General features: G+C 41.5%; 4 protein-coding genes across 7 annotated transcripts; 2 read left to right on the forward strand and 2 right to left on the reverse strand.

Annotated features, from left to right (window-relative positions):
* Positions 1-8392: 8392 nt before the first annotated feature.
* On the forward strand, positions 8393-12249 carry LOC130195483 (G-protein coupled receptor 22-like). Its single transcript, XM_056417029.1, has 2 exons — positions 8393-9101; positions 9873-12249. Exon 2 carries the CDS (start codon positions 9877-9879, stop codon positions 11191-11193), a length of 1317 nt encoding a protein of 438 aa, XP_056273004.1. The 5' UTR covers positions 8393-9101; positions 9873-9876; the 3' UTR covers positions 11194-12249.
* Positions 12250-20117: 7868 nt separating this feature from the next.
* LOC130195486 (B-cell receptor-associated protein 29-like) lies at positions 20118-22549 on the forward strand. Its single transcript, XM_056417031.1, has 8 exons — positions 20118-20256; positions 20715-20821; positions 21076-21176; positions 21279-21426; positions 21588-21723; positions 22008-22104; positions 22294-22394; positions 22485-22549. Exons 2-8 carry the CDS (start codon positions 20730-20732, stop codon positions 22518-22520), a joined length of 711 nt encoding a protein of 236 aa, XP_056273006.1. The 5' UTR covers positions 20118-20256; positions 20715-20729; the 3' UTR covers positions 22521-22549.
* A 98-nt stretch (positions 22550-22647) lies between these two features.
* On the reverse strand, positions 22648-40442 carry slco1c1 (solute carrier organic anion transporter family, member 1C1). Of its 4 annotated transcripts, none has more exons than XM_056417021.1 (17): positions 40358-40430; positions 36219-36363; positions 35128-35427; positions 33468-33633; positions 31003-31144; positions 29790-29922; positions 29457-29578; positions 28952-29098; positions 28167-28265; positions 27157-27405; positions 26615-26779; positions 25835-26030; positions 25402-25567; positions 25024-25208; positions 24694-24758; positions 24198-24315; positions 22648-23883 (listed from the first exon to the last, which is right to left on the reverse strand). In XM_056417021.1, exons 4-17 carry the CDS (start codon positions 33561-33563, stop codon positions 23664-23666), a joined length of 2103 nt encoding a protein of 700 aa, XP_056272996.1. In that variant the 5' UTR covers positions 33564-33633; positions 35128-35427; positions 36219-36363; positions 40358-40430; the 3' UTR covers positions 22648-23663. The 4 variants fall into 4 exon arrangements, with proteins under 4 accessions (XP_056272996.1, XP_056272997.1, XP_056272998.1 ...); XM_056417025.1 differs by having other exon boundaries at positions 23680-23878; XM_056417022.1 differs by lacking the exon at positions 35128-35427 and having other exon boundaries at positions 36223-36363.
* A 407-nt stretch (positions 40443-40849) lies between these two features.
* On the reverse strand, positions 40850-113266 carry LOC130195477 (cGMP-inhibited 3',5'-cyclic phosphodiesterase 3A-like). Its single transcript, XM_056417019.1, has 14 exons — positions 112239-113266; positions 78021-78071; positions 63821-64072; positions 61235-61392; positions 52826-52899; positions 52176-52327; positions 51799-51936; positions 51467-51578; positions 51150-51263; positions 50350-50549; positions 49607-49810; positions 48183-48344; positions 45944-46214; positions 40850-45449 (listed from the first exon to the last, which is right to left on the reverse strand). The coding sequence occupies exons 1-14, from the start codon at positions 113154-113156 to the stop codon at positions 45136-45138; spliced, it is 3120 nt and encodes a 1039-aa protein (XP_056272994.1). The 5' UTR covers positions 113157-113266; the 3' UTR covers positions 40850-45135.
* Between the last annotated feature and the right edge of the window lie 30913 nt (positions 113267-144179).

Here is a 144179-nt window from a genome sequence, read left to right on the forward strand (position 1 = left end):
TCAGTGCAGACCACACCAAACTACTTAAAGGACCTTTAAAGTCACTGCTACATGACAAATGACAGAATGAAACCAACACCAGAATAACATATATAGTTCCTTTTAACTAAATAGAGCAGAGACAACTTCTACCTTTTACCTTTTTGAGGGTGAAGTAACCGAACATGGATAACTTTCTTGAAAGGAAATGCCAACCGTGAGTCCATAATGGCGTGCTACTCTCACAACAGCATACAATTGCAGTAAATGTCATTGTGCTCCATTAAGAAGTCCTTTGTCCATGTTGCCATTGCCTTCCGAGCCTAATGGTCTTTGTGGTCCTGAAGTAATTTCCTTAGAGAAGGGAATCCACTGTGAGCACTGAACACAGAGATAAGGCATTGCATTAGCAGACGGTCAGGAACACCAGCGGGGCCCGACAGGCTTAAATCACAAACAGCATGGTGGTCTCAGCTCTCAACACAAACAAACTAAGACAGACTGTAACACATGTGCGCACACACACAAAGATATACAGCCTCAGGGGTGGAAATGTCCTTTGCCCAAAGCAAGCATAATCTTTTTTCCCTGATATGGATTTAAAACAAAAGCAATTTAAAATCCGCTGAGCCAGTCACCCTCAACTTAGTCAATACAAATGCGGTGCTGACATCCTTCAACTAGTTGTTCATGAAGCGTGGCTGTTTTAAGAAAACTGCATCTTTAAGTAACATGAACTCCCATGGGGTAGACACATGACCAGAAGAAATGAGATGACACACACTGAGTGCTCTGATGGCTGAGTGCCTGTAGCGGGGAGCATGAATGTGTGTATTTGTGTTTATCTGCAGAGTGTGAGCGGTTGTCCTCTACTTGCTTCCCCAAAGATTCAGCCCTGCGCTGCACTCGCACCTCCCTGTGAGTGTGGGGTCCCACATGCACTGCCTTGCGTTCCCACGCCTTGGTCGATGCTCTTTGACATGACTAACGTAAACAGATGTTGCGCCGCGACAGGAAGTGGCCGACTTCTGAGGGGTCGATGGAAAAGGAGCTGTTCTTGTTCGTGACAGAGGACGTCGAGGAGTTCACAGTAGAGCAGGAAACAGCAAAGAAATCTGTCCCAGGCGAGCATGTGTGTAGGGTCGTGTTGGGGATTGAAGAGGCTGCATTTAAAATCTCTAACCCCATGGTCAGGGTTAGACAGCTGACTACACCCAGTTCCCCTTTATGGCTCTAACCTTATGAGATGTAATACCAGCGGGACTGTAAATCAATGACCGAACGCAGAGCTTATATGTTATCAAAACAGAGGGAACTAGAATGGGCACTCGGTAGAGCGCATACCTTCGCATATCACAAGAATGGGCATTGAATTATGAACATTTTGGCACTAGTTGCATGCCAATTGGACAAAAATGTATCGTGCTATGGTAAAAAAAAGATTTTGACCTTTCCATGACCTTGACCTTTGACCCGATTGATCCCAAAATCTAATCAAATGGTCCCCGGATAATAACCAATCATCCCACCAAATTTCATGCGATTCAAGAATATTTTGACCTGTTCATGACCTTTGACCTTGACCTTTGACCCGATCGATCCCAAAATCGAATCAACTGGTCCCCGGATAATAACCAATCATCCCACCAAATTTCATGCGATTCGGTTCAATACTTTTTGAGTTCTGCGAATAACACGCATACAAATAAATAAACAAATAAATACACGGCGATCAAAACATAACCTTCCGCATTTTCGATGCGAAGGTAATGACGAGTAATTAGAGAGAGCGAGAGAGAGAGAGATTATACAACTTTGAGTAAAAGCTGTAAAGTTTAGATAATAAATATCAATGTCCTTGAATGACAGAAACAAATAATACTGGAGCAAATTATGAGCTCCGTGTGAAGTGACCTTGAAGAGAGCAATTCACCAACAGCAGCAGCCATGTCTGTTGCACTTCTGATCACAGGGCGTGCGTTTAAGTGCCCCATTCTCCTAAATTACTACACCTAAATGTGATGTAGCTTGGACCTATAGTGCTCCGCTACATCACTGCTACTCAGGGGGTTGAAGGGCACGACTAACTAAAAGGTCATCTAAATGAGCAGTATCATGTATTTTAATTCTCTGAAGAGTATTTCGGAGATTGAATTTTCACAAATCCCGTCGACCTCAATCATACAGGCCACTATATGCTACTTAAGCCTCGAACATACTCTCCGTGTGTCCCGGTCACTTTCATTTATTCTACAATTGACGGGCCACGTCAGTCTTGCATTCTGTGAATGCACATATCCTAATCCAGACTCCAGACTCCAAACGTTGTTTGCTAGGATTTCAATGTCATTCGGCTTTCTTTGTGTTCCTTTAAAGACAAAATATGTAAATGTGGGCAACGGAGGATCTCCTCACACAGCCGCTCTTAGAAACAAGTTTCCATTTTGTTATCCTCTTTTTCATCTTGGCAAAGCAGATAGAGGTCTCTACATCAACGGGATTAAAGAGCGGAACATAGTGGAGCATCCACAGTCGGCGCTTATGCTATTTGTACAGTCTGCGCGGCTCTAACTCCGTCCACACAGTTCACACACCAAAGCATAACTGTTTTTCCTGTTTTGTTAACCGTATCTATTAAATTTGACCCTACAAGTGCACAATAATTAATATAATTTAAAAAAAAGACCATTGTAATCTACTGTGTGTTTGAATTTGATTTTGTTCCCCTTTTTTAAAAACTGTATTCACCGATAGACAACCGTGAACAATATATTGTACTAAATGACATGAACAAATGAAGCCAATTCGACACGAGGGAACCTTTATGTGGATGGAAGAGGATACATTAACATTTATTCTACAGACTGAGGTTTCATTTTATCTTCAGCTGCTGCTCATCAATCTCAAGTGTTTAATTTAGGAAGAGGGGAGGAGGGTCTTCTTTTCTTCTCCTATTGTTCTTGATCCTGGCATGTTCATCTCTTCCCAAATGAGCATGAATCCAAAGGGATCCTGGGACTGAGGCCAAAGCTGACAGCGGTCAGACTACAGGCAAAACCAGAGAATGTTGGCATGTGGTTCAGCCTTCTCTCTCCATCTTCTCCTCAGTTTCCTTCTCGTCCAACATCCTAAGGAGTAACATTTGCTGTGGTGCTCTATGAAGTGGCTGACATTGCTATTGAGCAAGAACAACAACTTGGGAATAGAGGGCAGCTCAAGACACCTTATTTGTCCATTTCCATGTCTGTATGACAACCCCAGATCCATACGAGTTCCTGAGTGTTTTAAATGGATCAGATGACAGCAGTCCGCTACAACATTTTAAACCAGCGCTGAGGTCGCTCTGTTCTGGAGAAAAATCTGGAGCAAATCACAGTGGCACTAAATGGAAGTGCAGGACGCCTGCTGCAGGGAGGAGATAAAAGTCTGCGTGCTGTGTCCTGCGGGCTTGCCGGCTGCAATCCTACTCTTGAAAGATTGCCTGCAGATGTTTGGCATGCAAAGTGCGGGCTGCAATAAAACGGCCGCTGACGACACATCTGCATCTTCTTTATCTGGTGACCTCACACCAGTGGCGGGCCGTGGGCCTGGGGCCTGGGCCTTCAGTGAGGTCCTACACAGTCCCACCCGAATTAATCCACCTCTTATTACTATCATTATGATGCCATGGCTCTAGACCAGGGCTGCTCAATACGTCGATCGCGGCGTAGTATTGGTAGATCGCATGACATAAAAAAAAATTGGCCCGCCCCCGTCATTTTCTCTATAGCACGTCTTTGTTTATTTATTAAACTAAACAGCCGTCTGATGTTGATCGTATCTACACAACAGCATGTCATTTCTCTCGGCTCTCCGTCTCGCGCGCTGCAGAATGCGCGCATCATGACGGAGAAAAAGAAGAAGAAAAAAGTCACTTGCACTAGTTTGTTCACTAAACAGGGCATTGTCGCACCCAAAGCAGATTTCAAGTATATGCTCGACCAAATCGACATCTTCTCCTCCTTCCGCCATTGTGGGTTGAAAAAACAGCTTTGTAGTCCGCGAATTAATTCCTTTATCAAATTCAGTTTCCTAGTTCTGAGGTTCTGCATCTACCTGCCCATAGGACCCGCCTCTCAATATTGGTAATCCAATCAAAAGACGTGCAGCACTCCGCCTGCTCGCTGCTCCTGTGCCGGTTCCGGGGCCTTCTCGAAGGCCTAGAGGAGCCAACTCTAAAGCTGATTGGTTGACACAACATTGTCATTCCCATTCACTTGAAGCTACCAGCGCCCGCAATGTTGATTCTGAAGGCCTAAGGGCAGATTTTAGCCCCCTGGCAACACACGATGGCTGAATATGATTGGATAAAAGATCTAACATAAAGACCAGCCCTCCAAATCTCAACCTGGCGCTGGCAGCAGCGCAACCAAGAGGAACGCTATGAAATTAAGAGAATAACTCTTACTCTGGGGAATAATTGAATACATATTTGTGGGAAAATATATTTAGAAAAAAATATATATTCTGATGATGTTTAGGCCAGCAGAGAAGGCCTTGCTGGCCCTGACGGCCCGCCACTGCCTCACACACAGTGCTGGAGATGGCGTGCACATGCAGTAAGTGTGGGATAAGCAAACAAATGCACACATTAGAGTAGCGACAGGCACATCAATGGATGTCTACAGGCACCCAGAGAGAACAACTATGGTGTATGTCATAGTGGAGTCTGGAGACAGAGAGAAAAAACTGGATGAAATATTAATGGGAATGAAATATTTAAGTCATTCATCTATTGAACTGTGAGGTTTTGGGGATGCGGTGTTTTTGGTGTGGCATCTTAACCCCTCTTTAAACTAAGAGTATTTCTGAAGAGCTGTAAGACGGCTGTCAAGCGGTCACTTCAATCTCTTCGTATACATGTGCACTTTCCACTTTCTTCCAGATGCTTCTTATAATACGCACATTGCTTTGAGTGGCAGGCTTTTACACTGATGTGCTGTGTAATTCTAAGGCGTACAGATGGATCCCGCAGGTACTTGATGTTAGGTGCGGATATCGAGATCCACTGAGAATTAGTGTTAATGACAGGCATAACTTTTTTTAAAAGTATTTGCTCTTCTTAATTCTCGAATTAGAGGTTGTCTTCCTGTGTTAAGTGGAAGGGAAACATGTACTCTGTATGATCAAGGGCATCCAATACCAGATTGTAATTTAAATGTTCCCCATGACCTTCAATTTTTTCTCCTTTAGTATAAAGCTTATCATGCTGCTTCCAATATGTAACATGTATCATTTGCAGGTAAAGTGAAAACATTACACTATCACAAATCCACTACTAAGGCTTTATTGTTTAGTTTACAAAATGAAAGATAAGTACAAAAAAGGTCCATGACAACATTAAAGCAACTGCTCACACTTGAGAAACGTGAACTAGTGAATGATTCACATCTTTATTAAAAAATGTGCAAAATGATGAATCGTTTCTTAACCTGTTAATTCATTTTCTGTCAATCAACAAATGTATTAATTGTTTTATGAGCACCAAGGTGATACAACATCCTAACCCCTTCTAAAGCTTCAGTTATTTCTCTAGCTTTTGCTTTACCTCAGCAACTCAACTTCTAAAAGCCAGCTGAAGCATTTGCCCAGCAAAGTGCAATTATTGATCTGTCCCCACCAGAATAACTAGACCTGATGCATTTTCTCTGAGCTTTAATCGTTAGCTTATCAGTTAGCCATGGCAACGCAACAGATGCCCCCCTCTTCTTTACTGGAGGCTGTCAGGTACCAACCAGGATGCCCTCTGTCAATACTTTCACCTGACAAACAAGCTTTGACCAAGTAATTGATCTGACATAGACACTTAATTGTAACTATCAATCAGAGAGCAATTATACTCTCACCCTTCTTTTCTGACTTTCATTCCTTCCTGCATAATCTATTTCTCCCACTCACAGCTGCAAGCATGTATCCTCTCTCTGTCAATCTCGCTGTCTCTCCTGCTCACTTGCACACACATATTAAGAGATATCTATATGCACACAATCAATATAAAAAATATTGCTTCCCTTTGCTGCGATCTCTGTCCTCATCATTCCCCCGACTATGCAAAAACTAATTCCTTATCCATGACAGAGTGGCCGAGTTAATTAATACATCAGTCCCGTAATCCCGTATATTGTCTTCTGTTTTTCCTTCAACTGTCTGCCTATCTGACTCTGCAGCAGGTTGTGTGTTTAGTGCAGTGTCATCTCAGGTCCAGACGCTAAAGCGTAGTACTGGAGAAGCTTTTTTCCAAATCACTAGAGCCCCACACGGGATGTCACAGTCACTGTCAGGGGAAAGAGGATAGAGTGAGAACAAAAGGAAATACCTCCCCTCGCTGAAGAGGAAAGGGTTAAGCCTATTCCAGAACACCAATCAGGACTGGGGGAGCACTGCAAACCTCCGCAGTAAGAGAGAGAGAGAGAGAGAGAGAGAGAGAGTGTGTAAGGAAAAGAGAGGAGAGCAAAGCGGGAGATAGAGAGATACCAGGAGTGTGATGGTTTGCACTCCTATCCAGACAGTTGAGCACGGAGGGAGTGCAACAGAGAGTTGGTGAGAAGAGTGTTCACAAACCTGTACCTTATGGATGGTTAAGAATTAGACGGAGGAGAAGAATCCCACCAACATCCCTGTCAGGACTAATCTCTGTGGACTTTTTTTCTCGCAGTCTGGAAAAGAACATCTTTCAGTTGCGTGACTCTTGCATTTTCATCAATATTCAATCTCTATTCTTGGATTACTGCTGGAAGGAGCAGGAGACCAACCGGCAGTTGCCAATCTGTCGAACTAGATTGTTGCAGAGCGGCAAGGAGAGAGGGCAGCGTGGCGTCGGGACCAGGTCTGAAGCATCTGTGTTTACCCTGCATGGTGAGTTCTGCCATGTCTTGATGGGGCACTCTACTTATCGGTTTGATTTTCAGCGTGAAGTCGTGTAGAACGTGTGTGATGACAAAGACAACTCATTGCCGAACAGCTCTGTCACAACAACAAAGGCATAGGATTAGAAACTATCAATATAATTTCCTGATTGACTTCAGTTATTATGTATTATTATATAATATATTGTTGATTTATTGAGAAATATTGGTTATGGTTTAAGTGAAACCTATTAGTAACTGATTAAAAAAAGGTTACATCTTGTAGTTCTAAGTATACTGCTACTGTAAACACTTTTGGTCATTTGTTTATGCACTACGATACCTCACATGCGGTGAGCACGTCTGTTTGAGTCCTATTCCTCCCAATACATCATATTCCAAACTATCAGGCTGAATATATAGGAGCAACTTTATGCAATTGTTCACGTTGCGTGCATCTTCATGACATACATGATCCTCTTTCTACTCGAGTACTGAAGCAGGGTACTCATGGACCATTTCTGGTGACATTGTGGCATAGTAAAGTATGGCATCCCTCACCGAGACAACCTTGGAGAATGAGCGACATGTTCCTCTGGAGAGATGACATGGATAATATATAGTGACACGCAGGAGGGCATCAATGACACGTTCCCAGTGGAATAACTCGGCACTGAAGCTCTTAGCAAGTCTGCCCTACCATGAAAACGGTATGACCGTTTTAGCGCCACTGTTGCCGTCCGAGTGACAATCGATAATTTCCATTAAGCATGTCACTGTGGTTATTTACAGAAAAACAACAAGAACAGCTAAATATTACGACGGTTAATCTTCAATTCGAAAAAAAACTGGGGGCTTGGATATTTAATACTAGTTGCTTTTATTGCAAGCCCTTTATTAGTGCTACTGGCATGTTAATGCAAAGTGAATCAGGCGATACGCAGGAACATGATAAGACATCAGAGGCTTGTTGCTATGCTAATGAGAGTTTCGTTGTCGCCTCGCTGCTGAGGATATCTTTATTTTCACTAATGCATCCCCCACACATCCCTCTCCTACTCCTCCTACTCTCTCTCTCTCTCTCAACCATTACCCTATCTCTCTCTTTCTCTCTCTTCAGGTCAATGTGAGATAAAGATGTGGCATTGAAGGACAGAGAGATGAGGTATTCACCTCCTGCTACCTGAAGTCCAATTCTTAGTCTGGGATCTTTTTGAAAAATCTACAAGGCACGTTCTCCGCCTCATGAACTTGCTCCCACTACCTCATGAGGATGACCTTCTCCTGAATCGCTGAATCAACCCCCCTCCCGTGCAGACAATCACAAATGTCTCAGGGATCACACATGTCATGGTGATTGGACACGCATGTTTTCCAATAATCTGCTCGACTCATGCCATCTCCGGTGATTGAGGGTTCAGCATGTCGAGAGGCAAACTGAAGACTTGTGCTCGATTTACATGTCAATGGCATCTGGAGCCGGGCGTACAGAGACTGATGAGAAAGGTGGAGAATAAAGGTCTGTTCCATTAGTGCTCCCAGGGGGAACATGGGCCTGGATGCTGCCCGGACAAACTAAAGTACACCGGGGGAATCTACATGGCCGACTGACCAACCCTGACTCTTGGAGGACAAGCTGATGGATGTAACCGTTTTTTTGTATGTACAGATCTGACTACTATCTTCTCATTGAAGACAAAAAGACAAGGCTTTGAATCATCGCACAATGAGCAGTACATTCCAGCCCTCTGCAGGGGAAAGAGTCTGTGTGTCTTTGTATTTTTGTGGTTGGCTGTGTCTCTCCTGACTGGGAATATCATAAGATTATAAACAGGAGGTGGCTCCGACATCTTATCCCTGTTCCACTCATCCATCACAGCTCCCACCATCAGCAAAGCAAACGGACCAGAGATCTGAGAAAAGGTCTGGAGAGGACATTACCCAATATACTTTAAAGACCACTGGGTGCAGGTGGCTGATCCCTGAGCTTTCTTATCATTTCGGTGAGGAAGAAAAGGCTGGCAGCTCATAGATAGCCTTTGGCGAGACGGACAGGTGTTTTTTTGGCTGTCAGCCTCTCTGGGAGGGACCGTCAGTGAAAGGAAAGGCCTCGCTGGGGGGCTCTGCTGGAGGGGAAACTCTTTTCCACGGGCTATGTTTGGATGTGATGCTTGTCTCTGTGGATGCAACATGGCCTGATTACACAGCCCTGGTATTCAGATAGTGCTGGTGGGAAGGGTAAATATTATTTATTTTAAACATTTGTTCCTCTTCAGCTTTTATCATTATTATGCAGTGCATGTGAAATAGATATTTCTCCTCTAACCCATTACTGACGACAGCTTCAAATATATATATTTTGTTGGTGCACTACTCGGTCCTCCAATTATTGAAGTTCTGTCTGAACAAACATCTTATATTCTGAAGTGCCTCTCTGAGAGATGGCGCCTGCTTAACATAATCTTCTGGCAGAATATTCTTGTCAGTTATAAACTACCTATGTATATGGTAAATGTTAATAGACTAAAACTATGTCATCTTGAATGTGCTGTTCAGCTGAGGCTCAAAAGAACACTAAGCCACAGCTCAGCCACTACAAAGCCTCAACATACTAAGCCATTAAGGCTATGAGGTTATTAGAATTTAATTTCTTCCAAAGTTTTTCTGTGCCTCTGCTGTGGATGCAACTGGCTGATCAAGGATCGTGATAACAAAAGCAGGAGCTGATTGAGGCAAGATAGTTACTAGTTAGTCATGCCAGGTACGTAGTGAAACAATCTAATCTGCCGGGCATATTAGGAAAAAAGGTTCCAGCACTGTGTCTGAGTGTCTGATCTCAGCATTTCTCATTTAAAACTCAATAAGCCTCCTATCATTTGATAACTGGCAGCATTACGACTTAGACGATATCTCAGATGTGTGTTAATTACAACTCTCTAGGGGTGCACAAACATGGACCCCTTCTTTTCCTCTTCATGAATTCTCTTTTTCTCCTCTCTCTACACGCAGGATAATGCATATCCTTCCCTGCCCTGAACAAGAAGCCACCATGAGCAACGTCACGGTCACCGACAACACTGAGCCCATCAGCCGCAACATGAGTCCGGCAAGCCCTAGCCCGTATCCCTATCCTGTCAGTTTCCAGGTCTCCCTGACTTGCTTCCTAATGCTGGAAATCCTCCTGGGAATGAGCTCCAACCTCACTGTGCTTGTCCTTTACTGTATGAAGTCCAACCTCATTAGCTCTGTCAGTAACATCGTCACTATGAACCTCCATGTGTTGGATGTGCTCATTTGTGTGGGCTGCATCCCCCTCACTATTGTGGTGGTGTTGCTCTCCCTGGAGGGAGACACTGCACTCGTGTGCTGCTTCCATGAAGCCTGCGTCTCCTTCGCTAGCGTCGCTACTGCCGCTAATGTGCTTGCCATCACCCTCGATCGCTACGACATCTCGGTCAAACCAGCCAACCGGGTGCTGACCATGGGCCGTGCCCTGACCTTGCTGTCTGCCATTTGGGTGCTATCCTTTGTCAGTTTCCTGGTACCCTTTATTGAGGTGGGCTTCTTTGCCCAGGGTCATGCTGATCTGAACCAGACAGTGGTGGATAATGTGGTCCACACGAACCAGTACTACACAGAACTTGGCCTCTATTACCATCTGCTTGCTCAGATTCCTATTTTCTTCTTCACTGCCATTGTCATGCTCATCACCTACTCAAAGATCCTGCAGGCACTCAACATTCGCATTGGCACGCGTTTCCACGCTTCACAGAAGAAGAAGGCTCGCAGGAAAAAAAGTCCATCCGTGACAGCCATGACAACACAGCACGAGGCCACAGATGCATCCCAGAGCAGTGGAAGCCGCATGCCCACACTGGGAATGCGTACCTCTGTCTCCGTCATCATCGCCTTGCGCAGGGCTGTTAAGCGCCACAGAGAAAGGCGAGAGCGCCAGAAGAGGGTGTTCAGGATGTCCCTCCTGATTGTGTCTACCTTCATGCTGTGCTGGACGCCCATCACAGTGCTCAACACAGTCATCCTGAGTGTGGGCCCCAGTGACCTAATGGTCAAGTTGAGACTGGGCTTCCTGGTCATGGCTTATGGGACCACTATCTTTCACCCTCTGCTCTATGCCTTCACGAGGCAGAAGTTCCAGAAAGTCTTAAAAAGCAAGATGAAGAAGCGAGTGGTGTCAATCATCGAGGCAGATCCTACCCCTAACAATACCATTATCCACAACTCCTGGATCGACCCAAAGAGGAACAAAAAGGTGACATTTGAGGACAAAGACACCCGACAGAAATGTCTGTCTTCTGAGGTCGTGGGGTGAAGGAACTCGTTGTCTTTACAGTATACAGTCAATAAAAGCAGCTAAAACTGACATCAGGTCATAATGAAAAAGGGAAAATGTTAATCCAAAGCAGTAATGTAAATAATATGTGTAATAGAATGTACAAAAACAAGAGGTGGATAATTTATTACTATTTATTGAGAACAAATGTAGGTTTCATAGATAGACTATATACTGTACTGTAGATATTGCATGGCTTTTTGTAATGGTAGCAACATACAGAGCATTGTGTACATACATAATACATGTACAGCATAGGGTAAAGAAGGTATTTAATTCGAGAGAAAGAGAGAGAGTGAGAGAGAGAAAAAGAGAGAGAGAGCAAGAGAGAGAGAGAGATAGAGAGAAATAGACCTAGGAAGTACTATGTTTATGTATATTTATAATAAATTTCGTGTTCACTCACCTAACACAGCAAAACTCTTCCTATTCTACCCTCCCCCAAGTTAAGTGTTTGTGATTCCTGTAACAACTGTGAGATAACGACCATTCATCACAATGCCACTCCGAGACCAGACCTGCGATCCCCAGTGACCGCAGACCTTATGGCCTGGGAGCCCTCCGAGGGAAGGCAAACGGGTCAAACATGGCAAGAGACAGGCATGGAAAGAAAGGAACAAAAGTAACGTATGTTCTGTTGCTATAGACGGAAAGCTATGGGGAACTGTTCATAATCACTGCTTTTAGAGTTAAAGAAGAACACTTGCATTCCACAGACACAATAGAAGAACAAGGCTCTCATCACCTCTTTGACAAAAACCAGATATAATCAAAGCATAGTCTGTTTTACTTTAACAGTTGCGTCTTTGAGCCAAATGGAAATATATACAGTTGCCTTATTTTGGTTTGATGAATTGAGCATGACTTTACGGTGGGACCGGTAGAGCACATACTGAACACAGTGATCAAAATAATGACAAATATTGTTTTACACCTGAGTGAATCCTCAGAGGTCATGTTTCCATAAAGAAGTGATTGAATCAAACTAAATGAAAATGTTGAAAATTGTTGTATTATCAAATTGTCTGTTTTTAATAACACTAGCCGCACAACAATGCTCTCCAAATAAGCAAACCCATAACTGCAATAAAGAACTACTGCAAAAATGTTGACGCCTTATAAAATATTCTGTTGACAATCCACAATAACAGATCATGAAGTTATTCTTCCCTGCCTATGTTTACCAATAGTGCGTATCCTGCTTTGTTTATCAAGGGATACGATAGTGAAACTGTATTTCCCAGGTGGCCGTTGCTGGTAGATTATAATTCAGCCTGCCTTCAGCCTGAATTTCAGCAGTAATAACACCAAAATAAAGCTGTCAGCTTATTATTATTTAGAGTGCGCTCTAATATAAAATCTAGATGCACAATTGCAATAACCATTAGCATATAAACCCATTCTCAGATAGCCCGGCAGCTCACTTCATTATAATCACTGGGTCAAGAATGATATGCTCCCTCAGATGTGGATATACGCTGTGAAGTGCCGTCACATGCATGCATAAAGGTGCTCACAGACAAATGCATACACACTGCACTCCACAGTTTATCTCAGTAATGAGCTCATTACAACTTTATTGTCTCAAGGAAAGTCGAACATTGAAGAGCCCTTTAGGTACAGAGAGCATGTTTACACAACCATGATCAGATGCTTCTCCGGGTGCCAGACTAGTGTGTGGTTTGTAGCACAACAGAGAGGGCTGTAATGGGAATATTGATGCTGTCAGGCCGAGATTCCGATCAGGACTCAAAATGCTGAGGCGTCAGTGAGCAGTTTACTAATCACAACAAAAACTCTCCTAAGAGGTGGAGGCTAAATAATGTCCTAAGAAACCAAACACTGGATTATGAAAACTATAACAAAAATCGCTCTTACGAGGTTGGTAATAAGTTTCCAAAAAGGCTCGGTGGCTATGAACGTGGCCTTGGTGAACGACCATGAGACGAAACACTTTGGCACAGGACAGAGGGAAGACGCAGACTATAAGCACATGAGGGTAATGGGGAACAGGTGGAAACAATCAGGGATCAGGGGAGACAATCAGACCGGTGACACATGAGGAAGGGCAAGTGACCTGAAACGAGAGGAGAGTTAGACTTCAAAATAAAACAGGAAGTTACGAGACAAAACCCCAAGACAAGACAAGCTTCACCACGGTGTGACAGATGCAGGCAAGGTTCTTTATGACCCTGCAGTAAATAGGCAGTGTGGATGTCATGCTACCTTGAGGGCATGTCTGTGATTGAGAGAGGAGATGGGATGAGAGCCAGCAACAGATTAGCCGACAGGGGAGGGAAAATATCCGATGAGATGAAACATTGAGCCAGAGGATACATTTAACACACACTTAGTCCAACTTTTAGTAGGAAAACTTCAGAGGAGGGGTAGCCTATCAATGCACAAATAGACCTATTCCCACTACCAACATAACAATGATTCACTTCTAACAACTATGTTCCACTCCTGAATACATAATTTAGCCCTCCGCTCAAATGTCAAGTACTAATCCAAACATAATCAGTACTACTGAGAAAAAAAAATCACTTGTATTGATTACCTTCTAAAATGACCTCTCAAAAACCAATACTACACACACTATCTAGATCACAATTTGTTTTCCATCCTGGGGTGCATTCCACACTGGCGAAGCAAAAAAGGCGTTAGGAGCACAAGCAACGAGCTGCCATGGAGTTATTACAACGTTATTCAGTCATGTTGTTATTATGGCGTTATTCAGTCTGACAATAGGGGTGTGTGTGTGTGTGTGGGGGGGGGGGGGGGGGTAAATCCATTCATGAGTGCAACAATAACTCGGAACCTCTTAAGCCACAAACAACACCGATCGACTGAATATCAGAGTGGATGCACTTCTAGTTAAAATAGCATATTTCTGTCAAATATAGCTCATTGTGCTCAAGAACGCTTTTGAAATATTCATCTTAAATACCCGATCTGTTCCAGAGCTTGTATTGTTAAATGTGGTTTTAGACATTAGGCGATGACCGGTGACCTCGATTTTGTTTAAATCTCATCATGAGGAAATTAATTTACACTTCTAGGCGGCATTAATTAAGGAACTCATAATATGGACCAACCAAGGCAAAGAAAATGCAACAGAGCCTTGACATACACTTGCTTATTGAATTACTTGCTTATTAAGGAGTATAATGTTGTACAATATAGGTTAAGCGTCAACATGGTGTGCATAAACATGTCTTTTCAAGCATTTGTTTAATAACTTAAACAAAAGCTGTACAATTTAAACCATCAGTCTAATCTCACGTGTCTCTTTTTTCCTCTATATTATGTATATAATTCCAAATATTCTAATATTGTGAGGGGAAGCATCAAGCATTTATGTTCAAACTCTGAACTGATATAGTATCATCTAACCCTCTTGTTATGATTGCTTTTACATTGACCATGTGTAGTTTCAGGCTTCATTTTGGCCCACATGGGACCACTTCCATCAATCTAAACATTCACTAACGGCTGCAAACACAAGGTCAGCGTTGCTGGTTAGCATGGCTAACAGGCTGCCACTAGACCTCCAACCCCAAGGGACCTGCAGAGAAGAACATAGGTCAATATACGACCATACTCAATAGCAGAGCATCAATGATGCTTCCCTGTGAGAATCACTTGACCCTGACGTGTCCTTTTCCTTCTCCCCTATACTCCACAACATGGCTGATGTTTACTGCTGTCCCTATCACATACATTAGGTCACTCCCTTTCTCGCCCAGCCATCCCAGATTGAGATGCCATCTCTTTAGGGCTCCTCTCTATCCAGCCGCAGACACAGAATAAAAGCCTGGGAAATCATATTACTCCGTCCGTATGGAGTCTCTATTGCATTAGGTCAGCAAACACTCAACTGTAATTCTGCTATCGTAGAGAAGGAGAAAGTGAATTGAGCACACCAGCCAGCGCAGCTTGACAAATTGTTGCTCGTGGTCATTTTCCAAATGTTACTCTCACCAAGCCACATACTGTAGAGATGGGAGGACACTTTACAGAGACGGAAGATGTATGACTCTGATATACAACCTGTAATCTCTGAAGAAGAAAAACTATGGCTCAGATAGAAACCAGGAATCAAAGGTCAACAACGGCATATAACCTCTATCTGCTGTGACCTTAATGACCTCATTGGGTTGTATGGGAGGAAAATAACACACTGGTCTGATACAGCAGTGTAGATTACTGCTCTCTCACAGGATAAATTCAGCCCAGATGTGCAATGATAAAGTTAGTGTTCTCCTTTAATATGCAGTCTATATCAGTGAACTAATGAATCCTATGGGGCTAACACAAAAAAGCAGCTCACATACAAGCCAATGTGGACAATATAAGATATTGTAATAAACAATAAAGATCCTGGAATTTATATTTGCAAATTAGCACAATAAATGCTTATGTTATGAAGCACGGTAATAGAGATTGTGTAGTGTGTAAGCATTTTATATTTGATGAAATGTGCCATTATATTGTAAAATCATCCTTTATGCGAGTCAGAGAAAGGGTCCGACTAGCATATTCTTATCTCACAAAACCAAAAATGTGAAGGACAACAAAACAAAGTCAGAAGTGCCGACATGGCTGGATGCCCAGTCCCTGTTTGTGTTTGTGTGTCTGTGTGCACCTGCCAGTCAGTGTGTGATTGTCTGTGTGTGCATCTATTCAGCAATGTGTGAATACTCCAGCAAGTGCCGCTACATCCATACAGTATGTGCATGCAGCTATGTATCATTCCAATTGTTTTATCAGGCAGTGACAGAATGTCAGCCGTCGGTGTGAGAGGGAACACAGCAGAGAGGAGATTGCTGGCCTCCAGCTCTCGCTCCACATGAAAAGATGTGAATGGGACCTCAGAGCTACCACAGCCTGACAGCTTGAGACACTACAAGGTGAAGATTTGTATTATTAAAGCCAAAAGAGACCAATGCAGTTATAGTATATTCCATTCACCTTCAAATACCCTCATTTCCACCGCTGTGGATGTAGACTTTGATTTAAAAATGGATGCAGGATGACAAAACATAATAGTGTATTTTTTTTAAAAACTCTCTATGCACAATGTGCATTTTATTAAAAAACATCCAACCTCCACATTGTTATTCTGAAGTGCTGCCAACATCAAGCTGAAACTAAAGTTTAAATAATTAACACGGATAGCTGCTAGAATATAAAACAATGGCATTGAGACTTTTGTGTTTCTGGGTTGAGGAAGATTGAGTGGCATTAGCTATATTTTAAATATCTAATTAAAAAACTAGAAGGGGGTAGAGACCCTGGTACTTTATGGTAGCTTGTTGGTGGACATTATCTGTAGTTCAAAAGACAGCTTAAATATTATGTTTATTGACAATATATTTATTTTCTGGCAACTTTTTTGACTGTCTGCATTCTGCCTCCTCTATAAAACCTGAAATACCAGATTTCACCATGTTGCACAGCAGAAAACTACTGCGCTTACTATTAAACTAAACATGAGTGTCCTGCTCTACCAGGTTTTGCCATGCCAATTTCTTAGGAAAACTCATCTTTATCCGACCCTATCCTTGGATGCAAATAATTATGTGCTGAAAGGAATATCAAGCTATTGATGAAACTGAACATTGATTCATCCTTTAATATGAATCCCACAGTTAACCACACAACAACTCCCACTCAACTCCTCTTACCACTGCTCTCTGTGAAACTGTTTTCTGCCACATATGTGCACGTGAATCTAGAAATAGGGTTGCTTGGAAACAGTCAACACAGCGAGGGCATAATATACTGTGAATTAATCATCTGTCCTTATTTCATTGAAAAAATACATTTATATATATGACCAAATAAGATGCATTGTTTGAATTGCAAAGGTAACGGACAGTGAGTTGCTTCTGAGTCTCAAAATCACTCACATCCTCCACACCGAGAGATCTTGTATTTTTTTCATTTTGCAGAAAGAAAAAATTGCAACATTTGCCTGTTCAAGTGTATAATTGTAGCTTGATGTCGATGTAGAATAAGTATTAAAGAGTTTGGTCATGGTTTTACTGCAGACTGGAGACATTCAGTTGTATCTTTAAAATAAAAAGGGAACAATGTAATGTGTGAACGTGTTGTGAGAACGGTGCAGGTGTTACATTCTTAATATGATCCATTTTCAGCTCAACGGGATAACAGAACCAGATGGAAAGGTCTGGGTGTTATTGATCTTTTCAACAAGCACAATTCAAGAAGTCTCAAGTCACTGGGTTTGAGTCCAAGTCAACATTTCAAGTCTCCATACTCAAATATTGACAATCGATAATCCAGTTGCTGTAAACTATAGAATAATATGTCTATTTATAGAAACTCACTGCCTATGAATTATATCCCAGTCAAAATGACTTCACAGCTCTGCTATATAATGACATTAGAATAACACAGTTAGCCAGACGAGATAATGCAGTTACAGAATATGATTAAATCCTCCAAAAAAGGCCACACTTTGTTAGCTGCAACAACTTGCAGCTAAAACTCGCTAGGTGTAGTGAATGGTGATGACCAATGACACACAATATGGCCAGGCAATACCACCGTGTCTGTTGGTGCCCCACTCCAGATGTTTGGTATGGAGATCTTCTTCCTCCTGGAGACTTGTTCTCCCCTTTTAGCTTTCGGGAACGATGTCCTTGTCTTACTCTCCCCCTCTGAATATGGTTTCATTATTACATTACATTACATGTCATTTAGCCGACGCTTTTATCCAAAGCGACTTACAATAAGTGCATTTCAACCTAGAGTACAAACTAAGAACAACAAGAATACAGGAAGTAACATTTCCTCAACATAGTCGAACTACAAAAGTACCATAAGTAAGTGCTATTTAAGTGCCACTGAAGTGCAAATCTGTGTTTTAATCCATTATCTTGTCTCTATGTGCCTATGGTGTTCTGTCTGACTCACAAGTACCAACATGCCAGGAAATCAACAAATGTTGCAGTTGCAGAAGAAGACGCTCTTGGTCAGAGAAAAGAAAGTGCCCTTTGAACTAACTTGTGTGAGTACTGTTTGCATGGCAGTGACCAGAACAAGTTATCTTTGTGTCACCTGGGGGCGTTACCTTTTTTTGGGAGTGGAGTGGTTCCACTCTTGGCACCATGAGTGACAAATATGGAGCTCTTGATGGTCCCAACCCATGTAGGCCCAAATGGACAATGTTGAGTGAGTTGCGCTCAAACGAGAGCAACATGGTTGCTGAGATAGGCCGGGATAAAAATTGCTTAAATGTATGGGATACCATGCAAATATAGTGACAACAGCCTCTGAGCCTGAAGGCATCACTCTCGATTTACAAGTTGATTTATGTTCCAACCTTCAGTCACAAGTTTGTGTAGTGACTGGGATGATAAGAGCCAAGGATACAAGCAGCTGAAATGAGAAAACCTTGGCAGAGTATTGTGCTACTCCCCCGGGACAAGGTGAGGGACTCATATATATATATATATATATATATATAAAGTTGAGCGCCTCTTTGCAAAGTCATTCTAGTCACAAGCAGCTCGGCGTGAACCCCATGTTACACACACAACACTCTATAGGGCCTTTATGTACTCAGTTGGCAGGAATGCCATGAGTTCACAAAACAGGCACGAGTCTGTGCATTGAAAAAAAAAACCTGAAAATAATCTTGTATATAATATTTAAGATAGCATTTATGAAGTCCACATGCATTGTCACATGACTAACGTACCTTTTAAATGTGTATAGACAGGCAATAAATCAAATGAAGAGAGCTCTCAAGTTACAACCCAGCAGCGAGCGCACTATCGCCAAAGCCCGGCCATCTGCTTATTGCAGGCAGTTTGCTGTAATGACTTTTCAGTCTCCTGAGCTGCGACCTCTGAGATGGAGAGGAGAGCAATCAAAGCGCATTCAGTTCTGCTACAGTCATTTGGCCACTCTCAAACAGCTATCACAGGGTGCAGCTGTAAACATTTTGCTCCTCAGCACTCCTGAGACATACAGTCAAAGAGGATAGCAGCTATTAGTCTCTTTCACAAGAGGAAGCCCGTGTGAATACACTCTTCAAGCTGAATACAGCAGAGAACGGGGAAACACACAGAACAGCCATTGGAGCAGAAATTGGTAAAAGAAAAAAAGAAAAACAAGACAAAAAGTCATTATTGAAAAGGAAGAAGAGTGTACTGAAGGCTGCACTCCATAAACCCCTCAGTCTCCGTTATTTATGTAATTGATGTGTTTATGTGCAAGATGAGCAAACCAATAGCGGTTTGTGTTCCTTATCAAAAGTCACAAAAAGAGCGATCCTTTCAAGTCTTTTTGTCATCAATAAGTCTTTGTAATGAGTGTATATCTGCTATTTCAGTGACAGCTATTTATAGTCAGCTGGTGTGTACACAGTGAATCCTTGATCCACACTGTCAGCTGTCGGTATATCTCCTCGACACACAGGGAATATTTGGATTGAATTCACTGCAGTAACTGCAAAGCAAACAAGACTTGCTGCTTCCAGCCCCTGTGCAGAAGCTCTATGATGTCATTGGATAACACCCCCCTCTTGTGGACATTTGTTTGACTTCTTCTGGGCAGAACACAATCCCAGTCCGAAGGGTCAGCATAAGCACAAAGATATAGAAAAACATTAATTAAGTATGCTGTTTATTTTAGTTTTTGAGGGATAAGTAACACACAACAAGGCAACATTATTATTTTAAATAACAGACTGAGTGTTCCTCCCTCACGTGTCTATTTGTGTACCATGACATGCAACGTGAGAACATATCAACAAACACACTCACACACCAGGAGAAGTGTGAAAAAATATAAACAAGGCCTTGCATTCATTCTGAACTGAACTCAAAGCCTTTGGTTAGATTTATCAGATATATTGTGATCTTTAACACATCCAAAGAGGCAGACCAATGATGTCGCTGACAGTGGAGATTTATTTAGAGCTGAAGCTCCAGCAGCTGTTGTAAGTGTGTGTGAGCGCATGCGTGTCTGGACTTTCCCGTTCCTCTGATCGCACAGCTTTGTCAGGTAAGGAAACAACTCTGTTTATTGCTTGGAATTGATTGTGCACCTCCTGCTCTTTAACAGAATGAGCCACTTGTCCTAATGCTGAGGAGGAAGAAGAAGAGCTAAAACGCCTTCAAATACCAAATGGACTTTAAATGCCTGCTGCAGGAGGCGTGTTTCATGTAGTCGTCCTACAGAAACGTCTGTGTGTGCTCAAAAAGTCACTTTATAATACCAGTAGCATATAGTTCAGTATACTGTGTATAGTTTAGGAGGCAAAGAGCACATTTATATGTATTCTTCCAACGGCATTTGTTTACGGGTGAATGGTTGCTGTTGTAATGTAATGTCATCTAATAGTTGCAACTATCGAATGGAGAAATAGAACAATATAGAGAGATATTTGTTGCCCTGTTATGCTTTGAGATATGTTTGGTAATTGTAAACATGGAGCTAATTAAACCTGTATATGGCCTCAGGATATCACCGTCACAATGACTCTCCAGTGGACTGCTGTGGCTTTCTTCCTCTATGCAGAGATAGCAGTCAACCTCATCTTGTGTATACCCTTCATATCAGCACGGAGGTACTGCAATATAACACACAAACACAAAACACGATCGAAGATTCATTCAGCAACTCGTCCTCAGCTTCATGTGCAGAGGCACATTTAAAAAAAAAAAAAAAAAATGAAAGTCTGATGCAAAAGTCTGATTTTAAATAAGAAACATGAAACAACCACTTCACACACATCACCAGCAGAGTGCATACATGTCCTTCCAGGGTCGATCTCCTGTGCATTATGTCTGACTCACAATGGCCTTTGTGTCTACTTTGTAGATGGCGTTCAGTGTTCAGCTGGAGAATATGGAACTGGTTATCTCCATATTGGAACAAAGGCTTTTTTACCATGATCATGGTTCTTATTGTACTTTTCCTCGGTAAGCAACCTGCTTTGACTGACATTGAATCACACAAAGTTCGCTGACAGCATCTTGTCAGTCCAGCTCATTCATGCTTCTGTTCTCCCTGCCCACCTTCAGATGCTGTCCGTGAGGTGCAGAAGTACTCGGGTCCTGAGCCCATGCACGATGCCAAGGTGAACCCAAATTTCTACGACAATGTCCACATGAAGCTGTTCAGAGCCCAGAGGAACCTCTACATATCTGGCTTCTCTCTCTTCCTCTGTCTGTTAGTGTTACTTCCTTCCACACTTATTCAGCCTCACAGAATGTGTTTGGGACCTCCAGTCACAGACGAACATTACCGTTCAACACGACTGTCCACTTCACTTTCTGAGGCCCTGCCTTCTTTTTCTTCCGGTCCTCATCTTTGCCTGTCCTCCACCACAGTATTATGCGTCGGATTGTCACCTTGCTAAACCAGGTGGCCGTCACGGTGGAGAGCAGTGCAGGTCTCCAGGCCCAGATGGACAGCGCTGTCAAAGCAGCCAAGCTGCACCAGGACGACAACGTGAAGCTCACACAAGTAGGAGTTAACCAGAGCCTGACGACTGACCTGAAACTCTTTTTGTCTTCCCCCAATGTGTAATATCTAATAATATAATATCTAACTGCAATTTATATTTCACCTTAAGTATAATATTTACTTTTCATTATCAGAATGGGTTTCCTGTACGTAGAACTTTTGAAGTGTGGAGGCATCCTTGCATATATTGTATTTCCGTAGTGCCATAGAGTAGTTTCAGGGATTTGTATTGTGTATGTGCTGTTTTCTGCTGTTGGTAATTAAGGAGAGTATTTTGTGCTCAGGCTGTCCTGAATGAGGAGAAAGCCATGTCAGTAAAAAACCAGCAACTGAAGCTGGAAGCTGAGAAGCTGGCAGATCAAGTGAAGGTCGCTGGGGAGGGTGAGTAGTCGTCACTTCTTTCAGAAAGGTTGATCTGCAATTAAACATTAAAACCAAAGCAATGTTCTTATAAAAAGATGTTCATAATTATGAGAAATATATATAAAACAATAGTGCTATAAGATAATTCTAGGGGGCATTTATGACATGAAGTGCAATTGATAGATGAAGTGCTGTTTGTGTTTGTAGCTGTGCGCAAGTCTCAAGCTGAAGTGGAGGCCATGAGGAGGCAGGCCAAAGGTCTGGCACAAGAGTATGACCGACTATTGACAGAACATCATCAACTCCAGGTGTGGTATCGTGTACACACACACACTTTGTATTTATTAACCCACCTAATACTCGAGTGTAGAGTTTCTAATCGTGTACTTGATCCACAGAATCCTCAGAGTCCTGCAGACAAAAAGGATCAGTAATCGCAGGAATAAAGAGACCATTGTCTTAAGATGCCTTCTCTTTACGTAGACACTTTTTTCTCATGACACTAAAACTGTGTGCCATAGACAGTGGGTCACCAGAGGTAATGTTTTTTTATTATCTATTACTCATTGAATATTCTTTTAAAGTTTAAACTGAGACACATTTTGAATTGATGGGATAAAACAAACTATACGCTATAGTATTGGATAAACAAGAGCATACCAAGTTCTCAAAAGCTGAAAACATCTACTTTTTTAAAGTCTTTGCCATGAACATAAAACATGTATTTGTGCATGTTATTCTTCTGCAGTAAAAGTGTACAAAGGGATTGAAATAGTGTCTCGGAAGCTTTATAAATATGGTAACTTTAATTAATATCATCCCAACATGTTATTATGCTAAAATGAATGTCAATGAAGAGATTGTGCATGAGTTAATTAAACTAAAGTTGTTTAATTTCTTTCAGTGAGCTAAGCACTTGTCTTGTTTCAACTAGCTTTCCTAAGCATCCTGGAATGGTAGATCTACCTTCAAACCGTAATATGCATAATTTAACAAACAATTCAGAGTTAGTCCGGCAATTCTTGACACTGTGAAAAATAAACATTAAAAACCCCAGAATGTGTCCCTCATTGTCATACCGATAAGGCTGATTACATTATCTAATATATGATTGATATTAACACAAAAGGTTAAATTTAAGTGACGGGATGCTTTTTGTTACATCTGTCCAGAAAGTTTCCCAGTCTGCCAACAAAAAGGTCGTTTAGAGGGCAGCTGCTTCTGTGCTGCTCAAGCTTTCCTCTGCTTGTTGACCCTATTTGTTGACAGAAGACACTAACGTTGTGGTTTGGCGTCAGCGTTGTATTTTATCAAGTTTTATTCATAAAAACTAAGACAAACATAGAAAATACAGCACAATTACATTATTTTTTCTACAAGTCTTCCGTTCATGAAAAACACAAACATATATTTATACATTACAGAAATAGTATATTTAGTTTTTAAAATGACTCGTCATCTCCGCACATCCAGTTTAAATGTATATACTCTGAATGCTATGGAAAGAGTCCACAGTTTGTGTTTCTCGATGACTGAGATGCTCCGTGGAGTCAGGAGAGCAGAGCTTGTGCTGAGGCTCACAAGTGAGTCTCTCTGTCCGGGTTGCAGGCCAGTATAAACTGCTCACAGTGGACGGAGCTCTTGTCTTCTTTCCTTAGTGACTCCAACTCTGCACTCCCATTAGTCAGAGCATTTTTCTCCTCCTTCTTTATATGTCTTTTTAATAGAGCAAAGCCATAAATACAGAGGAAGAAGGAGATTGTCCTTAAGCCCAAAGTCAGACCCAGGTACACTATCCTGCCAAAAAAAGAAAAGAGAGAGAATAATGTACTGTTAATCGACACACCGGGAGAGAGCTGAGCTTGAAGTGGTGAACTTCTGCGTTGTACTTTATTTTTCTAGCACGAGTAGTTAGGGTCTAACAATAGCAACATTGGTCCTCTATTTTTAGTCCATCTAATCATTTAGTTCATACGCATTGCAGCCATGCAGGACAAGTCACTTGGTTATGGATGTTTTGTCATGTTCGAAAGTGAACTTTAGTTCTAGAAGAGATCCGAGTGGATATTAAAAACAGCACTTTATAACAAAAGCCCAGCAGATTAAACTACCTGTAGGCTGAGGTGTTATAAATTCTGCATGCTCCTCTTCCTCCGCACATCTTGATTCCCCATTTCAGGCATGTTGTGTCGATAATTGCTCCAAAGTATATCGGGGCAGGTATTCCAGCTGTTAAAAATTCAAAATAAGAGAACATCATGGGTTGCTTCAAGGTGAGATATCAATCAATCAATCAATTGAAACTTTGATAAAATGATATAACACAATTTAGTTATTGGTTTACTTATTCTAAATATGATCATTTTAATTTAAAAAAAATGGAAAAACTGTTTCCAAAATGTGTGGGTGTCAAAAACTGTTCACATAGGATCCATAACATTTTTTTAAATATTTGAGGATTTTCAAGTAATAATTGATTCTAACACAAACTCAATATTGCAGTAATTTAGCTCACTAACATCAAACAGAATGGATCTAAGGAAATATCGATGTGTTTGACATGTACACTAACAAGACAGTATTGTAAAGAATAGAGATGGTTCTCACCGAGTGTGCGAGTGGCCAACGTGTAGATTCCAAGAGCGAGGGATTTTAATTCAGGCTTAATGCACCTATAGAGACAAGAATGAGGGGTTTAAGGAGACTACACTCTTAAACCTTGTCACACTTCCAAAAAAAACATGATTTACAGTTAAAGGTGCACAAGTAGAACTATTACTTCTATGCAAACTTCTGTAAATATCTCCACTGATAATACTAAATGATAAAAATGTCCTGATACAGCTGGAAGTGTCATCCTTTAATGATAGATTGCTCCAACCACCGGCTGCATGTCTAATGAGCCTAGTGACTCCACAAGGGGGGACGTCGACGCACCTGACGAGCAGCATGAAGGCAGGTGTTCCCCCGAGAGAGATGATGAAGGAGCTGAGCACAGACAGAGCCAGGAAGTAGGGGAAGATTTTGTCACAGCTGTCTCTGCGTGGACACTGGCCCAGAGTGGCCGTGAGGTTGCCTCGTTGGGTGTCAGCAAGCAATACACAACTACAATTGTCAAACACCTGACAAAGAAGAACGATAGATGAGCTTGTAGCACAGCAGGAAACACTTCTTGTCCCGAGATGTCCTGAGCTACTGTGTCGACATCCGTAGGCACGATAGGAAAGAACCACAGCAAACAGGCCAACATTTTAAGCTGCTTTTGTTTGTCAACAGTTAAACTAAGAAATATGAAATCAGTGGTGTGTGTCTGACCGTGTTTCTGCCAGCCCCAGTGGAGGAGGTGCATCCAGCCAAGCAGGGGGACATGTAGGTGATCCCGTTCTCTCCGCACACCGGATCCCACTCCCTTCTCGAGCACATGCAACCCGAGTTACAGTCAGAGGAGAGAGCCTGTTCCTCATAAGACAAGCGTTCCACTCTGCATGTGACCACATGAAGCACATGCATATATTATTGACAGCTCACATGAAATATGTAACAAATAAGGAAGCCACAACCACAGTAATGTGCATGAAATATGAAAATGGAGACACAGAAAGTGTCTCAGCTGTACTGATATATTGTAGAATATCCCTAAAGCCAAACCTAGCTCCCTTTTCTGAATGTTAACTTTGATATTATTGTTGTTGACATTTGTTTATCTGACGTTATACATGTGATGGAAATGCATCCAGACATCACATACCCGGTATATGAGACTGTGATGCCTGCCACCTTGGAGTTCTCACAGCCCATGGCTAAGAAAATGAGCGACAGGAAGTAGCCCAGCAATGAGGTCCCAAAGGCAAATTTAGCTGCTCCCATGATGCTCAACTTGTACTTCTTCATGATAACCCCTCCAGAGAACATGCCCAGGGCCACAGCCGGGATGTTGATCATGCCTAGCCGAGCCGCAGAATAGAACAGATTCGTCAGAAAACAACAGGATTAAGCAGCGTCAGGCGGCAGCATCGCTCCCCCAAAGGAATCAAAGAAAGAGCACTCATTCATATGAAAGTAGTCTCATTCATACTTTATGTAAAGTGTACTGCGGTCATGTTTTTAAAGATTAAAAAGGCTTTTGTTTGCAGAGAGGATAGAAATGCATTTCTCATCATGAACACCCTCTTTCTGTTATGTGGAGGAAAAACACTGTTATACACCATAAGATTGACCTAGTTAATGGTCTATTTAATCTGCATGTTTTTTTTAATCAGTAAATGGCAAACTGTCCAATAATTTCAGTAAACCATATGAAAGCTGCAGCGTTTCCTTAGAGAGATGTGGGAGTTGGAACATAAAAGATTCATCCAAAGCTGGCTCATGAAACTGTTATGATAACCATCTAGCTCATTACACATAATACTTTTTTCCCCATGAAGCAACACAGGCTCTGGAAAAGGATGTAAATCATCTTTAATAAAATTATCTAAAAAAGTTATACAAATCAGGAGAACACTTTGAATTTTCAAAACAGTCTGCTTACCCATGAGAAAATTGGCTTTTGACGCTGACTGGCCGTAGTGTTGCTCGATGTATTTTGGTTTGTACGTGACCATCCCGATGAGAGAGTTGAACTGAATGATGGTCACGCATAAGAAAGTGATGTAGACAGGATTTCCAAGTAGGCTCTTCAATGTGGGCACAAATTCTGCATAGGAAAGTTTATTAAAAAAGGACTTAAAATATAGGCGTTGCCTTTTCATACAGATATGATCATTTGTTTGATGTTAATTCCCGGATTACTGCCTTTATAACATGCATACGGTCTTCAAAACTAGACCAAAAAACATGCGTAGAATGACGCAACATTTGTTCGATTGAATTTTTGTTCATAGATTTGAGGACAATTTAAAATTCATGTGAAACTAGGGTGGTGGTAGAAATGTAAGAATACTGTGGGTTAATAAAGGAAACAAAGAAAGTAGTGACATGGACCACAATAAATGGGAACGTTTTAAACAACCAAAGATTCTGCATTCAGATTACAATGCAATACATAACAAGTTGCTGTGACTACAATCATACCTTTGGCCATCTGATGAAAACTAGCTGGCTCCTCAGGTCTGAACTTGTGCCCCGTGGTTGGGGAGTCTTTGATGAAGCTGGTTTGCTCTGGAGTGCAGCTGGTTTTGTGTTTATCCACAGGCATGGGCAGAGATTTAGGCAGGAACCAGAAAGGAATGGCTGACATAAGGGTGATGGTACCAGCGATCAGGTAGCCCAGCCACCAGGCCCCCACCCAGCGGGCATCACCAGGGGAGATAGTCACCGTCTCTGCGATGAGAAACAAACCACAGCATGGGGAAGATTTTTGTATTATTATTATGTTTCCGATATATTTTTAACAGCCCGGGCGCCCACTGACTGACTGTCATCCCCAGGACAATTTCCTACTAGTCACTCCCCTGCACATTCCTTAATTCTTCACTTTAAATACACTTGTCACTTACACTTACATTACACTGTTTAAAGTACTGTTATCTGTTTGTCTGTATACTTTTATTTTATATTATATATTGTACTTTAAATGTAATGTTTACATTTTTGCACTCAGTTGACTGTTGTTGATTATTGTCCAATTTTTTCCGCCATGACAAATTACTTGTATGTGAAAAAATTATTGTCTATAAAATGTTCGGAATGTGATAAATGGAATTGTTTTTAGTTATATCACTTTTGACGTGAATTATACAGTTTATGCTTAAAACTGTGGAAGATAAATGCAGCACTTCAGGTCCAAAGAGTCGTCTCCTGACTCGTACGGTATTTACAACAGCTTCAAATTGTTTCCCAGTGAGATTACGCTGAACAGCAGGATTTACCCTCCCCTAACTCATTCCTCTTGCCAGAGGTATTGTGTCTCACACAGCTTTAACACCATTGTGTACAACAGGCAATTTCTAAAGCCAACTCTCCACGGAGGAGTGCGAGTGCATTCCTGCAGTGTGAACACATGATTAACAACTTACCAAGCAGAAGATTGTTTTGTTTTTTAAATCAGTCATAGTTGATCAGTGAGACGACAGCTTACTCACCCATGTCCACATAACCAATGTCAACGTATATCTTGGCACACAGCGATCCCAGCAGGTACCCAAAGACAGGACCGATGATTGATATTGTTTGGACACATCCTAAAAATTAGAACAAAAACGTGGATTTTATTTTGACCACATTCAACATCTGCTAACATACAAACATAACATAACATGTTTGGCCTGAATTCAGCAATTTCTTTATTTTTAGGATATATTTGTATTTAATATTTAAGGACGTTCCGTTGAATAATACAGTCAATTTAAGTTTATTTTGATGCCTTCCCGCCGGCAGCAGCCGCAGTCGTGGGCCTTATGTTTGGACATAAGTCCGTACGGATTGATTGGGAGTAGGTGCCAATATGTTTAGTACATACAGGCTTCTAAAATAATGTAATAATAATTATCGTCTCATGTTGAATGGCACCCCTAACAAGTTATGTTGTCGTTTATACTCATGTCTTTCCAAAATGTCATCGCTTCATCATTTCCCAGATATTTATATGAAATTGTCAATTAATTATTGAGTTATGGCCAAACACATGTTTGGTGAGGATAGAGTGATCTTTAAGTCAATGTTTGTGCAAAGTTTGAAGAAATTCCCTCCCGGCGTTCCTTTGATATCACAATAATGGTCCTTAGTACATCCTAAATGCCTATTAATTCATACAGTTGCTTGACTATAAGCCCCTTTTATTTAATTATACGAATTAAAAGAAAACAGATTCCTGAATGATTGACATTGATTATTAAGTAACCTTGTTACAGTGAGTAAAATGCATTACCAATATAGAGGGCAGCATTCTCTGACTGAGCGTAATCATCAATATAGGAGATTCCCAAAGGCTGGACCGGAGTCTCTCCTATCCCACGCAGGACATTTCCCAGAAACACATAGATCCACATAGAAACACTGGACTCTCGCTCACAGCCTGCAGTTCAAAATGAAATGACAAAGGACAAATTAGAATTTAAAATTCAAACCCTCCAAATGGTGTAAAATATGAACACAACATACAATGAATGTAATGCATGCCTTTACTGCCTCTCTATATTCTATATTACTACATTCTTGTTATTCTTATTAACCATGTTAACCACACTAACACATCACATCACATCAAGACAACTTCAGCAATGGTGTTGTCTATATTTCCTGTTGGGAACTGTTTGGCACAGGAACAATAATACACAAATACAAACAATACACCAATAGCATTGGTAATTGTGAGAAATAAATAAAGAAATAACAAATGTGTGTTTTTTTGAGCACACTAATCCCACTCTTACCTCTAGAGGGCAGTATAGTAGGTCCGTCACCTGCACTGGTGGACTCAGGTGAGCTTGCTGGACATGGAGAGAGGTTATTGGTTGAATTCACAGACCATCTAACTGAAGTTTCGATCTTATAGCTGCGTACAAAATACCAATTTGACTGTTAAACAAGGGAAGGGAGAAAGCATCCGGTATCGTTAGATACTCACAATGTAAAGTACAAATACATACATCATTTTCAAAGTGCAAGGAATACTCTCACGACATTGTGTGTATGATGCTTGAAGAGAAAAATCATCACGAATTGAGAGCTGCATTGATTGCATACAGACATGACATGTTGCCTACCGGCCGATGATGAAATGAGGCATGGCGATCAAAAAGGTCCCAAAAGACATCAAGATACAGCCAATTGCGATGATCTTAGGTCGGTGGAGTTTGGCACCAAAATAGCTCACAAAGGCAATGACCAACAAATTCCCTGCAAGGTTCAGATGATCAGAAAAGCAATGAAATATGAGACCTACTGTTACTGTAAGAGAATTGTCATTAGTGTAGTATTCTTCAAAGGCTGTATTCTATATGAGAAAAGGTCTGAGAAATACAAAGTGTTTAGAACATCGAACTCATTTAAAAAATAAATAAAAACTGAAATTATCATTTAAATTATACATGAAAGACAGATGCAATCTCATGTAAACTCTTATTCATCTTTGCTTCTGAGAAAAAGAGAATATATCTGTGAAGTGTACAGTCGGTGACTGTATAGTTTTGATTACGCGGACAGCAATAAGATCACTCCCCTCAAGACATGTAAACACAGAGGAAATGTCTTTTATATTCAGAAAACCGTACGTTGAGCTGAGGATGTATTAGCAGACAGTCAGCAGCTTTTTTATGCAGCGTTTCAATCAAAAGGATTATTTACTCATTAAGAGTTCATTAGTTTAGTATTCAGAGCTCAAAGTGGAGCCATTTACATGTTATGGTGTCAAGCTTGCTGGCATGCTGGGGACAAACTATTGTCTTACAGTAGCTTATGGATGGATGGATGGATGGATAGATAGATAGATAGATGGATGGATGGATTGATGGAAGGATTGGTTAGATGGATGGATGGATGGAGAGATAGATGGATAGATAGATAGATAGATAGATGGATGGATGGATGGATGGATGGATAGCTAGATAGATAGATAGATAGATGGATTGATGGATGGATGGATGGATTGACGGAAAGATTGGTTAGATGGATGGATGGATGGATGGAGAGAGAGATAGATAGATGGATAGATAGATAGATAGGTAGGTAGGTAGTTAGGTAGGTAGGTAGGTAGGTAGGTAGATAGATAGATGGATAGATGGATAGATAGATAGATAGGAATATTTTAGAATTCACGATCAATATACCGAACTATAACAGCTACTATAAAATATAAACAAAGGACACCAAACAGTAAACCTTTGACATAGGATCTAAATGCATCTCAATGTATCTAAATGTAAACTATTTAGTCAGTTAACAGAGAGACACATGGACAAAAGGGAATTGAGAACTCACCCATTTCAAAGCTTGCGTCTATGATGCCGATCAGATAACTGGGGATGTCGAATCGCCTTTCTAGTTGTGTAATTGTGCTCTTCATGTAACTGCCGGATAAAGCCTTGGCAAAGTAGGCAAAGGACAAGGACGCAAGGAACATCTAGAGAGATGCAGAAAGAGAAGACGTTGTGTCAAAAGTATGTGGGATGCTCTTCCTCTACATTTGTATTTCAAAAGAACAAATCCACCTGAGTTAATATTATTGTTATCTTCAGTTCAGACACTTCAAACGCTGCAGTTCAAACACTTCAGAGACACAGTGGAAAGGAAACACACACAAAAAGTAAAACTCTGGAATGAAAAAAAAAATTGTAGCAAGAATGAAGAAAAAGTACATGGAACTTTTAAGCAGTAGCTTAACGGGTAGACTTTGTGCATGTTTTTGCCCCGAGTGTGTGGATGTGTATTTATGTACGGTATGATATGAATTTGCAACGCAGATACGCGTTTGTAAAAGGAGACGCTGGCTGTTGGAGCTCGGGCCAGAGAGAGTATCGAGCTAAGCCACCTGTGGACACTGAAAGTCAGTAACAAAGAGAGGATTAGAGAAGCCAAACCCACTGGGACGCACTCATCCACTGCACTCTGAGTTAGGACCCAAGGACATGCAGCATAATTGGAAAAAGGTGAGAAGTAACCATAGCCAGCCTTCTTAGGGATGACAATAACCCAAGCTTGGAAGAAAAGCACATGCCAAGTAAAATTCATTTATTCCATTGCCATGACCACCACTAGCTTTGACAATAATGGTGGTTTTATTAATAACCTACTTTAAAGATACATACCAAAAAAGATAAATCTAAAACTATTTAAAAAAAATTCAATACCCATTTCAAAACCTCAACAGCGATGGAGCATGTCGACTCTACAATCAGCAGGAGTCACAGACACACAGGTTTGAGGCCTTTCATAGAACACTGAAAACAGATGTTATATTTTCATGCCGTGACTCCAAGTTTAAGCACAAATTAATTAGCAGATGGTGGAGAATTAAGCATGCCACATACCACATGTAATATCGGTTTAGTAGATGCTAAACAAACTGAGTAATTAACTCTCCGGCTTAATAGTATGTTAAGAGCCTGCTTATGGAAAACTCAGTGACCAGAATTTTTCAGCATTGCTTCTGAAGTTGACTCAGCATTTATTCAACACTTTTGATTTCTAAGTTATGTAAATGACAAGGTGTCAGTGTTGCTATGGCAACCACTCTGCTGATCTGCAGCTGATTAATAAACTCTCAATGTAAGTGTTGGCTTCGCTCTCATGCCAAGTGCCAAATTATGGTTCATACCACAGAAAATTGGATATAATGCATGTGCAGGTACATACGACTGCATTAATAATGATGCTATAGAAACCTTAGACCAGCCGTCATGCCGTCTGCATTTTTCTCAGACGTCATAATTCAAAGGAACCTTTACTGCTTTTTGGAATGAATAATGTCCTTTTTAAGGGTTTCCTGGCCCTCCGCTGTGCGTCAGGCCTCAAAACACCGTTTAAGCGGACATTATTGACGATACAGTACTGCCTCTCGTACCTTATTGCTAAAGTGTGTGCTACAAAGCGATAAAAACACTTTCTCTAGAATCCATGTTGTATTCAAAGCAACTCACTGAGAGGTTCATTGTAAGATTACACAGAAGGAGAACACATGGATGAAAAGGCAAGTTTCTTGTAGTTGCCCTGGTATTTCACTAAGCAGCTTTTTTAATTTTTCTCCAATGTGCTTCCTAATCCAATAAAGTTGTCCAACCTGAGCTCTTTTACTTAAGTACACAGTGTGTCTGTGGAATTTCTCAGAGCAAATTAATACCCAGTCCAAAGGTCAGAGAGCTGCTGAACTCAACACCTATGCATGGTCATCGACTAGGCCGATCAGAATCACAAAGCAGAAACCAAAGACCAATATCGTTGTTTTAAGCAGTGCAATGGCGCCAGCGATAGCTTTTAGATGTACTCACACAGGAGGGTACATTCACCAACATGTGCACTCTCTCACGTACATGTCATGCCTGTAATTGGAGAGCTATTCTTGTGCTCCCCTCGAGGCCAGTCCAATGACAGACGCGTGGTCAGGCTGAATACTTCATATTATACATGTTCTCTGGTATATAACGCTGCACCCATTGCCCTGTGAAACTGTACTTTAGTGCTTTTTCCCTCTCAGACAATTGAACACAGAATAGAAAAAACCTACAACACATTCTATGAGATATGTTATAATAATTGTGGAAATACTGTGAAGGTATTGGTAGTTTTGTACTGTCACGACACAAAACATGATAACAAAGGAGCTCCAGGACTAATTTTACCGGTAAACAACAAAGCTTAATTCATGCCATGCTTTCAGTGACAAGTGTGTTATGTATTCAGAAACTGTAACAAATGAGATACGGTTTGGCAACAGGTGAGGACGGTACCTTCAGATTGGGGTGGCAGGAGTTCTTCACTGCAGAGGAGGTAGGGTTGTTGTCTAGAGTCCAGCTGCCTGTGGCTGTGTTGTCCATCTTCTTCATGGCTTCCTCCTGCTGTGCTTTGCCTGAGCTGGTTCTCGTTAGAAGACTGGAGGTGACTCCACACTCACAACTGTTGGAAGGAATTTAGATTGTGAAATCTGTCAAGCCCATTTTGCAAAACAACAATAAAAGTATTTGTTTCAAAACAGCACTATTATTAACAGACATTAAACTTTGCTTATCCTTGAGTTATGGCCAAACACATTGACCTTTGACCACCAAATTCTAATCAGTTCATCCTTGATTCTAGGAAAATCTAAAGACATTCCCTCCAGACATTCCTGAAATCATGTGTTTATGTGAATGGACCGGGCGGACGGACCGACGGACAACCAAAATACATAATGCCTCTTGCCATGGACGTCACCAGCTTGGATGCATAAAAACATTAAGCAAGTTACAAGGGTCTAAATGTCAACTCTGCATTTGCAACCGATACTGTAAGAAGGGATGCCCTGATCCCACTAGCAATATGTGGGCTTTGGATATGGGCCATATATATATATATATATATATATACTTACATATATATACATATATATATATATATATATGGTATAAAGATAGTGCGAAACATAGTGACATTTAAAGTATGAATCTGAAATAAAAATGTCAACCATGATGAAGGCAATCAGCACGAGATAACTAATATTTTCATTATGTTTGTTTTGTCTGCAGGTGAATGACAACATAATGAGAGAGAGAGAAACAGAGGAATACAGAGTAAGAGAAAACAGATCAGTTTTGACAATGTTTAAAATCCAGACTGTTTATTCAGTGACATGGAAACCCCCTCCATACACCAAACCACAACATGGATTTGAACTCTGCAAGAAAGAAATGTATCTGTAGCTCACGACATAAAGACGTCCATGCTTATCTCATAGATATTCAGCAGAACTGTATTTTTCCACAACAAGTTTAACACACATCAGTTTGTTCTGAAGCTTGTGTCAAAGAGAGACTGTTAATGGGCCCCATTCATACACAATTAAACTGCCTTTCTTTTCAGGGTCACTATGGGATTAAGTAGACATTACCTCTTCAAGGAGTTCATTGTGAATTAAATTATACTATTCTAATCCTGGTGTTCAAGCTGAATAAAATGTGCACCTTTAATATTACAAATGTATTGTAGGTAAACCGATTTAAAATACGATATACAGTGTCATATATGTCTTGAGAAAATAACTTAATGACTAATAAAGGGATTTTTTTTATAATTTAAAAAGGTATAGTGACATTCATAAGCATGTAGCTGCTGTTGAGAATCAGCTGCATCAAGGCTAATCAATTTCTTTTAGGGGGCCAAACTCCTTGAAAAGATTGATAAAAGACTACAGATCATTGTGAAACACACTGTGATGTTTCATACCAACAAGCAGGGTGTAAACCTGTGCTGGGTTTGCAGATAATCACGTGATCTCTTTTGAATTATGAGCAAGGATGATACCACATGCACTCAGGTTAATTGGTCAATGCATATTGAGTAAAAGTGTAATGGTTACAGGTACTGGAACCCAAAAGCACGACAAACACAGGAATGCAGGAGGAGGCTCTTTACTTAATGTTTCAGGCAGGGTCAAAACCGGGTGGTCCGTCAAACAGGGCAACAAATCCAAAAGGGGCAGGCAAAAATCTCAAGTCGGGTGAACAGGCAAACAGGGTCGTAACAGGCAGATCAGAACTAGTACTAGGAATTCGCTGGAAAGTTTGGCGGTGACACACAAGACAATCTGGCAGAGGACAAGTGGAAGTGAGGGAGATAAATGGTTAGGAACTAATGAGGGGATGGGCTGCAGGTGAGAAGGGCGTGAGGACCAGGTGAAGGGAATGAGGGACAATCAGGTGAGGATGACAGGATCTGGAATGACAGGAGAGTTAATTAAACATGTAAGCAGGATGAATTTAACTAGGAAGGTGGGGAATTCGTGACAAAAAGGATAAGCATCTGTGCACTCTGTAAATCCAATGTGGTTTCTCAGCTGTGTGCACTGCTGGATAAGTGTTTGTAGATACACAGGATTCCATCTCTTTAAGAGATTTAATATTTTAAAATTACAAAACTTTGACCGAAGAAAATGATAATATGCCATTTATGTCCTTGTCCTTATGTGCTATGTGCTTATTGCTATAATAATTGGAGTTGGTTGACACAAGCAATAGTGGGGTTAATTATACTTTTCTGCCATTAAAACATTGCAGAATAAAAGGGTTAATATGATGTTATGATGTCAGTCAAACGAACATAAAAATTATAATATAATTTAAATAGTTAAACGTCTGTTCATGGTTCCACACATATCTAATATATATATATATATATATATATCGGGATACAAAATAAAAAAGAAATATAAAGATCTGTCGCCATGTTTCGTTTAAGTCACATGCTGCATTATGATTAATTCCCATATTTTGTTTTCGTTGCACTTTCTTGCATTTTTCTTTTACCGATATCCAACATCATTTCAGCATCAGCCACGCGTAACAAGTTGTCTGCATTGTTGTTTATTTGTTATCAAAATGTTGTAATATATGCTCGGCCGACCGCCTGTCTTTAAATCATCTCTAATCACATCGCTGCAACTTTATAGTCTTGAGAATAAATAAACTGTCACCAGAAAAGAAGCATTCACGCTGTAGCCTACTTACCCACCGCGACGCCTCAACCTTCTCCCTTCAGGACGTCTTCAACTTTCTTCTGTTTAAAAGACAAATGGAGGCAGAGCGATGCTTTTGTTGAGCGACCCTCTTCTATCATGAAGTCTCCTCCTCACACTCCTCGCGGCGGAGCACACTGTTACACCGGGAGAGACGGGGTGGACCCAGCGAGAGAGCGAGAGAGAGAGAGAGCGAGAGACAGAGACAAGAGACAGAGAGAGAGAGAGAGAGCACTGTGTTCACACGTGATGACTGAACTTGTGTCCAGATGTATAAACCGGGTTTAAACTTTAAGCGGCGATGGGTTAGAAAGAACATCTGCAATGTGTCAACATGGAGCCATGACGATAACATGAGCGAATGAAATATTGAATCTATTAGAGATGCAGCATGCTGTGGGATTCATTTCCAAGAGGGGATGTTGCTCAGACAACATGCATGGATATATTATGCACACTCTGCCTCCCCAGTATATTTAGTGTTTCAGCTTTTTATAAGGGTGTCTCCCTTATAAATAAAAAAAATATGCTGGCAAAACTATGCCATGCAGATTGATCTCACACACAATGAGGACACATGTCAACAGGAACAGTTTTGCAACAAACTGTGACTTTCTTGACACACGTGTAATTCATGGTGCAAACAGCATCAAAACCCCAGAGCCTCTCGCAGTTGTGTACAACAAACGTGGTCCCATGGTGGTCAACAGTCGGGACTTTGCCTTTGTATAAACATTGTGTTGTTTGAATATATAGTTTCATGCTCTTTCACTATCTCTTTCCACAAGTCACACAACCTGAAATGTGTTTGCATCCTTAAGTTGGACTGAACTAATATTGTATCTAACTATACGCTTCAATACAATTAGTTCTAAAGGCTCATAAAGTTTCAAAAAAATGTCAAATGGAGTCAAGTTCTTTGCATGATTATTGTTGGTTTCAAATGTTTCTGAATTCGTCACAGAGACAATTTGCATGAAAGAAAATCAGATGATGTTTTAAAAAAAGCCTACAAAACCGAATGAGTAATGCATCTTTAATGCTGTATAGATAAGGTCACAATGTTCCCTGTTGAGCCGACTGACGCAGCAGCTGGTTAGACCTCATTTCTCAAGCTTCTATGTTGCCATGGGTATCCAGCATACCGCTTGTTATGAATGATATCTCTCTCTTCAGAGGTAACTATAACCTGATGTTGTATCCATGTTACAATGTTAGATGCAGAACTGGCTGTTATACCTTAATAAGAATGGCTTAAAACATATAAGAAGGCCCTCCGTAATGCCAGAGCAGCCTATTACTCATCAATAATAGAAAAAAAAAAACCCCAGTTCTCTCTCTCTCACTGTAGCCAGCAGGACGAGAGAGATCTCTGTGGAGCCGAGCATCTCTATAACCTAGTGTGTAGTATGAACTTTGAACTTTTTTAATGAAAAATTTTAAAAGATTATTACAGATTAATATTCTCTTGCCAGTAACCAACAATCCTGTCCTCAGTGGCTGTGGAATGGAACCGCTGTATGCCCTGGTTTGTATATTTGATTGATTTTCTTTTTTCAACAATTATTTTCAACGGTTTTTGGTTTCACGTCCTCTACTTGAATGGACCCCCTCCGACGACCTTGCCCAAAGGCGTTTTGCTGCTTAAAGGCGTTTTTAATTATTATCTCTCTTATGTATCTATCATCAGTGTCTCTGCTACAACAGGCCACCACTCTCTCTAAAGGTCTCTCTGGTTAGCCCTCTGACTCTCCTCTGGATCCAATCTCTGGATCACTTCCTCTCCAGAGATCCTTCCGAATCCTCTCGAAAGTCAATTCAATAACAAGAGATGTCAAGCGTCAGTTCAGTAATTTTTTATTTCAATCAGAAATTTTGAAATTGAAAAATTAAAATTAAAACAAACTGACACGTAAATGGGCAGCAGATAAAGGACTCCTCTCTGTCCTGGTTGTTAGACCTTAGTGTGCATTCGACACCATTGACCATGACATCCCTGTACAGAGACTGGGAGCAGTCGATTGGCATTTTTCACGCAACACTAATTTGGTTTAAATCCTATTTATAGATCGATCTGTATTTGTATTTAATGACGCCGATAAAATAACCAACCACCAACGGAGGAGTTCAAGGTTTCACAAGGTTCTGACCAATTTTTATTTTATATACTTTATTTTCCTTTGGGGCATTTTCAAGGAAACTTCCATAATAAACTTTATGCATATGATAGATGACACTATATTATATTTAAAAACCAGAGACAAAGCAACAAAAAATAAAAAAATTAAGACATAGACAAAACATTTCTTGATGTTAAACTCAGACAAAAACCGAAGTAATTTTATCCTGCCCACAGCAGAGATCAATATCTGGTGATGTGGATTCTGTAGACGGCAACTGCCCATTGCATCCAACACCACTGTATCTCTTCTTGTTCTTATTATCTTTCGACTTGACCTTTTTAAACCCACAAAAGCAAAAAATCTCAAGGATCTTCATCTTCATTCAATCAAAAAAAAAAAAAAATCAAATCTCTCAAAAAAAAAAAAAAAAGAAAATTTTTTTAGATTGTTACTTGAGACTGGATTACTGCAAACTCCTTAGTCCTGCTGCTCTAAATAAATTCCTTCCCTCCCTCTCAGTCCAGAATGATGCAGCGTGTTTCACTCAAAACTAAGAAGAAAAAGAAATCACTCTGCACTAGCTGCTCTCTGCACTGGCTGTAAAAAATCAAATCAAATTTTAAATTTCTTAATTCTCTAACCTCTTAAGCCTTGATTGGTGATGCTCATGCTGCATCATATTGTAAGAGCTTCGTATTGCCCCACTCCTCTACTACTACTTAAACTAACAGGACTACTTGTAGTTGTAGAGTTAAGAGTCTTAAAAAGTAGAATGGAGCCCATTTTATTTATTTATCTCTCTTTTGGAAGGAGAGTTCGGATTACACCCGGGAGTCAGACACCTCGTTTTATAGTTAGACTAAGACTCTTTTTGACCTCTTTTTTAGTAGGGCTGAATGAGGTTGCCCTATAAGCCCCGCTGTCCTGATATCTATGCTACTGCGATAGCGGGCTAGGATACTTTTTTCTCTCTTTTCTCTCTCTTTCTCTCTCTTTTTTCAAGACTTCTTACTTCTCTCAATCTAACTCTGCAACTTTTTCTCTCCCTCTTCCCTCATCGATTCTTGAGTCCTTGGGGAGATCCCACCTGATGGGCCTCCTGGTGGATGGCCTGAGTCGTGATGGATGGTCTGCCTGCTCCGCCTCTGGTCTCTGTGGACCTCCTCCTCCTCTCCTCCTCCTCCCCACGATCTCCCAATCGCCAGGCTCCTCTGACATCGACTGATGGAATATGCCTACCTATTATGTTACTATCCACTATTCATACACTTCTGTATTTTTCTTCTATGTCTTCCCTACTGTACTGTCCGTCTCTACATATTCTGTCCATTCCTCTCCTCCCTGTTGATCCTCCTTCCTCTTTTTTCCTTTTTTTTTTTTTTTTCCCTTTTTTTTTTTTTGGGGGTTTTTTTGGTTTTTGGGCAGGGTTTTTATGTGGACAGTTATGGGTACAATTTGTGATTAATTTATAATTTGATTGAGATTTGTATAACTGAAAAATTGAATTGAATTGAATATGCTTCGGACTTGGCGATATCCAATAACATCTTCAAACACTGCACATGCAATTTCAGATTGCAATAGCAGTAGCTATGTATTCTGATACGTTTTCCAGAAAATCAATTGAGAAACTTTTACAGGATAAAATCAGCAACAGGAATGTTTGTTTTTGGCAAATCACACAAAACTAATACTTACCAAATGAAGGTACTTAATTCTCAATCAAATATTTAAACAAAGCAGTGCTATCAAACAACATGCAAGGATGTGTGTATCCTGCTTAAGTTAAGCTTTACTCTGAAGAGGTAATGATGCAGACATCTGTTTTGGAAAATGAATCGTAAGTCAAATCTGCACCATCTATTCATTGCCTCCCCTTTAATTAAAAGAGCATAATACAAGATTGTGATTATTTCAATTGCCTCTCGCACCATCTGAACCGGCCACTTGGAGCTGACAGTGCCAACAGTACAAACTAAAAAGTACGGACCGAGCGAGCAGTGTTTACCTTAGTGGGAACCAGATGGAGGGTGTAATATACTTTTGAGACGATGCTGTTGGATGGGACAGCGTTGTTATCCGTAACCGCCATATGAAAGCATTGCAGAGTGGCGGCCATGAGCTAACCATTGGACATGCATTAAAACATGCACCCCCGGGAACCATTGGACATGCATTAAAACATGCACCCCCGGCAGGTCTCTGTCAGCTAACCATTGGACATGCATTAAAACATGCACCCCCGGCAGGTCTCTGTCAGCTAACCATTGGACATTCATTAAAACATGCACCCCCGGCAGGTCTCTGTCAGCTAACCATTGGACATTCATTAAAACATGCACCCCCGGCAGGTCTCTGTCAGCGGAGCAAGGAGAAACTCGGATAACGACACACACAGAGGCAGAGCCACTTCATTTTCTTTACTCCACAATATCTTTACATAGATAACAGTTTTGTGCTGCTATATTAATGCTCTGCATATTGTATATTGCTCGATTATAATAACATGGACTGAGAGAGGGACTTTGTGGTCTGCTTCTGACTAAATCAACACAGCCAAATATTTCTGGAAAGCATTTGAATAACACTTTAAAATGATCAATGTTCAGAAATAAATTATGTCATGATATACCGTGTAGATTTAAAGATAAAGCCAATTCTAAACACAAGTCAAAGATGAAAAATAAACACAACACAGACACAAGGATACCACAGAAATTATAGTCTTGTAATTCAATGTATTCACATTACAACATCCACATGGTTCAGTTTGTGACAACTTCTAATGATCTTCAAATATATTCACTGTATGATACATAATACCAATATAGGCACTTCCAGTAAGTCTGGCAATATTGAAGCTACAGTATAGTGTCTAAATTACAAAATGGTAAAAATAAATAATGTATATCTAAAAGAGTTTTTGTAGTTTTAAAATTTCTCTACTGTACAGCATATATGTATATTATACAAAATGGAGCGTCAACCTGCAAGAAAATTATTTTACTTTCACAAATACTGTGTATTTGGACATATTCTTCCTTGTGTAAGTATTAGTACGTGTGATAAGTGCAAGGTACTAGTGAGAAGAAAGCAATTATTTAATCATGTGTCAACTATATAAAAATACTCATCTCATTTAGTTTGACATAATTGTGAATCTTGTTTGGTTCCCATGGTTACAATAATGCTTTATGCGTGAATAAGTACATGACAATGAAATAAAACCAATTAAGACAAAAAAAATACACGATCAAAACCGATATACTGGATCAGTTCAAGGTTCAAGAGCAAGTAGGACTTGGGACTGATGTGACAGGGGACGAAATGCATTGCTATAAAAGGAGAGAGACCAACAAACTAACACAGTGGACAGAATCTCATCACCTCTAAAGATGAGAGACGTGGGATGAATGCTCGACCGCTGTTGCCAGTGAGGTTCTCTGATCTGCACGCCGAGCACTTGGCAGATCAAAGAGGAAGCACAAGGAGAAAGATGCCATCGGACCTTCTGTGAATAAAGATTTCATCTGAGAAGAATTGAAGTATTACTTCCTGCATCACTTTACCCTTCATTGTTTCACCAGCTCTACGAAGCCGCTACTCAACAGTAAATGCTAAATAGCCAAATAAAGTCACATTACAGAGGCCGATGGAAGAAATCAAACGAACACAGATACAAACACACATTATCTTGCTCTTGCTCTCTCTCTCTCTCACGCACATGCACACACTGTATACGTTATTTAAACATTCACAAGGCAAAACGTTTAAACAGTTTAAGTTGATGTAATTATATATATTTATAACCCTGGAATTGCTTGCCACTATAACACCCTTTTTTTTCTTCAACTCATCAGGTTTTTCAAAATGCTAAATAAAATGTGTTTATTGTCTCTGTAGTGATGATGATATTTAAGGGATGAATTGCAGGCAACATAGAGAACACAGGAGGACATTTTGTACATAAGGTACAATCAGTGAGGCGACACATGATCATGAGTAAAAAAAGTTCTGATTCAGTGGCTGCCTCAAGTTGGATCTGACTCTCTGTCGAATGCCGATCTGATCAGCGGGTAAACCAATCATCTTCAACTTGTTTGGACTAAAAGCTGCAGTTCCTGAGTTGGTCGTCCTCCCCTTGTCACCGCAGCAGAGGGCAGCGTCAGGCCAGCGGGCCATCATGGATGCAGTGCGCTACTTGCTCCGTTGGGAACATTGGCTGACAGCAGAGCATGTCAATGCAGGGTACAAGGCTCTACACCCATTGCAACTTCCATCACAGGAAAGCTCTCTCATATTCTGTCCACAGGTCCCCTTGTGTGCCGTGGAGCCTTTTATCGAGGAGTTTAAAGAAACGAGATTGTGAAGGAGAGCTGTGGAACAGTATGAGATGAGAAACCAGTGCAAAAGAGATTCAAATGTGCATGTGGGTCATAAGAACTTGATGAGATTAGCAGTGTATAATTCACAACATATTGCCTCACTGCACTCGTGACAGAAAGTTGACCTGCCAACTCAGTGTAAAGCACTTTACTTGTTCAACTCAAGATCTACTTAAGGTCTCTCAAACACTTTATCTATGCGAATGTGAATTATTGAAGCTAAGTGGGATATTCTTCAGGGACATTATGCATCCTACTCAAGCTACTGTGCAGTTGGTTACTGAATTTGGTTTAACTTGTGGCTTTTTCTTGGTGGAAAGTATGGGATATCACGTGACCTCAGGCCAGTCTTGGAGAGTACTTTCTCTTTGCTTCATTGATTTCATCGACTGAATGTCTGGAGGGACGATTGCTACAACCGACACACTCACTACCTTTTTATATTATCACAGTGATTGTGAAGCAATAAAAACATTATGTCCCCGAGATTTGCATTATAGGTGGAGAATGTAATTTCTGAATATAATCACAATGTGCTAATCATTAACATTATTTTACGTCATAAAAAAGTAATGGGAAACAGCATTTTAGGGCCAAATGTTGGAAAATCCTCATGACAAACTTGATGTTTCAAAGAGGAAACAGTAAATAAGACACACAGCTGCCATCACCATCGTCTTGGTCATTACTGATACATATCCATTTCATCAAGAGCAATATTTTCTACTGGCATCAAATAGCTTCAGTATTTAGTCTCAGATAAGTGTAGCGGCTCTCAGCCTTGCACCAACACACTTCCTCGTCCTGCCTGTTTGTAATTTTGGGAGAGTAAATGTCTCCCTGAGGTGCCAGAGGAAGAATAATTCAGAAAGATGCACAGTGTTTAGATGCAAAGATGTTATAATAGTCAAAGGGGTTGTGGCATAAAGGCCTTTCATGAACATATTTAAAACTAGCTTACGATCCCTGCATATGTGTAACCGGAACTGTAACTTACTGTCCTCACAGGTGATACAGATGTTTACTTTGAATTTCAACAGTTGAGTTTTTCCTGAGGGTTAAAGATCAGCATCATTTGCAGTTTTTTTTTTTTTTACATAATGAGAACAAGTAAATAAAGACTATAATACAGCACACTGAGTCCAAATACATAGTCAGATAGTCAAAAATTGCAAAAAGAAATAGACAAAAGAAGTTGTAGGACAGTGTATTAGTTAGTCTACCTAAGGCCATCTTCAAAGAACTCTGTAGGATTTTACATCTCATTCATTTTAGTGACCTTCGTTGAATAGATTAGGATTTCTGTTTTTTGGTGTTTTAATGATGCAGTTATTTGACCCTTCACACTTTGGTAGTCTTACTGTATTCTGTGTACTGTATTCCCTTTTTGGTTTTGTATTCAGTACAGATTAATGTCCAACTCCCCCTCTGTTGCCTTGTCAGTGCAGACCTCTCTGGACTACATGTGAGACAGTGAACCCTGTAATGACCACTATGACCACTCGGGGCTGGAGACCAGAGATGGCGCAGAAAAATCCTCCGTAGAAGGATTGTGCATTTGAGCACACTAATTTAAACATGCAGACACACGCACACACGCACACGCACACACACACACACACACACACACACACACACACACACACACACACACACACACACACACACACACACACACACACACACACACACAAATACAGAGTGTAAAGAGCCTTGAGTCTCCTACCATAAAGTAATATGGCGACACCAAATTGTATAAAGTACTTAATATGGCAACAAATGTAAGATGAAAAAGTGCGATCATTTGATTTCATAAGCAAAACCCTATGGGTGAGTGATTCATTTTGGCAGAAGTTGAAAGGAATAAAAGATACGCCAATGTTCCTCATTTGATTGCCTCCCTTTATAATCCATATATAGAAAAAGAAAACATAATATGGCCCATGTGAGGCCTCAAAAACTCTTGCTAAAATTGAAACACAAGTACAAGTAACTGTGATGTCTATATATAATTGCATTCAGAAAATAATTATGTATAAATTGGCAGCAAATGTCTGCAGTCCTGTGTTACCACGTTGGGTTGAGGTCTGTGCGAGCAGTTGTCCTCTTCTCTTGACAGTAGCAAAAGAGTCTGTATCCCAAAGTACACAAATAATCCTGTATTGCAAAATGGAAAGCTCCTTTAACTGTTTGGCGAAACCAGATATTCAGATAAAATGTGTAAATCACAAATTTTCCCACCCTGTTTTTTTTCTGTATAGGCACACATTTTCCAAACATCTACAGTGTTGTGTCTAAGTGAAGTGCTGGCAAAGACAGGAGTCAGTTGATAGGATAAGAAAACAAGAAATACTTCTTTACGTCCTTGCCCTGACTGGCGCCATATTTCCAGTTGGCTGTTTCACTGTGGGTCCCCCTCTGCTAGTTCCACTGGAGGCTGAGAGTCCTCCTGCGGAGAAACAGGCCACTCTGATTCCTCCACCCCCTCCTCTGGATCCTCTCCTTCTACGAGCTCCTCTCGGCTGCCTGGCTCCTCTTCCTCCTCGTGAATAGCCAGGATTGGCTCGGCTACATTGTTTAAATGGACAGATTCTGCTCCTTGGCCCTGTTTCTGGCCCTCCTCTGCGATCACCTTCTTCCACATCTCGTGGTTCTCCAGCAGGTGGTGGGTGATCTGGCAAAAGACTTTCCTTCTCTTGTTGGATGTTCCTTTCTCTGAAAAGAAAATAGCTTGATTACATTTTTTCACAATCGATTTTACACATGGAAAAGTAACTAACAGTTGCAGTCGTTCCATCAGCAAGCAAAGCAATCAGATATGGTCAGATATGTTGTACACATACACACTACAGCACGTACAGTGCTTCTCCCAGGCTGGTCAAGAGGCTTACTAACAATGACACTTCGCTTTGGCTTTCAATAATTTCATTAATTACATACAGTATTCTAATCAGAGGCTTTGTAATCTGATGCTGCAATGTTTTTTTTAGATACAAAGATCTGCTACATTTATTTAACATTGTTCACATGATAAACCACTGTTAAATGTTCTTCAGAATATCATATTGTATAATTAAGTTCCTTTAAAAAGAAAACAGGCCTATAACAAACTAATTAATACAAAAGCAGCCATTCTCGTTCACACGTCTCTGATCACTTCCTGTTCACTACTTCCGGTTTATAGCTTTGTTTTAGACCGTAGTTCTTACGCGATGCTTCTGAGCTGGTGGACGTGTCTTCTTCTGCAGTATCTTCCTCTTCCTCCTCCTCCTCCTCCCCCTCATTCTCAGTGATCTCTGGCTCCTCTTCCTCTGGGTTGTACTCCACCCATCGTCCAGGCATGAGGCTGGCTGAATTGTAGGAGTTGCACAGCGGTCCCACGATGTGTGTGATGAAGGATTCCTGGAGTTTGGCCAACTGTGGTGCCGCTCGGTCCATGAAGGGGCTGACCGGGAGGCCCTGGCTGGACTCCTCATCGCCCTACGTAGAGCATGACCCACAGTAGTTCATGAATGCCAAGACATGGAATGATTCACCTTTTAACATACAAAAGTAATTCAGGCCGAAATGCATACGTGGAAAAGATGTCAATTCAATGTCTATCGAATTATTGTTTTCACAATCAGAATAAGAATGGGACCATTGGTGCCAACTGCATCAGAGAGTTGAAACCAAAGAAAAGGATTTGAGGCACTCTCAGCTCTCAAAACATATGAAGGTTAGACAAAAGAGGGGAGCTTTAAGTTCCTAAAATTGAAACTGTGTGAAATGGTATACATTTTATGCAATAAAAGCATGTCTATAAAGTGCTATATCAGTAGACATAATTCTTTTTTAACAATTTCACAGTTTTAAATGTAAATGTTCTAAATGTGTCCTGGTTTATTCTCGGTTACAGTGTATGTGAATTACATCAGCTAACAGGAAGTTAACATGGACCCCAAACTGTTGCCTAGAAGGAAAATTGATACACGCGGGTTTAGAAAAAGGCGGAAAATAAGAGTTCTGGAAGGATGTTTTTGTAGAAACGAGCATAATCTGTCTCCTTTAAAGCTGGGCATGAAAAGTAATCAAACACATCCATGAAATTCAATCGCACAAAGAACGAATATAGAAAACAATGGAAAGGCTGTGGGGCAGCAGCATGTGTGCCGTCCATGACGTCTGTATGGATGCAATAAACAACAGCTGTAGAGAGGTTTCATGGTTGCCTTGGGAACTCACCTCAAGTGCCATCCCGTACACTTTACAGTATCATGCTTTTGTTCCCGAGCTTTTCATGTTGGGCCCAATGAGAGTCATCAAAATTAGCAGTTGGATCTGCAACTTGTTGGTATTTCTTAACACGCGAGGTTACGTAAAAGAAGGGGAGGAGTTCTGAGATCCAGCTGCCACCATGACGACAACCCAAACAGATGGGTGGATTTCAGAGTCATTGCAAGGTAAGCCATCTCATGTATATATGAGATATGTTTCAGAAACAGTGGCCAGTTGTATTCTCACAAAGCTATCCAACATGCTCATATTTGGAAGTTGGACTTTGGCGTATATATAAAGTGTAAAGCCCCATCAACCCAAAGATTCATCCAGTTTTGCGATACAGATTCAAGACACCCAGATCATAGTTCACACATCTGAATCAATTTCAGCGATTCTGTCAGCATGGCGAACAAATCTTATCCTCAAGGCTCTGTCGAAATGTTTTCTCGTGCTCCATGACAAAGTGTTTGTGTGTTTGATGGTGTGTATGCTTTGTGTCTGAACATGTTCTGTATTGAGGAGGACGTCACTCACTTTGGCCCTATTTTTTTAAGGTTGTTGGACTCTCGAGGAGGTCAGTGTAATGTAATCACAGGCTTCCGCCCCACCTTGCCTGGGCAGCTGGCGACCTGAAATGATTGTCACATAGACCTCAGGGAGGCTTGTAACGAGCTGATTGTGTCACCTATCTGCACTAACAGGTTACATAAGAGCTTACTGTACTGTAACAAAGGTCAGTGTGTGTGTGGGGGGGGGGGGGGGGGGATTAGATTCAGCTTAATATAGCAGCACTGTGGTCACTTTATTAGGTACACCTGCACTAATGTAATTTAATTACATCTTTAAGCATGGTAGTCATAGTTAGTAGTAGTGTTGTATTAGAATGCATAACATATGCTTGATTAGTTGAAGTCCAAACTATAGATAAAGGGAACAATAAATATAGGGGAGGACTGTATTTTAGTTTCTGAACTTGCTTCTATGGGTTTGAGACAAGACCGAATGAGTTTCTAAAACAAATGTCTATTTGTCTATTTGAGACAAATTAAAGTAGTTTAAATATATGTATCACCTGTGTATTTGAATTAATGTTTGTGTTTCACCAGTTATATCACAACTCTTCAAAGTTAAAAGTTTAAGGAAATATAAACAAGGTCAAAGTTCCCATCGGAGAGAGAGTTCACACACCTGTTCATAGAACTCGTTGACGATGCCCTTGGTCCATTGTAGATGCAGGTCCTTGCACTTCAGAGGCCCATTGATGTCCGCCAGTTTAATGCACATCTGGCAGACCAGCAACCTGTCGTTCTCATTAGACCAATCAATACCCGTGGATGGATCATCGCCCACCTACGGGATCAACAGACAGACATTTTTACATTTAATATATTCAAATATCTTGTCAGCATGTGATATGTGGATATTATGTTAATGTGATTCCATTAATCTGTTGTTCAAAGATTGTGAATTTATGTTATTGTCTCAAAGGTTTAAATTAAGGCATTTTAATTATACCTCTCACTCTTGTTATGAGTCACATAAACAGACATGTTCCGGTTAAAGTGTAAAGGTTTTAAATATGTTATGACCAGTCATAGTTTGTGTAAGATATTATGTAGTTTTTTAAACTATATCGGTAACGTTTTCGATTATTAATTAACTTACACTACAGACTCGGTAGCACTCAAACCCATGAGGTTAACGCTTAAATGAATAAAAACAATGTCGAAATGAATTTGTTATTTCTAGCCACGCTTTATGAGCTCAGGATCTGAAGAGGGAGCAGCAGTCTTATCATTCTCATCTAATAATCCAGGAAGCTGACGAGATCAAGTGAGAAACTTAATGGGTACTTCACAGAAAGCTAATTTGCTTCGAGGTAGAGCAGAGCGGGGTGCACTACAGTGAGAGACATTGCTCTTACTTTCGCTGCCAAGCCAGCAAGCTGTGCCAGCTAAGAGACTCTGGCCATCGAGCACCACCACTGTGCTGATACTCAAAAGGGAAAACGCTCAATTTTAAAGCCAGCATTCTGTCTCCAGTTCTTAAAAAGCTGCAGGGTGCTTAGTTTCGTACACTTGAGCTGAACATATTCCAAGTGCTGCAATGTTCTGCACAAACAGACCGTTTCTTTGAAAACCACTGGACATTTCCCTGTCAATAAAGCTTTTTTTTCGTGAAGTATGAATATATAAGACAAGCCCCATATGTTGGACTCTATAATACTGCTACAATTTAAAATGTGTCAAGAGAACGCCTCGTTCAGTCTAGTTTCCAAAGACGACTAAATACAATAGCAACTCATATGTAAACTTACCTAGACCTATAATCCTAGATCCCCCCCAAATGACTAATCAAAAGTCAATACAAATCCAAGAGGTTTTTAAGTTTATGATGTTGTCAACTTAACATTTTCATAGGATTTAATCACTAAATTCGTAAACTCTTCAGATCTAAAGTCACATCTTGGATACAACTGAAAATGACTGTATGACAATACAGTACATATGGTTATGTTGTTGAAAACTTGAGAAAAAAAGTGAGTTAAAAAATAAATAAATAAAGGCACATCTTGTGAATATTTAATGTCAAACAATTGCTTCTAGAACTACCTTGGCATTGAACTCAGCGAGGAAGTCAAAGTGCTTCTTCAGATCAGTGGCCAATATGGCCTCAATGACCAGGAAGCGGAAGCGCTTGAACTCCCCGTGGTTCAGGTTGACCAGAAAGTTGTACTCCGGCCGCGACATGAAGAGGTTCCATGCTGAGGCAGCGTGGTGGTTTTCCAGGACGGATCGATCGTTGTAGAGCACTGCCTGCAAACACACAAAAACTTTACATTTACATGAACAAGTAGAGACATTAATGTGAATCCAGCAATCCTGCACATACAATACATAAGACAGTGGATGATGTAGATGATTAAAATGTGTCTAGTGTGTTAGTATTAACAAGATAAATAGAGCCACTGCACTACATTGCTACCCTCTGATAGATAAGCGATCTTTCAGTAGTATGACAGCATGTTTATTGATAATTAGGATGTCTATCTGGACAGAAAATACTCAACAGAACAAATCCAACACCTACAATTTCTCTTCATTGCTTGTCAATTGCTGACCAGCCACGAGGAGCTACTGTAACTGGGGATTGTCTGATGGTGCTGTCAAAAGATTGTTGTGCAGTGCAGTTTAGCAGTAAAATAGACAAAGTGGAAGAAAATCGGCCATCACATGATCACCTTTGTTGATTACAAAGAAAAAATCTGAGTGTGAAACAACAAATCAAGCAATTGGACTCCAACTGACTTTGCTCCTAATCAGATGCCATTCTGTTGGCTGAATAGCACGAGTACCTGTGGGGCGCTGGTGGCCACGAGGAAAGCATTCGTCCGCCCGGGGTGGTCGTAGTCGTGCATCGCAGCGGCCACATAAAGGGCCATGAGCTCCAGAGCAGGAATGAGGCCTGACAGGCAGCCGTAACCATCTTCTGACACAGTGTAGGTCTTTGAAACCAGGAAGCCCATATGACTGTGTGTTATTCCACTGTCGGAGTCTAGCAACAGGGGACCGGTCAAAGAGACGAGGTTGAAGAGCAGGGTGGCAGAATTTACACAAACACACAATGTACTTTCATGTGCACATGCCTAAATACACACACACTCTGGAGCCCACACACACACACAGACACACTTGAACATTCAAATCCACTTATATGTGGACCAAAGGGAAGGCCCTAGTAAAGCATACAAATGAGGGTATGGAAATATGTGTGAGAGGGAACTCTAATCTGCCTGCAATTTCATGGTGTTCTAGACTTCAAATAGTGGTCGGTACGTAACTGCAAGTGCCAAAAGCTTGGGTAAAATAAGACAAACTGTGAGTAGGATACGAACACACAATCCTGCAGGTTTGATGCTTTGACATTAATGAGATGGCTCACAGGGAAGCTGCAGGCAGATGGTAAAATATAAATAAAAAAGTTTGGCCTACATATCGGCAGTCTTCATGAATGGCTTCACAAGAGTTAGAGAACTCGACAAAAAGGTGTGCGCAGCTCATGTCTACTTATGTCACAGCTGAGTGACAGATTCACGTACACACCAGCAGCCTTCCAGGACAGCACATGTCTGCATGTATGTACTAATGGACACACCTGAGTCACTGGCAGAGCCATGGTCAGTGATGAGGCTGGGCAGGCCAGGCACTGCCTGCGTGGTGAGGTACCAGACTGCATGAAGCACATCTGTGGCGTGGACCCGGTTGTGATCTGGGTCAGAAAATACATTTTAAAAACTGTGGGCGTGATCTTCCCCACCAGGGGGCACTTGTGAGGCTGCTTATGTTTCTTGTAGCAACATCACGGCTGCACACAGTCATATATGACGGGTTGACATTTCCCTCTAGTGGATGGTTTCATTGTTACAGCTGCAAACACGATTATAGGAAAACTGGAGGAAACTTAGAGCGTACATGGTATGTCTCTGTAACCATTCTCAAGGGCGTGGAAGTAGTTCATGAATTCATTGACAGGGATCTTGAAGGTCTCAAACAGACCAGTGTCTTCAAAGAGCCTGTAGGCGACCTGGAAGATAGATAGAGAGTCTGTGAACATCAGGCAGCTTGGATAATCATCACATCCCAGTTAAGTGAGGTATAATCATCTCTGCACTTACACGCTGATCCATTTATAAATGAAAAAACACATCATGTTACTCAGCGGTTTTTATTGCTTTACAAATAATGAATAGATGTATTGACACTCTGGCTGACCTCTGGTCATTGGTGTTCTCAGATGTGCTCACCTGACTGAGGATCCGTCCACATTTCCCATTGGTCTTTTCCATCAAATTGAAGATGGGGAAGTTCCAATTATTTAGCTGACTCATCATAGGCTCTAAGTCCTCCATAACTAATGGCTCTGGAGCCATAATTGGTTTGTCCTATGAAGTGAAGAAAAGTAGAGACAAATATATACAATGTTAAAAATGTATAATAATAATAATAATAATAATCATTTATTTTATATAGCGCTTCTCAAGGCACCCGAAGTCGCTTTACAGTCCAGAGTCCAGTAGTCATACACACACACAGTCATCCCGGTGGTATGTCCCAATATGACTACTCGTTGTTGTTGTGTTGTGTTTCAATAACAGAGTTGTGTTGTAAGAGCACTCGTTACCTCAGGAGGTATTAGTGGGTGGAGGATGACATTCTGAGCAGGGTTTTTTCCTTCCTCTGTGTCCTCCTCTGTGTGTGCTACATCACTGCTGTCACTGTGGTTGGCTTCGTGGGTGCTGTCATAGTCTGATGACACCATCACTTGGTCCTCAGCTAGTGAAAGACAAAACAAAGAGATGTCACGCTGCGGCCGAGAGGAAGCTGATAAACTGATGCATATTGCCAGGCTTCTTTTCGGTGGTGGGGGTATTTATCAATCCCCTTCATATAATCACACTTTGTTATAGCTGGTTATTTTTCTGCTAATCTCAAACTCCCAGAGATGGTGGCTGCTCTTTCATTAACACATGTGCGTCTCAGTGACTGCTGCCACGCCTCTGATTCAAAATAGGCAAAAGTGCTTTTTACTGAAGTCTGACTTCCTGTCATCAGAAGAACTGGTTTATTATTTTGTATTGCTGGATTTTTAACTGATTGTCTATTGAATACTTGTGCAAAATGGTGAATGTCAAATAATCTGTTACCCTGTGACTATAAGGGTTTGACACCAACAGGTGCAGGCAGTCTCAGAGGAGATAGAGTATATGAGCTAAGGTTGCTGCTTGGAGATAGTGGTGGCAGTGATAGGAAGGAAGAAGACTGGGAGCATACCTGCCCGTGGTATCCTGTCTCCCTTGTCTATAGAACCCTCCCCATGGCTCAGTCTGATGTATGGTCTCCCACAGCTGCAGACAAGAGAAGGTTGACAGGTTGGAGAGAAAGTGCATAAAGGGGAAATGTTATATTTGACATTCCCTGTTGTATTTGCAGCTGGTGCTGTGTATATTATAATCAATCAATTGCAATGATCTTTAAAGAAGAACACGTCCAACCTCAATGCTGTGAGACTGCACACTGAAAGACTGCTAAAGGTAAAAAACAAAAACGTGTGCGTTACAAGATCTGCAAATCAAATGCTAGAATCAGTATTGTAGTTTTTGTATGTTATCAGTCTTCTGCGATGTTGGTTTTGCTTGGCAAAACAGTTGACTGCAAACCAAAATCAACATGAAATGTTAAAATAAAAAAACGTACAAATTCATACTGGTACTGTTCATGTGTGTTTGCTTGTAGAGAGCCAAATGTGAAAGCCTTCACTTCCTGTAGCCGCGCCAAAGAATTGGGACTAACGCCATACACTACATCTGCCTTTGATGTCCAACCAGTCGGCAGAAGATGTCAAGACAAAATGTAATGGGATTCCTACTGTGCTGTCCCCACATAAAACAATGTTGTACAGATGCATCAATAAAAGTACTCTTTAATAAACTTAATGGTTGCACACAATAACACAATGCAATGAGAATAAACAACCAAACCAATTCTAAACAATTGCTGGTGCTGGCGCTGTTGTAAATGACTCATAAGAAGTTGAGCCCACCCTCTTGGAGCTTTTAGACAGATCCGTAGCCGCCGAGCTGCTCTCAACAGCTTTACCATGTGTCTCCACTGAGGCCACTGTCAAGCTGCACATGTAGGTGTTTCCAATTAAAATACCTCTCTCTAAATGTTGTAAAACCTGCCTTTTCGGGGCAGGAAATACCGGCCGTTAGAGCACGGTGTCACAGGGAGCACAAAGTCCCGTAGTGTGTCTATCTCCTCCTGATAAATTGTTTCTTGAACACTTTTGAGCTGGACCCAGCCCGCCTAATGGCCCCGAGGCCCCAACAAAGGCACTTCTGTTGTGTTTGCATGGCAAGGTTGGACCACTGTGTGTAATGCCTAGCAGGTGTGGAATATAAAATAGTTTGATTGTTTGGCGGGCGAAATTGTACGCACATTATTGTCAGGGGGGTCCGGGCAGGCAGCAGCGCTTGGCTTAAAAGGTTTACTTTTAATGAAAGTTGAAGAACTGGCAGACACTCTTCCTATTCTGCTAATGCAGCAGAATAACCTCAGCTACTGACATTGAGCCGCCGGCACTGAATGTAAATAAGAAAGACGGTCCTCCTTCACTTGAGGAATCTGTCAGTCATGTATGCAGTGACTGTGCTTTTATCGCAGAGCATCTTCTGAAGAGTAGTTACAGTAGATAGCACTTTAGTTACCGTAATGTAACTGTTCCAGGGAGATGCACCTATACGGGACGAAGACTACACTTGTTTTGTTTTCAGTCCTGTCTCAAAGAAAATCATTTCTTTTGCCTCAAAACTTTGGAGAGAATGTAACTGCTGTCGACAAATGTGTTTGTTCTGTGTCAAGGAAACAATCTGCATCCTGTTGTGTGACTCGATTTAGACAACAAACACACTCGATTGTGAAACACATATAACATGTTTTCTCTGGTGCTTCAAATCAGTGTGAAGTTCTGGATTCTTTAACCAAAACAACAAAGTTTTTTTTCTTTTCAACCAACACATGAATGAGGATGTTTTTTATACCACTGGTTACCAAATGTATCAAATTGAAAGCGTTGTCAATCAATTTTATTTATACATGTAGGGCTGCAACTACCTACTATGAATTTATCTGCCAATTATTTCTTGAATTCGTCGATTAATCGTTGGGTCTATAAAGTGTCTAAAAATATAAAAATTAGTGCTGTGAAAAATAACGCGTTAACTCAGTTAATTAAATTACAGGTTTAACTTCGTTATTTTTTTTAACGCATTTAACGCATGCGCAGAATGAGCTTCCAATCCGTCTGTTGTTGGTCGTCTCTCCAGCAGCATGTCATTCTGTCTCTAGTGTCGCGTTAACACGACTCCGATCTCCGTCTCGCGCGCCGCAGAGCTCGGATGCCGGCGTGTGTGCGCACATCGGGACGAAAAAAAGTCACTTGCACCAATGTTTTAATGCAGGGGTGCTCAATATGTCGATCGCGGTTGCCGCAGAGTTCAGATGCCGGTCTTCGCGCATGAAAAGTCACTAGCACCCCCCTAACTGTTACTCATAAAATGTAGTCAAACAAAAACGGAGCAAATCACCGTGTTCATGGCCCGGGCAAAGACAGCGCGGTCTCCTGGCTTCAACACGTTACTGTCAGGGAAGACACAGCGCACCAAAAAAAAAGTTTTTTTGTAAAACTTTTTACCTTTTCTGATTCCGCTAGCTCTTCTAGTACTTCCGCTAATACCTCCGCTAATACATCTACTTAGAAAGTGTATTCTGTACGTTTTCTCCGTCGAAATGTTGCAAGACCCGACTTGCTGCATTGATCGCGACTTTAGACATTGTGTGTTAGGGCTCCTCTTGTGAAAAATTATTGCGAAATTAAAGAAAATGTATATGTTCTTTGCAAAGATGAGGATATGTTGAATGCTGGGATACCAAACATGCCCATGTTTATTGACGTGGTCTGCGTGAGCAAGCCGTTTAAAGGGAAGGGGAGGGTCTTAAGGACGCCGGCATCCTCAGTGGAGTGGAAGAGGTATACCCTCCTGTTACCTTTACATTTACTAACATATTTTACCCTCGGGGTCAATTTGACCCCAGCAATTAAAACCTCCAGAAAATTATTAGAATTAATATTGTTTCCCAAGTTTAAGTGTGAGGTACTTTATGTTTGTTTGTTGACTACCTAAATAGCCCATTAAATATATAAAAAAGTTGATATTTCTTATAAGTTTGACACAGTGAAAAACAGCCTGGGGTCAAATTGACCCCAAAGAACACCGACATTAAACATTGAATGGGGTCAAATTGACCCGAAAGGTAACAGGAGGGTTAAACATTCTGTTTAGGATGAAGATGTATTAATGTTCCATATGGAAGAAAACTGCTAAATAACTGCTGAGTTGCAGCACCATTTTATAGAAGAATGTATAAATGTATATATCCGTCTTTTGTCATAAATCTCTATGTTCTCACAAAATATACCGAGAATATCGGTAATATGTGATTAATCATGATTAATCCACAAAAACCTGTGATTAACCCGATTAAAATTTTTAATCGTTTCACAGCCCTAATAAAAATACATTTTCAAGTTGTTTCATTGTATGTACAACATACCAACAGACAAACATTTTTCATTCCTTATTATTTAGGAAGAATTAATAGATTTTCTCAGCTCTTGATAAGTTCTTTGCAATCCGGTTGTGACTTTGCAGATACTTGTATCAAGTAAATAAAAAGATGGCTCATTATAATGACATAAAATTAATTTTTTTACTCAAAATGTACTTTTGTGTTGTCGAGAATATGTAGTATAGAAACATTATGTGTAGGACACACTAAAGGTCAACGGTCAGCTGTGGTGTCTTGTACATTTGAACAAATGTTAATACAGCCAAGGGGAATTGCCGACAATCAAGTTTTTCTCTGAAGTAGGAAATGACTCCTGTTCTCATACAAAAGCACCTTGGCATTCTCCAAAGTAAACTTTCATCAAGTTAATTATCTTAATTGTCTGAATTGCAACATTGTCATGTTGCTTATCTGAATAGTTTTGCACCATGCAATAAGCTCCAACTGGCCTCTGCCCGCTCCCCTATCCGCTACAGTTTACTCCCGGTTTTAAACTCACCCACTCACAGCAGGTTGACAGATTACTTTTGGTTCACATCCCAAACGGACAGTGTCCACGCCAGCATAAACACAGCAGCCATTATTTCTGCTTCCAGTAATCTACCTACTCTCGAGCCAGACGACGTAAAGAAGATAACAGCACAGAGGCCGGGGGTCAGGCAAATGGAAAGTATTCAATCGGTCCCTTTTTTACCAGGTCTGTGTGATTGAAAAAAGACGATATTGTAGCTTGGAAGTCTGTGTTATTCCTTCTTAAAAAATGTACGTCACTAAAAGCTGACATGATGGAAAAAAGAAGGGAGAAAGAAAAAGAAGCCTAATGTCCTAATTAAGATTGTACAGATTTGAGGATGAAGCAGAGAGAAGGCAATTGAAGCCATGTGCTCGTTTTCTCCCCTCCGTGCATTCTCTCGCCTTCACACAAACAATTCTGCCTCCAACTTTTCTGATTGGACTCATTACAGATCAGAATTTATTATTGGTGGTTGGCTTGATCTGTGAGTAAATTCAGATGTTACTGGGTCTTGGCCAGTTCTCAAAAGGCATAACAAATACAGATTGAAGTACATAAATTACAAACAAAATAAAAATAATTGTGATTCTTGTGTTAAAGCCCACTTGAGAGATGATGTGTTGTCAGGTTGCCGATTGCTCATCGAACCCATCACAGTTTTAAACCCAAAAATGGCAAGTAGTCGTCAGAAGGCACTGGCCCTGTTTAAGTTTAGCTCGCCACGGAATCCTTATTAACCAGCTCTGTTTCTGGAAAGGAGCCAAACATTTAAATGGAGTGTTACTCTGAAGAGAGCCCTCTCAGCGGCAGTAAACTAAATCCAGAGACTCTCTGTTCTCTACAATTGCAGAAGAAGCAGCGGTGACAGTGTGTCTAAATGTGTGTGTGTGTGTGTGTGTGTGCGTGTATTAATTGTGAGGTTGCGGTGACTGGGGAGAGGCCCAGGTGTTTGTTTATACTCACACCACCATAAGTGGCCATTGCTGGGGCCCGCTGCGGGGCCGGACTGAGCTTTAAGACCAGGCGACGGGGCTTTGTGTACAGAAGCTGCTCAGTGTGCTTACGTTTAGCGAACGTGTTCAAGTATCTCACTGTCATTGTGCAAACAGACCCAAACAGATCCCTGGAAGACGCAGCCCACACCGGCCTTTGGAGGGCTCGAGACACAAGACAGAACAGAGTGCAGATCACTTTTCTACCAAGTAGACCTGAAGGTTGGAGAGACTGTAGTCAATGGAACACTTTTATATCTGTTTTCTATTAATTCATCTACTATATAAGACTATTTATCATTCAGGTCTGAACTGTATGCATGACACCATATATGTGTAATATGCAATTATTGGTTTGTTTTATTTCTTGACATTTCTGTCTCTGCAACTCAATGTATCACGTTTCTATTGTGTAAATATTTATTATGTATTGTTTGTTTATGAGAGAATACAAAAAAACCAAGCAACTTTTATCAACCTTGCAGATACACAATTTGAAAGTTACGTCGTCCACAGATGAATAATGTGTAGTGAAGACACCTCCCGGACTGAAGCTGTTAAAAAAGTTTAAACGTTAAGTTAAAATGCAGAATTAATCCGAAGAGTGAGTCTTTCCAAAAGTGTATATCATTAGTACGAGTTTGTGTTAGTACGAGGAGGTCACGCGTCACCAGGAGCTCTTTCTAAAGTATGCCTACAATTGCTGTCTGCAGAGTGTTGAGTGATGATACATCATCTCTCCTGAACCTTCAGAATCTAGAAGTAATTTGCTTTCTTAGTGGTCAGCAAAGAATGTACTAAGTTTGCAGAAAAATTTAATGTATGGAAGTAATGTATGTAAGTAAGGAAAAAGACAGAAATATAACTACACCTAAAGTTTGAAACAAACACTCCATGAGTACCAGATAAGACCACAAACTGAACAAATACTGTAGAGGTGTCCATCTACATGTACCATGAGTATGGATCGTCTGACTGACTAGTGAGCAGGTTTCTCCAGACCGCTCGACTTAAACAATGACCTTGTGAGTGAGACAGGAGCCAGATGTTTTTACCAGATCAGTTTTACAGCCATAAACAATAACAAGCTATACCAGTATCAGCCTTATCCTGATTGGATAAACATATCACCTGCTGCCTTGTGATTGGTCTTTGCTTCTAATTTCCAAAAAAACAAACAAAAATGATAATTTCTCAATTAATCCAAGGTGAGAAATAGGCCATGCAGTTGCAGGGTCATGCCTCTAGTACAGCAGTGAGTTTGTTTTTATAAGGTTCACAGTGAGCTGATTTAAATCTTAAGTTGCAGAAATAAATGGGAGTGAAAAATAAGCTTGTGAGAAATATTCTGGCAGCTTTTTATTATTTATAAATCTCCATTTATTAGAATAAAATATTACCTCACACTCACCTTAAATACAGTTAACAAGAAAGAAGATGCATCCATCGTTGTTCTGTACGTCTGCACACACATTCCAAACAAATGCGGCCCAAGAACACGAAGGCTATCATCAGCTGAGACTCGTTTGTTTGAATCCGAGCTGTGCAGCGTGTGTTTGAGTCGGGCTTCAGACGGGGCTTTCTCAAAAAAAATTTACATGAATAATTGAGCTCAAGCTTTATTTTAGAACAAGAGTTATTCTGCAACATTAGAAAATCTAACTAACTAACTACAACAACACGTACACACTTACACACAAACATACACCATGTACTAAGTGTCCTAGTATTTGGCACATGCTGAGAGGTGCCCAGAAGCCAAGTAAAGTATTTACAGACTAACACTGATCTTCATCTCAGGACTTTTCATGCCCATGACACAAACTCCACAGGGGAGAAACGGAATAAAGTAGATGAAAAACGACAAGGCTCTTTCTTGTTGAAAGATGCTTAATATTTTAAAGACAGGGAGCATGTGCTGTCTAGTACTGCTTGTGCATCCACGGCATAAAAACATTGTGTGCACAATAACACGAGTACACACGAACATGCACAGCTGAACATTTTCAAGTTGAATCTCCAATGCCCTGCCCCCCTCTTGAAATTCATAAAAAACACAAGCTGTTCTAAGATAATCCAAACATAACGTCACAGTAATCGCGATGTAATTGTAAGGAATGCAATCTCTGCACTGATCACAGCAAATTATGCGGAAATGTTTCCCTTCGCAATCATGGTGATTACTCTGATAAATTGTGTTTATTGTAGTTTCAACGCATCGATGTGATTTACTAGCTAAACAAATAAAATAGCAGGAGTTATTTGTTGTTTGTTGGGGTTTTCAACTATATGGACCTGTCATGTCTTGACATTTCTACTAATTCACTGCCTCTGCATTAGTCCTGTCTGAACACTGTAGAACAACCAGGACAGATTTTCTCAACAGCTTACACAAAACAAAATAGTCAGTGAAGCATAAACCCCAGCACAGAAATACATGCATTCATGCACACACACACACACACACACACACACACACACACACCCATGAAAGCCCACAAATGATCATTGATACTGACACACATACTGCAACCGTCTACATATCCCACAACAACAACCTCACCCCCCTCCACCCCCGCCCCCCAATATTAAAATAAATGTGTACTCTATATAAATACACAGTCACCACTTACTTACCACAGTCACGGATAATCACATTATAACGCATCGCATTAATGATTATAATGTATTACCACTATGGGAATTATACTAAACTATGATCCTGAGCATGAGCTGAATCAATTTCCATGACCAGCAATTATGAATTAATATGACACGAGACGTTCTAAATCATGACACGATGCTTTATAATGTGTTATCATTGTTATTAATGATAATAATAATAACTATGATGATAATAATGATAATGATAATAATAATAATAATAATACAAATACAAATAATGGAAAATACATGTGGTTTTACATTTTGTGGTCGTACTTATTGACAATTTTGTTGCATTATACGCATGTAAAAGAAATACAACTCCATAAATATGATATCACATGCATACATATCGACTTCTGAACCGTGATACTTCTGTGTAGCCTGAGTCTCGTGCTCTCCTCAGCACAGCGTGCAGAGAGCTTTTGTGTGTCTTAGTTATTCAGGTTAATGCGTTCGCCTGTGGGGCATATTTCCATTCTGGCTCCCATGCACACACATCCTCTTCCGTACTGCTGCGCCATTACTGTTCACTCAAGCTGTCTTTGGTATAACTACAGCCACACTGCTGGGAATAAACCTCTAAACCCTCAGAGTGGTGTGTCATACTGTGCTCGCCATCGTAGGAGTCCTCCTTAAAGCAGTTGCACCATAGTTATGTATGGTAGAATGTTGCACAGTAGGACCTAATTAGTATACTGAAAATACAAACGTTTTATCCTTTCCTCTGGGGAGGAAAAAATAAAAAGGCAGGCAAAAAGTAAGTACAAAATTAAACAGCATTTCCTAAATCTGCAAGTGGAGCACAAATAAAAGTAAGTTTCTGAGGATAGGATGCTGAGAGAAGAATGAGACATCGTTTTTCAGCTGCAGCTCCGGTACCTGCAGGCGAGGGCTTCATGGTAGGGTTTGATGCTGGCGCTGCGGTCCCTTCGGACGGGCCCAGGCTCAATGGTGGGCAGGCCTGTGGCAGAGGTGGTGGTGGTCCACGTGGAAGAGATCCTCCTTAGAAGGCCAGGGTGGAGACTGCGCCTTAGACGCTAAACACACACATACACAAACACAAACACACACACACACACACACACACACACACACACACACACACACACACACACACACACACACACACACACACACACACACACACACACACACACACACACACACACACACACACACGTTTAACACTTACGGAAAACCCTTCTCGGTCTCTTTCTCCATAAATAAATAAAATCCTCAGCCATTCAAACTACAGGAATAAATAAAAAGGCATGGTTGTAATTGGGTTGGCTCTTGTCTGCAGTCAAATTGATCATCTAAATGAGACTTGTTTGTATGAGACTTGCTTTGTTTCTTGAATATAAAACAAATGATCAAGCTCACAGAACCATGAAAATATTTCTGAGGGCACTTTTTTCCTTCATTGGTTCCAAAGAGAATCAAAACAGTCATCTACGATTGGAGGATATTGGAAGGCAGCTGTGCCAACGATGCCCCTCACAATACCATTATGCGATGCAATGTCGGTATTGCATTGTACAGATATATTTCATCACAGGGAATCTTTCTCTCTGCTTCTTCGTATGTCTCTGTTGACTCGTTCTCTCAGTCTCTTTCTTTAATCGGCCTCGTCTTTGCTCTTTCTCTGGGATTCCCAGTGGTCTGTGCCCTTGTGGTGCCTCCATCTGTTCGGTGCTTTGCAGCAGCTTGGCACAGCAGCGCTAAACATGGCAGGCTCTCTCTCTCTCTCTCAGTTTTCTGCAGGGTGACCTAGTAAAGATTGCCTCAGAATCCTGAATGAGCCCATTCACAGCAAGGCGTCATTTACTGAGCGCACACACTCAGACGCGTTGTCGGTTTAACCACTTCAGTGGACATTTCACTGACTTTCTCTCCAAGGTTTTACCATAACATTAACTCAAGACCAATAGAATTGTCTGATTTTAGCATTTGCTGATTTCAATTTCAGATTAACCAATTTGTGAAGGCACACGTATACACTTACAAAAGAACAACGCCCACTCAGCAGATACTATATGTTCACACACACAGATAGAACTTACACACTTGAACATACCAGGGTTGTCACTAAAACATCCTGTTTGTGATGCTGTTATGATTAGACTTAATTAATGTATTACACACGTGTTTTTCACAGTATAGTGTATACAAAAAATACATTTAAAAATATGCATTTAACTCCTGATTTTGAAAGCGGAATAATAGTGCTGTGGTATGATTTTTCAGCACGATCGTTCTATTTTTTCATGAAAACCCTCCAGACGAACACCAAAAGCAAAAAAACACATCACAGAAACACACTCATCACCATCGGCAACAGCATGGCAAAAACCAGGCCATCCTCACAAAAAAAAGAAAAGTCAGTGTTGATTGAAGTCTAGAACAGGACTTGTCTCTAGAACTGTTTCATAAGTAAAGTGAGATTGATGAAACTTCAAATATGTCAGAATTAGTTCTGCATTTATTCATGTACAATATGTGCTTCTCATTTTTTTTTGCAGCACAGAGAACATACGCTGCTGTGTAGGACCGAAAAGGGCTTTTTGGAAAGGTGCTTGAAAGGCATCAGTATGCACCACGATGGACATCAAACTCTTAGCCGGGAGGCAGAAAAGCAAGAGCAGGGCTTTCCACTCCTGCATGAACCACCTTCACTCCTCCTGTGATTCTCCTCCTGCGCAGTTAGAGGCTGCACGTCATCTGTGGGGAGCAGAGTCCTAATGAGGGCCGCCTCACCGACCGCTCCACAGGCACAGTGTGTCTTCACTATGCTCTTTCAAAGTTTAGACAACGTCAAAAAACGAAACAAAGAAACACCCATCAGCCAAATGATTGGCCGGGATGCATATCTTTCTCAGATTAATAACTGGATCCTTGATTGTAGTGTGTGTGTGTGTGTGTCTTTGTAACCTTTTGAGAGATGCATTCACCTTCATGTTGCCTCTCCCTTTTCTCAACTACCCACACACACACTCTCACACACACACACACACACACACACACACACACACACCCTCACCCTCACACACACACTTGCACACTGTCTGGCTCGGCACATCTGTCTTGTTGACACAGCTGTGGTTATGAAAGGGAGAACACTGCTCAGAGCAGTAGACACGCTCTATTTTTCTTCACTCAACTCTATGAAAATACGCTCCTTCATTTGATGCTAAAAGCTCCGAGAGCAGGAAGCACTCATTAGCTGAAACATGGGCTAAAAGATGAACACGTGTGTGGCGTATAAATCATTTGGCCCTAAGAAAGCAAACTCCATTTCCATTATTTCAGCTGTTCCCCAGAAAAAAAGCAAAATGTTTTATTACTAACGATTTGGACTTTTAATATGTAGGTGAACTATCCTCACTTTCATCTGGACTTCCTGCTTCTGCATATCTTACCGGAAAAGGTAACATCATGACACATGATCTTCATTTCGGGGTTTACCTTATGGATGGACGTCTTCTCTGGTCCGTCCTCTGAGTCGGAGAGTGTGTAGGCATCGCCCAGGTTAAGCAGCGGAGCGGTGCGTGGCCGGTGCAGAGACTGGAAGGTGAGCTGGGTGGTTAGCAGGTTGTTGACGGCCCGCAATGAGGTGCAGGTGTTGGGGGGCAGAGAGGGGTCAGCCAGCAGGTCTGAGATCAGTCCGTGGGCTTCTCCCATCACCGCTATGTCCACCATGACGGTGGTGCCTGATGACTGTGTGGGGTGACAGGGAGAAAGAGGAAGGAGACATAAGCATCGCGGCTGCTGTGGCTAATCAGATTGGATGCTAATTAATGGCTGGATCTGATAGCGGCTGTGTGCAGCTTCTTGGTGGTCGCTGTGAAGAGCAGCTGTGTAAACTAAGTTAGGCAGCTCGTGTGTGAGAACATAATGTGTTTAATGGTGACATTGGCATCACTCGTGTTGTTAATTCTACCCAAATGGAAGTCAAGCTATGCTGAAGTTATGTCTTTGCATTTAAGACAAACAGCTCCAACTCTCTCAGTCGTGGAAGATGACAGTGTGTTTGCTCAAATACTGGTGGCAAGTACAATTCTGTTTTTTTGTTGTATTAAAATGGTTTATTTATGTACAATGCTATGGTTTTTGTAGTAAAGTTGCACTAATGAATATTTTTGAGTAAATAATGGTTTATTTTATTGTTTTGGTTCAGTATCACTACTACATACTACCATCACTTTAGAGTAGAGACTGTGTCTGTCCCACACGCCACTTAAATATAAAAAAAAAAAAAAGCAGAAGAGGAGACACATAACCTTATATAAGTATAACACATTATTAATTATTTCAAACAAAAAAGGTCTATTAAATGTGGTCTCCTGGTCTCTCTATATTCGATCTCTGTTCTAAAGCTGTGTTACTGATATATTTAATATCAGATAATCACATTGATTTATGTTGCCTAACTGAAACCTGGTGAAGAATATAGAATGATATGAATGAAATGACCTCAGTACCTCCATTCACACACATTCCTCGAGGCACCGGGAAGTCGAGGAGGGAGTAGGATCAGCCGAGAATCGAAATTATCCTTAAAATTAAATTAAAATTTTTTTACTCATTTGAATTGTTTTTTCTTTCTTTCACATCCAAACACTACAGCAAATACATTTGTGATTCTTGATATTTGACCTGTTCATATTCAGATCAGGTTATTATTCAGAGTTTATAATTGATATCAAGTTTGGTTCTTTTTACCGTTAAAAAAATAAAGTTATTATATTTTTGGATTTTAATGGATGTTGATAATGTTGCCTTAGTGCTGCATTCATCTCATGTCTCGATTGCTTCTGTTCTGTCAGAGTAGACTCAGCCTCACAGCTTTGGCCACCACACTGGCGTTGTTCTTGAGATCTTGCTTGTTCTTATGAATGCCATCATGACTGTCCACAGAAGGAATCCTCTTCAGAATCTCCACAACCTCAATGAATTTTGTAACTTTTGAGTTTAAGTGTCTAGAGGTAAGTGCTAGTGCTAAAGTTAAAGAAGAAATTTTTGTAAGCGCTTGTAAGAAGCGATTCCTTCTGTATTCTTCCTTATACTAGGACTCCTGGTCTAACTTCCAGACTTTCCCACAACTCTCTCTCCGGCTAGTCCGTCCAGCCTCTCTGACTCTGACTCTGACTCTGAGAACTCTCTGAAGAAGAACTCTGGAAGGAAGAGTTTCTGAAGAGGAAGACAGTGAGGAAGAGGAGGTTTGAGAAAACCATAACCTCAGACCCGTCACCAAGAATCCTTTAAATAATCAAGAATCCGGCTATGATAAAGAACTAAATTCAAGAATAGTGTTAGAATGTATTATAAAGATAGCCTCCCCCCAAATCAATAAAAGACAAAAAATAAAAACAGAGAAAAAATAAAACAACCATAGTTTTTCTCACAGAGAAGCACAGGCTCTGCTGAGCGAGAGTCACAGCTAGTAGTTAGAGTAATGACTTTATGAACTTTAATGACTAAAAACTTTAATTATTATAACTTTTTTAACTATTATCTCTTGCCCATAACCAGTAACCATCTAACCTCTGCCAATCTGTTCCAGTGGAATGGCCTACCTGTACCGTATTTGTAGGAAACCGTGATTTTTTTATTTTTTCTACCAAACCGTGACAAATTATTTTCAACCTTTTTCCGAACCCCTCTACCTGTCTTGCCCCCCATCCTTTTGCAGGCTGTTTAAAGACTCTTTATCCTTTAATTCAAGGTCTCTTTAGATATTATCAATGTGTCTCTGCTAACAGGCCACGTGTTACACTCCTTCCAAGGAAGAAGCCTGAAACTCCTCTCCTGCTCTTACCAGACCTTCCTCAGACCTCCACTCCTACAGACCGATCTCTCCTCCTTCCTCTCCAAGTCAGTTGAAATTAATTGTGCCATTTTCAATGAGCTAAATTTCAATCACAAATTAGAAATCGAACACAGAAAAAGGGATTTAACACAGAAAACACCATAATGACTACAAATGACCTCTCTGTTTCTAATGACCCTTAATGAATCTGTCTGGTCTTGTTGACCCTGCCATTGCACTTAGTGACCCATTCGACATCATTCGGCTGGAGACCACTGGCTCATTGGCATTTCAGCGACTGGCACCATTGGTTTGGTTTAATGTCATCTCTCATGGCGATTATCAGATGTATTTGTAGGACGAACCACACTTTACCAACGTTAATCACTTTAACCCACAAGGTTCTGTGCTTGACCAATTTTATTTACTTTAATTTTTTTATTCAATTATACATGTCTATACAAACATCAGGAAAACTTTCATTAATAACAGATTGTCCATAACTATATTTAACTCAAAAAAATCAAAAGGAAACTAACCAACAACGTGATAAAGAACTCAAAAAAGACAAAAAAATGTGAAAACCAACTTCAAGCCAACTAAAACGAACAAAACCTCATCAAAGACATCATAATTGATGACCTATGATGGTGATGTGAATCCTGATCATCCAATACCACCTCAATGTTCTGGTTTGGGTAACTTCACCACAACCACTGTAAAGAATCTTGCTGAAACTCAAGTTCCTTTTGAAAGCGTACTTAATCATCGTAATCATTCAATCTCAATTTCTTCAATCTTTCAAAATTGGTTAAATCTTGTCTCAAAATCTTGTCTCAAATAGAAAAAGATTTCAACTCGCAGCTGCATCTGAAATTTAGGATTACACTTATCCTGCTCTTCTTGCTCTGTCAAAGCTCCCTCCTCTCCAGTTGATCCAGAATGCTGCAGCAACTCTCCTAAAACTAGCAGAATTGAGATCACCACTACTGCACTAGCTGCTCTAACCTGGCTCACTCACTTAAAATTTTTCACTTTAAAATTCTTGCTCTTAACCTACAAAAAAAGATGCTCACTACCTCATCATATCTTCTTAAGCCTAATGAATCATATCTTAGAGACTAGAGCTATGAATATAAATGCGGGACTAGTTGTAGTTCCTAGAGTCTTAAGCAGAATGGAAGCAGTTTATTGAGCCTCTGTATCTTTAACCTCTCAGCAGAACTTACCTTGAGGCAGACACAGTCACCTCTTGTAGGAGTAGTTGAGAAGTGAACTTTAGACTTTTGACAGAGCCATAGTGAATCTGTATCTGCCGGGCTGCCCAGATTGATGCCTAGTCCAGAGTTCCTGAGCTGCCGCTATAGGCTTTACTGCACTAACTACTTCATATCTCCTTTTTTCCTTAAGGATGAATTTTTTCATCTTCTTTTTCTTCCAACTCTGCTTACTCCCGGAAGTCTCTCTGACTTTACCCCTTCATGATGTCATCGGACCCGCCTGACTACGTATAGTCAGCATCTGCCTGATGGATCGCCTGTCGCCCTCCTCCCTGTCTGATTCGCCCACTGTCCTGTTGGAGGTCTCCACTCCTCTCCTCCCCTAACTCATCCACCTCTCCCACACACTGCCATCTCCATCGGGAATATGCCTCCTATCATACACTATGTCATATTCATTATTTGTATTTATGTATTTAAACTCATCCTCTCCCTTCCTCTCTTCTGTCCTTCTTCCTCATTCCTATCAGCGGGATCTGCCCCCCTAGGAGGGCCTTCTCCAGGTTTCTCCTTTTTTTTTCTGTCCCTTTTTTTTCCCCTTTTTTTTGGTCCGATGTAGGAGTTTTTTTGGGAGGGGATGTCTATGTACAGATTTTAAAGTGATTTTTATGATTGAATTGAATCACCAGCTAGCACCCACTGTACACGTGCTGCCCAGAGCCACACCACTGACCAACAGAGTTGGTGACGAGTTGGTGAACATAGTGGAGCATTTTTTTAGCAGCTAAAAAGACAGATATGTTGCCCTGGAGAACAATATGGAACCACAAGGATTCAGGAATTGCTATTGGACTTGGCAATGACAACTTTATCAGTGCATGTGGCCAGAAAAAGCACATAGAGCAGGTCATCCTTTTACCACAAGGCTCAATCTGCTGCTCCTCCTGTCTGCAAGTGTCCTTGAGAAGGACGTTGAAGCCCAAATTGCTCCCTTGGGCCTTTACAGCAGCTTACTGCTCCTACATGTTCAGCGATGTACTCCAGGGTGTGTTAGTACACAGTGATGTCATAGTTAGAGGAGATTACAACTGCAATAGAGCACACTTCATGCAAAACACTACGCCCATTGGAGATGCTAACTGTGGATAGATATACACACTGACACTGCTTTTTAGCCAGGTATTAAGTTACTCTTTAAATGTCGATTGCACATTTATGCATCAGTAATAAAAATCTAATGTCATATTATATAATTATATAATACAGATGGAGGCCCTTCCGCCTGCAGAATGACCACTTTCCCTTTTGATACGATTATATTTAGCTGATAATTCTAATATGATGAATTCTGCATTCATCATATTAGAATTGTAATGGAGTATTATCACATTGTTTTATTGCTTCTTTTACTTCATAAAGGATCTAAATATGTCTTCCACCACTAGTCTTTCTTAACTATAACATATTGTGTCACAGCAGGAACTACTGTGAGACAGATCTGAAAACTATTTCAGTCTGTAATCAGTAATTATGTGGGGAGGCACATTTTTAGGCCAAAATTAAGATTCATCAGCTTTGTCTCCTGTTTATTGAAAAAGCATTACAAGAGGACAATGACAGCGAGCACAACCATAACCAAATGATGCCCCAATAGGGCACTTAGTCAGTGGAAAACCAACATGGCACTAATGATACCTATAAAAAAATACCAATGCACAACAATATAAAAGTAGGAAAACAATAGACAATTTACATTGGACCACTATCATAGGAGACATATTCAATCACAGTCTCAGGCTGAGATCCGGCCAAGATCTGTAAAGTGTATTTTAATTGAGTTATAACACGCACATGCACAGGTCCATCCACTCACACATCAAAGGCTTTAATATACACCTTATATGGCTCCTTTCAGCTCAGAGAAAACGTGAGGGGGGAGCATGGAGCGCTACTTTACCGCTGAAGGACTTGACACACTTGCCGCCTTTTAGAGATGTGAACAACAACATGAGGTTAACCATGTTAAGCACAGCTGTGGAATACGTCATTATTTAACGAATGGACTCGTTAGCAAAGTCTCGGCTAGAATCCGCCCTTTGACTTCCTCACTCTTGACCCCTGAGACGGCCAACAGCCCGCGTCTGTTTCTGACCGTCTGCCCGGTGCTTTGAAGGAGTTTGAGCCGGCCCAGTTTTTGTAGGGTCAAGTGAAAAGTTCACAACCCGCTCTTCATTGCTCTGCCTAGTTGAACAACCACAACCAAACACAGGCTGCCAACACATTTATCTAATAAGCTCACCAGTTCCCTTTTTCTCCAAAGAATGTTATCAGATTTTTCTCCCCAAATGTCCCATTCACTTTGACACCAGCTGCCAGGCACCCAGAATTATACTGTTGACACTGGCTAAGTGGCAAGAGGTTGACCTGAACAACACATGTGTGAACACCTTTCATTCGTCTGGACTTGTGGGAACTGTGAAGGTTTCGCGTTTTATTTTCCTAGTCATATCAGATAAGTCACTGTATTTATGCACTGCAAAAGGACAAAAGCCGTGTGTTCAGCGGGTGTGAGGCCATTCCTCCACACATGGTGATATGCACATGATAGTGACTAACATGTATTGATAAATCTGACACATGGTGAGCACTGGGACCAAGCTAATCACTTTTAAAGACAAGGAGTCGTCCTCTGGGGTGGCCGATGGAACGTTTCTGGACAAAGGACTTTTGTACCCTCATTTCCACTTCTCTTCTTCTTCTTCTCCCTCTCCTCTTTCCCATACTCTGCTTTAATGCATGCTTTGTGGATAAGATGTAAACACCTGTCTCTCAGCTCATTTATAGGCTGATTTAGGAGTTTGCATTAGAGAGAGTTTAAGCAGAATATAGCTGCTGGAGAACATCTGTCCCCACCATGAGCATCTCCACTATGCGTGCACACACAAACAACTCGTGCACTTTCTTGAAACTTAACCCCTAGTTTTCACACCACAGTCAACACAAAAGTTAAGTAAAACATACGTTGCATAGACAAAGACTGACAAACATACAGTGAAAATGACATCATCCTAATCATTGAGCACAGAGACCCTTACACCACGATGCAGGTTGAGCATTGTGTCACTAAGCTTGACTACTTTCAAAATGTGACCATGAAAGAGAAGGGAATGAGGAATGTGCACGGTTTGATTTTGCACATGGTGCAAGCCACTTAATGCCCAAAGAATGAATAATAAAGTGTGGTGAGGGCTCCAGATCCATGCGTAGTAGTTGAGATTTGGGGACACAGGTGGGATCTTGTTTCTACTGAATGTGTACTGTTTCTTATTGACCTGAACAAATTGCAAAACCTGTTCTGCTGCAACAAATAAGACGCATTTTTCTTAATTTGAAAGAATATGCTGTCAAAAAACTGTATATGGCTCTTTAACAATCCTCCCTTTAAAGCTATCAAGAGAATGTTTGTGAGATGAGGAGCAAGAGCTTTGAGCTATCAAACAAAGCTGATTGCTTTGTGAGGTTTTGGAGAGGGATACTCCTCTGTTGCTCTCCTGAAGGTTTCTTCCCTTTTTTCCCCCTGAAGGGTTATTTGGGAGTTTTTCCTGGTCCGATGTGAGGTTTTGGGGCAGGGATGTCTATGTGTACAGATTGTAAAGCACTCCGAGACAAATTTGTACTTTGTGAAATTGGGCTATACAAATACACTGAATTGAATTGAATTGAAATTGCAGGGAAAGGTTAAATTAAATCCTGATGTTCCAAAATCTTCCAACTAAAACTTAAGAATCATCCGTTACATTACATTTAGCTGACACATTTATCCAAAGCGACTTACAATCACACACACAGCTACGGCGAGCAATTCAGGGTTAAGTGTCTTGCTCATCGACTAGCACAGCCAGGGACTGAACTGCCGGTCCTCTGATTGAAAGATGGACCTGCTAACCACTGACCCATGGACAACTTTTGAGCGACTGAATTGTAAGTAAGTTACATAATATCATCAGGTAACATAAGTGTTTCCCGTCAGGTCAGATGATCAGTTTCATTCATCAACCACAGCCACCTCTGTAGCGGCTTCACTTTTGTGGTGATAGATCTCATTCAAGCACCACTCAGTGACCCTTGTCTGGGGAAGCAGCACTGTGGCTATCACAGAGAAAAGCTTTCGGACAGATGTTATGATGGAGCATTTAAAAATGCGTAAAGTTTTTATAAAAGCGCCAGTGTTATTCCCTCAGTCTCAATCTGCAGTGTTTGTAAACCCCATTATTATTGATTATTAAAATCAATTCATGTTAACCTCCCAATTCAATTCAATTCAGTTTATTTGTATAGCCCAATTTCACAAATTACAAATGTGTGCTTTACAATCTGTACACATCGACATCCCTGTCCCAAAACCTCACATCGGATCAGGAAAAACTCCCAAATAACCCTGCAGGGGGAAAAAAGGGAAGAAACCTTCAGGAGAGCAACAGAGGAGGATCCCTCTCCAGGATGGACAGGTGCAATAGATGTCATGTGACCAGAAGGACAGATTTAGAGTTTAAAATACATTCAATGAATATGACAGAGTGTATGAATAGTTTATAGTCTGCATATTCCACGATGGAGACCTCCACGATCCATCAGGCAGATGGAGGTAGAGAGGAGGAGTGGGCGGAGTCTCAACAATGATGCTGTGTACTGAATATGTTTCATGAATTATTCCTCAACAAGGTTCCATAGGCATACATGCTCTTTTACTGCAGCCCTACACCACGTTCTTAATAACACACATTCACATCTGGCAACGGTCAATAACTGTCTGCCACTGGCTCCCACTCCTCTCTGGAGAGATCTTTCTGAGAAACACACCCTTCAGAGTTAATCAGTGATCCAGCACCTCAGAGAGTTGTGTAGAGGAGATTTGGGGAGTAACTACCTTAAATTACAGAGAAAAAAGACACAGGTTGTCTCTTTGATCATCAAAACAACAGCTTCCTCAGTTTGAAAATGATTCATCATTCTCATGTGTTCACGTGAATGGATCAATCTTACTTTTTTAAAGTAAACATACACACGGTTGATGGCCATGAAAACAGCTGTCAGCAGCAGAGGTATTTTCAAAAGTGTGTACATTATTGCTTTAAAGTGGCAATAAACAAGTTGTAGGCTTCAAAGCGGCAGTGTGTATCACTTCGGGGATCTATTAGCAGTAGTGGACGATAATATTCATAACTATATTTTCCTTAATAATCACCTGAAAGTATGAATAGTAGTATTTTTTGGGTTTATAATGAGCTCTCCATATCTACACAGGCAGCAGGTCTTCTACATGGAGTCTGACATGTTGCACCAACATGTTTCTGCAGGAGCCAAAAACAGACTAATCAAACACGAAACAGGGCCATTAGCATTTGTTACGGTACCTGAACGCCACCATAGTCCCGCAACACTATTGGGAACTGGAACTGAGTTGCAGAGTGAACAACTGCGGTACCACCAGCTCCCGTCTGACTCCCCTTGCTCCAAAAGTAATGTTATTATGGTAAGGATGGCCTCTGAGGGAGGGAGATCTGCACTTGGCGGCTCAGGTTACCTCAGTCTCGTTTTCAATTGATTGCAATCTGCAACTACACCACTAGATGCCACCAAATCATACAAACTGTAACTCTTATGGAGAATATGTTGATTGCACAATGTAATGGCAACAGAATAACCGAATAATGACACCATCTGCGTTCAGATTGGCTGGCTCGGCTTTCACTCTGCATTTCTATCTGTCAACACGTTCCGATCCCCTAGGATAATGACGGCTTGATTTACGGCACAAAGAAGGTGCATCAACCATTGTGCTCCTATAACAGGAAGTGGATAGCACTTTTCTTTTCCCCACACGCTATCATTAGCGATCCCCAGTTGCCAAAAAGTATCAATGTAGTTCTTTGCAGGTACTCTCCCTTGCACAGATATTCCAGAAGATGTGACAACCAAAGTAGCTGTGGGAAACGACATGCAGTGTGCCGGTGTTGTTGATAGTTGCAAGACTATGATGAAAACGGCGAGTGCTCCGGTTGTCTAATACTACTTGGAAACACTAGGAGTGAAGTTGAAGAATGATGTGCGGCCATTTTAAAACAAATGAAGCAGTCTTTCAAAACGTTGTGCTGCACTTCAGCCTGTGGGCTAGTGTTCTTAGGGAATAAAAAGTGAATGATGATTACAATTTCATAGCAGTTATAGACACCGCTCAAGTCAAGAAGTAATATTGTTGCAGTGGATTCTCTCATGCTTGCAGCCAGTTGATATTTTTGTGGTTGGCCAATCCTTTGCATTTAACTACCAGGAGGCATGCTGATTTTAAAAGGCAAGAAAGTTCCTGTTTCGACTGATGCCAGCCCTCCACACACCCACTGATCCTCCTAATCCGGCCCCTGTGCCAAGCACCTCTGGTCGCACAGTTACCACAAATCGGTGTGATATTTGGTCACAAGCCCGCAGCTTTTGTTGACATGCTACATTTGATTAGACTGACTACCAGCATTAACAACCAGTTTTTACGATTCTTAAATGAGCCAAGCCATATACCAAACCATGCATGGACCTGGTGCTATGATATTTTACGATGAATAACAACAGTGTATAAGTGAATAACACATTCTGGAAAACAACTTCAATAGACATGCCATAGATTAACACCTGCGCAGCAGTTCATGTAAACCAAACCAAGGGCCAGTCAAAACAAACCAGCAATAACTCCTGAAGAGTGAAAAGCTGTTTGTCCACACAGCTTCTCTGTTCTCCATACCCTACTCTCCTGTGTGTGGAGCTTTAGTTGCAGTAATTTGCTTATTAAGATTGACCAAATAATATTTTTAAATAACACTTCCTGACGGTTTAGTGTGGATATTGTACCAGATTGATGGAGGGAGGGTCATTGACTAGAAACATTTAATTTAAATTCTTTTGAGGAACAAATAACTCAAACCTCTCGTGTTATATAAATAAATACATACAAAATGCAGGAAATTCTTTGCTGAATAAAATATTCAAACCTGTGTGTAAATGTATGCACAAATACCAATTTCTCCATGTGAAACATCACACATCACAAACAACTCCATGGACATTGACTGTTGCAACAACACTGAGTACTGGACATGTGATTGCTGGTGTTGCTGCTGTGTCCACATGTGTTTGCCAATAACTCTGCAGAAGACGGACGAAGTGCATTTGATGCAACAAACACATCGCCTATCCTCCTGTCTAATGATTATTATTAATGGGATACACAGGCAAAGAGGTCACATTCTTGCAATTTCCGAAACGGTCCGCTTCATGCACTTGTAACCCCCATGGCTCCCTCATCTAAACACGCATCCCTAGAAGCCTCCAGTAAAATACCAGTGATATGTGAAGCTTCTTAAAATTGTGCAATGGTGAGAATATAATGCTGCTAGAGACTGGACACAGCCCTCAGGGGTCTACTGCAGAATGAAAGGTATTTCATTATCTTAGTAAACTAATTTCAATAATGTAAGCAACTCTGGATCTTCATAAGGCCCACAGATACACACTGTGTGGTGCTCGTTTGCAATTAACCCCCCGCACACCTTGAGATATACAGGAATATGCTGAACAAAGAAGCTGGGGAATATATTAAATACAAAAATACTAAAGTGCATTAATTATGTTTTCTTAGGTTGTGTTCATTTACACAAAACTCTCTGCATGTTGGAAACATCATTATGGTGCAGTTGTCTAATTCAGTGGCAGTGCAGTAATGGCCCTGGTTACATCTGTCCAGATGGATTAGCTGAAGAGGAGCCTGGGAGTTGGTGATGTTCTCTACTTGAAATAACGAAGCAGTGATACAGTGTGAATCACAGCAGAACGGTAACAGAAAACTCCACTGAGACACTATTCGCTCCTCGCCGGAGCTCCAAAGCCAAAGCTGCATTTCCCAGTTCCCAACGAAACTCCCACCACCACCCAACTCCCCTCACAACCCCAACACAAATCGGTGCTGAGCCAGGTCCTCGGCTGCAGCCAGGATACAATTACACACTATTACATATTTTATTAAAGGGTGTGTGCTGTGGGATCTAAGAGGTATTAACACAAAACAAACAATAATAACTGCCTCGTTAATGATTTACGAGGAAAGGTCGAGCCAATTGACCCCAAACATGCAGCCATCTCATCTCAAAGAAGAGGCTTGTTTTTCCTTACACATCAGGGGGTTTGATTCCAATAAAGGAACCAAGTAAGATAAAAACAACAAAAAACAGAGCTCGAGAGACACACAAACAGACCGGTAGAGGCAGCAGCGAGCAAGAAATGCAGGCGTTAAGGACCGGACAAGAGTAAAACGGATCGCTGACACTGAGCGAGGACTTACCACATGATACAAGTGGTTAAACATAAATCCTTCATCAGCACTGCGGCGGGCACGGTCGCATGATTTTTTTTAAATCTTAAAAGCTGAATAGGCAGGCTATACATAAAACCAAGTTTAAACGTCATTCTATTCATCCCTTCCTGAGATGTAGCACCAGCTCCGAGATGTTTTGCTGTCGCACATCATAAAACGTAGGAGATTTAAAACGGCTGATGCTTCTGTGTCATTTACAGATACAATTGTTTACCAGGCAGAGGACGGCAACAAGCTCAGGTAGTTGAATATTTTCAGTCTCTTTCCACCTTAAATTCAGCCATGCCACAGGATCCAATTTAAGATCGCCATGATAGGACCAACCAGAAGAAGGGTAACAACCTTTAGCAATTCGGAAAACCCGCAGTCTAAGAAATGCCGGTCTCAGGTGTTTGAAGTGCTCAGAGTGAATTTGAGAAATCTTCAACATGACTGCAATGTCATGGCTTGTCTGCCTCACAGTCCACTCTTCCAGCCATTCTGTAATTTAGAATAACAGACTCAAGATCCGGGGCCTACAGACACTCTTTTCTTCGATAATCTCCCCGGGTAATGTTCCAAAACCAATGTGTTTTCAAGTCGAATACAAATATTTAAATAGCCCTTTCCATACATAACTCCACTGTCAATTCCTAGGCTAAAACATCCACCACATGCTTTGGAAGGGTGGGGGAAGAAGAAGAAAAAAACGCGGTTTGGAAAATGAGCCTGCTAATGTGTGCGTGTTGGCGACTGCGACATAGTGGAGATCAATCAAACGCTCTGGTCACCGGCTAAAGAACAGAGTGTGTGATTTACACTCTCGACGAGTTGCCATGGCATCGTCGAGCGCTACTGGCCTCTCTGACCAACAACCTGGTCCAAGAGAGCAGAGCCAAGGGAAAACGGCCATGAGAGGGAGAGCGGTGCCAACATAAGCCTCGATTTCTTACACGTCTTGTCAGTCTCTGGACTATTACGGGATTCCACTGACGAACACCAATCCAAGTTTAAAAAAAACTAAAAGACTGAGCTGACCACTGAGTCTAAATGGCAGCTTGGGGAATGCATCAATCAAAAGAATATGTCCTTGCCTACAGCACTAACCCCATATAACAAATTGATACGAGACTTGGACAATATTTCAAAAGGTGAACACGTGATTTAAAAGAGTCTCACCTAAAAGAGGATCGTACTGTAAGACAGATATACTGGCATATGAGTCTTGGCATCTCTAGGAAATTACAGTGTGTAATTTAATTTCAAGCCCAGTCATGCGCTGCACAGTTATGATCGGTATTTCTAAAAAATACCCCAACAATTCACCCCCCAACCACAACTTTTTATTGCTGCCCCAGCATACAGTTTCAGCACGAACGCATTGTCTATCCATTTCTTAAGAATATTCTCTTTACCACGTTGACAGCCCCTATCCTCCCCCCCCCCCCCCCTCCATCATCGACAACTTCTCCCCACATCACACTTGCACCTTAATGTTTACATATTGACACTTGCGCCTCATTTTATTGTTTATACTTACTATTCATATATATATATATATATATATTTCTACATGTCCACTGCAGATTATATGTCCACTGCATTGTACTTTTTGTTGTATACATACTGCTCTCTTTGCACTGCTCTGGTCAGATGCTAACCGACATTTCGTTGCCTCAGTACCGGACAATAAAGTTGAAGTTGAATCTGAATCTGATAACATAAGGTATATGGCCAGACCAACACCAAGGGCAAGGTTTGTTCTTGATGTACTCCAGAGCTCTGCCCTGTGCCACCTCAATATGCAATCCCTAAACATGCGCACACATTCTTACTTCCCCAAAGATGGGAAATGTAATCTCAAGATGTGTTTGTGTGTGTCTGTCCTCTACGAGCCGGGCCACCTGAGTGCCTCTAGTTTCAATTCCCTGGCCTTTAATGGATTGTGCAGCACCTTTCAGCTAAATCACTGACCTGCGTCCTTTAGACTACAAGAGTACAACAGGGACTCTGGTGGGGAGTGACGCCTCTGGACATGCTGTTTAACCAGGGCTGAAATGAGTGGGTGAACGGGCCTGGTGGTGGGGGATTTTTTGCTATGTGCGTCATTTATAAGGTGTGTGTAGGCGAGTGACAGAGATCAGGGAACTATTTCCTGTGTGTGTGTGTGTTTTCCTGTCAGCTGTTTAACATTATTGTTATTACTAGTGCGTCTCTTTTTGTGTGGACAGTGCTAACCTGTGATCCCCGGGAGCCTCTCTTGTGGTCCCAATCCGAACGGGGGAGCATCTGTGGGAAAAGAGGGAAATGTTCAAACCGCAGTCATGAACATCCTGTTCCTGTTAGCGTCCTACAACAGAACTTGTGCACAAAGGCAACACCACAGTCGAGATATACTGTGCCGTAGCGATGAAGAGGAGGAGCAGGAATGATGATGCAAAGAGGGCAGGGTGGGGTGGGGGCGGGGGGGATGGAAACGCTCATAAATGCAAAAATGGGTTTTGTCTATTTTTTTCACTTTCCATTAGGCGCAGACGTCTAATGCAATTTCACAGTCAGGTTTGGTTTACTTTAGCTCCAATTCACTGCCCAAGGGCCTGGTGGAGGCTGAACATTTTTACGCTGTCTAATTACGAGCCACTGTGTCCTCCCACAGGCCTTGTAAACCAGTTTTCCACTTTCTTGGGAGTCACCGAATGCATCAGTGCAGCTCTGTCACTGATTTTTGGTGAACACGTTGCAGGAGAGCAAAGTCAACATTAAACCTCCCCCTCCCCCTCCCCTACCTCTGTTCGGGCTTTCTGCCCCAGAACTGAAAAGCCCAGAGAAACCCAGCATGTCACTGTGACAAATTGCTGCTGCACACTCGGCAAGGGGCTCAGCATAAGAGCCAAATTGATAATTCAGGTGTAATTTACTGTGTCAGAGGAGGTCATTGAGTTGTGTCGTGCTGTGAGAGAAACGTTCAGAAAACAGTGGGTTTCGGGCGCCTGTGCTACTGGTCCGTCTGGAAAGAGTGCTTTGTGGCAGCCCAGTGCGAAACGCATAGTATCTGTTGCCTTATTATCATCTCTGCCAGGAGACAATGAGATCGGGTTGTGTTTGTGTGAATGAGTGCGTGTTTTTGTGCGCGCGTGCGTGTGTGTGTGTGTGTGCATCTTGCACCAAACAGCTAAATGTGGCAAAAAGGAACCTGAGCAGGTGAGGTGAGACACAGTGAGAAAAGCACTTGGCACCTCTTTTATTGTTGTAGACGGAGGATTTGGCTATCAGCGAACAGCTAACACAACTGCACCGCCGCCACTCAGCCAACAATAATAGACTTGAAGCCTCAATAAATGCTTCACGCTTGTGAGACGGAGCTGAGACGAGCACCTGCACAGTGCAGACATCGGCAGAGACTAAGAGGGGGGCTGGGGGTGGGAGGCAATTGTGGGTTGTCTTCATTTAGTTAAACATTACAGCATTGGCCGCTTCAGACACACCTGGTGAAGTCTGTCCTCCACTGAGTGCACCTTTCTAGTTATAAGATAGTTGTGTTTGTAATAATAACACAACATATATATATTTGAATGTAGATTGATTGGTCGCAGTAATAAGTTGATTGAAACACATGCACTATATATCAAATTAGGAGTTTACATCCTGTGTTTTGAATGTTGGTCATGCTCCACAGAACAGTGGTTACCCTGACAGTAGGAAAACGAGGGCAGCATCATTATATAAGGCCCGGTTTTACCACCATTTGACATCGAGGATTTTTTTATGTATTAAATGCAATATGAGGGATTTGCCCTTTCTGAATAAACATTTTCTTCACTCATGCTCCATTTTCTAGCCCAAGGACTTCTGATATGAAGAGCCTGGATACTTCATAAGCATGATAATATATGTGAGTCACCTTAATGCTCCGTCAAGCGTGTGTGTACCTTCTCATGCATTAAAATAACCATACTTGATGAAAAGGGAAGTCAAACAGGCAACCATGTATGAGATGCAAATTACTGTAAATGATAATATTAGCCAGCCAGTTAGCTGTTTGTCTTATTGTACTGCTCTGACGGCAGGGTTTTTGCATTTAAAGTATAGGAGTTGGCAGCAGCTCCTTCATGGTCACGGCTGAGTCCTGCTCCATTAGAAGGACTTAGTATCAGTGAGGCTCTCCAGGCTCACACACATAAACAGCCTATTCGGTCTTACAGTCTTATGTAACCCAACCTTTCATCTCCATGCTCTGAGAGACAGACCCAGACTACACAGAAGTCTACATGCAGCCTTTGATGTGCCAAAACAAAAAAACACACACACAAATTCAAAGCTGAGCATAAAATTTGAGCGCTGCAGATAGCCTCTAGCACACAGAGTGACTTTACAGGCCACAGTGGAGTTAATTTCCTCTCAGCCTGGCTCAAAACATTTCATCAACAAATACGTGTGGATGGTGTGCCACTCACTTACTAAACCAAACAGTGGATGCAGTCTTGTGCCACTGTGTGTTAATGTTCTTAACCAGTGCTGGAAAGTCCGTAAACAAAATGTTTGGTGTTAGTACTTCCAGCCTTCAAATCACCAGCGTAATAACAAACAAGAAATTACTGGAGAACAAAAAGCAGAAATTAAGCGAGCAGAACTGGACAATAACCTCACAGGGGCTCAAATATATACTGCCAATAAAAAAGCTAATAGAAATATGGCGATACAAAGAGGTCATCTTCTCAAGCCATCTAATCCTTTACAAACAAGAATAAAGACCATCATCTGGCGCCCTTGTTGCCACACCCAACTTCCTGACTGCATCTTGCACTTGTGACACGTTGATAATAATCTGTCCACAGACGGAGAGACATAAACATAAACACCTGGTAAAGTACTGAAACCCGCCTCTGGGGACGTTGCTGCTGCAGAAGGTGTCTCCATGACCATACTTTGCCATGATGACACACACAAACTCAGACGCACAAGAAGAAAACAATACCAGCCACATGCTGGTAACAAAGAGTCTTGTTCAAACTTTATTACTTTGTTGTGCTTCAGGAGGACAGAGATTATACTTAAAACATATGACAGCTCACTGCCAATATATAAAGAGGTAAAACCACATATGAATGATTTCTTAGATATCTCCTGGTTTTTCATGGCAGAACAACACAGCCGGAGCAGTAACTTTTCCAAATGGATTTGTTTTTTGTCCTAAAGCTCTCGTGCACATACTGGGGAAAAATAACAACAGTGTAAAAGTTATGCCCTTTGTTTCACCCTCTGCTAGATTCATTACCGCCCCATAACTCAGGTCGAGCGGTGGCTTCCACTTATAGCAATGGTGGAGATTTATAAGAGACTGAAACCCGTCTTCAGGAGAAGAGATGCTTTGTGTCTGTGAAAGTGGAAGTACGTCTTTCTATCTCCGCACAATAGCTACCAGAGTAACACGACACACTCAATAAGGTCTCGGGTGGTTTTATGGGACTCTGGCTCCATTGTGAACGCTTGCTGGAGATTTTCTGTAATTTCATGATCCAGAGTGATACTCTGAAGAAGGAAACCAGCAAGAGAAAGTCATTATAATGGTGTAGTTCAGCTTCATGAAGGTGCAGCCATGTAACGGATCGTTCAATAAACCAAACTGATATTGATCAAATCATACTGAGCTCATGTGAGCCCTCGTCTGCCTCACTGGTCATGGTTTAAATGTGTCGATTTAAATTCATGTCAAACTAATTCAGACTGGATGTTATTTAACACAGATTGAAAGGCAGAAGGAGTTTAACATCGTCAGCATTGAGGTTCGATCCCTTTACTCCTTTTTTTCCCCAGTAGGTATGGCCAAGTATATATTCTCTTGGAGTATCAGAGACTGGACGTTTGAACCTTTTTTCAATTGCTTTTTCTAATTGTTAACTAGTTTTAACACACTTGTATTCTCTCAAAAAATACAACTGCAGAGGAACCCTCAAGGGTTTACACTTCAACAGCAGCGTGTCTTTCCAGGAACAATGTCCCGTTTACTGTGGGGAGCCCAAAGACCTCGCTGTCAACAGCTTTTTTTTGAACACTTTTCGGCTTCTTCACACACAGAGTTACCGAGACCTTGTTCCTTGAGAGAGATGTTGCTGTTGAACTTTTCAAAGTGATGGGGTCAGGTTAAAATGTAAGAGATGTGTATCTTTAATTGAAAATGTAATGAGTATATTCTGCATGGCTGCATACCACTAAAATAATGTTTCAGTCTTTTTAGTGCAAAATTCCCTCATTATTTGAACTCTTTTTAAATATTAACTGTTTCATAGCTAAGCAGAAGGACACTTTCTGTCGTTACAGAAACAAAACAATGACATACAACCTTGACAAGACTACCAGGACAAAGTTACAGACTGAATTCAGGTACATCCAATTGAAACCTCCGATAAATATCTACAGTATAACATGTTTGCCTTTTTCACCCTTGTCCCAAATGTCTTCCAGTGTTTTCATTCTATGAGGAAATCGCTTCAGGAAAAAAGAGATGTTTACAGATTCAGATCATAACCTGTGTCAAGACCATAAGACTTTAACTGTCCAGCTTCATGACAGTTTGTTTAGATTGATAGGCGCAATGGTAAATAACGAAAGTACACTAGATGACATCAAACTGTCAGACATACAAAGAAAGCAGCCAGACAAAATACGCCCGCTTCCCTCTGTGAATGAGCTGCACTCTCATGACTCAAAAAGAAATAGTGCCAGCCGAGTAAACTCCCAGCCTTCCTCTCACCCAGCGTGTTAAGAGGGCAGCAGCGTGGATGCCAGTATGCAGCCGTGCCCTGTCCACCACCATGGCTCCGAGCCACGGCCCGCAGCTCGCTGCCGTGCCTCTGAGGTGCTGAGTAAACACCACAGTGTCAAAGCACAAACAAACTACTGGAATATGCTTGTTGTTTGACTTGCTCCCACCAGAGAACCACTTCCCTAAAAAGTGCGAAGTGGCGGACAGCAACCCATAGCGAAGCTCCACTTTCCCACCAATACGTCTGAAGCCACCGTCATCGACTTACTACCGAGTACTGTTCTAAATGTGTCTGGAAAGGGAACCGGAAAGTGCCTGGTCCTAATATAGCTCCAGATAACTGCTCGCAGTGTTTCCTAATCATTCATTCATGATCAGGCCTTCATTCTGCCTCCCGCTTTCTTTCTCCGAGTGTTGACCTTTCAGTATGCGTGGGTTAATTAAGGGCCAGCAGGTCAGTCTGCAGGATTTCCAATCAGATAGACCTAAGGGGTTTAATGCACCCCCTTTCTGTCCAATGAAACCCACTGTGCCCTAACTTACAATCAGGTCAAAAAGTCATCAATTCACACATATGCCTACTTACATAATTGCACACACACTCTGACTCACGTTTGCTGCCTCAAGGTCTTCTATTCTTACTTATTTCTCCTTTGTTGTCTTCTGACTGCTCTCTGTCTAAAATATTCTGACATCTGCATTGCTTGACGTCCCCGCACTCACTTTTATTTCATTCGACAAAAAGAAACTAGGTCAGACTTAGGATAGGAAGGCTTCAGAAATGACAGCGGCTTAGCTGTAACGACACCATCAAAGCAACAATCAAAGATCCTTGTACTCACTTTCATGGTTGTTAGAGCCACAGTAAACTTGATCTTGCTCATCACAGCTCAGAAAGTGAGGTGTAATCTTCTTTTGCACCCACAGGTGGAGGTATTCTCAAGATGAGTGTCATATAGCAGTGATCACCAACCACCAAGCAGTGGACCGGTACTGGTCTGTGGGTCTTTTCGTACCGGACCGCAGAAAATAAAAATAAATGAAAGAATATTTGATTGAATATCAAGGTCTCAAAGATGTTTTATTTTGAAAAGTAACCGGATACATTTGTCTGTGCGTCTGTGCCTTTAGAGAGCTTCTGTGGAAAGGGGAAAAGGCCCAATGAAGAGACAGAAGAAGAAGAGCCGACAACATCCAATAAAAAGAAAGCTGCATTTAAAAGACAATAACAGGACTCTTACATAAAATACATGTTTATTTCTGGGATACTAACACACCCGCTCCCCATAATATGTGGCGATAATTCAGCATAATGGTGAGGTGTATTTTTTATGTATTTAATAATTGTTTTTATGTACTTAATTGTTTTTATGCCGGTCGTATCATTATATTTTGTTATATTAATCCCCAACACAAAACCGGTCCATGGTACAAAAACATTTGGGAACCCTTTTTGTTTTAATGCATTTTTTTCTTTTTTTTACAGAAGCATGACAATGTATTATTACAGGATATCACTTCTAATGAAAGTACCAGCTGGAGAAACGTATGTAGTATAATAATGTACGTTAATCTTTAACATCTTCATTAATTGCTACCTCAGTTGGTCTATCAAGGTGTTCTTCATACATTTCTTTCTCTGAGGTGTAGACAGATACATATTTTCTTAATAACTGTCAGCCCTTTAGATATCTGAAAGTAGCATTTGGATTCCAGAAACATCTCATGCCAGCGACATAAACTTCACTGACATCACAACAAGCTAAAAAATAATTATTGAAAGTTACATTTCCATACGATTAACAGACAATTAAAATGAGAACTGTAAACATGTGAGTCTTCATCTTCTTTCTATCCATAATGTGGTTACTTTCTCACTCAATAAACAATAATAAAAAAACTCTCTCCATAAGATACTATAAATGTAATTGGACACAAGGCAATAGCAACACTATAAGGCAAAGGAAAAGAAGACATTAAGTGCTATGAATTAATAGGGTATTTTCACAGTACACTATACACTGCAGGAAAACAGTGTGGAAAGTCTCTGGGACACACTTGTGACAAACGGCCTGGCTCCTTGTCCAGGTGACTCCTTCTCCTTTGCCACATCCTCCCCGAGCACGGCAGCTGTCCGCTGGGGAGGACTCTTGAATAAATAAATAAATAATTTAATAAATCCTTCCCTGCCTGCATGCTAAGTGTAGAGTACGGAGAGTCATTCCTATTCACGCCGGCTAATGTTTTACAGGTTTTACCATGAGGTTAAGTCATCGTGGGTCATTTGCGTCATCGCCGGAGGGAAGGGACCTATTGAGGGGGGCTGCCAAAGCGGAGGGGGCCATGTGCAGGGAATGAGGAACACACTTGTGTGAATTCAAAGCTTAGCATACACTCGCGCCTAAAAGCTGTTTGGCATCTGCGCACTCTCACATTCTCTGTCTCCTGCACTGGCCTGCAAAGCAAACGTGCACGCTGCAAAACCACAATTGCATGTGCATTAACAATGCTCACTTATGATCCCATGGTATAGTTCACACACCACAACCGCATGTGCACTCTGTTTAGCCCTCCCATACTCTTCACACTTTCTTACTCCGCTAATTTCGAAAGTGGGACGGAACGGGATTTATCGTCACGTTTCCTGGGAGAGACTTAGCCTGATCCTCGAAGAAACCCAGTGTTACCAGAGATAGATGTCAGTCTCCAAGGGGGAACGCACAGCCACAAGCATGCCGTGGCCTAGAGAAAATCTCTACGGGAGTACCCCATATTCTGACCTTGAAAATCAACACGACAGCCTGAAATGTATCAATGACAAAGCGCAAATTAGTTTGAAAGCATGAAGAGATCGTAGAAACATATGTTTTATATCCTCATCCATTTGCTTTCATGATTAAAAAGCATCATCTTTTATTATTTTGTAATATTATTGGTGTACAGGCTGCTTTCCTTTGCTTATGAGCTCTAGACAACTCAAGCAAGGTTCCCAGCTTCGCACATTCAGCTTGGTTAGAAAGGGGGGATCTGGCTGGGTAGACCTGGCAGCCCACCTCTAAACAGCATGCCAATGCCATTAGTATATAATAGTCCAGTCAGGATTACTGCCGGAGCCTGGAAAGCTGAGAAGGGAACAGAGAACTCACTAGTTTGTTTGTTTTACAAGCCTCTGCTCTGTTCAGTCTGCAAGGTGCCAGTGGGCTTTGTGTGGTTTAATCCACAGTCGCTTCAAACTGTGACAACACCCGTGGCTGCTCTGTGACAGCACTTGTTTCAAAGAGCAGTGTCACAATAAAGAGTTTTGTGACGCTGCAATTCAATTACTAAATATAAGCTAACTTATCTTCTTCCGGAATATATCAAGGCTGCCCTGTCACTCATTCTATGGTCGACACATCTCCCCAAAGGTGACTGCACCTGCTTGTTGATTGGCTAATTACATACCCATCAAGGGGACAACACATTCTCTCTAATGGGTGTGCCATTGGCCCAGCTCCATATTCATCACAAAAGATGGACAGCATTGAGATAAAAAGTGCATTTCCCCATCATCCATCAACTCAATGATTCAGCCCAACAGCCACTTGGGTGTTTTCCAGCTGAGCTTTCATTACAAAATGGAAATGATAATATTGATTTATGTGTCTTCTTAAAGACTTTATATCACATTTATGAATTATATTATGACAGGCCATGAAAAGGAGCAAAGGCTGAGAAAAAGAGTGAAGTCACCTTTTGCTATGTGTTGCTGCTCTTGGTTTTATTTTAGCAATGCGATGCTGGTTGAGTGCACAGCGCAGGTCTCAGACAACAGGACTGGGTGTTAGTTACACTGTAAAATGTTTTTTATGAAGCCATAAGTCTGACTGGGACATATTTCTTCTGGAGGAGGCGACTTACGTCAAGAGGGGATTTCAAAGTTAATGAACAGTTGAATAACAAAACAATTTGGACCTGACCTTGACATGAGAAGTGAAGCAAATACTCTGGACTTCTGAATTGAGTTAGTTGTGGCGCAATAGTGACATGTGAAATATCGTGAAACCATTCTGGCTTCAGCATCTAACTCAATCTTTTGCGATAAGAGAATTTAGTGAATATGGGATGATACTGAGAACACAGAGTTCAGTCAACTGCAACATTATGAAAGCAGCATGGAAATGTGTGCATGCATGCTGCCTCCAGTGCATATACTATTTCATCTTTTATTCACAGGCCTGACTCAGCTAGGTCTGTGTTCTGTTTTTTGTCTCATCTCATCAGAGAGAGGACCACACAAACACACGTGCACACACACACACACACACACACACACACATCTCCCCACTATTGCAGCTGCACATAGAGCATTTACAATCCCATCAGGATTCCCACAGGACTCCAGTAAACAAACAGACAGTGATTGCCCGCTCAAGCATATGCCTTTAAATCACATCCCTACATCCTTTATAAATCACTGATGTAGAAATATAAATGTACAATCAACACAGCACCTATGTACTGACTGATGTACTCAAAGTGTGTGTGTGTGCATGCATGAAAGTGTGTGAATGCCAGCCGCTAATAAAGAGCATGTGTACCTGTGTGCGAGCATAAATCTCTGCTTCCTCTTTTTGCAGGTGGATGGATTGGCACGACAGAGCCCGTTCCCCTAGAAGAGGCTCCGGTCAGCCTCACGAGCAGGTTTTCCACCATTAGCTTGTAAAACTCTTGCTTTGTCAGTGAAAATCCCAGAGGGGTCTAGTTCCCCGTGTAGAAGGAATGCAGGGGTCTGCAGGGACCACGAAGGGAACCGGAGGTGGCCTTCTCTGACACACTGTTGGGCTTCTCTCAATCATGGATCATCATAATAGCCATCATAATATCCCTCCTGATAGCCATCCTAGAAACCTTGCTTGGAGCAACGCGTACAGGGGGATAATATATAGTTGTCCTCTGGGTAAATTGGCTGCTGGCTTCACAAGTGAAAGGAAAGCCATCTTCTTTGATCACACCCTCGCAGGGGCTCACAGAGTCTTAGCAAGCGCCACAATACATAAAGCTCTCTGTCCCCTTTCACCTAAGTGGTGTATGATGTGATAAAGACCAAAGATACAGTCGTAATAATATGTTGTCTCTGGGCCTCTGAGCGCTGTGAAGGCACAAATATTTTAAACTGCGAATTTGTGAGCGGACACATACTTTATATGTGTGTAAGCCAGTGATGTGGTTTTTTTCCGCCACTTGGGGGAAGCACAAAAGGCGTATAAGACATAACTGACATTAACATCTCATGAAGCTGTTATGGTGAACGTGTGAGCAAAGTTTTCAAATGTTTTTTGCCACTACATGAATGTGAGTCCAATATTGACTCTTCTTGTTGCTCCATTTTGGTCTTCGCCGACTTTTGTTCTAAAATGTATGCTTCACTACGTCAACCAGCTTGTCACTAACTTTGCCTGTCTGCCACTCTGGTGCTACAACTACAGCAGATGAACTGCAGAGTCCACAACTCTATGTGGGTTCATTGTCACAACAAGATACACCTTTTATATTAATTTGTAATTTGAAACAATGTTAATATAAACATCTGAACTAGTGCAGCTTTAAGTACAAGGCTGTAAGTACAATGCACCACGTTTAATAGTAATAGTAATAGTGTCCATGAATGCGTGTGCTCAGGATCTGGAACAGCATTAAGGACAAACACAAGCTAGAAAAACATTGTTAAAAAAATGTGTTGGGCTGCTGTTCAAACATAGAATGAATCCTAGTAGAAATAAACAAAGCATTTGTTTGGTTTTTTTTTTAAACGGAGAAAAAACTCTCTTGTAGGAACACTTTACTCCTGGATCTTCTTGATCAGAGCCAATGGTGCCACCCACACACACACACACACACACACACACACACACACACAAACAGGCCAAACAGCTACTTGTGTTTACGTAGCCATGTGACTGCAGCTACGGTGCTTGCAATGACGTCAGCTTACATTCCTCACATTCATCGTCTCAGTTCTCACTGATACTGACTCATGCTGCAGAACAGAGGAAGCAGAGATCATATATTATAAAAGCAGCAATCATTCACCGGGCCTGTGTTTGCTATATTTATCCTTCCTGATAAAATAAATAAGCCCTGCGTTGTGTTTGTCATCTGTTTTCATAAGCAGTTGTGCGTTCATAAAATGCTATTGCCTGAAATAGTCTTCCTGTTCCACTTACAACATGGAATCCATTAATAATTGCAAAACTGCTGTCAGGAGATGGATACAGGGAACAAACAACTCACTACATAAATATGCATGAACGCTTCAGTTATGAACGACAATATGTTTTGTTTGGTGGCGTGTCTGAGGCTTATTGTTACATTAGTATATTGTTCTCTGTTGTATTATAGAACAATGGAAATGAGGATATTAGAGTATAAGGTATGTGTGATAATATATATAATGTATGTCAATGAAACATTTGAATCTGCAGGATTATGGTTTGGTATGAAACGTTATGTGTTTGATGTCATTTAGTTTATGTTGTTGGTTGAAAGTTCTGACACTGTCCAAAGCAAGCAGGAAATTACTCATGTTGTCCAACACGTACTGCTGCAGACAACTTGGTTTACAAAACAGAAAAATTACTTCTGGTTGCTTTTGGACAATATGTTCTCACTATGACCATAAAAAGTGTTACTCAATGAATGTATGTATGCTTAATGTGAATAATTTAGTGGTCACAGAAGCTCTTGTACCAACCCATAGGATATGACATTATGTTAGCTTTGCTCCATGTGCTCAGAACAACCCTGACTCAAAATTAAGTTTCTATACAAATCATTTGCAACATTGAATATGTTTTCAAGGAAATTGCTCTTATCCTCTATTGCAGTGGCTCTCAAATGTGGGTACGTGTACCCCTGGAGGTACGTGAAGACATTCCTAGGGGTTTGAATTTTTTTTTTTCATTTCATGAAAAAATCCTTTAGTTATTTAACAAATAGTCAATCAAATATAAGTGTAAGTCAATAAACTGCATTTTATATATTCTATATTAAATCAGACACTGATAGCACAACGTTGTGTATTACATCCTTTTTTTCAACCAAAAATAGTGTTGCGCTGTTTGGGGGTACTTGGCTAAGAAAAGATTTCACAGGGGGAACATCACTGAAAAAAGGTTGAGACCCACCGCTCTAATGCCAATCTCCACTCGTAACATGTGAAGCATCGGTCAACAGTTCACTTGTAGCACTTGCTTAAGATATATGATAGATGGTATTTTTTGTATAATGATTTTTTTTAAACACAAACTGTTTACTTAAACGAGCAATGTGGAGCATTTCAGGTTATTTATTTGCAGAAATGCAATCTAATATTCGGAACTATGTTTTCCGTAAGAGTATAACCACCTGAAACTAAGAATTGTTTGTTTTTCTTTATCTTAGAACGGGCCCTTCAGATCTACAGAAGGAGCAGGTCACTGTTTAGTTGCACCGCCATGTTTTCTGTTTTTCACGTTACCTGAAGGCCACCGTGTTTCTCAGCTCATGAAACTGCGACAATGTGAGCCTGCAGAGAAAACTGTGAACTGCAGTTGATCTTAAAGTAGAGTTATTATGGTATGGCGTGGCCTCTGAGCAAGGCGGATGGCATTAGCAAGGTGTCACACTTGGGGGATCGGGATACCGCAGTTTAAAAAAAAGGGAGGGTTGAGCGGAGGAGTATTCAGTTGGTCGCATATGCAACCACACTGCTAGATGACACAATATGCTACACACTGTCCCTTTAACATCTCACTAAAACCACAGCAAACATGAAACAAAGTGATGTTGTTGCTAAATCCGAATCCGCTTGGGACGTGGGATGCAAACCCTGGTATGTGATGCAACAGTCCTAAGCTTTGTATGACTCCCATCTACACCTAACCATCGCACTACTAGATTAATGCTGTATAAAGACTACGCAGCATTTACATTTTCTTCAACTTGTAATTTTTTATCCGATAACAAATGAATGACAGAGAAAGATAATGTGTTTAATTTGGTCATATGTATGTGATCATCACACACTGGAAACACCAGAGTTTGAGATGTTGTTGTTGTTTAGATGATACACAAAATGGTGGCATACTTTGCATTCTGTTGTTGAAAGCCACAAAAAGTCTCACAGCAGAGAAAGTTTAAGAAAACACAACTTTAAAAGGGCTTCTCCATTCTTAGCCTGAACAGGCCCCTCTGCAGCACAGCTGAGGAAACAATTTGCAGAGACCTTTGCCTTTCACATTCTGCTCCCCACGACATCATCCAAAGACACCGCAGAACAGCGGGCTCGTCTCGCTACCATCAGAAGAAGCAGAGCAAACATGATGGAGAGCGTGATGGAGGCTGCGGTTAACCTCACTCAGCCATTACACTGTCCAAATCCTCATTTGTTATACTCTTAATTGGCCAATCAGTAATGGTAGCAGTGCAATTAATCAAACAATGAAAAGAAAGATTAATCATGGTTTTAACATTGTGTTCAACAGAGGTTCCCAACCCATATTAGTCCGACAACATTGGTCCATAGCCTAAAGCTAGTGTGACTCCTCATCTGTAATTGCTGTAATTGCACTTTCCGTAGACCATGTAAAAGCAGAAATAAATAATGTCTGCTGCAACTCTGGATAAATGATGACCATCAGGCAAGATTATTTTCACAATCCTGGCTCGAAAATTCCCAACTGGAAAGGATAATCTAGCATAATGGGAAGTAGTTCAATTAATTAGGGAGGTAGACTAGAAGAGAGGAATCATAAAACTGAGCCATAAACAGTTTCAACTGCATGGTTGATAAAGCTGTAGGCCTACTGTGCAAGACTTGTAAATACAAAATGGCCACCATGGAGTTAAAAACTGTGGGAATTTGGGCAAATGGTTATTTTTGCCCAAATGTTTATCAACTGCATGTGTACATTGATCTAATGGAAAACAGACCCCAAACAAAATGAGTTCTCCCCATATAACCTAATTAGTACAGCTGCGAGGATAAATAGGGGGGGGGGGGGTGTAAAGGGGGGTCTCGGTTTTGGTCGTCACTGTCACATCGCAAAACACTAAAGACTAAGAATGGAGGAAGAAACTGCAGACGGATCTCGCCAAACCTGCACCCACATCCAAGACATTGTCTGTCAGTGATTACAACATTACAGAACTAATCACAGCAACAATAATGAGCTGTCAGAAGTTGGAAGCCAATGGCTAAATGACTCCAGTCAGGTCGAAGGGAGATTGTTTTAGTAGGACAGAGCATTTTCCATGTGTCACATTTCATTCCAATCTTGTATACACTGTTATACCAACGGTGGATTAACACTGATGGGCTGTACGCGACAGAATTGCTGATGAGATGGGTTCACTTGAAGGTATAGTTCATATTTTGGAAATGCTTTTTTTCTTTTTTCAGGAGCATTTAATAGTAGGCTACGTTCGCATATGTGCATCGAATATGAACCTACAGCCAGGACACGTTAGCTTAGCTTAGCATTAAGAATAGATACAAAAAAGATTTAATATTAATTAAGGAGTTACATGTTTATAGTCTTTATGTTAAGCTAAGCTAACTGTCTTCTGGCTGTAGCTTCATATTTTTTACTGATCTTTAGATTAATCTGATGGCAAGGAAGCAGATAATTGTATTTTCAAGAATGTCTCACTATTTCTTGAACAATGATTAACCTACTTTCCAAAAATTTTGCAGCAGGGAAACTATACGGCTTCGACTTTCACCTCGTCCTTGCCCGTGGCTGGATTCGATCCGTTTGCTGAGCTGGCGGTGCCACACTAAACCGTGCAAAACCAGAATGGACCTCACCCCGGGCAATAACACCCTCAACTCTGGCCCATTGGGTTACGGTTCGATAGTGCTCCTAGGCTTTCGGGTCAAAACTTCAGTCACATGCAACAACGCACTAATGGGTACGGCTCTGTCTGTTCCTGGGCCTCACAAACAAGTCAAGGGCAAGTCAGCCAGAAACCCAGCCATGACTCGGGGCTGAGCTGCAAAGCGGCACTTTTTTACGGCCGTCATCTGGTAAGGCTGTCTTTCTGGCAAACAGCACAGAATCACACACACTCCTGCACTATCCCTCATGTTTCCTCTGTCTGCCTCTTTTTCCCCTCTCAAACACACACCCGCACATCCACAGAGACACACACACATGCACCTGTGTCAGCGGGCCTGTTTTCCACCGGGATCTAATTGATTTGAAAATGAAGACGGACGCCTGTACGAGGCGAGCCCTGTTGGACAGACACAAAGTCTATTACGGTGGTCCTGCTCCCGACCCAAACTCATCACCCAGACAACCAGTCTGTCTTCATTGTTCGTCACCAATCTCACTCCTGACTGGATGACTGATGGAGACGAGTATCCACACGGCGGAGCTGTGGGGGCGGTCGCTCACCGCTGGTTTGGGAGACAGCAATACTCCCTTTCCTGAGCAGCAATACACCACTTTGAGTACGGGAAGGAAATGGGTTGGAAATAGGCTGCGTAATGCTTTTAGCCCCGGCCTCTCCGTGCAACGACAACAGACATAACACAGACCCATTAACAGCTTCAATGTGTGAGTGTTTGGCTAGCCAGACAGACCATCCGCTGCTGGCTAGAGATTGAGGCTGGCCTGATTATTGACATGTTGATGGTTTTCAGGTTGGGAAAAATAAGACTAACTCTGACGCTTGAGCTGAACTTTAAGTTACGGATGTACGATTGTTATTGGAATAGTCCATCGAAAGGAATCTGACTTAATGTGAAACCAGGGCTTGTCACTATTGTTTAAAAGTGGTTGCCACGCTGGCAACTAGACATCAGCTCTTGGTTGCCGTAAATGACAATATAGTTGCCACTTTAGTCATATTTTGAGTAATAAAAACTCTGCAGTTATACGTCAGCTTAATAATGAAAATGTGAGGTAACAGAATCAAATCTTTCCAACAGAAACTAAACAAAATTGTTTGTAGTTTGTGTTTGATCTTGTGTTACTTGAATCCCAAGTGTTTTCAGTTCACGTGTGCACCATCAAGTCCCGGTGTCGTATCGTACATGCTCTTATCAGAACCTTTGAAAATGAAGAAAGTCACCGGTTGTTTTTTTTATCCATACTCTCCGTTTAAAATATGTGGTTTTGTGGATGGTTGTGCTTATTCCCTCCACAGATCCATTGGCCCTTCCAAAAACTGTGAAGAGGAAGAGCCTCTAGAAAAAAAAGGGGTCGGCCGTTCACTGGAATTCAACAGTGCATGAAAAGCAGGGAGAAAAATGAATACATCTGGCGTGGAAATAGGAGAGGTGGTTTGTCGGGCATTACAGAGTTTGGGGAAGAAAAGAAAGGAGAGGGGAAGGGAGAAGACGGAGAGTAAAATGGGGGCTAATCATGAAAGAGACAGAGTTGGGAGGCAAGAGGAGACAGAGGATGACTAAAATAGGGACAGTGAAGGGAGAGAGGGAGAGGCTCAGAGAGATGGACTATAATGAAAAAAAGAAGAAGTAGAAGGTAAAAAATAGCTAAGTGTGCCGCTCTTATAACACGAGCACATTGTGAAACTATAGATTAGGGTGAGCTGATTTTAGCTCGTGGAGTAATGCCTTCACCCGGAGCCGGAGCTTTGAGATCACATAGGACGAAATGTAGGGAGAAAAAAAAAATGAACGCACCTCCCCAGAGTGGGGAGCACTGTGTTGTCATGGAAACCGCTCTGACGTCAGAGCAGGCATTATGTGATTACTCATAGAGTCTGTTGAGGAGCGGGCCAATAAAACAGGGACCATTACTCACACACAGGGAGATGGCCAGAGCTCAGGTTACACACATGCTTGCATTTGCACACACACTCACTCACACGCTCACACATGCATACACTAGAACTCACAAATAAAAGCATATGGAAACACACTTGTGTACACACACAAAGTACCAGCTCATTCTAGCAGCTCCACCTTTAATAAAAAGCAGACCGATGATAAACTGCGTGAACATTTTTACAATCCAGACACAGTGGATTGGTCACACTTTTACAAGGGCTCCTGATTTGGAATGCAAAACGTGCAAATTCACAGCTCGCTTGATACCGTTGGTGCTGAGGAATGAAGCAATAAGTTGAACACTCGTCCCTCGGCGCTAAAACCCAGAGTGTCCTCTCGATGACTGCAGACCACAAGTCTGACTCCATCTCGACAACGAGGAGCGCAAACACAACCTCATCAGCGCAACCAAGATATCGCTGGCAGAATCTGCGTGTTTGGCATTCCACACACTCTGACCCATGTCTGACAAAGTACATCAAACATGCACGCTGACATGTACACTATTGTGCGTCACAACCCTCACACACACACACACACACACACACACACACACACACACACACACACACACACACATGCTCACTTCCTCTCGCCATCTCCCACACATTCTCCACTGGGAGTTAAAACACTGTTAGGGCTGATAAGGATCCAGGCAAACAGTGTGGATAAACAGTCACCCTGGTAATTAAGAACCACGGGCCTATCAGAGAAGAGTATGCCGAGACAAACATGTGATCCAGAGTCCATTACTGGGGCCGTACGCATTCCCACCAGAAAGACCATTTGGTGGGAATTGACAGACGCCGAGTGTCACCAGAACTCAAAAAGCCAGACTGGCTCCAGTGGTCTCAGCTCGGATCATATTAACTGTGTTTTTACCCCCAAATGTCTACTGTGTGTCCCTGGCGTCAAGAAAAATAATGTTCTCTGATGCACAGTGCCCAAGATTAAAACAGCAGCACATGTATGAAATCTTGATAAATAGCTTGAAATGACGGGAGAAGAAGTTCTTTCTGTTCTCTCGTGTGCTGCGTCAAGGATGGATTTTCCTCTCACTCGTGAATTCCCCAATTTAAAAAAATGCTGGTTAGTGTGGTGGAGATATTTTTCATGCTCTTTTGTGAGAAGGCAACAAACCAACCGGTGTATTACATTGCTCTTCATAAGAAGAACAAGATGCATGTTTAAGCTCAACCACATCGGTGCTTCGAGTCAGACCATTCTATTTTAATTAATAGAATGAATGCAGCGAAATAATACGATTATTATATTAATAAATATATTCTTTAAAAAAAAAAATTCTAATAATTTATTTTATATTCTTAAATTCAGTTTTTTAAATGCTAGAATAAAATTAAATGTCTTGCCAGGACATCAAAACTATTCCAACTTTGAGTGTCATTTTACAGTAAAAATACATCAAATACTGCAAACTGATGCCTCTCTTTGGAAGGACACTCTTCCTGTTGTTTCTACAAAGAGTCTGGACTGAGTGAAAATGATTAGCAATGATCAAAAGACACGTTGCAACTGCAGCTCCAGTCAGAAGTACCTGTCTCTCGCTCTGTTTGTACTTGAAGTTACACGAGTGAGCTTCATCCAGTGTCAGTCTATCTTCCTCTGCAGTATCTGTATTTTTAACTGTCCTTAATGTGCATGACGCAAGTTCAGTTATTGCATTTGGCACAAGTGCTCCATGTCACTTCTCTGCCACAAATGTGACTGAGCTCTGGCCAAAACCTTATATACTATACTCTGCATCATCACTAATTTGGTTACAACGATACCATATCTGAGTTGATCTGATTACGAGCTCAGTAGCTCTTCCTCCCTCCGTCTGGCCCTGCAAAGTGTGTGAACGTGTCTTACTTGCACAACTATTAGCAGGCACACATGTACACATCCATGCACCATGGTGCATGTGTGTGTGTGTGGGTGTGCACAATGTGCGTGTATGTATGTGGAACAAGCTGCAGTCCTCCTGGCAGGCCAATGAACTTAATGAGTCTCGTATTCATGCAGCATGCGCAGCCACATCCGCTGCTTGAGGCTCTGACCAGGTGCTCTGACACGACTCACATTGAAACAACGTGAGCACGGTCCTCCCAGAGGGTTGTACCTCTCGTAATATCAGCGTAACCAACAGCATGCCACCCAGAAGGAGCAGTTTTCTTGAGACCTTTGCTCTAATAACATGACCTCACGATAACTAACCTTTAAAATTGTTGGAGTCTCGACAAAAAAATATTGGAAAGAGGGTTATTGAGTTACCTTTCTGAATGTAATTAATTACTGAGTAACTGCTGAGAAGTACGACCACGGTGATTATGATTATATTGCGTTCAACTGTATTTATAATTGTAGCATATTAAGAGTTTAATGAGCAATCTATTCCAATTTCATGGCAGTAAAATCTCAAACTGCTTCAACGAAGCTAACTATATTCATATGAAATGATGCCAAATGTGCTGTGTCTATGAGCTTTTTATCAGTGCCTGTATGATTCTGAACTCTCAATTCTTCCAGATTATTTGATGTTATAATTATCCGATTTTTGCTTCAACAATAATGCATGGAAAATGTTGCATAAAAAAAAACATTATTCCACATGGGCTATAATTATTATCATTATAAGATTATTACCAAATGCCATGTAAGATAAAGTATTTCATTATGATTAACCAATGGAGGAAGAACCAAACATCTGCTCAGTTAAGTGCTGTCACATATCACATAGCTGTCCATTTTATTTACATACCCCACGATCAAATACAACTTTTTTTAAAATCAAAATGTCACAAAAACATATATTAACTAGAATGGGCACTCGGTAGAGCGCATACCTTCGCATATCACAAGATTGGGCATTGAATTATGAACATGTTGGCATTAGTTGCATGCCAATTGGACAAAAATGTATCGTGCTATGGTAAAAAAAGAGTTTGACCTTTCCATGACCTTGACCTTTGACCCGATTGATCCCAAAATCTAATCAAATGGTCCCCGGATAATAACCAATCATCCCACCAAATTTCATGCGATTCAAGAAAATGTTGACCTGTTCATGACCTTTGACCTTGACCTTTGACCCGATCGATCCCAAAATCTAATCAAATGGTCCCCGGATAATAACCAATCATCCCACCAAATTCCATGTGATTCAAGAAGATTTGACCTGTTCATGACCTTTGACCTTGACCTTTCACCCGATCAATCCCAAAATCTAATCAACTGGTCCCCGGATAATAAACAATCATCCCACCAAATTTCATGCGATTCGGTTCAATACTTTTTGAGTTCTGCGAAAGATTTTGACCTGTTGATGACCTTTGACCTTTGACCCGATCGATCCCAAAATCTAATCAACTGGTCCCCGGATAATAAACAATCATCCCACCAAATTTCATGCGATTCGGTTCAATACTTTTTGAGTTCTGCGAAAGATGTTGACCTGTTCATGACCTTTGACCTTTGACCTTTGACCCGATCGATCCCAAAATCTAATCAACTGGTCCCCGGATAATAAACAATCATCCCACCAAATTTCATGTGATTCGGTTCAATACTTTTTGAGTTTTGCAAATAACACGCATACAAATAAATAAATAAATACACGGCGATCAAAACATAACCTTCCGGCATTTTCAATGCGAAGGTAATAACCTTCCGGCATTTTCAATGCAAAGGTAACTAGAATGGGCACTCGGTAGAGCGCATACCTTCGCATATCACAAGATTGGGCATTGAATGATGAACATGTTGGCATTAGTTGCATGCCAATTGGATACAAATTGACCGTGCTATGGTAAAAAGAAGATTTTGACCTTTTCATGACCTTGACCTTTGATCCAATTGATCCCAAAATCTAATCAAATGGTCCCCGGATAATAACCAATCATCCCACCAAATGTCATGCGATTCAAGAAGTTCTTGACCTTTTCATGACCTTGACCTTTGACCCGATCGATCCCAAAATCTAATCAAATGGTCCCCGGATAATAACCAATCATCCCACCAAATTTCATGCGATTCAGTTTAATACTTTTTGTGTTATGAGAGTAACACGCATACAAATAAATAAATAAATACACGGCGATCAAAACATAACCTTCCGCATTTTCAATGCGAAGGTACAAATTAAAATGTCATGTTCAGGAGATGAGAAAAATTAAACTCAATTATGAGCCATAAAGGCAGCGCAATACAATCATGTTTAATCCATTACACATTTAATAGGAATGTCTCGATGCACTCCAGTATAAAAACAGTGAGGAAAGTTCACATATACGGGGGCAGAGCAGTTGGCCCAGTAGAAAGTATCCTGGCCCGGGTCCATGCATGGTCCAGTCAACTCAGACCTAGCAACACAAATATACTAATGAATCACAGCTGTAGCATCCAAAAAAAAGACTCCTTCTTACTTAACTTCCCAAAAAGAATCTTTATAAAATACTCCCTCACTCTCCTTTCTTCCTCAATCACTCCTCTTCTCTCACTAAAGTCAAGTAGCGCTGCACTCTAGAGAGCCATTTCAGCAGCCATTACAGTAGGGTGGACTTTTGCTGCAATAATAACTGTGTTGCTACTGATGAGAGGCCTCTCACAGTTCACTTTCTCCCGCACCCTTTACTCATGAACAAATGTCACACACTTTTCAGTGCTTTTGATTCAAGGAGGGACCCTGGAGGGGACGAGTGTGAGAATACTTTGAGCTTCCAAATGTGAGAGAGTGAGGGTGTGTCGCGGGGTAGCTGTCCGCCCCAACCTGCAGCCAGGCCCAGCGGATATGAACGACTTGGCCAGAGCAATGCCACAGTACCAGGGACGCGGTGAAGGGCACTAGAGGACTTTGAAGGGTGTGTATGTGTGTATGTGTGTGTGTCCAACATGCATCATCTCCCCTAATGATTTCTCTCAAATGTGATCCCTGGTTCCAGTTCCTTTCCAGCAGCTGACCACCATATGTAAAAGGCCCTGCACTGGTCCACTGAATCCCGGTCTAATGGGCTGCACAGATGCCACTTTCCTGGAACAATTACTTCTGTGTGTGTGTGTGTGTGTGTGTGTGTGTGTCCCTGTCTTTCTCCGTGCAAACAGACTCGAAGGTTCCACACATTTCCCTCAATATGTTTCACCACTGTCTGGAAACAATGAACGGTGCTGGGTGAGAAAAGTGGGGGAGGGGGGAGAAAAAAGTGGAAGAATTGTGGAAAATGGCACGGTATGAGAAAGAGAAACACATAAGGGGGAAAGTTATGCTGCTGTTTGGACAAGCGTTGTTGAGGGTAAGTAAAAAGGGAAGTACGTAAACTAACAGCAGGTCAGTCGTGAGGGGAGGAGAGAGCGGGGCGAGGAGGAGAGGGAGTGAGGGCAGATTATTGACTTAATGGCAGAATCGAGGCTGTCGAGGGCTTTAGAGACACTGTTTGTGTAGTTTGGACGGGGCCCGGTAGAGCGTGCGGCGTGATGATGGAAATCTTACACTCACTCAAAACAAGCCTGCTGACCTTTTCATCTAGTGGCCCCTGAATCAGTCTTAACATTCTGCCAACGTGGAAATGAATGAGTGCTTATTACATCTGCGGCAACATCACAGGCTGCGGACCCTCTTTTTTTTTTTTTACGCAGGTGTGTGTGTGTGTGTTTCATGAATGTGTGTTTCATGAATGTTTTTGCTTCCCTTCAACATCCAAGCGCATTCCTGCCGCCAAGCAATAATATCAGCGCACGTAAAACGAAGCGGTGATAATCTTTATAAGCATGAAATGTTGTCGCGTCTGCTCTCAGCAACAGAGGATACAACGGCGAGGAACAGGGCGTGACGAGGAACGTAAAGATCTCAGTCACAGTAAATTGGGTTGCTTCCTGAAGGCGACCAATCTTCATTACCACTGACATTTCAGAAATAATGAGCTCATCATAGACAGCGTGAGCAGCGTCTCACTGGAGGAGCCACCATTTTGTTTTCCGGACTTTGTCTGAATTCTGAACACACAGAAAAAGGGCCTGACCCGACATCTGTCTGAAACGATAGAGCATTGGACTTGTCCTTAGGGAAAATTACAAATGAAGAGAATATGACTGCCAAAAGGAGCTCGATTAAAAACTAAACAATATCAACATATAAATAGCACACAGCCAAGTGTATGGTTGGGATCAATAGACTTTAATGTTTCCCCAGTTCCATAGATCATAGATATTCATCGGATTTTTCTCAGAAATTAGGATGGGACTGCCAGCTGTGGCTTGGCAGAAAGTGCATGAATGCAATTATTTTGCAATGGATAAATGCTCTGACCCCATTATGGACACAGAGACATACATACAACTAAGATGAAATCCAAAACTATTGAGCAAAAGTGCTCCAACTGATCAGGAAGAAAGTTGTGTGTCTAGAGAAAAAGGGCAAACCTGTGATGTTCATATACAAATCACATGAACTCTCAGATTGCAGGCTGGGCCGTTCAGCCCACTTCAGTATTAAATAAAGACAGAGTTGCTGCAAGCATTGTGAACATAACTTTATCCACACTTTAATTTAATCCACAGACAAATGCCAGAGTTTTTTCCCTTCATTACCACAGATTATATATAAGATCGGTTACACCACAGATTCATGTATCAGATTTAGGAGGTGAAATTAGATTAGATGAAACACTATCGTCTCCCACAGGGGACTACATTCGGATGCACATGGTGGCACATGAAAAACCAAAGAACGGGTAAAAATAAATTATAATAAAGTAGAACTTGTAACAAAATCCTGCAAAAGCTTATGTCTTGCCCACTTGGAGCAGTTATATTTTATCACCGTTTAAAATGAATATGTTGAACATGTTATTTTACGCGTAAAGCGGACACCGAGCAACATTAACATTTATTGGTGACATTTTTGTGTCCATCTGAAGAAGTGCAGTGTGCACTCTCCTTAGCTTTGTTTTGGTCTCCATCAAAGATAGAGAGAAAGATAAAGAGAACATATTAAACTGTCACACATCAAAATAAGTGACAGAGCAGAAAGAAAGGTGTTATGCAACGTCTGAAAGAGCCAGAGTGATGGCAGAGAGGAGGAAGAGGAGGAGAATGCCTCTGGCTGACAGTTAGTAGGAGCCAGCGGAGAACGAAACTAGCGGTTCTCTTGGGCCCATCATCACCTTGTCTTCCCTTCATCCACCATTCATAACAGGAGCAATGGAGCTGAAAGGCATTAAGCTGCTTCAGGTTCCTTAGAACCCCTCTGAGACCCGTTTAGAGAAAACCCACCTGATACGACCTAAATGACCCACTAACACCCTCTCTTTTGTCACGCTGTACCTCTTTTGAACACGCCCACAACGGTTCTCGCCTGAGCACGACCACAAACCCAAACGAGACCCGGCGTAAGTTCCTTTGATTCTTTTTCTGTGGGTGTTTTAACGGGACGTGAAGGCAGAGTAGAAAGTGTGCACACAGTGTAGGCGCACATGCGTGCTCGTGTGTGAGTGTGCGCAGGCTCATCTGTGCAACATCTGCTCCACCAGCCCAAGGCTCCGCGCCTCTTGAGAAGTGGGTCACGTTTCCCGATGACGTCAGAAGTCCTTCTGCCTCTCCCGTTTGTGGAGCTTTGCCAAAACCACCGCATGCCATTCCCCGTCCCGACAATGGAAACGCTCTCTCCAAAAAGCCTTGATGAATCACCTGCCAAACCTCTAACAATCTCAACACTGAAGCGGGTCTGACCATGGCAGTGAGACACAAGGTAAAGGATTGATTATTAACAGAGTAAAAAAAAAAACATGATGAAAAAATGTCAACACTCGACTCACTATATAAAAGATTAAATCTGCAATGCGGTCTCAGAGCCATCACTGTGATCCAGGATCTGATGCTGCTGAACTGCTTTGAGCCTGAAGACCTGACACTAAACTCTTGCCACTGTCCATGGAGAGGACAGATAAGGGAAAGAGAAGGAAGAAAACTGAGAGAAGAGAAGAGGTGTCTGCTACACGAGGTGTAGAGATTTAATTTAAGCTGTCCAGTCCCGGAGGAGACAACGCAAGGTCAGTGAGAGTATGAATGGAACAGGAATGTAATGGAAAACATTATGGGGAGAGATGGTGGAGAGAGAAACCTGAGGCACATATATGCATCAGAATAAAGGCTCACTACGCGTGTTCTCTCCCTCTCTTTATAAGAGAGACTTTTCAGAGACATGCAGCATGTGGCTATAGGATATCTGGGTGGACGAAGCGCTACGGATCCATTTGACGTTTCCTGGAAACAATGCCGTGCATCTTATCTCAGGGCTCACATGTTGTCAAGTCGCATCTTTTCTCACGTCTCGTCTTCCTCGCGGAGATGTGACCTGAAACAGCTTCCATGGCTCGTACTCCACAAAGCAATTAGCGGGTGAGCTTGGCTATCTTTGGCAGGAACGATTGCTTGGAACCAACAGACCACTATCTCCACTACACAGCACTTGTCTGACCCCACACACACACACACACACACACATATGCACAGAAGAGCCTGCTGTTCATAGCCATCGATTGTGGCCGAGTGTAAGTGGATGTCACCTACACAAGAACACGTCAGCTCTGACATCGTTTATTGTCTCCAGGCAATGCAGAGCATAGCCGCAACAAATCAATGAGACCTTGCCCTGGCCAGTCTGCTGGACCGTGTGTTTGTGTGTGTGTGTGTGTGTTTACAGTGGACAGAAGAAAAAAAACCGGAGGGGGGTCAAAGGCGAGGAGCAAAGCAGCGTGGAGGGAAGACGAACTGAAGACGAGCCGGAGCTCCGGCCTTCGTCTCACCGATTCTCGCACAACCGAGTAGAGACTCACACTTTAAAACTGAATATTACAGTGTGGACTTGAACTCCTGCAAGTGTGGTGGGAATATCTCAGGGCCCTCTCTGGATGTCTAGCCCTAACTGAATATCTAACATGTGGAAGTTAACTTGAGACGACATTTACTTTTAAAGTATGATTAAATATTCACTGAGCTTAGCACATTGGGGGAGGGGGGAGTTTTTTTAGTGTCTCATATTAATAAGTGATAATATGCACAGACCTTTTTCCAGGGAATGGTGCTAACAAATACAGACAAATAGGAAACAGATTGCTATTTTTAATTGAGCTGACCGTAAGCTGGTTTCTGTTTGCAGACTGGATTCAGAAATGTGACCAAAGTACAGAAATACCTCCACACTGTTCACCTCAGCATCATGACCAGCATTCCAACTTTGGTATTTGTTCATGCACACTATGTGTCCATAAAAGTCTAAATCATATAGACACTGTATACCATCATGCAAATCCAGCACAGCGCTGCAGCTATAGATTCTGCTTCTGATTTTTGGACTAATTGAAAGTGACTGCACAAAAAAAGCCCTTAACCCAATCCCTAAGACTCTCGCCGCTGCGAGGGGTGAAATAACCCGCCTGACAGACAGATGTACAGACAGACTTTTTTCTCGAACATATTTAGAGAGTAAAACATGGCATTGAGTCGGGAACAGCAGAAGCCTTGTTGGCTGCAGGGACAGACAGGCTCATGGCGAGCCAGTGAGGCAGCGGGGCTGGATGGGGGGGGGAGCTCACCAGGCAGAGGTTACAATAACACATTTCCTCGCACCACGCCATCGAGCTAGGCAGACATGCAGCCTGCTGACAGAGGGAAATATTGTACTTTTTTACTCCACTAATTAGGATCTACTTTAGTTACTTTACAGATCAAGATGTTATACAAAACACGAGATCAGTTTATAAAATATATTAATCAGACTTAACTCACAAGTGAAATGGGTTGTAAAATGAGCCGGACCTCAGTGAGATACAACATGCATCTTAAGGGTTTATGAATAAATCCGTAATAATAATGACTATGTATATTTTATAACTCTGACAGGGGTAAATCTACCGGTCATTGTTTACGGTCCGATTGAGATTGGAGACCGAAGCTAGAGAGATGATGTGTACGACTGCATTGCTTCACAAGTAGCCAGTTTACAAGCTAACTTTAAGCTGATATAAGGCTAAATCATGGTCAGACAATAGCTGGTGGGTCCAGAAAGGCCCCTACAAAGCCTTCTCAAACGTGATTGGTCAATACTACTTTGACTACAAATGGAAATCCAAAACTTGTCAAGCTCCCTGCAGATTACTTTGCATATGCGCAATCTGTTGATAGAGATTAAGTCATAAATCGCCCAGCAGGCGGTGGATTACTAAATATAATCATCCATTACTGAAAACATTCTTCCTTGTCAACCTCCTGAAATATATAATCAATTAATAGCTGACCATGTTCAAATTTAGTGGAAGGCCCCAGTCAGACAGGTTCAAATGTTCCTGCTGGTTAAATTAAGGCTGGCAGCCGCCTGCTCGGCTTTGAGTGGAGACAAAATGGCCAGAATGGACCAGGGGGACTTGTTGCACTTCCTCTACGACACCAATGAAAGGCCACGAGATCCATTTTTTTGGACAGCGCTTCACGTGAACACTCCAAGACGGGAAATTAACAGTTGTTTTCTCCATTTGTTTTTCACACATCTACTGACTGCGGGTATTTACGTCTAGGACTCCTCTCTCTCTCCCCCCCCCCCTCTCTGCTGCTACCTTCTTCTCACAAACATGCACACATACACACTCACGCACACGCTTCCCGGGGCGATGTGAGAGTGTCCATTCATTCGGCAGAGGCCAGCTGCACACCTGGTGACAGCCCAGGATGGTAGTGTTGGCTCAGGTCAGGGTGTGCGGGGAGAGGAGTAACGGGAAGGGGAGGGGGGGGGGGGGTGAATGGGCCCACAGGCCTGTCCTTCAGGGTCTGCTCAACCTGCACATTCCAGTTCATTTAGCGCCGGGGAAAGCACAGGAATGTCCCCTCATGTAAAGGATCACTGTCTTAAAGGTGGGCTCCTCGTGCGTTTGAAAAAGCCCTTCAGGAGGATAAATAGAGATGAAAGCAGAACATGCTGCGTTCAGTGTACCAAAGTGATGTGTTGTCCCATCGGATACCTTCTGGCCCCCACCTGCCCATCCTCCATGAGCAAAATCATTGCATCAACATTTCTTGTTTTGTACAAAGAGCTGGGAATCAAACGTCCGTCCTTTTTGGTACCAACATAAGTTATTCCAACAACAATAAACACTGGTCATCACCAACTATCAAGAACTGTACCGAGAGTTATTCATGGATAGAAATAATAGTTATTCTTTGATCAGTATACAGGTATGTATGTTTGATGATCATGTTTTCCAATTTTAGACTGTGTTGTTGTAATTAGAAAAACCTTTTGAATGCCTGTTTGTGGTTAGATGTGAGAGGTGAGGATTATTTTGCTATATGAAAAAGGGTTTGGTAGAATACAATTTTGCTATTTCTCAAATTAAAATGTTGCCTATATTTTTGTATTTTGCATGCCTCTTGTATGGCTTCTCAGAGGTGACATGAGGGTGAAAGGAGATGGCTTCAGCCCTACCAAGAAATAACTATATGTTTGATTCTCTTTGAAGATATTTCTCCTACTCCCAGTTGATCCCGTCCAATCTATGCACTGGTATCCCCTCATAATCTACTTGTTTAGCTCAATATACTAATATTCAGTGTGCTTCGGAAAACTAAATACTTGCCAAAAATGCATTGTTTCATCGTCAAACAACCTCATCAGGAGGTTCCAGAAACTAGTTCAATAAAGTGAAACAGTGGGCGAAGAGCTCCTGACCACCATCCTCCAGGACAGCACAACACACAACCATCATTTTCAGCTGGAATGAGGAATATTTCTGCTGCAATATTCTGTCACGAATAATGAAACTTTTGCGGTCACTTTCTGTGTTGCTGTTTGTCTCGATGTGTAGTTTCTGTGTCATTCTTTGATCTTCCAGCTGATTTTTACAGTTTTCTAAAGTCATCCATTTCTGCATGTTGCCTGCCCCTGGATCCTATCAATATATATTTGATAAAGCTGTGATAGTTATTGCTGGTGACAGATATGGTAGTTTAGTAGTATTACGAGTACTCAGAATCGTTTGTCGAAGACATATCAGACTAAAAATTGACTTTTAAATGCCACATGTCTGCATATACATGGAGCCTTGTTTATTCATGTGTTTACTACCTGCTTGACATTTGAGAGCTTTGGCTTATATATTTCTAGAGAAGAAAATTAAATCTGTATATTTAAATCAAACTATTAACATAAGTATAATGTTGGTAATGGTGTCATAACTTGCTATAGCGTAACACTTTGAACAATACCAATCCCTATTCATGCTTACACCTAATATATGTGCATATGCAAATACAATTCATGGACACACTCTCTCTCATCTCTGTCACGTGCGCACACACACACACACACACACATACTGTACGCATACACACATTAGTGCCGGGAACATTCTGTTCACCTCCATCACTGAAATAGTCTCTTCTGGTAACACAGAAAACTTGAGTGACATCATTGCCTTAGTTTAGAAGACAGCAGAAGAAGAAAAGTACGGCGTGTAATCTACCCTTCAACACACAGGCATGTCAATAAATGGCTTCAGATTCTACTATTCTATTCAAATGTGAGGCCGCTATTAGGATCCCGAGGTGTTAATATGTGTGCTGTGTGTCAGGACTGGAGGCCTGTGCCTGTCTAGCAGTTCCAGCTGTGTTGGGTTGCGTCTGTGGTTTGAGGCCCTCCGTGTTTCTACGAACGGATTCAACCTCTCAGCCTGCAGCAGCTGGCAGCCATCACGGTGCTGGCAACACACACACGCTTACATGCACACACATGCTCACACAGACGTCCTTCCATAATTTCCATGGTAATCAGTTGGGAGCCAGATCGTGGTCGTGCCAGGGGTGGAGGAGAGAGGGAAGAGGGGCACTCAGCTCAGTGCTGGACTTCTGGTTTGGTTGGCTTATGGTGATCAGAAGCAGGGTACGAGCTACGCTTGTTGCTGTGAATTATGGTAATGAAGGAACTGAACACAGATGGGTGAGCTATGTAATGTAGAGTTTTAAGGATAATCCCGCTTTTTTACTTGGGTGTTATTTGTAAGTTTTTTTTTTCTCACATCGTTGGTATTCTCCCACAGTTAATGTCTGAGATCTAGAAACACAGCAGCATCACTAAAAAAGAGGTCAGATGGGTGTTCAGATGTTTGTACAGGTTTAGCTCGACTATTTAGTCTTAATGCTATGCTAAACTAATAAACCACTGTCTGTTTCTTCATATTTACCGTACAGACATGAGATTGTGTACATTAAACTTCTCATCTGACTCACTGCAAGAAACAATATTGACCAACATTTTGAACTATTTGTTTGAACATGTCAAGAGAGTAAAAATGAGAGTAAAACAAGAGTAAAATCATTACACAACATGTTAGTTGTAAACATGTATCAGAATTTAGAGACAATTTCCATGTTAAACTGTATAGGTGCAGTGTGTAGAGTTTGGTGACATCTAGTGGTGACTTTGCAGATTGAAACCAACTGAAACTTATTGTGTATGTCAAGTACTATAAAGTAAAAAGAAAATAATATCCCTCTCCAGCCAGTGATTGGTTGGTCCGCTCTGGGCTACTATAGAAATATGGGGGGCTTCGTGATAAGGATTCGCTCGGTATGAAGCGCTCATTCTAAAGTTTAAAAAACACAATGATTATTATGTTCTACTGATCATACTCTTAAGAAAAATGCTTATTAACACTAGTATGCCAACATATCCCCCTGAATGCTATACACTGATCCTTTAACATAGGGTACTTTGATTATTACCAGTATGTACGTCCTCTCGCTTTCAGCCTCTCTTCCACCATTCAGGAGGGAGGCTGTCAGCCTGCTGTATAGCCTCACTACTGAACAAAACCTTGAATGACCTACTTTCATTCCTACCCCAATTCTTCCACCCTTTGCCTCCTCACACACGCACATCACAGCTAATAGACTGAGGCTGAGTGCAGATTGAAAGTGTGAACTGGATCGCCCAATCGCAAGACACACAGCCCCATGCTGATATCAGCTTCCTTTCCAAACGTAGGGGGAGGCTCTCAATGAGACAGTTTCTAACCCAGAGGCCAGGCCAGTCAAAAAAAATAAAAAATCACATCCCACGAGGCTATGTGTTTAGAATACAAACAAGCTGTTTGGGATGAGAGTGCGCAGTGGCCCAGTGGTAAATCTCTGCCCTAAAGGCTATCAACAACCCCCTCCATCCAAAACACAATTCAATTATGGACAGTGCAGCACAAATAGTGTAACAGGAAACATTTACAACAGCAACACTAATTGTGTTTGGATCCAATTCCACAGGAAGTCATTACCATAGATTTTAAGAATATCTTTATCATCCGAGTTAAGAAAGAATTTCCTCCTCTGGTGGGATAATATTTATGTTGGTGTCAGTGAGAGGACAGAGAGTCGAGGGCTGTGGAGAGGGGGGGCGTTACTGACAGAAAAGGGAGTGGCTTATAACGCCTCCTAAAGAGCATGCCAGTGTCTACTCCCCTTCCTGGATAATCAGCTCTGCGGCTCAGGTAAGTTCAGTTAAAAACATTCCATGTGTGCCGGTAACATGGCAGGCTGCTTTCCTCTGCATGAGAGGAGAGGAATTTCTATGACAGCGCTGATGTCTGCAGCTGGAGAGCCGTGGACTCATATTTCCTGACACTCTCAAAAGCGACCCACATCTCTTCCTCCAGTTCAATGTCGCCAGCTGAAATACAGAAGACTGAACTGTCATTTTGTATTTACCAAAGAAGAAGAACTATCCCACAGAGGCCCCCACTAACCACTATCAGATCAGCTGATAATAATGTTCTTTTATGACGCTCATGAGGAGAAGGACGACCCCAGCGTTGCGAAATAACCTCCTAAGTGAGTTGATGGATACTGGCAGCCAATTTGTAATCAAAAGGAGGGAAAATGGCTGTTTATTAAATCTACAGTTGCGCAGAGAGAAGCATAGCCGCGGAGCATGTTTTTGGCAGAGCGTCGCAGGGCAACATGGCAGCTTTAGGGCCTGTGAAGAAGAGGCGACAGAAGGATTCCTCTTTGCTCTATTTATTTTCTGAATAAACTGTTTCTACACAAAGACTATCAATCTGAAGAGCCTTTATATAAGACGCAAAGGTCTGTGGGAGAATCTGCCTTAGAAGAAAAAAAGTGAAGTATCAACTGTAATCCTTCCTCTGACCTCGCACTATTCTTCATACACTTCAGACGCACGGCACTAATGCAAACATTACGACTCCTCGACACGGCGCTCTTGCAGCTTCCTCAAAACATCGTAACTCTATTAAACACAGCCACAACACAAACGTCCCTCAGCCTCTTTAAATCATCTAACTGAGAAGCGGTACTTGGGAAATGTCGGCCGCAGTATACCGCCATGCAGTCAGCCCACACCTCGGCCTCCAGGCAGTTGGACACGTTACGCTGTTGCAGTCGCCATGTGGTGGTTGCATGGTGGCCCCCATACGTGTGTCGACCCCCCTTAGGGTGGCCGGAACCCCGTGTGAGCGAGGTGATGACTAGTGTGGGTCAGCATTGGCTTGTTTACACATTACAGACCACACAGACAAGACACGGTTAAGACAGCATATGTCCGCCATGTGTGTCTCAATTACAGGAAAGCCACGACTGCTCAGCTGCTTAGCACCGCCAACAAAGATGAGAGCAAATGCAATTAGTTCTCGACCTCTGCGTACTATCAAGACCGTCAGAGCGCTGCTGTCGCTACGTGACACCACAGAAACATGCAATAGAGAGCATCACTCGGCAGAGGGCTCCAGCCGGGCCCAGGTGACGGAGCAGAGACGAGGCAGAGATGCTGGACATGTTTAGCATCTTTGAATGATATTGGCTGCCTTGTTTGTCTGCTGGTTCCCGTTCAGCTTTTATTGGGACATTACTGCAAGAAATAAAAATCTAAAGCAAAAAAAAAACGTGTCAATTGCCACAGTTGCATCAATAGTAGCTGTTTATGACTAATGTCTTAATTTTAGGGCTGTTTTTATTGTTCTCTGAGTAACTCCATCTTGAACCCCTTAAAGTAAGTAGGAGTCTGAATCCAAGAGCAATGGTATTCATCCAATTATTGTATACACATTTGGTGTCTTTGAATCGAAGTTAATTTAATCCAGATTGGTTGTCTAATGCCTATGTTTGCTCTTACAATGATGGAAACATTAGTGGGACGTTTTTTTTCTTCTTTGTTTTTACACTTTTAACTAGTTTTCTTCTTGTTTTAATCACAGAGATTATAGAAAAGGCTATAACATCATTATCTAATGCAATCAAAGAAATATGCACAAACAAAGAAGTACAGTAAAAGTAATATTTTTTGTGTATGTCATATTTGTATTTGTTTATTCCATCACTTGCAACATTGATCTTTAAAACACAGCACAGTGTAAAACAATCCGGCTGATAGCCGTATAGTAACTCTTCTATGTAAACGATACAGCCAGACGTGTTCCAGCTCATCGCTCATTCAAAAAACAAAGATGCATCCTCACTCCACCACTGCAGCAAACCAACGACTGAACATCAAATTTATAATGATTGACGCTTGAATAAGCTTGAGTGTAAAGCGTTAACTTTAAGATATCTAAGAGTATTCTCTCATCTGATTTGAGTCTGCAGGAGTGTGCGAGTAACACCACAAAGGAAAACAAACAAGCACACTACAACGCTAACTGGCCCCGAGAGCTGAGGGCATCTTTCAAGTGGCCGGGCTGACTCATGCACCCTCTCATCTCCAACCTGACCTCACTCACAGGTCACAACAAGAGCTTTGATCACTCCAAAAATCTGTTTCCAATTCACATGCTCAGCAAGCTCATTGATTTTCCATAAGGAGGGCTGAGGAGCTGATATGAGTCAGCTCCTCTCCTTTTAACAGGTATGCATGTGTATCAGTATCACGGGAGGTTTAAAAGCCAGCTGCTACATTCCTGGAGTTTAAGGACTGCAATCCCCGATAAGTGATGAGGAGCAAGTGGTATTAAAGTCCAGCACAGAAACATAATAATGCATTTGTCAGTTTTGTGGCAGTGGCACAGAGATCATGGGGAGAATGACATAAATAATTAGGGATGAGATGAATCATTGGCATCGTGTCCTCAGCTTCCTTTTCTCATCAGCACTTGAAAGCTGTTTCTAAAATATCCTCCCTTCAGCAACTAAATGGCAAATGTACACTATACTGTATATATCTACATGAATAAATGAGCACCTAAGTCTAATGGGTGCAACGTGTTTACAGAAAAAAAGAGGCACATTTGGACTAATTCGTCATTTTAATAGAAGATAATGTTTATATTTTTTTTATGAAAGAAAATCTAATGAAGCATTACTGTATATGACAATGTTACCGAGAAGATGAAGAAGAAAACTAAAGATTTCACATTGTTATAATTCTAAATGGCTGCAAGTGGCTCCACATAATCTAAAAATATATATCAGTCCAAAGATGATCTGTGCAGATCAGAGAAACACAACTGAGCAAACTGTATGAAATACACTGCGATGTAAAACAGGAGCATGACATGTAAATAATTATTACTATCATTTGTATGATTATTATTACCATTATTCTTTTTTACTTATTTTGTATTATTGTTGTTGTTGTGTGGTAGGCCTACACTGCACATGACATCCAACCCTAAATATGATATGCATTAACAGCCATAATAACAATAATAATTTTTAAAATGCATAATGCAAAATTAAAATTTGAATAGTCATAAAAGCTCAACAGTCCTTTTTGTTGTATTATTGCCATTGCAAAGCTCCCTCCTCTCGCCTCGCCTACTGAACTAGTCATTGGAAAGAAGAAAACAAAGCAGAAATAGAAAAGTTGAATGGGACAGAAACTTCTTACCTGGTCCCTCTGGATGCATGGCAGAGAGGTCCGGCGATGTGACTTACTGTTGGACTGACTGTGCGCCATGTCTGAGGCTATCACAGAACTGGACCTCCTGCGCCTTTTAAATACAGGGATCTCTTCCCTAGCTCCAGTCACGGGGGTGCAGCCCTCCTTGTGTCTCCCTTGGTTGGGAAGGAGCTTGTCAGCATACCTCGCCAGCAGGATGCCCAGCACTCCAACCAGGTACGCAACGTACGGTCTCCAAGTGGCCCGCACTTTGTGCAGCGAGAAGAGTGAGATGGTCCTGACGAGGCTAATGAAAACCACCACAGATATGCCCTGGTTCAGCCGCGCTACCATGAGTGAGCCGGTGGCCACGCAGACGAGCACGACCACGGCCGCTGTCGAGAACGAAAACAGCTGCTCATCTGTCCCGTCCAGGAGAGACCACGCCACGGCTTCGCCCAGGTGGCACACGGTCAGGAGGGAGAGGGCGGTCTGGATTAGAGCTCCGCAGCGGATGAAGTAGACACCGACCCAAAAGAAGGCACACACGAGGGTGAACAAAGGGGAAACAACACTCCAGCAAGTTTGCAACAGCTCCGCCGCGCAGCCTGAAACCAAGTGAAGGGGAGAGGATGAATGCGAGAGTCTGTTGTCAGCGCTGCTGCTGCTGCTGGCTTCAGCTCTCCAGTCTGAACATTTGACCAACAGAGCGAGGAAAACCGAGAGCGACCCCACACACACCGCACTCCGGAGTCTCTGGGAACTCCATACTTTGGTGAACATTAGCCTCACCCACGACTCGTAATCTCGGTCACTGCTCAGTGGGATGACACATGTTTTCACATGACCATTGCGATCCGGTGCGCTGAAGCTTTTTTCACGAGTGCTCTGCGCACCGGCACTGTCAGATTGTGCAGGCATCGCCATCGCTCATGGTAGATATGAAGTATGAGGAAGTCTATGATGCATCTATAGCAGTGTGGTCATAGGACAGGACAAGAGTTAGTGACAACCAGAATTTATACGCATAATGAAAAAGTACAGTGACTATACGCCGATGGGTCTCCATTTACGCATGGAGATGTGCTGCCGCCAACCGCATTGCCTTTGTTTTTCCAGGTGCAGGGTCGATACACGGCATGAAAGGAGCCTGAATACCAGAGTAACTCAGAAGTTATTGAGATCTAGGGCACTGCTTCTATATGCTCACACACGTTCCGCGCGTTGCCCTCATTCCTTTCCTTGACGCCTGCTGTCCTTCTCTTCGTTGTGTGGCTCCTCCACGGCCCGGTCCCAGCAGCAGCAGTCTTTACAAATCATCTGTCCCGTTCCGTGAGCATTCAGCGATAAAACGCGCTCACCCTGTCCATTGTTTGGCCACTTCCCGGTCTCTCCCTTGAAAAAAAAAAGTAGTGGCTCTGTTTCGACTTTCGAGGATAAACGCTGCTGAGGAATTTCCACAGTTTGATGTAGAGTCCGTCAAGTTGTTGCTCTGCGTTTTGAGGTGCTAATCCCGACTGTTTGTCACCAGCTCTCGAACCAGCCGTGAGTTTCAGCTCATTCACACCAACGAGTTCCGACTCCACGCAGGGAGCAATATAGTGCAGCAGCAATTAAACCCCCCATATCGGTACTCTCAGCCCAGCAGGCTTGTCCTCATTAGATCTGACTTACATTAGTCTTCTCTCTTCAACACTTTTTTCTTGTCTTATTTTTGTTTTAAAATTATATATATATATATATATATATTCTTATGTTGTTGATATTTTATTGAAAAAGCAACTAAACCTGTTTTTGTATAACATCGAGTTGACCTATATTTTCCAAGTGAGTTGCTACTAAATATGGTATATTTAGGCACATGTTAGGCCATATTTTATCTAAATGGGTGCATTTTGATTTGTGGTTTTGGTGGCCAAGCCAACTGGAGGGCTTTGAACAGTTGCATGATTTGATCTTTAACTATCATGAGAATATAGATGCTGATGAGAGAAATGGGACCTCTTCTTGCAAACAGTTTTTGCAGTGAAATTGTAGTGGCCCTCGAGCTTGACTCCTGCATGCCCCCACTTTACCAGGTCATTGAAATATTCATCCCGCTTTATGTGTCACTGATGATGTGTTGCGTCACAGTGGAAGGTCTCCATCAATGTTTCAGCATGCAGATCTTCCGTGGGCATGAAGTACATCACAGTTCAAGAGGCACACGTGTACCCTCACGTAACGCTCTCATGGGATCACACCCTCTCACATATACACATGTAGACATCTACAGCCAAGCAAGCACATGTAATCTCGCCCACGTTTGCTGATGCAAACACAAAGAAGCTGACACACATGCTGTGTAGTTTCTCGACTCCGTACCTGCTCTTTCTTTAACCCTGAAGCTTTTCAACATCTGGTCTTCTCCCAACATCTGAATGAGGTCGGAGCATTCTAATAAACACTCTACCGTGCCACGCTTTTGCTTTTGCAGCCGACGTCCTTCATTCATTGGAAGAAATCCTGCTGCATCCTTCAAAACGGATAAAGAGTTCATTAGGACTCATTTCGGTGATGCTGATGTTCTCTGTGTTTATCATTCCCGGCTGAGACAGCTCAGCGGGACTCTTTCTATCAATCGGTGTGGACAGAGCCCTGTGTATCCCTTGTCGGTTGTGATTAGCAGGAGGCACGGGAGGAGTAGAAGCGCTAACAGGGAGCGATAGGAGGCCAGGTCCTGTCCATCACCTCTCAGCACATGCTCACTGAGTGCCAGGCAGCTCTTTCAAAGCTGTGCATCACACAGGGCAGCTGCTGGCACCAAGTTGGAGCAGATTCCAGCGACAACGTCTGTTATTTTGCCATCTTATCAAAGCCAATGGGTAACTTTTCTTGAGAAGAGTTGAGACAATTCTGCTTCGTCAGACTGGTTTATTTCATGGATGAGTGGAACAGAAACATTCCCTCTTTACAAACAGAAGATAAGAGCATGACAAAGGAGAGAGGAGTTGAAGTCAGACAGAAGACAGAGATATACAAGCATTCATTTGTCATGTAGGATACCTCGGTGCACTCATGGTGTGACATTGTTGGTCTTCTTTTACATTTCAGAGGCAAATGCTTTATGTGAGGGGCAAAATGTTGTGCAAAATAACTATATCTGTGTGGTAATAGAATGTGACGTGACTGTGATGGCTGGAAACAAGACATACATTACAGTCATGCCAGATGTGAACTATCTGGAAAAATACCTGTGTTGTCAACTGTGAAAGCCGACAGCTGCCCTTGTTTTCCTGCTAACTGTCAATGGCCAAGAATGAAAGTCTTCATAACCTGCATCTTCCCCCTATGAAACGTTCTGGTTCAGATGAAGATGCATTACTACAGTTCTTAGCACCCACTGCAAGCAGCAGTCCTGGTCATCCCTACAAACACGTCGAGAGACCATTCTGAATTACCCGTAAGAATTTTAACGACTGGGGAACGCACACGTAACCATCTCACCCTATTTGGCAATGTCACGGTCCATTGTAAATGAGGAATCTTTTTTATGAGGAGCAATTCATCAGACATCTGGTTTGGATGTTGAGGGCAGCATGGGGGGGGGGGGGGGGTGCAGGACACCAAAGAAGAAGTCATGCTGCTGGAAACCATGGAGGAAAGAAGTTCTGTTGCAGGAAATAATAGAATAAGAGGTTGTGCTGCAGGAAATAATGTCCCAATCCCAATGTCCCCCGTCAGCCCTCAACCTCTGGACCTTCGGGGAATTACTGACCTCACCTGGTAAATGGTTGAGTATGAGAGGGCTTGAAATGGTGTAAATATGAATGGGACAGCACTTTGCTGCAACATAGCACCTGACCATGACTACATGAACAAATATGATGCACAATTGTGGGTATTCATTTAATACTTTGTATTCGCTGCTTTGAAGACTTCCAGGCTCTTTCCTCATGAGATGAGACGCTATTTCAAATGATCAATTTACTCGTTTTTGTCAAATTAGTTTCAATGACAAAAGGAAATGTTTGATGAATAAATCTGTTATGTGTTTATATATAGGTACATATATATATATATATATAATCTTTGCTTTCATTCCTCTGATTTTATATATATTTTCATATATATATAGGGATGGGAATTGAGAACCGGTTTTGTTTTAGAACCGGTTCCCAGTGAACCGATTGTTTGGGATCGTCAGCCAAATTCTTTAACGGTTCTACTAACGGTCCTCTGTGGCGTTGCGCATGCGCGAACTTTTTTAGTTTCTTCTTCAGACTGCAGACTGCAGACACCATTTAACGGAGCGGAGCAGCGCGTGCGCTCTGATCGCTCTCTTAATGAAGTATCGATACTAAAAATATGCAAAATCACATCGTGTTTAACGTACGAGTACTTCGTTAGTATCGATACACCGTGCAGCGTGACAGCAGCAGATGTAGCGGACTAACATTCAAGCTAACCTAACTTCCCAAACGCTGTCGACATCTGAACGCTGATTGGCCGAGACGCGACACGTCCCATCAAAGATGTTTTATTGCGAAGAGCACCACTTCACATTTTCTCCGCGTCTCACTGCAATCTCAACGGCAGCGGGCCAGGTGAAAAAAATAATAAATCGGAACGCGTCTCTGGTATTGTTCAGGGGGCCGGTCCAAATGGGGAGGCGGGCCATAGTTTTGGGACCACTGGTCCAAGGTAAACTCCTCCAAAGTGATCACAACCACTCACTGTGTGAAGCAATTTGCCTTTATTGTGTGTAGTCGATCAAGTTATCTTCTGTCCCTTCGTTTGAAGCATACATTTTAGCTCCGGCATTGGTCTCCCATTATTGATCACTTCACGTTTGGATAGTAATTTCTCGGAACATGTTTAAATTAAACAGAATACATTTTATTTAAGTTATGTAAGTTTTATTTTAAGTTCAAGAGGAATATGTATAAATGTTTTTGGTTATTTAAAAAAATGTAAATGTGTATGTATACATACTTTATATGGTGTGTGCAGCATTATAGAAAATTATATAAAAGCCAATTAATGTAAATAAACCCGTTTGTGCTCTTTTTTTCACCCCTTGCCCAATAAGAATCGATAAAAGAATCGAATCGATAAGCAGGAATCGATAAGGCATCGGAATCTTTAAAATCTTATCAATTCTCATCCCTATATATATATACATAACATATTTATTCAAGAGATTATATATTTATATATATATATATATATATATATAAAATCTCTGCTTGCATTCCTCAGATTTTATGTGTTTTTATGTTCCATCTTTAAGCCTTAATGTTGTTGTGTAAATGTAATTCATCGGGATGACCACCCATGTCCCCCCGTCTTTGTTTACCCTTTTTCTTTTACGTCTCCATGCTTCTATAGGTAACTGGGTGTTTAACGTGACATTGCAATGAATTGTTGATATTTCCCTTTGGCAAAGTCGGCATCTAATGCTGACTTACGGAAATGGTTCATAAAGGGTTCAACATGTCTGCCAGAGAGCCCTCAAACACTCAACGATTTGACAGTGGGACAGCCCTAAACCCTCAAGGACTTAGCGGGAGAGCACTTCAAAGTCTGTAAATCCATAAGGGTGGAGATTGGGATTGGAGCAATAGCAGTGCTGCAGGAAATAATAGAGGAAACGGTTGTGCTGCTGGAAACCATAGAAGAAGAGGTTTTCTTGCAGGAAACCAAAGAAGAGGGCTGCAGTTGAATAGTTCTTCTTGGTGAGGAAGGTCCGAACTGAGTGAAATGACTCGGAAGTATCTAAGTGGCCGCCTTTGCATTTAGAGAATTGGACCAGCACTTATGCTGGTCCAATTCACTAAATGCAAAGGAAAGAAGCTTCATTGCTTCCTTACTTAGCTCCTTTATCTTAGGAAACACTGGACCTTCCTTTACAAAAGGAAATGAGATAATGCCGGCCCACAATTCCTTGTGACACACCATTCGGCCCTTCCCGAGAACAAACGATTATGGCCGAAAAACACCAGATAATTTAAATAAAGTGTTTCATAAACTATTGTCTGCATATTCTTATTATCAGATTATATTCAGCATATAAACCATAACAACTAAGAGTGATATGTGACATTGTTAGTGGAATATCGTGTTTAATTCAGCATGTTTGAAACTCAACAATGAGACAGTTTAGGAGCTTTGTACACTCCTTTGTCAATCCCTTGGTTTTGCTTTTATATTCTCCTTTCATTTATATTCCAACCTCGTTAATAAAGTAATTGAACCAGATTGTTGATGTTGTTCATAAAGTAATACTTTGAACTCATCTGCATGAGACAACACTATATGAACACGGACAAAGTATCTAAGATGTGCTTTTTTGTAGTCCATCTCCTGAACATTATAGTTTCACCGCTGCAGACCGACGTCACTAACATGCGCCTGCCGTCACCTCATAACCATGTAGCTGAGTGAAAGTGGAGTCACATTCTCTCAACACCGCGGTTGTCTTTTCCTAACTCCGCATGAATTCTTTTCCCCATCTTTCCTTGACCCTGTGACATTTTCCACAGCGGTCAAGGAAAAGTGGTTCAGAATTGTTTGACTATTCGACTGCAGCCGAACAGGTTGTGCTGCAGGAAACAATAGAAGAAGAGGTTGTGCTGCAGGAAACCATAGAAGAACAGGTTACACTGCAGGAAACAATAGAAGAAGAGGTTATGATGCAGGAAACAATAGAAGAAAAGGTTAAGCTGCAGGAAACAATCGAAGAAAAGGTTAGGAATGCAGGAAACAATAGAAGAAAAGGTTACGCTGCAGGAAACCATAGAAGAAGAGGTTATGCTGCAGGAAACAATAGAAGAAAAGGTTACGCTGCAGGAAACAATCGAAGAAGAGGTTAGGAATGCAGGAAACAATAGAAGAAGAGGTTGCGATGCAGGAAACAAGAGAAGAACAGGTTACACTGCAGGAAACAATAGAAGAAAAGGTTACGCTGCAGGAAACCATAGAAGAAGAGGTTATGCTGCAGGAAACCATAGAAGAAGAGGTTACGATGCAGGAAACCATAGAAGAAGAGGTTACGATGCAAGAAACCATAGAAGAAGAGGTTATGCTGCAGGCAACCATAGAAGAAGAGGTTGTGCTGCAGGAAACAATAGTAGAGGAGCTTCTGGTGCAGGAAACCATAGAAGAAGAGGTTGTGCTGCAGGAAACCATAGAAGAAGAGGTTATGCTGCAGGAAACCATAGAAGAAGAGGTTGTGCTGCAGGAAACAATAGTAGAGGAGGTTGTACTGCAGGAAACAATAGAAGAAATGGAGGAAGTTGAGTCCAGACTTCAACCTTCATGAAGAACTGGAACAGACCGGCCCACTTCGGGCCCAGGCCGCGTTTGTAGCTGTGCCTTTACCAGCAGCCCTCATGGCCAACGGTCGGCTCGTGGCCAAGTTTCCACGAAGGTGCTGTGGACACCCGTCTCCCGCCATCATATACACAGACATCCATGTGCACGCACACTTCCTGACAGTCATTTATCTGCCCGAGTGTGTACACACAGTTGTCCACAGAACAGGGGCATTCTAGGCTGGACACCCGCAGGAGTCAACAAGCTTGGTTTCCTTTTAGAAACATAGATCTGACCTGAAGTTGGTACCCTAACTGTAATTAGTCTGTGCTTTCTTGTATGACACAATCCCGGCAATAACAGAGCAGGAACCTACAGCACAGCCACCTGCATTATGTATGAGTCTGGGTCAATGATTTCAACATCCACCAAAATGTTCCCATTCATATTCCAATTTAAATAATGTACAATCCATGGATTCACTGGCACAAGAGAGCTAAGTGATTTAGATGCCTCGATACAATGTTATTAATCCTATATAGATAAAATGCTTGAGCCAAAGATGATGACATTAAGCCAATTTAATGAAAGCAAACTGTAATCCTCCTCTGATTTACAAGAATATGTGATCTAGAGCTACAACAATAACGCAATTAATCAATCAACAGAAGATTAATCTGCATAAATTTTGATGATTTAAATATTTAATGATCCTAGTTTATCAAATGATTGGATTTCAGTCAACTTATAGTGAACTGAATATCTTTTGGGGGGGGGGGGGGGGTTTGGACAGTTTGTCTTACAAAACGGGAATTCCAATTAATAGAGAAAATGATCTGCAAATAACTCACTGTTTACAGTCCACTATAGTCTCCTGTTGAAGAGGAAAGGCTGTCTCTGTATCCTGTGTTTGTTGTAAATAAAACTGCTGACTCCCTCGACACGGCAGACTGTAACAGACTGTAACTAGAAGGGTTATACAATGTCACTCCAGAACAGGTGTCTATATACAGCACAGGCACATGCAAACCAATACAAATACACGGATGCATGCATGCACATACACACACACACACGCACACACACACACACACATACACACACACAGTGATAAAGCAGAGGAATTTCTGAAAACTGATCAAATAAAAATACAGTTTTGATTCAGTATCTTAGATATTTGTTTTCATGACAGAAAAGTGTCTCTGCCTGAATATTTCCTCCAGAATTACATTTAACTGATGGACCACAAACTCTTTACCCAAACCATTGCTAAATAAAATATGTTGGATCTTCAAGGTTTCAATAATTAAAAAAAGCAAATTGTACGTTCTTTGACAGACTTCAAATGAAAATATATTTGTTGAAAATTGTATTGAACGATAAAACATTCTATAAAGATAGGCACAAACTGATTCAGGAGAAACCTTTAGAATTGTTATGGTTGTTATTTACTAAAAGGTCAAATGATAGATATATAGTCAGCGGTGGAATGTAACACAATTTCTATTTCATGCTTTAGCATTGTACCCCTTTACATTGGAGAATTAAATACTATTTTCCATCTCCAAGATATAGCACCTAGTTAGCTTAAAATTTCCGATTTTACCAAAAAAAACGATGAGCTCATTAAATATGATGCATCGTTAGCCCCACCTCTCCCAACTGCAACAGTAAAATGCTGCTTACATGTTCATTTGTTGGTATAATAATCCAATAATATAATGCATTATAACACTGACAGTTTGTTTCTTACATATAACACAATTATACATTTTGTTATGGACAAACTCATTTTATATCAATGTGGCATGTTGAGGTAAGAATGTGTCACATGTCTCCAACATCACTAGTGTGCACAGAACCTGTGCACAAAGTGGGGCTCAGTTTTTGTAGAATGATGAGGAAGAATAGTGGGATTGAATTAGGAGACGGTACTTGATTCACTGGTGTGGGTGGGAGCACTGTGGGCAGAGAAAGAGAGAAAGTTGAAACACCGTCTCAGATGAATAATGTAATTCTAAAGTCTGAGTGGAAAAGGAGCCACAAATTGTATTGCATATGCAAGGGAGTTGCATATTGAATATTTGATGTCAAAGTTTTCAAAGCTGCTTTGCCACCACAGCTCGCTCAGACCATGTGGCAGCGAGCTGGCGTGGGACGTGGTCCTCGTCTTAGACACAAGATATCTTTTTGGGATTGGGATTTATGCTCTCCCAGGGAAACTGCTGGAACTTGTATTATACATCTCTGTCTCTCTTCTGTGGAGTACAGATTTACTTCCCAATTACCTTCTCAAATAATGCAAAATTAAACTGTAGATCATGGCTCCACAAACCAGGCAGCCCAGTGTAATTGGTCCTTGTTTGTTCAAGACATGCCAGGAAAAACACTGTCCGTCCACCTTGTATGAGAGTTGTCCAGCACACAAAAGTCATCTTTCATATGGGCATCTGGGCCGGGCGAGAAAGGCCAAGGGAGCTGACTGTTCACTTCTATTTTTTTCGACGGCAGTTTACACGTTTTCCTAAACATGAGGAATGCTGCTTGGAGCTCAGGCCCAGAAAAACGATCCTTGGGCTCTATTCACTTGTTAAGGAAACAGGGGGTCATGGGTAAAGTGCTTCACGGCAACTTTCCAGTCGAGAAAAAGGATGAGGGTTATGGTCAACGTTTTGCAAAAGCATAATCACAAACAATTAGTCGGATTATTATTGACTGCAAACATACTTCTGCTTTGTTTTGTTTATTTAAATAACTAAGTACTTGTTACAACCCTCACACATACAAGGACCTTTATGACAAAATCCCATGACTGATCCAATTTGATGGAGTAAAAACAATACTTTTGACTGTTTTGAGTAATTACCATTTTAGAGACCCACATTTTCAATTTGTAGTGACAAAATGTGATAAATAATCTGAGATTTGTTAAAAAACCAATTGATGCATTAGTCCAACACTATCCCATAAATAGTATATTGTTAAAGCAAACAAGTTTAATATCAATAATGGATCACTTTGGTTTACTCTCACTGCTCTCTTCAGCACTGCTTTAGGAAGCCGTAGAAAAAACTCGAAAATGTAACTACCTGCTCAGCACAAAATGTCAGACAAAGAAAGTTAGCAACCAGCTGGTGAACACAGTGGAACATCTCGCAGCTAAAGAGACAGATATTTCCTTCTGGATTTGGTAGAGACCAAAAACAGAGCTAAAAGAAGGTTTTTATTGGATATATTAATATGCACCAGGTCTCTGTTGGATGTGTAATGGTTTGCTAATATGTTTGCCATATCGACTTTGAATGTTGTCAGTTGTTAATAACAGTTCATCATAACATCACCATTTCTAGATAATGTTGTCTTTTGACATTACAGACTCATGTTACCCGACATGCGGATGATACAAACTAATTCTGTACAGTGAGGTTTACAAGGAGCTGCTTCAGGAGGATTTAATTCACAGAGGAATCCAAATAACAAGCTATTGGTCTTTCAAAGGCCAGACACCAACACTCACCAAGTGTGAAAACCTACGGAACAATTTAGGGTACCACTCAGAATCAACTTTCCTCTCCTTGGGGCAAATCCTCCAAACTTTAGACATTCAGAAGTCAGTTTCTCTGAATCACTAGTCAGGTTATTTACCATAAAACACGATCTATCCCTGTGATGAAAAAGAGAGAGTGAGATTACAGCTCGATGTTGGCTGACCTTTGGAGGGTTGGCGCTTTTAAAAAGCAGACAGAGACACAGAGACAGAGGGAACACAGGACACCGCCGCAGACTTCCTGTCCCCAAGAACCAGTAGACTCAGCCTCGTCCCGGCTCTGTCCGATCAGCTCGAATCTCACATGGCTGGTCTTCATCTCTAGATTCTGACAGCCCCTCTCTCTGCATTCTGCGCGACTTTTATTTGGGACAGAGGCTTTTAAGCTGCCATGTATCCCCCGCTGTTTGTACCGTTTATCCTGGTTGCCATCACAGAGCATGGCGCCGGCACACGTCAGGCCTGTCTTGGAGAAGGGAAGAGGAGGAAGTGATCTATAAAGTGTGTGGTCCCTCAAGAGGAAGCAGGCAGATCGAGGCCTCCATTTACAAACTGTCACTCTCCACTCTTTTTCCCTTCTCTATCAATAACATTTTATGGGAAACACCTACATGGTTGATACACTGAACAGAGACTTTTAAGGCAACGTTTTTGCCTCTTAAATTGAGAATATAAAGCATCTCCGCCCCTTCACTTTTCTCCCTTCATCAACTGAGGAGGAGGAAGGACTCAAAGTCTCCCATTAAGAACTGCGTGACGGCAGTTGTGTAGACGGCAACAGACTTTAAAAAGCCCTATTTAGTCTTCCCAGTGGCGGTTTGACGTCATTTAATGGAGGAAAGGCTGCCTTAAGTAAACTGACAAAAATAAGAAACCTCTCTCACAGTTTACAGTTGTCATTCGGTTAAGTCTGAGCGTTGTAAACATCAGGGGAAAATCGTACATGATCTCTGCCGCTCATGAGCCTCTGCCGAGTACAATATGTGCCATAAGCTTTACGTTTGAACACGGCAGAATCTTAAAGACTATTAATTATGTCGCTCATAACACAGGAATGACTCGATAATTCCAGAACACTGTGTTATAGTTTCATAGATCCAAGCGTATGTTTAGCATGACATGAAACATCATGGCATTCATAAGTGAAAGCCTGACCCCCTAGCAGTTAAAATTCTATAATGAGCATTTCAAATCCAGATGTGCTGTCGAGGTGGACCGAAGGAGAAAAAAGAGCGAGGGCATGTACTTGACCTTTATACTTTTCGGTAAACATCTGAAGTAAAACAACAAACTTTCCCCCATCTTCACATTATCTGCAATCTAAGCATTACTAAGTCCCAAAACCCACAAGGTGCCGCCCAGGAAAAGGAAGACATTTAGGGCGTTTTGGCTCAAATGTCAAACTGATGTCGGTGACAATGCAAATATTTCTTCCCGTGTTTGCCGAACCACTTTATCCTCCCCGACATTTGTTTTTCTCATGCTCTTGTGTCGGGTTACTTTCTGTCACTTGGTCAAGTACTCAACCCCTAAACATGTTTCGTAGATTGCTATGTAAATGGACACACATATAATAATGTCTGTTAGCAGCAGCACAACAAAAGCATATCATCTATAAATGCAGGACTTTGTTGGTAACAGAGAGACGTTGTTTTTACAGAGATTCTGAGTTGGCACAGAAAGAGGATGTCCGTGTGTTTAATTCACCACCAAACTTCAGACTTCATTTCTATGTTTCAAGGCATTAAATCTTTCCCTGTTACCGGGTAAGACACTTTGTGTGACTCCTCTTTTGTTGAGAGGAAAAGAGATTTGGTTCAATTTACAGAAGGCATGTGTGCCCGAGGGTACACTGAACATGAGCGTGTGTCAGGAGTGTTTATAAGAAGCGTGTGCACAGTCCCTCTGTACCAACAGATCCCTGTTACCCTTTAAAGGCAAAGCCAGCGGAGATACATGTTATTGTTGAAGTAGTGATTGAGAAGGAGAGGTACACATTTGTTGGTCTGCGTTGCCCCGAGCTGAAACACTTCAGATAAATGTTGTCAAAAGTAAAATACAGGAAAAAAATGTAACTTTAGACTTTAAACACTGTTTACTTTTGCTCTCATATTTCATTACAGTCAGTAAGGATTTTGTTTAAATCTAGGACTGCGGTGAGGTAAAGACATCATTCTGACATCTGTATTCTCCTGTGTGTCCTCTGTAATGTATGAGTTTCAACACATTTACAATGGTTTAGTCACTCAACTACAACAGCACTCAGGAATGAATCAGGTTTCTTCTCTCAGAATTTTTGTTAATGTTGACAAAACATTTAGTCAACTTTTGTACCCTGTGACGCCCCAAACTCCAACTGCTTCTGTTTTTCTCTCTCTCAGGAAACTGTGATAAGTACTACAGTACACTGAGTACAGACATAAGCAACATTTCTCAGAATATATGGTGCTGAAACATTTCTCTGGCTCTGCATTATGCACTAGTTATTCACGGCTCACTGGGAGCTTTCAATAATTAAAGTGCTAAAATGGCATATGTTTAAAAATGTAAACACCCCCTTTTTGCCTTACTTGTGCACTGGACTGTTCCTCTCACTACCCTACCAGTTTCATGTGCATGGGGGATGTGCCAAATAGCGATTTATATAATCCAAATAGCATTGTTATCACACAAAAACTGGAAAAAGAAGAAAAAACAAGTTAAAGTAGTGGAAAACATCATGAAACAATTGTAAAATTCTCATTCGGACTTAATGTGTGAGTTCTACTTTCTAATTGATCAATATTTGACATCATTTTAAAAATGTTTTCTCTGAAGTATATTGGGAAAGTATATGGTAATCATTCTTATTTGAATTGTGGGTAGGATTTTTAAGCATCAAGATTTAACACATAAATGTATTTAAGAATTTCGACAAGGCATCGTCAGAAATCAAACACAACAAATAAAGTCTCTAATGCAGCAAAAAACGAAATTCTGGAAATACTGAAGAAAATACTCACAGGATAGTGTGAAGGGAGCTGCTGAAGTGTGTCCTAGCCCTGTGGTATCAGATTAAGGGTTTAATGACTTCCAAAGGCCCAGGTCATTTCCTGTCTGGTGCTCCGACCTGTGTGTGTTGGACTTGGTCTTACCCTGCAGCCCTCCACTCTGCTTGGCCTCAACTGGACAGTTCCCTGGGGAGGGGGCCTAAACATAGTCCAAGTGGTAAAAGCCAAAGACTTGGAGCTCTCAGACAGACCAAACCATCAGGCCCTGGCTCTGATCTAATCTGCGCTGGGCAAGAAAACCCAGCGCAGCTTGTTATTTTTCCGGTGCAAGAGGAAAGAGCTCTTGTTGTTGGCCTCAGCAGCCAGATAAACCTACAGACTAACTAACTGCTCAAGAATCTGAAGACTAAGTCTGTTAAGGAAACGCATGCCTGTGGATAGATGTATTAACCACGGCTGAGTGTGTGTGACAAATCAAGCATGCAGCATTATTTGCATGTATATGAAAGCTAATTATACATGTTCACATGTGCAGCTGAGGGCGCACACACACACACATATCATGTTTGGCGGATACAGAAGGCACACCATCTGGTAAGAACACACTCTCACTTTCAAGTTTCCTTGGCTGAATATTTTGCTGATCCATCATGACTGGCAGAGAAGCTGTATGGAGTTTCCATTGCGCGAGAAAGGAGAAACACTTGCTGTGTAGTGTGCTCTGTAGGAGACATTGATATCCTGTGATTTCATTCATTGACCTTGGGCTGACCCAAGGTGTGGTAGGACAAGTATTCAGCATACACACACTCAGGTGTTATTATACCCACAAAAATAAACGTCCATCAATCAAATGGAAGTCACACTTCAACTGACCCTTCAGTTAATTTCTGGCTCTTCAGTGTGTGTGCTTGATTGAAAAGTTCATCGGAAAATGTATTGAGCGATACATTGGATCGAACACAAGGAGCATTGATTTTATTTATTGATTTAAGTTAGGGCTTTGAACTACACCATGGCTGAGCATGACCCTTGACCTCGCAAAAAAAATGCCACTTTTTACACACAGTATTCTTAGAGATATGATATTAGAGCGTCATTAAGCCCAAAGACAATGGGGTTCCACATTGCAAGTCATATTATTGAGACTTAGGGTAGCCCGGTTTGACAAGATTCGTTTTTTTATTGTTAGTAAACTTACAAAAAAGAAGTTGGGCTTCATGTAAAGAAACAGAAGCAGCGTTCTCTGAGTTGTAGAAAATGTATTATTGAAAGAATTTTCCTCTCATTTTGTAGACATGGTCACGTTCATTACTGGAGATAATTACAACACTCACTACTGCATTTTATACAGTAAGGTTGGTTAGTTCTGCCCGACAGACATAATGACCGCTGGTGTTTATTCATCTAAAAAGCCCCAGTCGGAAAATTGCCATCTTATATCACAATTTTGGAACACTGGTCCATACTTAACTCACTACAATAATTGGCTGATGCTTATGGAGCCCATGCTAGGAGTGATATAGGAGAGACAGCTTTTACTGTAAGCACACCGACGTCATGGAGTAATCTGTAAAACCACCTCAAATCAAAACATGTATTCTCCTCTATAACTACAAGATGTGCAATAATCCCTCCATACCTATTGCTCTATGTGTGTCTGTTCTTTTGAAATTGATTCCCACTTTGTAACCAGGGTACGGCTGTAACAGAGAATGCATGCTCAGCTAACCAGCCTCAATTAATACAAGATACATTAAAGAAAATACGATTAACTTAAGTTGCCAGCTACACCTATTGGACTTTTTGAGCATGCACCAGCTACTTTCCTGCACTCTCCATCTTACATAACAGCTGCTGGTGATGCAAGTTGAGAGCCAGTGAAGATCAGTGGTTAGTTAGAATATAATCTGATGAGTAGGTGGCACCTTGCATGGCAGCATGTGTATGAATCTGTGCATGTGTGTGTGCATGTGTGCGTGCGTGCGTGTGGGGGTGCGTGCGTGTGTGTGAATGGGTGAATGTTGGCAAGAAATTAATTCATTCACGAATATACTGCAGTGATGTGGGCTGATTTAGTTCATCTTGTAATATGGCTTCTCCCCATAACTAGTTATTTACTGGGCATTAATATTAATTTTTGACCTTGCTTATATATTTTCAGTTTCTAGATTATGGGATTCTCGCTACATATATTTTTTAATAATAACGTCCCAAATATCTGAAAGTTGTTGATATTACACAAAGATGCTACTCAGTAGGTAGCCGGTCAGAGTTGACGGTTACATTAGATACATAGCTATTCGCTGTTGTTATTGAGGTAAGAAAAGTGTAGTTTGATTCCTTAATCTTACAGGAGCTAAATTTGATTGTCAGAGCAGAAGGATTAACTACCCATGACTTTCAACATGGTGACAGCCGAGTCAGCGGCTCGCAGCCAACACTGCTAATACAGCTAACTTTGTTAACACAACACTGCTAAAACAGCTAACTTTGTTAACACAACACTGCTTATACGGCTAACTTTGTTAACACAACACTGCTAATATGGCTAACTCTGCTAACACAGCTAACTCTGCTAACAAACTCTGCTAACACAGCTAACTCTGCTAACACAGCTAACTATGCTAACACAGCTAACTCTCTACCTTCTGCGACTCAGCTGTAACTGTCGTATGACAGCGGCAGACATTACTCCACTATATTGTTCCAAAGCAAATAGTAATTTGTTGATAGGCTATATTAATGCTCTGAATATTGAACCTTAAACTGCAACAGTATTTGACTCAGCATAGAAATCTGCTGAGGCAACAGAGGGAATAATAAGTCCTCGTTGAGCCAAGTTGCTGAATTACAGAATATCAAATATCTTGGAAAATATAAACAACAACATTATAATAGCGCCACATACCGTAGTTGCATCTCACATCTAAATGATGGCAGACCTGTTACCATATTGACCAAGTCAACACAGAGGCATTTCAATTTAGAAGTCATACAGGTCACAGCTAATAGAGTTCTGACAGGATTACCAAAGCTTAATTAAGATGAATTGTATCTACTTAGTGTATAAATCAAGTGTGACTGCACAGTATTGAGTCTTGCTGTGGGGCTGCTGGGTATTACTATAGTGACTTGACATCTACACACAAGGCCTCTCAAGGCAGGTGGTTTTAGGCTACAGAGATTTTGACAGCCTCCAAAAGCCGACACTTGAGTCTGACACTGAGGAGAGAAAACAGACTTGAGCCCCCGGACCCCCCTGGGTCCTGTTTACCTTTCAGACCACACGAGACGATCGTCTATCAAGGAAGAATGTGAGAGATACAGTCATACTAACACTACAGGACACCCACAACGTGATACACTTATAAAAAAAATAAAGGAGAAAAGTAAACGGCTTGCATAATCGATATAATAACTATGACACTGTGTTAGCCTGACCCAACTATTCTGGCCGCCTTCGGCATTTTTCACTTTGTAGTAGATGTTTCCATGTAGTTGTAATATGATTAGACGTTAAATCATCAGAATCCAAAAGTTAGAATAGAATTGTTCCAGCCATGACGTCAAACGACTGTGGGTGATCCTGCATTTACGGTGGAGTGTAAATCAAGTCCTTGCACCTTCGCTTTGGAAACGGTATCTCTAAAAACAAGGCTACCCTGCCACTCTGTTACTCCACTAATGTTTCTACTCCTCCGTCTTCAGGGCCAAATCTAAAAGGAAACTTTCCAGCTGGCCTCTGTGTCTGTTCAACAATCAATGAAATAATCTGTCTGTTTGGCAATGTACAATTATATGTTGTTTAGAGTGTTTTGTAAGAGAGAGACTGGATTTATAAAAGCAGAGAAGATGAAGTGAAGGAATGAAAAGAGATATTTGTTGTCGCTGGACTATTATTATTATCGAGCTTTATACTGTCAGTTCAGGGACACTTCAGCACACCTTTCTGAGGAAATGGCAGCATGTATGTAGATATTGTAAATTCTGTTAAGGACATAGTCTATCTAAAATGAAATGGTGTGCTTCTCACTCGACTTAGAGAATTGTTATTGTGAAAGCAAGTTACAGTTTGAGATGCAACTACATGACCAGTTCCATATGTATAACATTTTACTGCATCCGAGGGACATACTGTATCTTATCCGAATCATATCTGAACTTTAAACTACAGATCAAAACACGAGAGGAAAGGTGTGTGTTTTAATTATTTAAAATGACACCAATCTAATTTAAAACATTGTATATACCCTAAAATGTATGGTTTTACATGAATAACGTTATTTTTACTGTAAGAAAAAGTTATTCTTAATAGTGTCATTATTTGACACGGGTATCTTTCAAACGCCAATAGCTGCAACGTAGCTTTGATGAATTTCCCCACTGTGGGATTAATAAAAGTGTACATTATTATTTTATTATTATTGGTGGATTCAGTGATGGAGTAAAATGTGTTGTCATGATCAATTTAACTTTGAATCAGTGTATACTTTTGCACATTAAGGTCACGCAAAATGCTCCGGCAAAAGCCTCAGATAGACATGGACCCAGGATCAAATCAAGCTAATTTAGCTTGTAAATTATATAAAGGATATATTCTCCTTTATTGTAATTTGTTTATGTCTCAGGATTAAACAGAACCAACGGTGTTTACTGCTCAGCCAAGCTCAGTAAGGATCACCCCGGCCTGCCTGTTAATTATACATTTGTTTGGTTTATTATTTCCACGACTTGAGAGACAGATGCGTTCTGGTCAACTTCCACATTGTTTTTCAAGGGTCCACTTCATCAATGTGTCTGTTCCTAATCCAGATAACAAAGCTCAGGCATATGAAAATAACAGGGAGTCAGAGTTTTACCCGGTGAGAGACTTGGATGGAGCCACCAGACTCTTGGCACCTGAAGTCCTGCTCATCAGCAGGTGAGAGGCTGGACGCGTGAGAGAAACCATGAGCCCAGAGAGGAAACAATACCAGAGCATCTGAGGCTGCTGCAACAAATACAGAGATATAAAAAACACATTGAGCTGACCTTGACCCAATCAATATGAAATATTCACATTTATTTAGCTGAACAAGAGAATTTTCAGCATTTTTGTTTTACAAAATAAAAAAAATTAAAAGATTATTGGACTCTATTTGAAATTAAATAAAATGGTAAGTGGTTCTGTACTTTTAAAGCGCTTTTTTAGTCTTCCGACCCCTCAAAGCATTTTCACACTACTTGTCATTTTTCACCATTTACACCTATTCATACACTGATGGTGCACCGGCTTATCAGGACTAACTAACATTCACACACACATTCACACACCCTAGGCACAGCTACGGAAGCAATTTGGGTTTAAGTGTCTTGCGCAAGGACACATAGACATGGGTTAGCGAAGCTGGGGTTCGGACCACCGATGCTCTGATTGAAGCACAACGCTGCTCACCGCCCGTAAAAAAGGAGATATCACAACGAAAACAATAAAAAAATTAATTGATTTTGTCGATCAATAAAAATTAATCTGCAACAATTTTAATAACTGATTAATAGTTTGAATTTATTTTTAGATGAAAACAAATTTGTTTCTGCTTCAATGCAATTATTTGCCGTTTCTTTTAGTATTTCATGGTGATGAATGTGTTTGAGTTATGGTCTGTTGCTCAGAGGAAACAAAACATCTGAAGAAAATTGCGAGGAGCATTCCTGCTTATTTTCTGACATTTTAGAGATAACCAAAAGATAATTAAAATTATTGTTATTTGCAACCAAGCGGCAGCTTCTGGTGCGAAATAATGAAGCCAATGGCCACTTGAGGCTAGCTCCATAGTCAATCTCCATAGACTTCCACGTTGCTCCATCGATGCTCCATGTCTAACATTGCTCTTTATATTTAACCACACATTTGTCTCCTATTCTACTTTTACAAAACCTAATGCAGGCGACCAGGGTTTTATCACAGAAGGAAAAGCCTGTCACGGATAGACTGAACTGTAACATCTTTTTTTTGTATGAATAAGCAGCCTCTTTCAGATTATCATAACATATCAGAACGTAATAGCACAGCACACAGCGGACGTCACTGCCCTCCTCTCCTCTCTCCAACCATTACTGTCATGAGGCTCTGTTCATTTCAGAGCTGGAGTGTTCACTGGAGCTGCAGTCTTATAGTTGCTGACTTGGCCGTACAAGACACAGTTTCACTGACCTGGCAAGGATGATAGATTCTGTTGGTCGCATTGTTTTTCCAACATCCCTATTTGGCTGTTCTGACCCTGTCATTTATAATGGCTCAGCTCCATGTTTAATTCATACAAGCCCAGCAGAGTGGGGCTCCATACAGAAAGCTGGCTTTACAGGCGACAGCCATTCCACTTTCCTGCCTCTGATATTTTATCAAGACGGAACTCCGAGCTAAGATTTATGACCAGCACAGCAGGCTGTACATCTAACACGAGGGATACGCCAAGCCCAGTTCCTGCACCTCTGCCAATCTCAAATTTCTGTTCAGTGTACTAACAACTTAACAGCTTCTCCCGGCTTATTCACAAAAGCGGCCAGCAATAAGAGCCCAACTGGACATCCACGCTTGGAGATGCAAGTGACACACTGTAAACGCTAATCAGTTATTGTGTAAGCTTTATCTCCACACGGTTACAGCGTGGTAGCATTAGCAGGGGGTCGTCTGAGTTGCATCAGAGAAGCCCACACAGAGGTGCAGTCTCTGCAGCCTAATTAGACGCTCCAATAGCTGCTGTCAACACCACCATCGTGGGCTTCAAAGCCCGTGCTCAAGCTTATGATCTGTCTAAATATTTCTTTCATGAAGCCCTCGTCACATCAGGGCTGCAATCACACACAAAAAGGTCAGAGAGAGAAAGAGGGGGAGGAGGAGGAGTGACTGGAATCGGGCGGTGAGATTGAGCCAATGGAAGTGAGCTTGACCCACCTTACAGTATTTGAAGCTGTTGTGCATGTCATGAGCATATCCAGAGGGACTTCTTTGATGCATGAAAAATCTCTTTTTATGTGTCCTCACTTCCACTCCTCGCTGCTGATACTGTAACACAGAGCTCAGGAGATGTTTACAGCCCGGATCAAAAGTGCTTTGTGAAGCATGAAAAGAAGAGAATACAGCTTTGAGGGTGTAAAGGAAAATGTTAAATTGTTTGCTTCATCCTAAACGTTAAAAACTATTTTAAAAAGGAGGAGTTTCACAGACCAGAAAGAAAAGAAAGGCTTACCTAAAGAGTGAGTGCTGCGGTTTAACAAACATACTGTACGAGCAATCCTTCATAACAATCCACATTCTGCAGGGGAGAATTAGCCGAGGCGGCTCGAGCTGAGGGTGGAAAGATGGTTGAGAATGAGTGCTACAGACATTCTTGGAGTGTGAATGTCATCACGATGGCCTGACCATGGGTCCGCAAACTAACAGACCATCATCTGCATCTGGCCTCCAGGCACGCTTGTGGTCCCGTGGCTCTTAAAAAAACGAAGCATCGAGAGAAATCTGCCGTTTTTTAAAGTTGACATAACACAATATTTGGAGGTGATCTATTTCTTAGAAACACTGTGGCAGCGGCGGTGACGGCAGTAGTGGTTGTGGTCAGGATGGAGGATTCTTATCACATACCTACTGCAGCTGAAAGCATGTAAGTTCAAGTTCCTCATCAAGATGAGCAACAAGACGGAAATAATATGCACGCAATAATCATATTTGACTAAATGTAACAGGCATGAACTTCCAACGACATGATGCAGTGTAAAAAGGCCAGTAGCTGTGAGGGAACTCTTGAGACTGAAACATGCATGCAGACATGTGCACGCACAAATGAGTGTGTGCAGAATACCGCTCCCAATAACCTCTTATGATGTCTGGTATTGTTATCATCCATCTGTCTTACTTCTCTTCAATAACTGAGTGTTTGTTTGTGAAACAATCCTGATGAAATGGTCAAATAAAAAAATATATATATAAAAAATAAGACAAAACACTCTCACACATACTAAAATATTCACAACAATGACAACACACACACACACACTTGCCATGCAATGGAGCCAACAAGCTACAGTACAAACAGACGTTAGAAGAACAGTGATGCACATGATTGAATGCTACATTTTATATATTTTTTAATCTATGGCTTTATTTAACATGTTTAACACAAACTCTGACTGCCCTAATTCAAGGTGCAATATCTGAGATCGGGAGCATTTTAAATGGCTATCAACATGGTGGCGAAAGTGCTGGTAGAACTAACAGCGTTTACCTGAGGGCCCACAGGAGGGCGAGTGATCGCACACTGGGCACGCTCACGTGCACGCTCACGTGCACGCTCATGTGCACTAACATGCACTGAAAGCCCAGCTATGTCAACACAACTCAGAGAAACTCAGAAAACAACACAAAGAGAGATTACTTTGATCTCTACTCAGGTAGACATTTCTCCACTGTATCTGTACATATAATACTTGATTGCTGCTATATTAATGGTCAGAATGTAAAACACAGCTCTTTTAACGAAGTATTTGGCAATAAATATGTGGGCCCGGACAAGGACAACATGTGCGTCAATAGACCCACATGTGATCACAGTGTATGATAAATGCGAGGCAGGAACACAGGTTTCACACTGCTATCCGCCTCTCACAGGTTAACAGCAGTTTGAAGCTTACGCAATTCAAGTGTCCGTGTTGATTGCTCGTCGTGATATATTGTATTGTTCTGCTGTGTTTACATTTTTGTTTTGGAAATGAATAAATCAGATTAAAGAGCTCAGTTGAGATTTCGTTTTATGTTTTCCGAGGCAGATCTTTTTTCTGTTAAAAAGAGCTCCGTCTTAAATAGCGAGACATAATAAAGGCGTAGATGCACAGAGGCGTTGCTCCCAGAGCAACAACAAAGACTGTCTTTCCTTTCCAGTGTCTTCATCATAGGAATGTGATGCAGAGGCTCGACTGAGATGAGCAAAGGCTCCTGTCACCATCATCAACCCAGATCCTACTCTTTGCGGCAGCTACAGACCAATTTCCCTCCTAAATGTCGATTGTAAAATACTGGCTAAGATTTTGTCCCTCCGCCTCCAACTCGTGATACCTTCTATAGTTCCGCTAGACCAAACAGGCTTTATGATAGGGAGACACTCTTTCTTCAATACTAGGAGGCTACTTAATGTTATTTTCTCGCCTTCGTCCGATGTCCCCGAAGTCATAGTTTCACTCGATGCGGAAAAAGCTTTTGATAGGGTGGAGTGGAGCTACTTGTTCCTCATTTTAGAAAAATTCGGCTTTGACTCAAAATTTATTTCCTGGATTAAGCTTTTATACGCCTCCCCTTCTGCATCAGTAAACACAAATGGCATTCAATCGTCTTCCTTCCATCTCCAACGTGGAACACGTCAGGGCTGCCCGCTTTCTCCCCTGTTGTTTAATTTATCCATCGAGCCTCTAGCTATATGGCTTAGAGGCCACAATGGGTTTGAGGGCATCACTCGCTATGGTACAGTTCACAAACTTTCCCTTTACGCGGATGACCTTCTCCTATACGTCTCCAATCCTGCCTCCTCTCTCCCTCCTATATTGTCAATCCTTGAGCAGTTTGGTCGTTTATCAGGCTACAAATTAAATCTCCATAAGAGTGAACTATTTTTTGTGAACCAACTGGCGAAGACACTCCCCCCAACCACTTTCCCTTTTAATATTGCTTCAGACGGCTTCAGATACTTGGGGGTGTCCATCACTAGCTCCTTTAAAGATCTTTTTCCCAAAAACTTTCAAACACTCTTAGCTAAATGCAAATCTGACCTATCTAGGTGGTCTTCACTTCCCATATCCCTTGCTGGCCGTGTCAATCTTATTAAAATGGTAATTCTGCCGAAATTCTTATATCTCTTCCAACATATCCCAATTTGCATCAATAAATCCTTTTTCACCAGTCTTGACAGCCAACTAAATGCGTTCATTTGGGATGGCAAACCCACCCGTCTTAAAAGATCTATTCTTCAGCTCCCCAAGTCGGAGGGTGGTTTGGCACTCCCGAACTTCCGCCACTACTACTGGGCCTCTAACATTATCCGACTCCTTTACTGGACTGTCCAAAAGATCCCTAACTCCAGGCCACCATGGGTTCACATGGAGATCTCCTCTTCTTCTAGCTCCTTACACTCTGTGATATGCTCCCAACTTCCCATAATGGCGCACAAAATTTCAGCCAACCCAATTGTTACCAGTACCATTAAGATTTGGCTTCAATTTAGAAGACAACACGGCTTACACAGAGCCTCAATCCAAGCTCCGATATTAAATAATCACTTATTTTTTCCATCCTGCTCGGACCCCACCTTCCAAATGTGGGCTGCCAACGGGCTTGTCACAATCAACAATCTTTACAAAGATGGGGTTTTCTCTGACTTTTCATCCCTGTCAGCCAAGTACCACCTGCCAAACAGTCATCTTTTCCGCTTCTTCCAAATTAGGCATTTTGCTCAAAAGCAGTTCCCCCATTTCCCCAACCGCCCCCCTGAATCAGGAATTGACCAGTTTCTCACCCTTGATTGCGACCAAAAAAGGCTGGTATCTACTATCTATGGGAAACTTGCCTCCTTGGACCTAGCCTCTACTACATCTGTAAAAGAGTCTTGGGAGGGTGAGCTGGGTGTAGACATATCTGACATTAAGTGGAGGGACATTCTTCATTTGGTGCAAACCTCATCTATCTGTGCTAGGCACAGTTTAATGCAGTGCAAGGTGCTACACAGGGCTCACTTTACCAATGCTAAACTAGCCAGAATATTTCCTCTTAGAGGCGATGCCTGTAACAGATGCAAGCAGTCTCCTGCCAATCACACACATATGTTTTGGTCATGCCCCAGCCTGAAGGCCTTCTGGTCTAGTATTTTCAATACCCTTGAACAGGCCCTTAACACACCCATACCCCTTAACCCTCTAACTGCCTTATTCGGCATCCCCCCAACACAGAACATGCCCACCACGACCCAGCGGGTCATCGCCTTCACAACCCTGCTGGCCAGGCGCGCCATTCTCCTTAAATGGAAGCACGTCTCTCCACCCACACATGACAGGTGGATACAGGACCTATTACAGTGTATTAATCTCGAAAAGATAAGATTTTCACTACAAGGATCCCTGACACTCTTCCACAAGACCTGGACTCCCTTACTACTGCTAATCAATGACCTTACGATTAACCCTGATGCTGATGAGGTGTGAATGAGATCTGGTGGGAGGGAGAGACTTTTCAATTCCCCTTTCCTTGTCTCCTTAATACACTGATCATTACTCTATTTGCTTTCTCTGTTTACTCTTATTGACTATTAATATGAAGAAGCACCCGTATTTTTATTTCATGTAATTCTGACCCCCTTTTATTTAATTCCCTTTCTTTTTCGTTTGTTTGTTATGTCTTAGCAATTTTTTTTTTTTTTTTCTTTTGTGACCATAGGGGTGAGGGTGGGGGGAGGGTGGGATGGATGGGGTAACTATGCAATTCTCCTACAGACCATCTTTTCTACGTTGTATACCTACTGTATCGTTATTGTGATGTCTGTCAAAAATCCAATAAAAAAAAGATTTGGAATAATCAACCCAGTTAGAGACGGGCGCATGTGTCATTAGGAGAGGACTGGAGGTTATCCTAGTTGAGGAGGCTTTCTCGCCCATTCCCTCTCTCTCTCGCTGTGATCAAACGGAACCTAAAACTACAGGCGACACAATTTAAACAACCGCCAGAGTGTCAGCTTCAGATTAACCAACGGACAGGACACGGGAGATGTGTTTCCTCGAGTCCTGTATCAACTCCAGAAGACCTTTGAATCTCTAAGAGTGGATAAAAGCAACTTGTGGCACAGCAAACGGCCACGAGTTGCTGCGACATCAGCCGGACACCCAAAGAACATCGTGTTCCAAGTAGCGCCGCGTTTCACCAACACCAGAAAATAAATCAACGCCGAATAACAGAGCCATTACGGCAGTGACACGTATTGCCAGGAGGCACAGGGGTTACAGAGGTGTCTGTGGAGACAACACAACAAGGCCCGTCACACTGCTCTGGGGCCCTGAGAACCACAGATCTCTGGTGGAGGACGACCTAATAAATCAACCGAGTGGCTGTTTTTATGTGCGCCTGCACTATATGCTTTTATCTTCAGTATTTAACTCCTGTGAGCCTGATGGATGTCGGCCGTAAAAAGGAAGAGGTCTGATAAACAGTGCAGAGGGCCCCGCTGTCGTCTATCTCAGCAGCCTCTGGGTTTGGCCTTCTGCCGTCGTGACGTCCACACGGAGAGATTATCTCCCAGATCATTGGATAACCTGAAGTGTGGCAGTGTAGAGTTTCAGGTCAACATTTAGAAATGTAAACAGAACCAGGATTTAGGACTTCTTGGTGTCTTTGTTTAAATTACTCAGACATCCTCTATTTACATAGTTAGATCAAAGAACAAACAAACCCTAAACTTAAAGTCCAGCTCAACAGTGGAGGAAGTTTGCTCGCTTGTCACTGAGATGTCGGATTTATTTATAAACTTGCAGTTGTATACCGGTCATGTTGCAGTTTAAATTATACTGTGTCCAAAATGTCAACATGTTATTCTTTTAGAGGTTTGTGTAAATTTGTCATGACCACATCAATTCTTAATAAATTATGACCCAAAACTATATTGTATGTGTTTGATGCACATTGGTCTCATTCCGTATTTATTTGTGTATTTATTTATATTTTCTAGATACACTGTGCGATATGTGGCATTATGTACATTACTTACATGTCATAATCCTTTATTTCTATTTTTCTGGTATTTCTTTATGCTTACATATAAGAGCTATAATGTAGCAATAAATAAAAACGCCTCGGCTGTGCGGTTACCTTTGTTTTGGACCACGTGAAAAGAAACTGATTTTTACAGACAAACTAGGTAATCATCAACAGTTGGCACAGCTGCAGATGGCCGGTTCAATTTTCAAAAAGCACACGCCCGGTTGCGCGCCAGCCCCAATTACGCAGCTGCAGAGGTTTAAGGGGGCACACGCGAGTTTTTCCCAAAAGTCTGGACCATTATCCCCATTTATACTGCGCACTGAATGATTCTCTATGACGCCAGGCTTCTCCTCACGCCCTCAAATGTGGCCATTTGGAAGAGATATCAACACGCTTGCCCTTTGTACTAAAACTGTATTTTAGAAACATGTGAATCATTTACACTAGTTTGAATCATTCGTATAAATGGAATCAATCTGCAATAAAGATAAAAGTACGAAACTAATTCTCAAGACACAAGACAGCAGGTGTATTGTAGGGTCAGTGGGATTTCCACCGTCAATCACACCCCTTAGAAACGTCATCTTTCATCAGTTGGAATAATGGCATGCTGTCAGAAAACAATGTTTGGACACGGCTCCGATGTTTATTATCTATCTGTCAACATGAAGTGAACTGGGCAACACGTTTCACTCGATGGAGATACAACCCAGTTTGAGGTAAGTTGAAGCTGGCTGGGGTTTTGGGGCGTATCTCCCGGCTTCATTGACTTGTTTGATTTCTTTGGCTCAGCGTGGAAAGCACCGTGCCAAAGCAAACTGAGGACACGATTATCTGTCTCCCATTTTCTGCTGAGCATTAATCTCTCTCCTGTCCTCTTTAGAGGCGTTTCAATTGCAGACGGTACTTTCTTTTGATGTCGATAAAATGAAGAGATTGTTTCCAAGCTCTGGCACCGTCTCTCATTGCGAAGAACCACTTTTTCCCTCTTCTATTCGCAAGAGACTGACTCCCTTTCTCAGATCGCTCACTCCTCACTTCACACCCTAAAGGATGGAACTCGAGGCCCGCTGGCACCTCTGAGGCCGCGGAGGGATTGTGGTCGGTGTCCCTCCCCTTGCTCCGTCTTTTCCTTTGACTTACGATCACATGAGCTATGAATCACACGATCAGGCTCGCAGGAGTAAGTGAAAGCCCAGACATATAGGAGCTCGGTGCTGTGTCACATGTATTAACCAATCCGGAAGAAAAAGCCCAGAAAATATGAAAAGAACACTCCTTTGTCTCCGAGGCTATCCAGTTACCACCCAACATTATTCTCTTTGGTTCATGCGGGCCAGACGGAGGAAAGATCACGTATGATTGCATGCATTATACGAATGCTATTTGTATGTATCTCACAATTCAGCACCCAAATCCAAATCATCTTTCAGTAACATCAAGGTGCACTGCACACTACAAGAGTCGACAGGACAATTGGATGATAGAAATTCATAAAATTACCATTTAACTCCTAAATTCAAACTTTAGACCCTTTTTATTTGTGTTATTATATTGTGATTATTGAATCCACCGCGACACAACTGTGTGCTTAGAATCTCGAGGGGAAGCATACAAAAAATGAGAGAACAAGCATTCCTCATCCGATTCCCTAAATCTATTTTCAGTGTCACATCTTTATATCTGCTTCTTCTAAAATGATGAATATATTATGACGTCGAGAGCTTTAATGTAATCAGAAGTGACTATCGGCATTCTCAGGTAAGTTCCTCTCATTCAGGCTTCATGTATTCAGTTCTGCCCGTTTCCCTTCTGACAGTTGAAACACGCATTCACTGTTAGTGGAGAATTGTTTATGCTTCTGAATTACTTATAGGCTCATATGAATCAATGACTGGTGCGCTGATGAAGAGCATTATGGAAGAGGCCAATGCATGTTGCATATTTAAAGAGAACTGGACCACAGGTGCACATGATTCATGTGAAGAGTTGTTTCATTCATCCCTTGTGTGTTGCATAAATATGATTCGACTGCAGCAAACCACAATATAAACACAGTGAGCAGAAAAAAATAAACTGAAGGCACATGGCGAGCAAATGGAGAGCTCGATTAAGAATGGAAGGGATTCACCCAGGTTGCGATTGTTTTTTTAGATTTTATTTTTTAAAGAAACAAAAAGCTGTTGATATATTATACATTATTATTATAACTTTTCAAACACTATCTGTGAATAAAGAAAATGAAAAGCTTCGTAAAAATCAAGAAGTGTTGTAAAGCTACTTTTGCCAAGATCAATAATGAACAATCCTCAACAACTACAATTTACACAAACCTCATGGAAACAGTTCATCATGCTGAGAACTAATTTTTTATTCTTGTGTTGCTGCTACTGACTCGACAAATTTCCCCTTGGGGATTAATAAAGTATATATCTATCTATCTATATATCTATCTATCTATCTATCTAATTAACAAACAACAACTGATGCGATCCATTATGCGCTTTGGCAGTCTGGTTTGTTTACTTTCAGACAGTCAGGCTTTCCAGTCATTATGCTAAGCTAAGCTAACAAGCTGTGGTGATAGCTGTATATTCAACACACGGGCATGAGAGTGGTACCAATATTATCATTGAACTCTCACCAAGAAGGCAAATAAGAAAACTTACCAAAATGTCAAACTATTCATTTAAATTGGTCAGCCTCTGAATGTCTCCTCGTATAGTTAAGAGGTGATGTGTAGTCCGCATAATGTGGTTATTGATTTAAAATGGAAACATTTCACGCAAACCCTAAGTTAAAGTTTAATAAACAATAAGGGAGACCAGCATTTCTTAAATCATTCAAATGTAAAGATGTTCCCTCCTCCACGGAGCTCGACTAACTAAAAGTTGGTGGACAGCGTGAATAAAACTGATACAGTTATTATTGTACGAGATTTCAATATTCACTTTGATGTTGGTCATGATTGCCTTAGTGCTGCATTTATCTCATTGTTGGACTTGATTCTTTCACATTGAATGTGTTGTAACTGTGTTGTATACAAAACAAACTGAATTGAATTGAATAAATATAAAGAGCACTATTAGATCTAAAAAGAGATACGGGTTCTCCTGACGAGCTGCAAATGACACTTCAGGCTTCGTTGATCGGCGACGTCTCCCCGTCGCCATGTTGCATCAGGGCTGATGTAAGCTAGAGAACACAAAGAAAGCGCGGCGGCTCGTGCTCTGCCTCACTACTTTGGGGAAGCCAGTCCTGCGGCTTCTATTGTCTTCTAGCACAGTCCCTGGCCACACCCAGACACCACTGCAAACATCTCTCCGTCTCTGGCTGGCCCAATTTTGGGAAGCCGACGAACCCCTTTCAGCCAAATGCTGGGCAGCATGATGATGACAAAGTGTCCTGGGAACAACTGTAAGCAATATGAGAACAGCTAAATGAAATGTGGGGCACTGGTTACTCTTTTCAGAGAAAGCAACAGAGAATATGAATCAGATGACAGAGAAGGATCCATAAATTATAACAAAGAGGAGCGATGTCGGAGGTTCGAGCTTTAATGGAGGTGGGGGCTGCTGTGTACAGCTGGCTCTGCCATCATTGGCGATGCCAAATTCTGCGACACATCTAAGGATTGGCCTCATGTCCTGATCTGAATTCAATCAAATGGAAAAAAGGCAGGCCGTCCAATTTTATTCATCCCACCCAAACCCACTAAACTTCACCGTTGCCGGATTTTCCAGTTGAAATGAATATTGAGAGTGGCCCTTTTATCCTGCTTTTTCAGTAAAGGTTCCAATCGGTTTGGGACTGCATGGTTGTGGTCTACGCTAAGACTGAATGTAAATGTGAAATCAGGTTTTGTAAATGTTCAACAACAAAAAAACAATTAAAAAAACCTCTCCTCCTGTGGAGCTCTCTGAGGAGCCAGTGCCCCTCTGGGATGCTGTCACATTTACAAAGAACAAGAACAAAGCGTATACCTTTGTATTAGAAGCAGAGCGTATTAGGGAATGTTCAAACCTGACGGGACAAAAGGGATTGATCCCAGAGAAAACGATGAAAGAATAAGCAGATTTTGTCTCACTTAAACTTGTAAAACCATTACTAATCAGAATAAAAATCTGCTTTATTTGACTCCGGTTACACGTACGCTCTCATCGTAGATATATGCAATTTACAGATAGTAGGATCAATATAAAAAAGTGTTCATATAAGTAATAAAGGTGTTGTTTTATGTTTAATATTTTGGGAACAAACTGGAAAAATTCCATTCGTTGGGGGAAACAGAGAACAGGAAGCAAACAATTACAAATGTAAATACTGGTTAGTATATGTCCGTTGTGGACAGTCTGGGTCCACGGCCCACATGGGAACACTCATCAGCTCTCCTCATTACTGGAGGACATGGAGCAGCGATGGAGCTCATTGGTTCCCAAATAACCCAATAATGGTCCAACAGCTGGGATACTGTCCCACTACGACACATGTATTCTCTGATGGTACAGTTTCATAACATACTGGTTCCTTTATTGCTCTCATTTGAACATAACTTAAACATTTTGTTGTTATTCTTTCATATGTTATATTTAGTTTTAGAGATAAAGATGATGTTGATAGACAACAATTTTAAACATTGATTAAGACACTTTTTTACCAATTTGCCTTTTCGCCTGACAGTTATTTATTTAAATTAGATTATTGTTAAATATAGCTCTGCAACCATTGGATTTTAAGTGTATTTAAATAGTTTCACCTGTCGAACCTTACATGTTTTGGGATGATTCATCTACAAATGTACTTTTATACAGACTTTTAATTGGGTAATTTTATTTTTCTGTTTGTATTCATTGATATTATGTATTGATATGATCTGCTCTCTATGGTAAGCACTTTTAACAGTGCAGGTTTAAAAGTGTTTTACAAATACAATTATTATTATTATTTTCTTGTGGCCTGTCTGGATCAAAACACAAGTGATTCAACAAGCCATCCAGATATCTCTATTTATTCCATGTTTTGCTAAGATTCAATTCAACGTCAATGATTATTATCATATGAAACATGAAGATTAAAGTAAGCTTTGGAAATGTAGAAAAGAAAGAAAAGGTCATTTGAAATGTTGTCGTGTAAAGTAAGTCATCCTTTCTGCATATGCAGCATGTCTCCTTCTCCTGTATCTACTCACGGTGAATTAGAAGCCCAAGAATCACGTGAGGGACGGATCATCTTGGGTGTTAATGATTTCATATATATGTGGAAGGGATTTGCACACAGAGCCTGTGACTTGCGTGCAGGAGTGCGGCGCTGAGACATGCGTACTGGTAATTGGTTCAGAGGTTGAAGGT

This window comes from Pseudoliparis swirei, chromosome 6 (genome assembly GCF_029220125.1).
Source record: "Pseudoliparis swirei isolate HS2019 ecotype Mariana Trench chromosome 6, NWPU_hadal_v1, whole genome shotgun sequence".
In the NCBI taxonomy this organism is placed as follows: domain Eukaryota; kingdom Metazoa; phylum Chordata; class Actinopteri; order Perciformes; family Liparidae; genus Pseudoliparis; species Pseudoliparis swirei.

What these genes read in the sequence shown, in the direction of transcription:
- LOC130195483 (XM_056417029.1), top strand. Translation starts at nt 9,877, where the DNA reads ATGCATATCCTTCCCTGCCCTGAACAAGAAGCCACCATGAGCAACGTC.
- LOC130195486 (XM_056417031.1), top strand. Translation starts at nt 20,730, where the DNA reads ATGACTCTCCAGTGGACTGCTGTGGCTTTCTTCCTCTATGCAGAGATA. An exon ending in CCCTTCATATCAGCACGGAG is followed by an intron (nt 20,822 to 21,075) that starts GTACTGCAATAT and finishes TCTACTTTGTAG; the next exon opens with ATGGCGTTCAGTGTTCAGCT. An exon ending in ACAACGTGAAGCTCACACAA is followed by an intron (nt 21,724 to 22,007) that starts GTAGGAGTTAAC and finishes TTTTGTGCTCAG; the next exon opens with GCTGTCCTGAATGAGGAGAA.
- slco1c1 (XM_056417023.1), bottom strand. Translation starts at nt 33,563, where the DNA reads ATGAAGAAGATGGACAACACAGCCACAGGCAGCTGGACTCTAGACAAC. An exon ending in CTGGGGCTGGCAGAAACACG is followed by an intron (nt 25,209 to 25,401) that starts GTCAGACACACA and finishes CTTCTTTGTCAG; the next exon opens with GTGTTTGACAATTGTAGTTG. An exon ending in TATAACACCTCAGCCTACAG is followed by an intron (nt 23,884 to 24,197) that starts GTAGTTTAATCT and finishes TTTTTTTGGCAG; the next exon opens with GATAGTGTACCTGGGTCTGA.
- LOC130195477 (XM_056417019.1), bottom strand. Translation starts at nt 113,156, where the DNA reads ATGGCGATGCCTGCACAATCTGACAGTGCCGGTGCGCAGAGCACTCGT. An exon ending in AGAAGACGTCCATCCATAAG is followed by an intron (nt 61,393 to 63,820) that starts GTAAACCCCGAA and finishes GTGTGTGTTTAG; the next exon opens with CGTCTAAGGCGCAGTCTCCA. An exon ending in TCAACGAGTTCTATGAACAG is followed by an intron (nt 46,215 to 48,182) that starts GTGTGTGAACTC and finishes TGCTCTACGTAG; the next exon opens with GGCGATGAGGAGTCCAGCCA.